We start from the raw sequence: 144,179 nt of genomic DNA, 5'->3' as shown, positions 1-144,179 counted from the left end.
ATATTAAATATTTAATACACGCTTAATTATAAAACTTAAAATTTTTATTTAAGATAATAATTTATCATTTCATTCACTAATAAGAATTTCAAAATTCATTTTTACAATATGAAACACAAAACGCGTACTAAAATACAACTCTCACTAAATTTCGATTATTTAAACATATAATGTATTGAACAATATTTAAGATTATGATCAATAAAATATGTACTTACTTTTATCACTAATAATACCAATATACCTACAGGAAATAAAATATGAATCTTTTCCATAAAACTTAACTTAACCTAACCGACGCGATAATATGCAATAGCTACATAGTACATATTATATCACATAATATGTTAGGTATAGTTGAACAGTGAGTAAATAATTTACAAATATTCAGTGGAATCAATATGTAAAAAAAAGTTCGACAAAGTTGATACGCGGCGTAATCGATAAATTTCTTACAGGTAAAAAGGTCATTTCGGCGCAATTGATATACGCCCGTAAATAATATGTTAGGGCGATGGTAAACTCTCCCGATTTTTAAAAATAGTAAACTCTCCCGGGTTAATATTATGTTTACCTGAAGTAAATGTGTAAACTCTCCCGGGTCAACTTTATAGTGAGTCGTTCCATTCGCATTTAAATTCATATTTCTCAAGTAATCATCCATCTTTATTTATATTCATTAATGCTCTAACGGATTTTCAAACTAAAATATATGTTAAAATTCAAAGTTGCAATAAATTAAATAAATCGAATAAAAATATTTATACAAAAAATAAAGAAAAAAATATATCCCAAAAAATATTAGATTATAAAGAAAAAAAAAATAGATTCTCTAACTTTTTTAAATCTGTATGTTCTTATTATCAAAAACAATGATTTTACATTTTTACGTATATTTTGTATTTGTAACTTATATTATTATTATTGACTATTTTTAAAAGAAACTTAAATTTATATTGGATTTTTTGAAATTTTATTTTTTATTGTATTTTGACTATAATATCATGTTCATAGCAGCTTAAGACATTATTTTATATTATTATTATTATTATTATATATGATTGACTACTTTTAAACGCAACTTAAATGTATATTAAATTTATTTTATGATTTTTACTGGACCCGGGAGAGTTTACATGTTTCCGTTAGGTAGTACAGGAATAAATCCGGGAGAGTTTACACGTTTCCGTCAAGTAGTACTGGAGTAGACCCGGGAGAGTGTACCATCGGGAGAGCTTACAATCGCCCATATGTTACACCAAATTGTTTTCTGTAAAATGGTAATAACAACATACATGAAAATAAAATATTAAAAATGATATAAAGTTTAAAAAATATACCTACAGCTTGGAACCTACTTCAATTGTATCTATAAAATATACTGTCAGTACCTCAAGGCACAATATAAGTATATATTTTAACTTATACAAGATACTAGAGAAAAAACATCATATTTTTGAACCTACCTATTGATGTCACTTTCCATAAAAAATATCTAAATAAAAGTTCTTGCAATTTTTATTTAATTTTGTTGAAAATATTTAAAATCCATAATACAATAGATGAATTTGATGAAAGTATATATATATATATATATATATATAATATATATAGTAATTAAAATAACTTGAACTTACATAATTAGAGAAAATATCCATAAAGATGTTGAATCTAACTTAAAATTGTACAAACAATTTTGTTACTAATAATTATTATACAATTTATACAAATTATTGGACGAGAATATAGACTAGTGTACAAAACTCTTCATTTTGTTTCCATATTATTATTACAGTCATCGTCTGTGTGCATTGCATGTACCTAAGTTATAACGAGCTTATAAGTTTACTATCATTTAAATCTGTTTTTATATGTAGTATATGTACCAAAAGCGCAATTTGGTTTAATTTGTTGAGGGGAGGTTTTCAACTTCAACTATTTATACATTAAAAAAAAATCAATGAAGTGAAAAACCTCATACTCAACTGTACTAATTTTTAACTAAGTACCTACCTAGGTACATCTTGTTTTTTTATACTCACGATGATTATTTATAAATTAGAGCACTGATTTTTATGGAATTGTATATTTTTCCTTTTCACATTTTTGGATTTTAGTCAGTTATCTTTATGAATCACAATAGTTTGAAGTTCATAGAATTTTTTTTTTTTCATATTTAACATAAAGTCTTTTATAGTCATTTAAGTCAGTTATATGTCATATAAATGTAATCGTTCTAACTTAATTATAATATTTTATCTTTTTATGAAAAAATATGAAAACTTTTTCACAGTCAAAAATTATATCCCATTCTATATGTAATATGGATAATAAATCTAGTCATTCCCATTGTACTCCTCGTCCAAATTTTAATTAGGCTCATTGTCAAAAAAACTTTTTTCGCTAAAAACTGATGATGTAGCTAATACATTAGTAACTTTCAAAAGAGGGTACAGATTTGCATAAATATATTTTTTATAATTATTTTTTTTTTTTTAAATCATCTAAATCAACATTTTTATTTTTGTTAATAGCACAGATTTAGTTATAATTACATTTCAGAGAACAATACTTTAAAATTGATTGAAAATAAATTATGAAAATTATAATAAATTAAGTATACAATAATGTATTATTAGTTTCTATACTTATATTATTAATCTTTTATTGATTGATAAAATATAATGCTCTATTATAGTCCAATTTAATAAAATATTCTGTCGAGGTAGCTTAAGTCAAAGAAAATCTAGTTTTCAAGTGAATAATAATAAAGTCTAGACTAGATTTGTAAAAGTGATTTTCCCAAGTAGTTATTTGAAGCTCACAGCTTATCAATTTTATGTTCAGATATTGGTTACATTATTCAAAGAATTTTACTATCTTCAAAATTGTAAAAATTTCTAATTTTTTCTGATTTGAATTATTAGTTTCATTTTCCTCACTTTTTTGCTAAAGAATAAGAGAATATTTTCATCCTTTTTATTTTTTCTACTCATAGCTTAATTAAATATTTTAATGATTCATATAATAAACATTTACAGAAAAATAATATTATAATTTTAGGTGAGTCGCCAATTACGTCATAACTCATGATATAGAACAATAATCTATCTTATCACACTGATGTGAGACGTGGCTACATGTGTAGTGCGTACATAATACCTATATTTATCTCAAAAACATCGAAGATAAGAGTTTAAATTCTAAAATTGAAAAAACAACAATTGATAACAATAACTATTATAATAATAATAACAATAATGACTGCCCGTCATACTATTTTCCTAAAATTTATATAAATATGAAAAATATAGTATGCACTATGCAGTATGAGTAATGAAAGATAGAACAAAAAAAATTGTACTTAAATAAAATTTGAAATATAGTTTTTAGTAGTTTACGGAGTATTAATAAATTAGGAGAATTAAATTATGACTTGAGTGACTAAGTCTCTTTAGCCTTTTGCGTTTTGCGTTTTGTGCCTATGACTATGTATGGGAGGCATTCAAAATCCTGACAATGATAATCCTAAGTGGTCAAAAGCCTGGCACCAAAATTCTGATAATTCAAAATACCAGAAGTTCAAATATAAATATACTTAAGATTGCGTTTTGATCCCATTAATTTCTAAAATTCGTAAATTTGCATTTTCTCTAGCGGCGTTTTTGCGATTATTTTATTTAATATACCTAAATTTTAATGCATTAATCATGTTGTTCAGTATAAACTTGCATTAAAACACATCGAAATCGAATTTATATTAATGTACTTATATTATATATATATATTATGTACATTATCAAAAGTCAATATACTATATACCGACGAAGTTGTCTATATTTTTTGTTTTTCGTGCATTATGTATTAAAACTTCAAAAGATACGAATACAAATTATACATTTCAATAATCAGTGTATAACCTTGGGGGATCACCTATGGTACATGTTAAAGACAAATTAATACTATCATTATATTATAGACATCTCGTAAATCAGTTCTTTATTATTTGAAATCTCATGTTGAATACATTTTGGTAGGTTGAAAACATAATACGCATTATAGCTGCACATTTGTTGGTAAATATTAAATGATATATACGTATAAAATAATTGTAAGAAATTTTTCAAAAATGTATCATTAGTATTATTATTATTCATCGTCTTATTTAGATATAAGTATAAATATAATACAGTACAACTTACAAGGGTGTTTTTGGATTTTGGCGTAGGGTTATTATTTGGTATCCACGTATCACATATACTCTCCGCTACGTTTGTATAAACTTTTAAATAAACTTATAAAATAAAAGTTATTAACTAATCGTTCAAAATTTGATTTTATCTAAAATTGAAGTTTCATAAATTTGGGATATGAAATTAAAACAGTGAGATAACGAAAATAATAACCGTGTGTGTTTTGTCAATCTTAAAGTTCGTTAATATCTGAATTGTTAACTTTCGAAACTATATTATTGTTTAAATATAATACATAGTATGATCATAGAACAAAATATTCATAAGGTCAACTTTTAGGTACTGCTCTATTGGAATTATATCAACATCATACGTCAAACTTTTTGAGTGACGATGTTAAAACATTTTTTGAAGTAGTCCGTGAAAATTAGTCAGACATAAATTTGACACACTTTTAAAATATATTGAAATTGTCCTCCAGAGCATATAGCTAGATATACAATAATAAATAATAATGAACGATCGTACACTATACACACGTACTGTTAAAGTGATAATACTAAAATATTTTATTTAAAAAAAAGAATCGTCATTAAAATAACGAAAAAATAATGCACCTATATTTTACTGTCACATTTGGTAAAAAGTACTATTCAAAGATTTTTAAAGTGGGTATTATACCTAATTGTACATTTGATATTATTTGTGCGTATGGAAAAAGTAAATAAATTTATCGTTATTGATTATTATCAATTGTGGTAAAAATAAACATATAGGAACAAAAACAAATTATAAATATAGATAAATCGCATAGTCAAAGGTATCTTACGTGTGTTTCACTAAGACTCTAAATAACTATTCTATATAGCTTTCAAATTAAAAAAAAAAAATTAAATAATAATCGTTAAGTTCAGCGTTATAATATAAAAAACTAAAGTGATATATTATATTGTACATATACCTATATATGTGTTGACATATTGTAAATTATGATGTACGTGCATTCAACTTTATGTTTTAAGTATCAGTAATCTTCAGAAATGTGTATTTTAAACAAGCATTGAACTGTATATAGATATAGAAGCTGGCTTGCTAGTATAAAATCATTTCCCATTTGTATTTTATCGATCGGTCTGCGCGTGAACATGTTTTTTTTCAGCCACGTGATTACACGTATAACCTTAAGATAATACGAACCTTGGTGCGACATCCTCTTAAGAACCTACATTCGAAAAAAATAACTAATTTTACAGTAAAATATGTAGCAATACCTTCTTTCGACCGTGTTATTGTGTAAATGCATACAATTGTATAATTTATAAAAGTATATTAAACAGTATAATAACAGATACAACATTAAATTTATATAATCTATTCACTTTTACAAAATTTTTAATTTTTATTATTGTAAATTTACCTGTTACTAATATCTGTATTTAATAAGTCCGTAATTATTCAAAATATACACAAGTCTGTCAAATTAAGTATTCAATTCTCGTTGATTTTAAATATTTTAATAATATATAAAAGACAACAATAATCAGTTTATATTAAACTTAATATATTGATATTATGTCGGCTATTATTGTAGCCATCGATATCATAGTTTGTACATATTAAATTATACATTTTGTGGATCTAAAAAATCATAAGTCTATATTTTTTTTCTTAATGAGTACCTACGTTACACCCCGCACCTGAATACGTTGTCACCGTGTTACAAATACGTAGGTAACGTTGCAAATTGTACGTTCTAAAAAATGCATTCAATTCGTTTATAATTGACATTATAAATTATAATTTACAGTGAATTAACCTATCATTAAATTTAAAAGTAAGAATATTATTTAGTAAACGTCACGGGGATTTTTCATATTTTAATTTTAAAGCGAGTTATTAACATTTTAAAACACACAAATAATTTAAAATTTTAAAATGCTAATAACTAGCTTTAAAATTAAAATATTAAAAAAAACGCATGATTTTAAACCATGAATATTATGGTAAAATCATCGAATACATAATATTATTGCTATACGCGGTGGCACCGACTGTTGCAGCAGCTCATCGAGTGAACGGCGTAAATATCATTCTAGCGGAATTAAAATAATTTTGACATGACATTTAGTTCAAGGTGAAGCTCGCCCAAATTAATATTTTCGATTTCCGTAGAGATCAACGCGATAAAGTGTTCTACAACTTACAAATTACAAGTAAAGGTATGCCATTAACAAAATGCGCGAACTGCCGTCAATTATTTACAATAATTGCAAACTGAAATAGGCATGTTGCCTTTCTATTGTATACACATTCATGGTAACATTAAAGTAGTTACTCTCACATAGGTAAATGATATAATTAAAAAAATCGCGCAAATCTTTAATAAACAAACATGCAGCACGCCTAAACATTGTTTTTGTCGCGATAAAAATGTATGACGTAACATAATATTTAATAATATTATTGTTATTAAAAAAATGATTGACCGCCGTGTATTTTTAACAACGTTTGCGCTTTACAGACGAATGACGATATTACATCAAAAAAGTAACTCTGAACACTGCTTGTACGCAATAAATATACATTTTCATTATAATTTTATATATTTACACCTCTCAAGTTCATAGAAACGATCTTGAAAACAGTAGTAAAACCTTTTGAAGTGATGTTATGTCACAATTTTTTTATTAACGAGTATGAACGTCATTCTTTGCGTATAGTATAGGTACCTAGTGACTGTAGAAAAAAACAGCTTTTATTTTTTGTATGACGTGCTGTTATATTACTATACTAATAATAATAATAACATCAAAACAATGAGACTATGAAAATTATCGTTGCCTTAACTAATATGTTTAGATAAACCTTGGTGCCTGTCTACGGAATTATTTCAGATTTGACATTTTTTTTTTTTTTTACAAACATAGCATTAATAATAATTAAAATTATTATGAAATATATGAAAGATGTTACAATTGCTAGATTAAATGTCTTAAAAGTAGATAACATATAGAACATCCATAAAACAAAATAATGATAATAATAAAATAATAAACAAAAAACGCTTATTTGGTATCAGTTAACATTTTAACAAGTATTATTTTCAAAAACTTTATTAAAATAAAAATCGTATTATTTGTTTATATAGTTAGTTACGGTTGTAAACCAAAATAATCAATTAGATCAGGTCTAGATTAGCACTACGATGTAAAGGGTTATAGCTCAGAATGCAGTATTAAAAAATATAAAAAACGTTATACACTTATAATCAAGGTGCTCTAGTTTTTTCATTTATCTATGAAAAATATTATGAATATGAAATGTACCAACAGATATGAAATAATACAAAAATATTAATTCTTAATCAAATTAGGATTGATACTAGAATATAAACTTTCAATCACGTTATCTAATATGTTTTATATTTTAATTTTAAATTTAAATAAAAAAAAAATAAAACAAAAAAATAACAAAAAATTATTCTCGTGTAACGACGTTTGTTTGCACCTCCAATTTATTGTCCAGTCACGCTATTGATCAATAAGGTTCAATCTATTACATGGCTACAGGCTATACAATACATATAAATATATTTATATCAATTTATATGTAAAGGTTGTTATATTTTATATTTACACAACTCTATCATGCCATGTCATGTAATATAAGTAGGTAGTATATTAATATATACCAATTTACATGGTGTGTCCTGTTAAAATATTTTATATCGTTAAACCGATTTGTAATTCTAAAAAAACAATTTTTATTATTATATACGATGGAAATAGAAAAAATATTTCTCATTGTTTTCGGTCATATGAAATCAACTTGCAATTACAGTTATAATAAGTCTAAGTGTATCAATAGTTTTGTTGTTTCCACACTTCATTACATCTATTATGCATATATCTATATTATTATGTTGATTCAGATGTTGTGGCAGCTTAATGTTTTTCGAATATTCAAACGATTAGTAATTGCGATATAACATACAGAGTGACTCACCTAACATACTCACTCCCTATTTTGTTAAAATAATTAATTTAAATAAAGTTTTTGGAATTTTTTTAAATATAGGTTGGTATTGCTTAGGACTGTATTTTTTTTCAAATATTCAAAATTTTATACCGTCTGATGAGTACTCTATGGCGAAGTTAACTATTCTTTTTAAACGAGAATCACCCTCTTTCACAGTAAACTGTTAAGCTGATGGCTTTTTTGAAAATATTGAATTTGATAGGTACCTATTATCTAAATGGAAATTTATATTAGAAGGTTTTGCATTATTTAACTTTGTGTATTACAGTATTACACATAATATAGGTCCACCGTAATAGATTTAAAAGATATGGGAGCCTAATTAATATTAACAATCAATTAACAGTTTGTAAAAATTGTCTGAATCTAATATGTACTAGTTCAAATATAAGTTAATATTGATCTATTTTATATTTTTTAGAATTATTATCGTTAATATGCATATACATTTCAATAACTAGAAAGCTATTCGTTCGATTTTTGATTAGGCAAGATCTATCAACATTTAATAAACAAATCTGTATTATGTATCAGTCACGCGCAATCTAAGATAAAGCTAGGATTAGGCAGCCTACTTTATTACCATTTTTTAATTTTGTGTACTTGTGAATACTAATTAGTCGTATCCTACACGGTCAAATATTGTTCATTTTAACAATAATAATAATAATTTGTGCATCGTGTTTTAATCGTTTAGTATCGACCGTTAACGAATGCAATCAATGTAGGTTTATTTATTATTCAATAGTTTCATTACCATTATGGTCCGATTAGTAGTGTTTTTACTTTTTATCCGGGTGTATTACCAAACAACACTGCCCGGAAAGTTTGACATATTTCGGTAATGATCCCGAAAGAAAGTCGCCCGCGTGACTCAATAATCTATTTTGATTCCACACAAACCGAGTGTAAGGTAACCATCACGTACTAAAACCGACGGTGTTTTTTTTTTTTTCGTCCACAGGAGTCGATCGACCACATCCACGTTATATCGCTGGACCCGCCAGTGCGGCTGGACGAGAAGCCGCCGGATTACGCCTCGGTGGTGGACTTGCCGCCGCCCAGTTACGACGACGCGATCAAGTTGGACCCGCAGCGGCTGATGGACAGGAGCCGCCGGCCGGCGACCGACACGTGTTCCGTAACGGTGGTGCCGCCGGACGAGTGCGACAAGACGTCGTCCGCCAACGAGGCGGCCGAAGCGGCCGCGTCGCAGCCGACCACGAAGCTGGCGCAGGCCATCCGCAAGAGCATACGCGACATACGCAAGCAACTGACGAACACGGTGAACGACGGGACGGCGGCGGACGTCGAGCAACAGCAACAGCAGCAGCAGCAGCACCAACAGAGCGGTTCCGCCGCGGTTCACTGCAGCGGCGGTCACGTCGTCCACGGCAAGCCGTCGGACGCGCGGACCGCGGCCGCCAACGCGCCGCCGACGGCCGACTAACGGTGCGATATCGCGCTGTCGATGTGTGGACGTCGCTGCAGTACGCCGATAATCGCACTCACAGCATCGTTCGCGTTTTTCTCACCATAAGACTGAAATCACAAAACATTAGTATATTGATTGATATAAGATAATATATATATATATATATATATATATATATGTGTGTGTGTGTATATTATGTATAATAATTTAATATTGTCATGCGGTGACGTACGATTCGATCGCACTATAATCGTTGTACGCGTTTGTGCCCGCGCCTCGAACAAAATCATCGTTATTATCGTACGCGCAGTTAAGGCCCCCCATCGTATTATTATTATTATTATTATTTTTATTATTTTGGTTTGCGCCCACACTCGACGTGTGACGCCATCGTACCATATCTATACCTGTTGTCACTGCCGTCGTATTGTACGGAGCAACTCGTCGCGACTTCGTTGTCGGTCCGCGAGTCGCACCCGACATCGTGTGTGCAGTTTTGGCGAGTCACAATCGGGTCGTGTGTAGCGCCCACGAAATCGTGTCGATTGTCGTAACGATTTCAGATAATACACAAGTATATTATTATTATTATTATTATCTCGTTCCCGTCCACTGTTTTTTTTTTTCTACTTTTGTAGTGTGGAATACACTTTCACGTCAATCGTGTACACGTCATTACGCGTAGAAATAACAAACAGTTTTCGAACGTTCGCGCGATTAGCGTGCAGGACGGCCCCCGTTCGAAATGTCCACCTGTTGTTCCCGCCGTACGCCACCCCTTGCCATCGCCGACCGTTCCGTGAAGATCTAAATTGTGATATCACGAAGTCTTGCGTGCGCGTTCCTCCTCCTCCTCTTTTCGTCGGCGCAGCCCCGGAGGTCCGACCGCGTGTCGCTGAAGAGTTCATATTTTCATAACGTACCCACACACGACTGCGCGAGCACGATTTGCATACCACGTTTACAATGCGGTTTCGATTATTTTACGTACCCATACAATACACGATTGCGTTTTTAACGGTTATAAATTATTATAATAGTATAATAATAGTACCTATACCGTCGTAAAAAAGTAAAAAAAAAAAAAAATCATTATCATTTTTCATTGTTAACGGTATGACAGTAATAGTTATTATTAAATAGTTTTTTCGATCATTTTTCATTATACCCAGGTATTTAGGTCACAGATCGCTGTGATAAATTTGAAATAATTTTTATATTTATTTTTTGTACACATTAACCAAAAATATTACATGTAATTGCAATTATATACAATTTTAAAATAGATTTGTATCATTTATGTATGATAAATATTTATTAAATAATATAAATCACAATACACATTAACAACGTATGAGTAATACAAGATATGCATTTTTATTTACTAAAATATTTGTTCAACAATTTAAAACGATAAGGTTACAAGTAATAAAAATATAAAACTATGTTATTGGACAAAATAAAGTAGTTTTGTGAATTTAATACTCGCCAGATATCACTGAGAGTAAATAATACAATAAGCTAATAAAATTGATTTGTTATAAATAATATGCATATTTAATAACACTTTTCTATTTTATTAGATGACTGAATAATAAATCATAAAAATATTAGATTACATAATATAATATGTGATATCTTAGTATAACTTTAAAGTTTAATTAATAAATATAAGGCTCGACAAAAATGTTGAGTACATTATTACTATTTAACTATGTATTTTGAATTAAAATAAAAGTTGTTTTTATTTTAAACTAGTGTTTTTATTCTTTTTAAAATATAGCTTTTAATAATATAAGAGTACAATCACTATAAAATATGAATGTTTTATTATTTATAACCACTATACACTTTAAATACAAAAATTCTCACCTAACCTTGGATATATCCTACATACGATAAGTACAATTTGATCTTGACATTTAAAATAATGTTAAACAGCAACTATAATCATTTATACCCCAACAACGCATTAGTTACCATTGTTGTTTGTAACTAATAGACTTATTAATAATTGCACATTATATTTTTATGAACATTTTAATCTATAAGATTTTTATTCATTGAAAAATTTATGCTTTTTACTTAATAGTTAATACACATAAAAAGTTATTGTAGAACGAGACAAAAATAAAATACTTAACATTATCTTACAATTAGCAAAATAAAAATAAAACGATGTTTTATATCTTGATTAAAGAAAATGAAATATGATTGATTAAGATAGTCTAAATATTATAGACTAGATAGTTGCATTAGACATATAATAACAATCATATAACAGTTTTGGTGTTAAAAATAATTTAATCTGATCCCAAAAAGAAAGCACTACCATTTGAGTACAATTCTGAGTATTTTAAGAATAAACAATTTTACAAAGATAATGAAAAAGGCATTGAATTAGGAGTTCCTCCTGAAGATTGACTGCTATTTTCTCTATCATCACTTGAGTTAATGTGCTAAATAAAAAAATAATGTAATTTAGCAAACTGATAATTTTTATCACAGACTTTTTTTTTATTAAAAAAATAAAATATTATTTGTTCAAAAAGATAAACAAAACAAGGTTAATAAGTGTATTTATTTAATATCTTACTTCGTGGAGTGTCATTAACGCATCTAATGTATCTGGGAATACTGGCCTCACAGAATTAATCTCCATTGGCGTTAAATGGTTTAAAGAAGCTTGAACACGACCTTCTTTGACAAATAGATCAACAGAAGATCTTAATTTTGCTATTCTCAAATCCCATAGATCCTTAAAAAAAAAAATAGATTAATGTAATTATTATTTTATATTAATAATTGTGAAAATATATTTACTATTATTCTAAAAAAGGTATTTTATAGATTCAAATATGTTATTAGTCGTTAAAGTATATATTTTATAGAATTGTAGTCAATGATAAAAAGCTATATTATCATAAAAATTCATAGCTGTGAGAATGTTATTTAGAATGCACTGAATAAAAAATAATTAATATATTTTTTTTTAATGTTATAAAATTGTGATGGTTACTATTGTAGTTTGGAAATCACACAAAATTTAGATAAATTTACATTTTTTAAATGATATTGTCAAAAAAAAAGTTTGCACAAATAATTACTTAATATTTCTAATTAAAGTATGAAAAGTAATTACTCCTCGCTAACTTCATTATTAAAACTTGGGCTTAGAATTTAAACCATCAAGGGTGGAAATAATACACTTAAAAAAAAGAGACCCTTAATATTTCTAAATATATATTCAATATAAATTGTATTATTGATAATCTTCAAATCACTAAAATTCTAACTAAGCATTTGCACTCAATTCTGACAATGTGATTTTTTTTAAATCAACAATATAAACTAAGTTAAAAAAAAATTGTATGATAGCTTAAGTACAATTATGCATGGAAATATAATAGCGAATAAAAGTTTAAGGCATGAATGATTGGTATAGTTAATTGACTTATTGAATTGTTATTAGGTTCCTTAGATTTCTAAATCGTAATTTTTTAATAGAAATATTGTGAGAATATAAATGTGAATATAATACTGCTTAAAACGTATAGAATATAATATCTAAAATTCATTGAATTCTAAATGTTGAATATAGCTAATATATAACTATTTAAGTACCCGGGTATGACCACTCACTTTAACTGCCGTTTTTATATCATTTCCTTGTGGAATATCTTCACTGGCAATAGTCAACAACATTTGTGTGATTTCCAAGTAATAATTGGTCGGTAGTTGTGTGAAAAATCTGAAAACCGAAGGTTATTAGAATCGATAATATAATCGTTATAAATGACATTCATTATACTTGGACGCTTTCTCTTCTTCAAGCCTTTCTTGTAACTTATCGACGGTCATCCAGTCAGGAGCTAGAATACGACACGTCTTTTTTTGTCGCAGATTTAGTGCCACCCAGATAGGAACGTTCAACGGTAAACCAGCTCGGAACGGGCCATAAGAACCGCATATAAGATGTACATGGCTGGCATGATTGAACGTCGGCACTATTTGAATGATCTCATTTTCGGCCAAATATTCGATTTCAGCGGGGTGCATCATGATGGTAAATGTCTATGACGACGATTCAGTGAGATGGTATTAAAAATCCCAAGTAATGATTATATTAATATTTAATAGATAAGTATTTTTCAGCTGGAATATCAAAAATCGAATTGAAAATCTTTTTTTTATTTTTAAGTTTAAACCAAAACAATAAAAAGAATAATATAAATTATTATTTTGTGATAATAAATAGTTAATTGGCGGGATTTTAAACGGACATAACCTCAGAGTAATAACAGCTGTTTGCCGTCTGTACTTTAAATCTGTCGAAAGAACGTCAAATATGCGTTTTTTGTTGAATACACTCGAAATGGACGATATTAATTGTAGTTAGTTAATGTAATTTTGTCCTATTGGTTTTAATTTGGAAATATGAAATCGTTGTTAAACTTTTTAAAATTAAAAAATATATTATCAACGGATCTCCCAAACCGTTTATCACGCTTATCACTTTTCGAGAGATCTGACCCCATGGCCTATAGGCTATACTCCATCAAAGATACTACCTACTACCTAGGACAAACTATAAATCGCAATTACTAAAGTAAAACAAATATTTGTTATTTTATTATTAATTTAAACTTTTTAAGTATTTGAGTGAAGTTTGAAAATACTATAAGTTGCCCAACTATAACTTCATTACCAATTTAAAACAAGATAACTCTGGGCCTGTTGTATAAAATATTTTTTTGCCATTGCTTTAGGATCATTTGAAGTGAGTAATAGTTAGTATCATTTATTAATTATATCATACATATTTTCATTATAATATCAAAAACTAAATTAGATAAACATTTGATACCAAACTTACAAAGATTTCCTATCCATTGGTTTTGCATAATCCTTTTAAGTAACTAATATTTACAATCTATATGTAATAACAATAAGTAAAATTGAATAAAGAAAGTCTCTTAGTTAAAAAAAAAAATTCCTATATTAGTTTGAGTTCCTCAATGAATACAATAAAAATTTTATATAATTTTTTAATAATCTAGGAACCAAAAGACTGACTTTCAATGCTCGTATGCACATGCTCAGTCCTCTAGTATCAAAAAATAATAATACCAATCTAAAAGTTATACTTCTAATTTACAAAACTCTCCTGAAATCTATTTGAACTTATGGCATACAGCTCTGGGATTCAGCAAAAAAATCCAATACCAATAAAATGTAAGTATTCCAAAACCTAGCTCTTCAACGACTCTCCAATACACCATCGTACGTCTCAAACCTAACATTGCATAACGATTTTCATATGAAAACCATCAATGAAGAAGCTCAATTCTTTTATTTGCGCTTCCGCATGCAACTTCTATTCCATCAAAATCCTCTTATTAAAAACCTCTCCTCACTAACTCTCCCAGGAAATCCAAGGTTCAGGCTAAAAAGGAAATGGTGTCGTGACCTTCTATAATTACCAATTTAAAATATACAATTTCAACAATTAAACAAAATATATATATATAAATAACTCATGCTAAATGTCGCCAGTAGACAGCTTCTTATTCAATTTCTCATGTCCTGTCTTATCTTAACACATAAGCTTATTGTACATTACTTGTATAGATTGTTTATTTCTAATAAAAAAATTGTTGCATAGGTTTTTATATTTTATATGCTTAGATTTTCACTATTCAACATTAAAACCATGAGAATGGATTAATGAATTTACTCCTTATGTTTTTAATTTTTATTTACTAAATACAGTTATAAAATTATATTACTACTTTGTGTTTAATTTTTTAATTTTTACAGAAATAAGAAGGAATAACTAAATAGCTGAGAAAAAATGCATCATTTATTGAAGTATATATTTGTTTCAAGCCAGTGTTGCTGTAAAATGTATTTACCTCAGTGCAGAATGTGTTTTCCAACTGTAATTTCAAATAATAAATCATTTTTATCAGTACGATTATATAAAAATCACAGGATTACAACAAATGTTTATTTTGCGGATGATCGATTTTCTAAACGCCATAATAAACTGAAAAATGCTATTCGAGATAAGCAGATTATTTTACAAAAAACTAAACAAAAATTTCAAAACAAAAGTAAATTCATACTGGATGACATCAAAGAAACTAAATCAAAAGTACGAGATACTATAAAGGAGAATATTTGGACTATACCTAATATGTTATGTATGACCAGAATAGTTTTAAGTCCTTATTTAGGTTATCTTATTGTCAATGGAAATTTTGAATATGCTCTCAGTTTTGTGGCCATAGCAAGCATAACCGACTTAATTGACGGGTGGATTGCTAGAAATTTTGTAGGTCAAAAATCAAAATTGGGTAGTTTTTTGGACCCAATGGCAGACAAAGTTCTTGTTGGTACTATGTTTTTCACATTAACTTATATAGGTTTAATCCCAATGTATCTTACTGGTATAATTATATTAAGGGATCTAGTTTTAATTGGCGCTGCTTTCCAAATTCATTATATGTCAATACCTAAACCCAGGACTTTAAGCAAATTATTTGATGTTACTAATACCAATGTTCAATTAGCACCCATGTTCATAAGCAAGATAAATACCACAGTTCAATTAACAATGGTTTGTGCTACTATAGCAGCTCCAGTGTTTGATTTTGTTGATCATCCTGCGCTCAAAGTGTTGTGGTGGTTGACAACTGCTACTACAGTGTCATCAGCAATAAGTTATATAGTACATAGAAAAAAGACTTATAAAATATTTAAAAACCTAAAAAGATAATTTTTTTTTTTTTTACTTATATTTGATCATACATAACAGTGTCTTTGACAAGAAATGTTTTAATTTAAATTTAAGTAATACAAATTATTCTAAATTTATGTGTTTATTATGACTTAAGAGTAAGCATTGAATATAGAATATAATTTATAAAATATATGTACAATAAATTCCAAATATATATATTTTTGTTCAAATTAGTCTATACTATCCTTACTAATTACAAGTAAAAATAGTTAGAAGTTAAATTCTTTTACTGTTAAAAATATTCATATTATTTTAATTTTAGTTAAATATATTATTTATCTAATAAATCAAACTTACTTAGTTTAAATAATCATTTGTGATTTACATTTTCTATATTTTGTCCTATACATTATTATGTATCTTTATTTTGTATATTTAGTCATTATAATATTAGTACAATTTTTAAGACTGATTTATTAATACTACAATAAACATTTAGTATTATTAAAATAATATTCATTTTTTAATTGAGAAGAGAGTATTAGTTTATAATTTATAAATTGTATAAAAATACAAGCAAAATAGTAACTATAGTGTCATGTAATTTCAAGTTTCAGTATACATAAATGACATAATGTAAATGTAGTATTAGGTACATATTATATAAATACAATTTTTTTAGATCTACTCAAAAATATAATATATTAAGTTAATAATAACAAGTATTATAATAATTGCAATCAGATGTACATCAAAATTATTAAGATAACGAATTATCATTCATAGGCTCTATAAAAGAAATATTTTTCACCTGTCATAAATCATATTAATATTACATATAGGTTATTATCGGCAAATTATAATTTTTTTTTTTAAATGAAAAATATATCTACTATGTGACAGTTAAATAATTTAAAATATTGGAATATTAAAAAATATTATGAATTAGATAAATCAAAAGAAACAAATATATGACAGTGAAATTTTTTATTTTTCAAAAATTCAACATAAATTGACTAAGAAAACCAAAGTAAAATTATTAAAATGTATTAATATTAGTCTAATTTGTAAGTTTTACTAACTGTAAATTTTTATTATAAATTTATAATAACTTATAATATACGTGTAAAAGTTAAATCAATGTTTATTTGTCTTGAGGGTTTTATGATTAAGATTTTATATTACATAAATTATATTATGTAATAATATGTTAAACAAAAACATAAATATATATTGTTATTTATTTCAAATGAAATATTTTTTTATTCATTATGTTATTACTTTAAATATTACATTGATTCAAAAATTTGTTTTTTTATTTTTATTAAATTAAAAAAAAATTACCAGCATTTTATGACAAATGTATGTATTTGATTTTTTATAATACTTTAAGCTCATAGTTTTCTGGCATCACATCTTATGATGGATACGAAGTTTTGAAATTAAAAACTTATTCCTTCATCTAAATATCGTATGGAACGTGTTTAAAAAAAAAAAAAAAAAAAAACGGTTTTTCGAGGCCTTTGTTTGTAAATTTTTCGAAAATTATATTAATGATTACATAAAAAGTTTGAATGACACTGCATCAAACTTTCTAGCTTATTGGTACGACGTTTTAAACATCTTATACTACCTTAAAAAACATAATACATGATTTTAAAAAAAACCCGATAAATAGCGACACACTGGGTCATTTTTGAAAAAATTTGCTTTATTTTGTTTTCATAGTTACTTAAATAAATTAAACTACTAATACAACTTTTTCTGGTAATTAGAAGTGAGTAGAGGAATAAACGATAAAAATTATTTTCCTTATGGTGGCATAGTGTGGGACAGTGTGAATATAACAATTTTAATTTTAAAGATAAAAATAAATTATAAAATGTTATTATGTTGAATAAGTTATAATATTCTTATATATGTGATAGCGAAAAGTTTAAAATCCTTATAACGTAATAATTTTATGTATAATGTAATTAAAATTCTTTGTTAAAAATATAAATGTTGAGCTATCATAATTATTATTATAGTAGGCAACTAAATAAAATAAAAAATAAATAAATAAATAAAAAAAAAAAATTTATTGAATTTGATAATTTTATTCGACCATGTTATTGCATTTAGGTTTTCACTACCTATATTATGTAGCATATTTAAATGTTGACTAATTAATAAGTTTCTGCACGTTTTTGCCGTCTAACTTGTTTTATAGAGTTACCTTAACAATTTTAAACAGGCTAATATAAAATCAATTTAACACAATAATAATATATATATATTTATATAAATACTAAAAATCGCATTGTTCATAAGCTTAAAGAAATCTTTTTTAAATCGTTCAAAGCTTTTTTTTCCTCGTATCTGTGTTCTAATCAATACATTCGGCAAGCCGGGACGGTTGGTTAAATTACAGGACTCTATGCACCTAGAATAATATTATACATGTTTAAATGTTTAACGCATACTAAAAAAAAAAAAGTATAATTTTTCAATTATCAACTGCGGAATGTATGACATATTTTTATTATTTTTTTTGGCTTGAAAGTCGCCATTAGTTTTTTTTACTTTCAAACCTTCGAATATTCAGTTTTGATGCAGAAATAGTAGATCATTATGTTGATCGTGTAGTTCTGCCGGGTATGTCATTTCTACCTTATATTTCCGTCCGATAGGTGAGTTATCTTTCAAGTTCTTAAGCCCATCGAGCTTAGCTTCAATCCACTTAAAACAGTTAAAACCTTCGGTGAGCATACATTCCGCCATAGCCCAGCCATAAAGATTATTACAACCTTAATAGATAAGCAACGATTTCGTTTAAGTCTTATCATACTCAGACTTCAAGCACCTTATAGTTATTTGCTTTAGTATAACGCATACTAGCTCGCATCAATCCGCTGCGTTTACCTATATAATAATTATTTTTAATAACTTTAAAAAAAAAAAAATACACACACTAGAAATTGTTCATTATTACACCGACTGTAATCAGTAATGACATATTGGGTGTAATGACCTTAGATTGAAGATCCCAGCAAACTCCTATATTGTATGTAATAATTTGTATCGATTATTATGACGTCTGTATAATTACTATACAGATGTTATGACAGTAATTTTTGGTTATATTGAAAAAATCTTTTATTTAGAATGTCTTTACTTTATCAAGGAGGTGCAATGACAACCGATAATACCGATAATTTCATTGTTGTGTTTTGTCGTCGGTTTATTTTTATTTCATCAAAGTGTACGGATAATCGTTGTGCGGTTAACTGTGTTTTAAGTTAACGTGATTTTTATACAAACGAAGTTCTATCTAAAATAACAGATTTTTTCAAACATAATGTTGTAAATTTAATTCTAAAATAAAAATGTACCTAATTAATTAATTTGAATACAACATAATTAAATGATTTTATCTTTAATTTTTTTCTATATGTGTTGAAATTGCAATTTTAACGTTATTTTGGTTATTATGACCTAATTTCTTTGGTCCCATATTTGTTTTCATATTTGGAAATGCTACTGGACATTCATCTCGTAATGTGTACATAACGGGTGTTGCACACGGTCAAGACCTTATATTGTTAAACACTTTAATTGTGTAGCATTCCAGTGCTGGGTTATAAGATTGTGGAGCCATATATTTTGGAATAATATGAGGAAATAAAATGTCCTTAAGTATAACAGTTTTTACGTACATGTATAAGTATTTGAATAACACTGTGGTTGGCGGCAAATAATAATATACAATAACACTGATAACAATGTAATAACTAATCACAACTACGTAATAACTGATAAAGAACGTTAGGTACGGTCCAGGGTTTATAAATAATTAATAAAAAATACAAAATAAAAAATATTCAATACAAAAAAAAAACATGTAAACAGAAACATAAACAACTATATGTATTTACACGCCGTACGACAACTGTACGATATTGGCGTCAATAAAAAATCTCCCTTTCTCCTATTTTTTCAAAATTTCGGAATAAGACAACCTGTATAATTTGTGAGTCTTGGGGTACGGTGACAACGGTGGCTTAGTTTTTAGATAAAACTAAAAAGTTAAAACTATTTTAAAAATTAAAAAAAGACAAAATTGTTTCACGGCTTTGCTGAAAAGTATTAAAAATGATTTGCAATATATAAAATAGCCTTTTATCCGACGAACTGTTTTCTATCAAAATAATCTGACCTATGAAATAAGTTTAAATAAAAATATCCGTATTTAGATCACTATTCGCTGCATTCCAAAAACAATAAACTGCTCTGGATGCTAGACGTCAAATAGTTGGAAGACGACTTACATCACAAAACGAGTACTACCATCCATTTCTATCTATATAAATTTGTATTCCATTTGCTTAAAGTTCATAGATAATAATGTTCCTTACTTTTGAAAGTTGAAACGGCTGCTTTTACATGTAACAATTTTTGTAATAAGATATAGTTGGTTCGATCCGTTTCCCTTTCTTTCGCCTGGTGGTTTATAAAAGATGACGATTTTTTAACAAAGGGCGCCGGTTTTTGGGTATTATTCGTTCTGTTTGTGTATACATTTATTATTTGTTTCTTCTTCATAATTTTAGATTTCTTAGTCGTCAGTTTTTTCCATTTTTTGTTACATACAATGTTACATATTACATATCTAATATCTATAAAAAAAAAAAAACTTGGTTCAATAATTTACACCTAGATAGACCATATATAGTACAATTCAATCAGTTACGCATCGGACATAATCTTCTACCCAGCTACTTGTTGAAACTGGGCCTAAACGTCCATTTTGTACACTTCATTTAAATTAATGTGTCTGTAACCTATTCCATATTTCATTTGATTGCCTTGCTCAGTGCTCTACAAGTCGTAATTAACGTACTTAAAACTCTTAATATTCCTTTTAATATTATTATCTACTCCATATTTAATACAAAATCTAAAAATGTTATTAAGTTGTAATTTCTTTCATATTAGATGCTTGTTGAACTAAAAATTGTATCATTTATAATCAATAAAAATAGAAAATTTATAAATATGTATCAATGTAAATTATGGAATTCATACCTAACCTGTTGTTAGGCTAATAATTTGTTTTGCTTGTAGCAAAGTATAAAATTTCATTTTTAAAAACATTAAAGTTATGTTTATGCTATTATCAATAATTATGCTACTATGTTTGTATTATTGCTATAATAATTTCCCCATTAAATATTTAAGTGATATTTTAGAGCTAACTTTTTTCTTCGTGTACAAATTAAAACTTGTCTGAAGGCCATTACATCAAACAAGTGATTAATTTCTATTTTTATACTAGAAATTGAAAAAAAAATATTGTTCATTTCCACAATAACAGAAGAAGAATATTGTCATGGTAATTAATAATTTACATCATTACCTATTAGTATTTTAATTTATTTATATATAACTGTAATACATTACGTTAGTTATGTACTTAATAATAAAAAATATACATGGTAGGAGACAAATATTGTGCTCATTGTATATTATGTCAATTAATTAAAATTTATCTACGTTTTTACTAATTTTTATCATCAATAAAAATGTAGTTATGGGTTAAATATCCAAGAGCTAAATTTGTTTAGGTGACCCATATAGAAAAAAAACTATATGGCTTGAAACATCCAACAATATCTGGCAAGCGGCGGTGCACCTGTTAAAATGGTATACACATATGAGTATACATTGTACATAATGTAAAAAATAAGTATCGTTAAATGATAATAACATTTGATTTTTTTTTTCGTGTTAGATTTTAATGAAAAATGTATAAGCAATTCTACTAATTTTAAATTTATAATATTTCTTTTTCTCAAATATTTATAAGCACCAATAATAACCGAATAGTTAAGTTTTTTTTTATAAAAAATTAACCATTTAGGAATACCAATTATTATTATTAGGACCCGGATCCACATGCAATAAAAATCTATAAAATATCCGGATTGATATCATAAATATACAAAAAATATGCGAAACAGTTTTTTTTACAAATTTACAAACTACAAGGTTTTAAGTAAAAAATGTACACAATCTAAATATATTATGAATAAAAATTTGCTAAAATTTATTAAAAAAAAAAAAAACCGCAAAATAACATTTTTAATGATATTATGTACCTACGTATAAAAATATTATAAATTAATTAGGTAAAGTACTATATAAAATTATTATTTTTATAAAATTGTGTTTAAAAGTATTATACTATTTATATTAAATTATTATTTTGAGACGAGTACCAGCATTAAGTAATAAATATCGATTTTAAGTTTTCGAATTGAAAGCATCTACGATTATCTCGGAATATACTTTTGAACTTGGAAAAACTTCTCTCCACGTCACAAGATACAATTGGTGCATATTTAAAACTGGATAGATTTTCTACTGGCAGTTCTTTGTCGTCGTCACATTCCGTTACCGTTGATTATACTAGGTATTGGTTTTTTTTAATGTTGAATATCCATGATTTTTTATCAAAACATTTTTTAAGTTTAGATCTAGCGAAATCTATCACTGGCCATCCTTCTCCAAATTTAATTTTAATATTTTTTACGAAAAATACTGCAATTGATTATCTCTTAAAGTAACATTCAATTTCTCTAGTTTTGTTATTGTATCTATAAGACACTGAAAGTGTGTTGTAATAATGGCGAGCTTATTTTTAAACTTTTTATTATAAAATAAACTGCGTGCGTTTTCAATACACTTCATTTCGTTTTGGTTTAAAGCGTTAATAACACACATTACCTCATTGAAATATTTCCCTTAGTAAATTGTTGCTTCACACCGTGTACCCTAATGACTTAATATTGGTTGTAGAGGTAAACTCAAATTAGAATACATTTCTTTGAAAGTATTTACACGTGAAGGTGCTTTTAAAAAATCTTTTTAGTATATGAAATTAATCTATCAACATTTTGATATTTTTCTCTTATAACTTCAGCTACTATGTGAAGTTCATGAGCCATGCACGTTACATGAATTAATTTAGTGTAAAATACTTTAAGAGCTTCACCAGATTTAATTATGTACAGAGCAGCATCTGTTACATACAATAATATTTTTTCATAAAATATTGTTTTGGGCCATAAAATGCTCATGAAGTCATTAAAGAATTGAGAAATTGTTTGAAAAGTTGCCTTTTTTAATTGCTTAACCGTTCAAACGATTTGTTTTGTACATTCTTCAGTTGATAATTTCCCAACAATGACACTAGCAACATATCATCCTTGTATATTAATTGTCTTATCGATAAAAACCCAAATTGGACTGTTCCCTATCTTATTCTTAATCTTACATAAAACTTTATCATAGCCAACGGTGAATAGTTCTTTCGGAGGGTCAATGCATCTGGTAATTAAAGTCTTAAATATTTTTCAAAAAACGATTTAAACTGTGGATTGTTTAATTTAAAAAGTGAAATATCGTTAGCCACCATAATAAATATACATAAAGCTTTGTGAAACTCATTTGTATTTTGATTATTAGTTCTGACCTGATGACATTTTTTTTAATAAAAGGTTGAATTGTCTTTTCTTTTTTCAATTAGCAATTCGTTATATGTTTTGTAGTTTCTAAACGTTGTACTACTTGAAATGTTCTGTTACATGACACATTTACACAACAAAAGTTGCAAAATAAAATATTTCTGTCTTTTTTTGAATACGTTTAGGTAATCATTTACATATCGAGAAGCATTATTTACTTTAGGCATTATATAAAAATAAAAGGCGCAAGTTGGATTTTTAAACTCTGTTAACACTGTATACTACATACGATTAATAGACAGACCAAACTAAAACTAAATTCTGTGTTCGAATACGTATTGTACAATATGTGTACATTTACTTAATTTACTTACTGTTATCTAATGTAGACGTATTTTGATAATTATAAATTTATAAATTTACTACTAGAAAATTCAATATGTGACAATAACTTATCGATATACATTATAATGGATTATTTAAGATCGACAGTAGATATTTTTACAGACGTAAAATATACGAATTGTAGCATATGCAACATTTATGCAACTATAAAAAAATATGCAATAAATATATATTTTCATTCAAATGTGCAAAAATATGAAAAAACTAACCATAGAATCTATACATAACGAAACTTCGACATTTGTAATCAAAATTATTCTACGTGAATTATAGAAGAATATGCATTTGCATATAAATCCGGCCCCTAGTTATTATTAATATTATTTTCAAAAGATAATATAGTATATTTCATGTAAAACACAGTTTTAACATACACGAGTAGAGTTAATTTTTATTAACACTTATTACTCTTACATTCATTTAAATCACTCATAGCACATAAAAAAAAAAAATCACAAAATTATTGAGCGATATATTATAATAAAACAATAATTATTTACAATTTTTTAGTACTTACACGTGTGTTCGACACAATCAACTCAACTTAAATAATATCTATTAAAAATAAATTAGTCTGGACATTTTTTTAAATTTTTCATTAGTAGTATAATAATAAAGTAAAACATAAAATGTATTAATGGCATCGATTCTTGTAGCCGGTGCCTCAGTGTAATATATTATTACAATAATTATTAACTCTGTATAATAATAATAATAATAATAATAATAATAATACAATTATAGGGATGTTAAAAACAATTAGATACAGAAAAAAAATATATACGTATAATTATAGATTATGATCATAGTTTTACCTAGGTACTAGGTGAATTATAGAGCTAATAACAAAATATTATTTTAGGTATCAACCGGTAGCAACAATGATATTGTATATTACTTATTATCAATTAGTTATTTTCTCGTATAAATTATGATAATTTTTAGTTATTAATTGTAATAATATAAGTATATGTATATACTTCATAATATTATATTATAATTATAATAACGATCGGCGGTGTCGACGACGATAGCAATAATAATAAAGGTTGATTTCGTGTTATATTATCGTTACAGCGAAACCTCCCATAACAGACACCCCCCCCCCCGAATTTGGAGGAATAGACTCCAAACAGATCGCTCTGAATAACGAACAAACAAGTGTCGACTACCGACGATGTTCGGTATTTAGAGGTTACACTGTATTGCATTGATACATCAGTTTCTGCCGTTCCTGACCTCGATCACTACGCCGCCGCCACCGATGCTGTTATACCCGTTAATGGTGTCGCCGCCGTTGTACCGACTCTTGGTCACCGTCTTGGTCTCGGTCGACTCGATGGTTTCCACTCGTCCGTCTCTGGGCACCTTTTTCTTTGTGAAGTTCTGAACCGTGTTGGTGACGCTCGGTCGGTACGGATCGTCTGACTTGGACGTGATCCGTACCGTCTCGGTGTAATCGTCCTTACTGCCCCGGCGTGTTACACTCCGATTGGTAACCTCACCGTTACCGTGCCTGATGGTCGGCGACGACGAGTGACCGCTGCTCGAGTAAGGCCTGTCCATTTTCACGGGCGAATACCGTCGGCCAGTGGTCGTGTCCTCCTGGTGGCTGAGTGTCTTGTACAGCTCGGGCGCGTGGTCCAGCAAGCCCTTCATAAAGATCTTTTTCTTCGGATCGTCCCGCCGGTACGCGGTTCCGGTGCCGTTGCTCAGCTCTCCCGGGCTGGCCCAACTGCCGGACAGTGATCTGTATCCGTCGTCTGCGCCCACCGACAGGTCCTTGGTGCTCCTGCTCAACATGCTTACGATGTTCGGGCTCTTAAGCGGCGGCGGTGACTCTTCCAGCCGGTGCAACGTGCTCACCGACCGGCGCGTCAAGTGTCCCGGATCTGGTTGCACGTTGAAACTCTGGCTCCGAAGCAACGACGGTTTTGAGAACGTCCGCTGTGGCTTTGTTGGCCCGTTGGCGAACGATACGTTGATCATGCTCCCGGAGTTAGCCGCCGACCGATTCGTAACGCCGCCGTAATCGTTCTCCCGGGACGCGTGCACCTGCGGTAGTAACGAGACTTATATAATATTACTCGTGTTTTTGTGACACCGTAAGTATATGTTATGATAGTTACAACTAATAGCTTATTAAATAACTTATGGGTATTGTTTAGCGGGTATACCTGCATCCAGGTGAGTATTTTATCCACGTACTCTACACTCGTTTCTAACCTAACCTAATCTATTTTTAATTGTCATAATTTGTTTTTAAGTTTTTCATTTAGGTGACGAAATACATTAATTTTTAATTCCAAAACAGAATATTTTTGGTATGTAAAAATCAAACACCTGACCGAAACTCTTAATTATCATATAATGTGACAAATATTAGTTGAAGTAGGTACTAGGTACACTAATATTATAATGAATATCAGCTCAAAATCAATTTCCTAAAATACGAATCAAAATCTCTAGATATTAAATAGGTAGAAAATAATAATAATATCTAATTGCAGAGTTTGATTGTACAAATAGTTTTTATAATTTAGTTTACCTGTTTTTTTATTTTGCTCTCCGTTCGTAGTTTTCTCGGCAGCGTTTGAGCTCTATCTGACACGCTATTGTTGTAATCGTCAGCTAACAAACGTCCTGTAGATTTACTAAACCGACCCAAAGTAGTACTGGTCGTGTTCACTGGTATAGTCCTGCAACATTTATTATTTAATCTATTTGACTCTAATAATATATTTGAATGTATCTATATCTGAATAACAACTAAATATTTATAACATCATGTAACATTTTTTTCATTAATACAATTTTGATTTGCTTTTTAACTAATAATTTTAATAGCATATTAACCATGCACATTGCACAATGTTAAAAAAACAAATGCCAATAATAAAAAAAAAAAAAAAAAAAATAATAGGCAATGAAATATAATATTATATAATAGTAGAATAGTACCTACCTACCAAATAATAATTTATGATAATCGGTTGAAAAGTATACAAAATTAATACTAATTTGATAATTGTATTATAATATTAAATTGCTTCTGTTTTACAAAAATAAATGAATAAAAGATTCAAATAAGTAACACTAAAATTAGGAAAATAGAACGCATTAAACAAAAAACTTTGTAATTTCCCAGCTAAAATATTTTGATGAAATTTAGTACCAATGTATAATATTATACACAATAAAAAACAAAACTATTTACTTTGTAATTTTTAAGTACGAATATTACTTATAGTTGATTTTTTTTTTTTTTTGCTTAATTCTATTTGATATATAAATAATTGAGTTTGATAATAAATTGCACTATCTAGTCAAGTTATTGTGACATTATCGTAGAAAATAGAAGGTAGTGGTATATTTCCTGATTTGGATTTTTAATGTGGGCGTTTTCTGCGTGCTGTTGCCTATTCGTTGCAATATATTGTGGAAAACAAACGTAAACAAGTCAAAACTAGACGATGTATGTCATCAGGTAGGTTTATGTTTAAAACAGGACGTAGGTGTGTTACAACGCAGTATTTCAAATTAATTGCATTTTTTTCTCGTAAATAATTGGTCCCTACGTAAATGAAGTGCCATGCCTCGACCTTGAAATCACCGAAAACGGAGTATTAACTAGCCATAGTACGTAAAGTGTCGTATAGTATATTTCGAAATTATTTAAATGATCAAATTCCGTAAGACTATTAACTATATTATCATAGTGGTAATTGTACTATACTATATATTATAACAATTAAAACACTTGGCCATTCCTAATTTTGAAAAATTATAATATCCAAATTATAGTATACAAATTCAAGGTCGGTTTTAATAATATAGCATAAGGATTTCCGTTCAATGATTAGATTGTCTAGTACCTATACGTAATCCTTTAATCCTGTAAACATGACTAATATTTTATTGTAATTCAGCAATTGTTAAAACATTATTGTATGATGTCTGCGGATTGCAAGTAGAATATTATATTTTTTGACCCTGGACAGTTTTTAACTAGAAACTAACACATAAGAAATTCAATTTTGCGAGAAAAAAAAGATGTCTTGAATAATAATACTTTCGGTTTGAACGATTGCAATTATTAGATTAGGGATAGTATTAATTGATTATTAAAAGTTTCAATTCTGAATGAGAAACATAAAAGTAACATTGAAAGTTATAATAGGTAATATTAATTACGTATTTGTATCGAAATACAACGTGGAAGAATTATACAAATTTAAAATTGTAGGCCAATAATTTGTTTTCTTATTTAACAACTACGAATAAATCTACTTATATTAAAGATTATATACTAAACAATGTTAGTAGTGTATTTTGTATAATAACAAAACAAATATAAACTAAAAACAGTGAACAGCAATTATTATTAATATTTTAACTAAATATTCCTGATAGGTATTAAGTCCAATGGGATAAAAATGATTAACTGAAAAATGATAAACACAATTAGTATATAATAGATTTACTTAATCTAACCTTAGATTGCCGGACTACACTACGAATTTTTTGAGATGGAATATTTATCTCAATAGAATAAACGTAAAATTATTAAAATATACCTGAAATCTAAGTATTATTTCTAATTGATTGGTTTTTTTTTTAATATGTACAATTATCTAGTAGATTGTGTGCATAAATTAAATTTGGTATGTGGTAAACTCGTAAGTTTAACCAATATTGAGTGTGTTTATTTAAAAACTTCCGTGTATTTGAGTGAAATCGTCTGCAGCCTACGTAAAAATCTTTAAGAATTCTATGGAGTGTCTCCCTCACATGGGGAAATTGCAGCTACAGTTCACTTTCATTCGCACACGCAAATAATAATAACATAACGACAGCAGACATGTGACACGCCTCGTGCGAAATCGGTTTGTAGCAATTAATATATATACTTTATTATTAAAAATAAAAACAGGTTTCGCCTTTTTAAGATATTAGCACACGACACTGATGATGAAGTCCGTATATGTTTATCAATTTTCGCCAGCCTCCTTGTGGATACAAAAAAAAAAAAAACAGGCTAATAATCATGTTGGCGTTTTAATATTTATAGGAGTGTTCCATTATATGCTAATAATGTTGTACACGGTTGATTGTTACGATACAACATGTATAGCCGTCATTTTTTTGCCAAATCGTGGTGCTAAATCGTGTAAACAACAATGGAAATGATTGCGGATTATTATCATTATTATTAATATTAATGTCACTGTAGCGAAATAATATCGATTGAAAATTGTAAATCGATTTTAAAAATATTTAAAATGTTAAATTGCATGGCAAAAGTTTATCACACGAATAAATAAATAAATGGTAACAAGTTACTTGCTCAGAGTTAGACTAATAGGTATAAAGATATATAATAATGCGTAGCGCACAAATATATTTAAGTAATATAAGTATATTGTATTATTTTATGTTTAATTTATTAAGAATTAAGAAAAATTAATTGATTTGAGCTACCTAATATTATTTTTATATAATACAAATAATTAATATTAACTAAGTCCAATGTACATTAGAATACATTAAATATTGTCATTAGGACGCGGTTTAAGAAAAATAATTTTTATTCTATATTAATAATTGGAAATGTACATTTTACATTTATATAATTAGTTATACAACACAATATTATATTTGGTAAGTACCTATAGCTCTTCAAAATAAATAATTTAACTAATAAGTATAAAATATTTGTTGAAGTGTTATAAAAATTGTATGTTTTATAAAAGTTACAATAAATAGGCACTCGGGTCCTTTATTTATTTATTTATTTTTACAAAAGCTAAATAAATTAGATAAATATTTTCATTAAGTGAGATCAAATTAACAGTATTTTACAAACTAAATAACTAAAACGAAAAGTAAAAAAACATATTTAACGAAAAAATATGATCTATTTGTTATGTTTAATACATCCTCTTAATTTCGTATTACTTATTCGACTAAGTTATAATGATATTGTAAAATTACTTTATAAAAAATTAGTGGCCGAGTTAAATAGCTAATAACAATTTGTTGAATTTAGTCTCGTAAATTTTAATCAGTGATTTATAAATTGGAGACAGACAGCTTAACGTAATAATAAAATGAAAAAAAATGTCAAAAAAATCTGAAATTTCGTATCGTGTTAGCCGGGTTAACGGTAACAAGGAATAACAGAGGCTATCGGACGGGACTGTGGAGGCAGCTGGGCGGTACACGGCAAAAACCTATACGCAGGATCCGCACCAGCGACGCGCAGGTAAATATTTAAGGATAATAATGTGGCAAGGATTTTATAATATTACCTCTGGACGTAATGAGTGTGGTGATGTTGGGGCGAGTCAAATGTGCCGCTGCCGCCGTTCTTCTTGTGCGGTCTGCGCTTGCCGCCGTCGTATTCCCTTTCGCGGCCGTAAATACTGCCGCCGAAAGGGTCCTCGCCCAAGTAGTATCTGTGCACTCCGTTGCCGGTCCTGCCGCCGCCGTTCATCACCGGCGATGATCCTCTGGCGTCCTGGACCCGGTGCTCGTTGTATCGGTGAACGTTGTCGTCGTCTTCGTAGTCGTCGTAGTCGTAGTCGTCGTCGCGAGCCTTGTTGCTGCGGTTGTTGTCGGCCGTCCGTCCAGCTCGGTGTCGATCCAACGTCTGCGTGCTGCCGAACAACCGCTGATGACGGTCGGCGGCTGGTCTGACGCCGCCGTCGTAACTCCTGTAGGTGTTCTCGGCGTCGCCGCCGCCGTAACCGTAGTCGCCGTCGTCGCCGCTGTCGGCGTACCGTCGCTCGGCCGATTCCGGTTTCTTCCGGTTTTTCTTCCGATCGGCGTCCGACTTGCTGCCGTGTCCGCCACCCGTGAACTTGCCCACTAGCCGCCGGAACGACTCGCCGAACGATTTCTTCCGCTCCTGTTTGCCGTTGCCGCCGTTGTCAGGCGCTGGTCGCGCGTCCGCCGCAAACCTCGTCTTCTGGTACACCTTTTTCGAACGCCCGCCCGCCGTTGACGATCCGTTGCTGGCTCGCCGTTCGGGTTCGGGCGAATAGTCTGGTTTCGGTTCTGGCGCCACTGCGGCTGTCGATTTGTTATTGCGTTGGCCATCCGCTGATCGCCGCCGGCGGTGGTCCCATGACCGGTACGCGTCCGACGGCGCCGACGATTCGATTGAGTCGTGACGTCTCTCGGTAGTAGCCGCAGTCTGCAAGAATTTGAAAAATAAAATGATATAAATGTTTAGTTATTATGGTCGTTGTTATTATCATTACGTAGTTTTTATTATTATAACTATACGACGTATTAAGAACGAAAAAATATTTTATTTTTCTGTAAAACTCGAGCCCTCGTATTCGTCTCGTAGACGAATATCGCATTCGTCATAATATAATAATCCTCGTGTGGCATATCATAACTGCAGTGCTGCTGCAAGTGTACAATTAAATATTCATAATAATAGTTAGGCGTACCGATTTGATGGGTACGACGTTTCATATGGAACATTTTTTAAGCGAAATTTATACGTTATATAATCTAGACGAATCGGTACAAAATAGTTTATTTTCGTGAACATAATATTCAAAGTACAATTTCTAAGAAAGTTTAATACATGTTTTATATCAGTTGGGATTAAGTCATCAGTTGGGTTCGGAAGTTATTGCATTTACATGTTTTTTTTTTTGGGTTATTATAGATTTATTGCTAGGAAAGCTTTAAATTAATTTCACAACCATAAAAAACAAATTTTAGACATTACAGTGCATATTTAGTAATTTTTTGTTTTTAGAGCATATTTGATAATTAATGATTTATTTATAGTAAAATTTAAAAATTTAACAATAAAAAAAATGTATATTTATTTTGAAGGTTTTCATTAGGTATCGTGTTTTTTCAAATCCCTAATTGACGTATAAATTTCTGTTTTTATTAAAATAATTGTACTCATGAAAATTGTGAGTAGAAAAAAAAAATAAGTGCACATTTTTAAAGTATATATTTTGTACTATTATAAACGCATAAATGCATGCTTATTTAGTAATTTTTAAGTACATTCACACAATAATAGTAATATATCATGATAAAATAATATATAGTACCTAATTCACTTATAAAATTACATTAAAAATATTAATTAGAAGGAATAATGTATAATACACATCCAACATTTTTTTTTTTTTTTTTATACGATTAGTTAAATTTTAAATACATTATAAGAAAATAATTATTCATCTGTTATTGTTAATTTTATTGACTGTTTAACTTATATATGTATTATGCTTTTGTTATTGTATTTAATGAAAAATTAATTTTAATTTTCATCTTACAAAATCTCTAAAGAATAATATCATGACATATTTTTAAAATGATAATAGTTGTTATAAACTATACGCATAGTATACAATATTTAAATATACATATAACTAATTTAATGAATTATCTTATTTAATTGTCTATTTTGAACATAAATATAATATTTTAATTAAATATAATGTTCAATTTATTAAATTTAGATTTAAACAAATAGTGTGACATGTACCTACTAAATAAATATGATTTTAAATAATATAATCGTATTAAATTAATAATTACAGTACTTTAATTATTTTAAAATGTATTATTTATTTGCCATTTTAATAACATAAAATATTTGTAATAATTATAAGGAAAAAAAAGATATCAATATTTGTATACTTAATATCATACATTATAATGATGACATTTTAATTATTTTAAAACTTATGGAAAATTATAATTCATAGTGAAAACTTTATGAAATTAGTTTTCTATGTATATATTTAAGAATTTAGTCTAATAACAATAGTTTTTTTTACAATAATAATTAATATTCATTGAAAAATATATTTTTTAAATCATAAAAATTATATTTATTATATAGCATATTATTACTTTTTTAAGTTATAATAATTTAGACATTATTTTAATTAATACAGTACAATGTTGTGAAAACTAATTTATCTTATTATAATATTGTCGAAAAAAATAATAGAAGTAAGTAAATACAAAATTAATGTGATAACTGATAAGTGATGAGTAACTATTAACTATAAAACACAAATAAAAAACGTCGGATTATATGAATAATAAAATTGACTACTTATTAGAAATCTAAACTTAATTGTACTTTTTTTTATCAACTTGTTAAATTAAAATGTTATACAATTAAGTTATCTGATTTTTCATAGATAATGAATATAAGCGAGTAACACTTTTTATTATATAATTCATATGCATGTGTATATACTATAATGTTTAAAATTAAGTTTTAGTGTACTTAATGCTTATTAAGTGATCCATCAATGATAGGCATGAATAAATTTAGCTTTAAGGTATCGATATATTATTTGTAGATATTATTGATACAAAGTAGGTATTTATAGGTATATTTGATATATTAGCTCATGTTTCAGTATTTTTTTTACTTTCGATAAATATCTTCACGTTCGTTATTGGTTTCCATATCGAATTTCAATCGATGAATGCATTCTTTAAATATTTGTTCCTTACATTAAGGGTTGGTCATGTTAAAGTGGCTAAAAATAAATTTATCTAAGTAGGTACTAGATATTCTTATAATGCTTAAGATAATATATAAATAGCAATTGAAGTTCTAAATTTTGTCTAAAAGTATTATTTAATATTTTTATAAATTGTACATTAATATTATTGATGATAATTAATATAATTAATAAAATACTAATGACTTTAAGTGTGCGTGTGTATTGTTTACTGTATTTAACGAAGGCCATGTCACTTTTTATTTACATAATGTACCATATAACAGCATTGGTACTGTACATATTAAAATAAAATATAATTTAGTTTAATTCAGTATTAAAAATGACGATTAAACAAATTATTGTGAATGATAAACGGATATCTCACCTGAGTATATCCGTTGTGATGCGATTGATTAAAACCATTTATCGCATTACGTCCAGACAACTTATCTTTAGTCATTTCGTATCCCTGGACCCTTTGTTGGACTGAATTAAACAACGGAGATGACTCTAATTCATTAACAGTATTTTTAATAATTTCGGATTTTTGTTCTCTTTTTCTCCTGATTGGTGGTTTAATAGGAATCGAATCATTATTTTTCCATTCAGACACTCCTTTGAAGTATCCATTAGCTGGTGTTTCTGTTGATTTCATAGTCACGTTTATGAAACTATTGGACGTGGTCTTTTGATGTCCTCGATCATCTGCTTCTTCTTCTGATAAGTTTCCTGTAGACGACCTGGTCGATTCGCTACCAAAATGATGCTCTAGCCATTTAGCTGTTTCTACCTACAGAGAACAAAATTAGTCATTTAATAATTTTGTAAAAAGTAAATATATTATCATTGTTAATTATACGAACTTTTCTAGTACGTTCTTCTTCATCAAAGTCCGCAAGAGTTTTTCCGGCAACCGGTTGTTGTTGTCTATCACGCATCTTGCGTATTCTTTCCGATAAGCTCTCCCAACCAGCCAACTCGCCCGCATTTGCCATCATCTGTAGTTGATTGATGTCACCAAGTCGATCTCCTTCTTCGTTAGTTGCTTCGTAACGCATTTGTTCTCCAATCTTTTCACCATCTGCTAAATATTCAACTAATTCTTGATCTTTGGTCTTGGCGTATCGATGTGAACTTTCACGCAACAACTCTTGTTGTGCTGAGAGTGGTAATGGAACACTGTCTGGTTCATCAACCCCGTTTACCTACAAGAAAATAATTCATTATTATTATCTCATTCGCAGTTAAAATATTATTTGAAACACGAAATATTATTATTTATTATTGAAATCAATATATTTTTTCAATTACAACTCTAAAACACTTATTATTGGAAGAAGTCCAAAATATAGAATCGTTTTCTAAAACGTATGCCAATGATGAATGTAGAAAGAGGTTTTAATAAATGAAATTAATTATAATATTAATTTGGAAAAGTAAAATAACATGGTACTTTGTAGAGATTATTTATTGATTAATTTAAGAATAAAAATAAATTAAAGTTTAATTAAATAATAAAACTAATTGTACCCAATATACATTATTAGAGTAGAAAATTTTAGAATAAAGTTTAAAGTGTTTCTACTTTAATTTATTATACTCTAGAATAAATATAGTTTATTAAATCATTTAAACTAAAAATATTTACCTCTTCGTGTTCGGTAGTTTTTGATGTTTCTGTAACGATTTTACCATCTTTTTGAACTTCTCTTGTGTGTCTAGTATCTTCTGTGTCTGTTACTTTTTTATTTTTAGTACTCTGATGTACTACCCTGGGCCCAGTGCTGTTTACGTGAACCAATTTGTGATTGGCTTCTTCAAGAGCTTCACGAATATCTCGTTTACTCTGTATTGCTTCTTGATAGGCCTATACAAACAAATAAAAAATATAATTTAAGTATTTTTTAAATAATAATTTTTTTTTCTCTAAATATTCAAAAAATATCATTTATTAAAAAGGGCAGTTTTAAATTATCAAATTAAAACTGAAAATGTTTATAGTTTAACAACTTTATATGCTTTTTACTGTTTGATATGCTTGAAAACAATTTTTAAACACAATATCGTTAAACATTACATGTTTATAATACATATATTCGAAAAGTATTACATTGATTTACTCAGTTCAATTTTTAAATTAAATTAATAAAAATAACTCCTTTCAAGTATAATTTTTCATCTGCATAAGAGTTATTTATTTATAAATACATAATAATATATTAACCTTTAATATAGCATCATGTAAAAAGTATACTTGACAATCCTTAAACTAGGTTACTCAGTCCCACTAAATACATAGGTTAATGATCTAAACACGCGTGGTACATAATACTATATAAATATATTATATATACATTTAGCTGGTAAGCAATAAGTTTACACAGGTACCTATATCGTTTATGTATGTAGAAGACATGTTCAACTATTCTCTTGTTAACTGTTCGTTTATGACTTTGGAATATTTATGACTATGAAGGTCACTGCCACGTCATACGAAGGACGTTAAATTGAACAATAAAGTACATAACATTTAATTCCAATAAACCTCATTACAATAATAATAATACTATTGAGGTTGGATTGCGCTTTGGGTAAGCGTATACGGTAGACGTTGGAAGAACTCTTTCTCGTATTAATCAATGCCAGACGTATTTCTCAGCTGTAGAGCGACAATGGACTGTAGAAAAATTAATGATGTTGGTAAAATCCATTGGCTCGGGGGTAGATTGACGGTATTGTAGGTATAAACTATAAAGGCTACTCTGGTCAACGTGTAATATACTCGTATATATTAATAAAGAGTATTTTTAAAAATATTATTACGATTCGGTACTCGTATAATTATTATGGTATAAATTATATATATATTTACATATATATATATACAATTTACATACAATGTATATTTAATACGATTATAATTTTCTGTTTTGTTATTCAATTAACATTCCTTAACGAATTCACGTGGGGTTTATGTCAAAGAATGCGTGTGACTATGCGAACGCATCATGCGTATAATTAATAATCTACTATTTTCATAATATATAGGTAACTTTATCAGTTGATTGAGATATATATATATATATATAATAAGATCCTAGTTCGTTGATCTACTCAAGCAACATCAGATACATCAATGTACCTGCGGTTAAAATCCCGACACTTTCACTACATGCAGGTGGATTCCTTCTAATCAATCATGGCCACGTGATTGACCTTTACCGTTTTATACGGTTTGGTAAAATAGTTTACTGCATCGTCGTTTACAAGTAAAACGTGATCACAAAGTCCGGTACTCAATTTTATATTGTACATCATACAAATGCGTTTATCGGCTGCCTATACGTATATTGCCTCGACTTAATAATATTATACGAATGTATTATGATAGTAAAATGTGCCCGTGTCGAATTCCACGGCGACTGAAATGTATCGCGTACCTACCTGTACACGAAAAACTGCGTAAAATTTAATCTTTAACGGCGTATTTTTCCATTGTCACGACAGCCATAGGCGTCATAATATTATATATAGAGACAGAGACACAATACCATAATGACAGACGACTGGAACATATCACCGTTAAGGTGTCATCCTATTAGGACACGCGCTATTATAACGAGTACCTATGTGTTTTTGAAAGGCACTTAACATAGAAATTTAGTTATTAAGATTTCGTTTTATTTAAATCATTAGAACACAGTAAACTGTGTTGATTTACTATCAATATATAATAATACGTATTTTTCTCGTCGTGTCTATGTTGGATTGATATATTATACATGATATATTTTTTTAAAATACACTTTAATTTTTACCACAATACATAATATTGTAACCTATTCATTTTTCCTCGTATATTTATTGTTTGTTTTTATGATATTGAGGTTTAAAACGATATCCTATTTACTTCCAAATGAACGAATATACATAATAAATAATATACGTAAACTAAAATGTTTAAAATATATTTGTTGTCGTTTGTTTTTTTTTTTACGAAAGTATATATTTTCTATATTTTTTTTCATATTATGTTAAACACAACGATATTGTATGGTGAAATGTTGTGTTTATAGATACTGCAAATGCTATGTGTGTCTAAAACTAGGTATATAATAATAGTCACTTCCAATTTAATTATGTATGTATATATTGTACTAAAACATATATAGTTATACAAGTATATCTATTACTAAGAAATCAGTGAAAACTGTTTGGCAAAGAGACCTCTAAAAAACAACAATGGTTTATGTGTATATGACCAAACGTTAATCGTTTTCGAAATACGTGCTGTGGTCAGCACCTAGCGCCTACTTTCAGTGATCATGTAGTCATAATATTTCTGTACGTTTTTATACAGGTTGTAACATCTTTTACAAAAACTTATATCAATATAATTATTATTATCAATAGAAATTTATTTAGTTTCGCTAAGTGTTTTTATGTACTTTCAAAACCTTATGGCTGCAATGTTTGCAGAGAAAAAACTCTGCATACAAATAAACATCACCTTATAAATTATAATATTTTATATTATCGAAAAACTGGCAACCTTGGTAACTATTTCCATCTCGTGTGTATATTCGTGTCCTCGGGGTTCGAATTCCTTCTTAAGTCCGGTCACGGAATATGGATATTCCATTCGTGGTTTTATCTTTGGTCATATTAACCGATATCAAAGGATATTTATCATTATACATGCAGTATATACACACATAGGAAATAAAAATATTATATTTAATTATATTCATGAGGCGTTTACAAAAATTTTCTCGGTACTTTCATAGAAACTTCATACTAGCACCCGTAACTTACCGAAACATTTGAAATTACCGTGTGATAGTATATTACATTCTCTTGACACTGTACAAAATGGCTTTATAGACATAGATATTTAATATGCTGGTATATATTATGAATATGTTATTTATGTATAGAAGCGTATATAATATATTAGTATATAAACATTATGATCCGACATTGGCCTTATATAATATATACAATGATAATATATTGTAATTCCGTTTCAGTTACCTGCATCGGTAAGAATTAAGAAGAGATAAAAAGTGGAATCAATCAAAAATAGAATCATTTAATGTATGTGAAATGTACATATAATATTATAATAAAGAATTTATTTTAAGTATAGGTATACAGTATGTATTTTTTGGAGATGTACATATATTGTCATATTTATAAATAAGTATTTTTATTGTGTCATCATTATTCAAAACATAATTGAATGAAAAACTTAAAGATTTAAAAAAAATAATAGCTTATATGTAATTATATATCAGAATAATAAGTATATTATTAATTTATATTTGTCTATTTGAAATTTATACAATTTAGGACTGAGAAAAAAAATCCATTTTATCGTCTACTCATATTTAAAATATTTCTATCACAATTTATATTTTTAATATAATATGAACGTAATTCTATACATCAGTCACAGTTATATAAGCTATAGTGCGAGATAATAATAATAGTAATACATGAACGTATGTACGATAATAGTGTGAAAAACGAACCTATATCGACACAGAGTTGACACTATATGTTATATACACCGGTCATATTCCATTATTTATAAATCCCAGACAACTAAAAGTCGTTGGACCCGTCGATGCTGCAGAGACTTGAACGCACGCCTACGCGGTGATGATATTGTGCGAGAGAAATAATGACTATACCTCGGTTCGCAATAGAGTTAACTGAATTTGTTCACGTTAAATATTATCTCAAAATGTACACACGCAAAAAAAAAATTGTATGCAAATCATTAAATTGTACAACGTGAATAATATTTTCTCTTTCTATCATCTATTCGTTTTTAAAAACTGACGAAGATTTTTAACGTTTTATTGTCTTAGTTTTTGTTGTTTACAGCGTGTCTTTTGAAGAATATTTGCTGTATGCAAGTATAAGTGTGCTTATTTGGTGGGTTATTAAATAATTAAATTTAGACGTTTGTTTGAAAGACAATCAATCATCAGCCTAAGTACCTGCCTACAAGTGGGAATAATTACATATACATAATATTATATTACCTTTATATTACAGTAAACAATCTGTATTGTGTAGGCACTAAGCTGTGTTTAAAAAAGTATGTTAATTGAATCGATAATTAAAATCATTTCTTTTTATATTCGAAAATGTCGGGGCTTACAATGCATTTATTTACTACCATATATACCAATTTATACTTATATAATATTAACACATGATTCTGTAATGCATGCGCTGTACTCGACCAAATCATTAGTCAAATAAAATCGCGTACAATACACAAACCGCAGGCGAGCGACTCCTACAGTATTGTCGTCAAAATTTCGAAACCTAGCCTCCCCTCCCACCCCCCAAAATAGCTTTCGTATCGATAGCGTTTCTTCTGTACGAATGTAAAATACATGTTGCGTTTATATTTATGCTTGCGGATGTATAACGGCGGCGTCGTGAACCTCAGGTCGTTCTTATAAGACGGTTAAATTATTTTCGTTCTCGCCAATCATCGACAGAATGATATACGTTGGATACTTATTATAGGTATCTATACATTATTATTAAAAACAAGTTCGGAAATTCCACACTTACCGTTATGACGCGTTGTTATATATTATACTATTATGCACATATCGCGACGCGATGCACACGGCCCACGCGCCGATTGTCTTAATGCGTGGACAACGGCGTGCTGCAGACGACGACCCCGACGTATAGTGCCTACACTACATAACATAAAATAATATTATGGCCGGTCTGCAGAATCCGGCACGTATCTCCGGAACTCGCGGTATATAAAATCGGTGTGTTCTATGATAAACGACAATACTACGCCAGTTGATCGTCGTCGGACATTCGACGACAGTAAGCGCGTAATATGTAGACACGGTAACGCGCGATGTTTGACGAAAACCGTAGACGACCGTATCTCGCACACCGACGGACACCCATCCAGTTCACCGGAATTACACGGACTGGACTGGACGCGTTGTAATGTATATAACACAATATACGCTCTGTCTGGCGCACGCACGCTCGCCCGTGTGGTAGTAGTACACCGGTTATTATTATACCAGCCGATCGATCGGGCCGCCGACTCTCGGTTTTTTTTCTATATTATTCCTTCGTCGCTCGTACACACTACACGTAGGTACGTACAATATAAGTGTATTATTATTATTATTATTATTATTTTTATTATGACCCTTCCCTTCGCCTGTCGTCGATGTTACAGCGGCGGTGTGCTCGCCGCCGTCGCTGTCACCGCCGCCGATGGGTTTTCTAATATTTCAGTTTTCTCTGCCGTTCACTCCCTCCTCCGGGCCGCCAAGAATTCCGTACAGTCCGTCAGACAATGAGACGGAGACGTGATTACACGCGCCAATGTTATTATTATTATATTATTTGTGTACAGCGTACACTTATATAGATACCATACCGACGGCGCACATATATATATATATAATGTATATTACATAATATACAAATTTAGTACGAATATTAGACATTGTGATCGGTTTTTTTTTTTAATTTTTTTCATTTTGGTCTAAAGTATTTTCTACATATATTTTTTTTTAATTTTATAATTATTTTATTTTTAAACCGACATCGAAATAATTATATATATACCTATAAGTATACGACAATGGGAAAATCGCCCAATCGTTTAGAAATCGAACGCGTTGCATAGGTCGATTCGCTTGAAAGACGATATTTTGTTATAATATGATAATATACATAATTATTTAATGGAGACATATATCATAAATCATAATAATGCAACTAAATTACTCGATAATTGTCTTTATTCTTTAATAATACTCAGCTACTTTTTTATATATTTGTATGTGTTTTTAAAATAACATTTTTTTTTTTTTACGAGTAAACTATCATAACCATATTAAGATAAAAAAACAATTTTCTCTATGAATTTCCATTTAAATTTTAATACTCTTAGTTAACAAAATCTTTGTATTTAAACATCTCTCTACAGTTTCAACCTTATTACACAACAATATATACACAAATATTAGTTTGATATTTTAAATAGCTACACATACTAATATTGAAATTATTTTTATTGAAACTCAATTTAACTTGAAAGTCAAATTATTCTAAATTTAATATTAATAAGTGAGCAATACATATTGAAACAAATGACAAGTTTTCGGACAGTTATCGGTACATGTAAAATCGGGAATATGTTAAGATGTTATAATTATAATGAATATTGATTATAATAATTAAATAGTAAATTTATCATTTATTAAAACTGTATTTATACATTTATACTTGTCATTATGTTTAATAAACTCATTTCATAATTTCTAAAAAAAAAACTATTGAAACTGAAAAATAACAAGGTATCAACGGATTTTTTTTAATGTATTATTGTATTCCTTTTAAAACGTAAACATATATCTTAACCGTGTTTATTGCTAATAATGAATTTTAATAGTATTTAAAAATAATTACCTACTTTACGTCTATTCCTATAATATTGTTTAAACGTTATTAATACAGTCAATAGTTATAGTGGAGTAATAATACAGTTTATATATTATAAGAATTTCATCTGAATTCTATAAATCACCTTAAAAACTTTTGTTGAATTTTTAAAAACAAAAACCCATAGTATATACTTCCAAGACATTGGAAGAGTGTTATATAATGCAAGGTCGGCAATTAAATTCTAAAACAGTCCAGATAATTAAAAAAAAAAATTTCGAGGGCCGGAAAAAACGTATGTATTAATTAATAATTGTTGTGTTATCGTAACTATTATTGTAACCAGTGATACACGATGAACACTATCGTAATCTCCAAATACATAAAAAAAATAGATCAAAAAATCTATAATGTGTGAAAAACTAGTATTAAAAAATATTTTTGGCGGTCCAGTTATTTTCAATCCTCTGAGACTGCCTATTGTCGACCCTTGGGTTAATGTATATACGCATCTAAATCATTCAAAGGGTTAAAACTCTCGACAGCGGTTTGACACTTAAATCAAAGTTTATTGCCATAAATACATTATGTATATTATTTAATTATTTATGAAAAAACACTGAATTATTGTGTAATATTATTATGATACAAATCATTTGGTTACAATTAAATAATCCTCGAATTTGGGTTTAAAATATTCGATAAGTATACAATAAGAAAATATAATTTTTTATTTGTTTAAAAAATATTAACTTGTATTCTAATATATTATAAATTATAGAATTTAAACATATTCCAAAAACACTCATTACTTAGTACTTACTAATATACTAAATAAATACTCGGGGAAATATTGTTGCAAATGTACACGTGACTTTATACAAATACAAGTTTTTAAACGAACTAAACGATAATATTTATTTTTATTTTTTTAAATTAGCATTAAATCATTTATATCTACTCAAATAAATACGTGCTTATTTTATTTCAAGGCTACGCATGTACAATATATGAAATAAATGTTTGGTAAAAATGCTTGCACGCGTTAGTCAGAGTGATAAGACACGAGGGTAGAATTGTATCACAACTTTAATGCCCGCAGTTATATTATACCATTATTTCCCCGATTTGAGTACTATCCGACGAGTAATAAACCACAGACGAAGTGCAGTGGCTTACCTTGGGAAGCGCAGAAAATAAAAATTGAAAGAAAAATACATTATAATATACTCGTGCACATAGACACTGCCTATAATGAGTGTGGTATCTCCAGGTGACGGGAATTGTACCACTGCTGTTATTTAGAAGTTTAGCTAAACACATATATTTCGAGAACGCATAGTTGTTTTTTAACAATAAAAAAAATTATAAACAGGTTTTCCGTACTTTTTATTATGTACGTAACTGTTCAAATATAAAACCCCGTGAATCAGTTAATTCGCTGTGTAAACACGAAATTCCAATTTTACGTCGACTATTTCAGGTCGTGAACGCCGCTGGTAGAAAGCAAATGGATATGAATACAAAAAAACCCGGTTTTCACGACACCAATATATGAGATACAGGAGATACAGTCTGTATAAAAAAAAAAATAAAATAAAAAAATACAGTACGCACGAGTCAAAAGACAAACGGTTTACATACAAGCAAAAGTCATAAATTGACTTGACTCTTGCGCGCAGTGAAATTCCTGCAGTAGGTGCAATTAAAGTATACATAGATAAGAGCAACGAGCAAATTATTAGGTTAGTCAATTTATAGTTGTGTATAATATGCATGCATAATAAATTCCTCCAACATAATATTTTTTAAAGGAGAAATATACGCCGAATACACGTTCAAATAATAATGTATTATGCAATTATAATTACGTGCATTTTATCTGGAGAAACGATATTAAACGATTTTATCTCACTTTATATAAATTAAACTATAGGTATATACTCGATATCAATCAATTTGAAACATATAAAACATGGTTTAATTGCACGTTTCAAATATTTTTTATAATATATATTTAACCGGCAATAATCATATTATATTAAAGAATTAAAAACGCGTTGTCTAGATTGTCTAGACATTGATATATTAAATCCTATTAAAGAATCCGATTACCCGCCAGAGAAGCATTGTAAAACCCGAATTTAATTTTAATTCGAAACAAATGGTGCAGACCGAAAACACTGTGGGATGGCTATTAGTTTTTATAAAATACACTCGTATAGTAGTGTATACCTATTTTTAATGAGTTTGACAAGTTGATGATAATGTGTATAACGCATACCTCCTAATTTAAATCATGTGAACAATTCTAATAGCAACAGTCACGAAAATCTAATACTTTGCGCGTAAACCCATTATAAAAAAAATAAACATATGTATACTTATCGATATACATATATATTTATATACCACAAGTTGCTGATAATGTTATGCACGCAAGATCGTACACGTGTTAAGGAAGTCTGTGCGACATGTAAGAAGAAAAACCGCATAAGTAGATCTCGAAGAAATGATAAAAAAAAAATTTTATATATATTTATTTTTGCAATCGCGTAGGTAGCCTATCGCACACAAAGTACTCACTAACACACAAGGGATAGGGGTTAAAGAAATTATTTCAAAAACCGGTTCCATTTTGAGCTCGTAACGAGCTGCACTTTATGCTTGTGTGCGCTGGACGAAACTAAATTGCACCGTACACTCCTCGGGGCGTATATATAGGAGGTGCAGACGGCTGTAGCGAGCTTGTAAATCCGAAATGAAAAAAAATGTAGGTACCGACCAGGCGCTGCGGGTCCACGGCGCGTATAGATATGTACTTCTAGAACAGAGATAAGATCGAAGCAGAAGTATCTTTAATAACCATTGCATATTATGTAGACACGCGAATAGATAATAATATTATGGTATTGTATAGAGAGAGAAAAAATCACAAATAATGGAAATGTTGCGTAATGACGACGTAGAGTGTACATTGTATGTGCGCTCAATACAATGTTAGTTTTTATTATGATTGTTGTGGTCGAGTCGAACATTCGTCGTTGCCAATTGTAGACATCTATAGATAGGTGTCTTATTTGACCGCTAGTTATTATTAATCAAACCATATTAATAATAATAATCGTCAATTATTTAACTACGACACATACATACACACACACACACACACGAACATATATATACATTATACATATACGTAGTATACTGAAAGAGAAAAAAAAATCATTTCAGGTAATATTATTATATAATATTTATAGAGTTAATACGATTCCGGAATATAATATTCCACTGACCTGCAATAACTAGTTTTAATATTTATAAAAAAAAAATAAAATTTTTGAAAATTTCTTTCTGCAATTACACGAATATATTTAGGTATTCTTTTCATTACGCGATTACGCGTATTACGATATATCATAATATATTATAATATGAATATTGAATGATGATCACCGCTATAATGCTGCTGTACTGAATGATTCCCCAAACACGCTCACCCCTATGCTTTCCTTTAATAATGAATTTATTCAAATTCTGATTTTTGAAATATTTTTAAATATAAATACTTGGAATTATACCATTTAAGGAGTGTTCTATGCTGATATAAATTTTTTATTTTTTTTTTTAATAAGATCCGTTTTATTTACGGTAAACTGTTAATTAGATTCCTTTTTTTTTTAACATTTTGATATATTAAATTCAAAATTTGAAAAAGTAATTTCTATAATAAATTATATAAGCTAAGAATAATCTTGAATAACGAGTTTTACAAAAATTCAGAATGGATATAACTTATATCATACATTATGAAATTGTATTATAATAATTTATAATCGAACTATATTTACAAATTATAAAATATTAATTAATAAGATGTTCAAATAATTTTTGCCCATTTCATTTAAGTTCATAATCAAAAGCCTAATATTCTTAAAACACAAAGTTAAATAACTAAAAACTATTCTTTTGAATTTCAATTTAAAATTTAAATACACCAATGTATTCTAAGATGTTTAATCTTCTAAACCACTAGTTTTCGATTTTTTTTTTGTATGATGACACCCTAATTCCATAAAAATGGCAAAACACTCAGGCCCAGATTGGGAGGATACTGGCCTACTAACCCAGGCGACCCAAAGATACAATATCAAAAAAGACCTTTTTTTTACTCATTAATTGTTTAAACAATTTTATGTAATTTAATATTAGTACATTACGCGACACATTTTACTCGGCGACACACTGGTTGAGAACCATGGTTTTTTCTAAACTATTTATTAGAAAAAAAAAAAAAGATTATTTTTTGAAAAAATAGTAGTTACTTATACTTAGAATTTACAAAAATTTAAATTTAAATAAATTCGTTATTAAAGGAAAAAATAGAAATGAGGGGGGGAGTGAACATACTTAGTGAATCATCATGTAAGTAAGTATAGTGCCTATCTCATGTTTTTTTTTTATATAATGACATTTCTGTACGAATAATGTGTGGTCAATGACAAATATTATGCAACACTCATACACATATTATATCCACAGCATTTTATACATAATATACAATATCACTGCGACATTAGAATAAATACGATCATCGAAGTATATAGAGCGTGACGTATATAATATATGCGTATTATAGCGCCAGTCACGTACGTGTTATAGATCAGAACTTATAACATCGCAAACCTTAAATAACATATTATGTAGGCAATCACTGCAGGACGTTCACAGGATATACGACTCGATGTCAATGCACGATACAGCGCATAATGAACGATTTTGAAAGAGCTTATTGCGTGTAAACACCTATTAGAATAATACATACGTCCTGTACGTTATAATAATAATTAATAATTTGTGTACAATCTTTCATTACGGTTAAATTATTAATATTACATAAATAACGATTTAATATATATATACTATTAAGTATTAAACTGAACATTTTTAACGATTTTAGGCATCAAATATCTAAAAAAAAAAATATAATGGATTTAATGGTTTCTAGTAATTATTGCACACTTTATTATATTTTAATTAATTGGCGACAATTCAATTTAAAATCATATCTGTACGCGCGTACTCATTACGTCACATATATTTAGTGGAACAATAAATTTCAATAGTTTTTGATGTTTTTAGACAAGCATCATACTTTTATATACTTATGTCTTGTATACTATGCATTTATGTCGTGACTTAAAGTTCCATATATTTTACTATGGGCAAATTAATATGTCAATGATGAAATTATAATAAATTATTAACAAACCTTATCGCTGATATTTCCTAGGTGGACTACGTCCTCTGTTTCTACTAGCTCTTCTTTTTCTTCTCGGCTCTTGATTTTTTTCTCTCGAACTTCTTTCAACAATGATGGGTTTCCTTCCAATGAAGATATTCTCACGACCACTTCTTTGGTATTTTCTCCGTCGCCGCCTTCATCACCCAATTGACGATGCTAAATAAAATAGTGAAATATTCTAATTAGAATAACATTAATCTTTACAGCTTTTATTAAATAATTTTAAATTTAAGTAATATTTCCAGACATTAACGTTTAATTAATTTATAATAGTTTTCTTATTTGTTTATTTATATGATATATAAAACATCAATATCTTAAAAAAACGGTCAATAAATAGTTTTCTTAAACAATTAGCAATATTTGAGAAAAAACAGATCCGAAAACAATGTGATAAGCTACTAAAAACTGCGTTAATGTAACAAAAAATAATACATTACAATATCATGATTTAAAGATGTGCATTAAATCGAAATTGAAATATGTTGTCAAAAATTATATTATTCCGCACACGTCTCAATTGTGAATTCCGTAATAGTCACCACATGACATTCACCTTCGGACTAGCTCGATTTCTTGCAGGATCATCGCTCTTAAGGAATGCAATATTGGTATTACAGTGATTCCGAACGTGACAGAAAGAATGGATGAATTAATAATTATAATGTAATAATGAATAGGTAAAAGCCGGCTCGAGACCGCGGCCAAAAACAATAGGATCGTTCGCTGAACCCTACTTTATGTTATGTAGAAATTGATTTTTCTTTGACTCGATTCGAATATGTTTGTACACCAACCCAGCATCTTATCTACCTACCACTGTACTCGTATATAGTTACTGTACTTTTACGTCAATTATTATTAATTTTGTACACAATAACTATACACGTGTTTATAAGTGTGTGTGAATGTATGTACACAAATTATGTATTATATATTATTTTTGATAATATCAACCTTTCACTGTATATACCAAGAACGAATATAATTATTCTGATCTAATTTAACTTGTTTTGTGTGATGTTCCGATGTGATATCCGCATGAAAAAGACCAATCATAATTCTCATTATATTATTATACGCTAAGAAATCGTAATTATATTAACTCGTAAAGAGCCCGAAGATATAATATACAGGTATATACATTGATAAGCGAATACAAACGAATTTGTGTCTTACGAGACTGGTTTGAAATGTCTTTCAGTTCTATATACATATTATATTATACGCAATTTTTTTTTTTTTTCATTAAGAATCGATATATCGTTACCAGTCCACTAGTACAGAGTTAGTCGGTATAGTATAAGTCGTGTGTAGAGATTATCCATATAGTCGACAAGCTTTATTATATGAGAATGTTGAATAACGTGTATGCATCGCGAGAAATTTAAATATTTTTAAATGGATTTTATTTGTTTTGTGATTATCTGCAATTAATTGTAATCTTGGAGAATGTAGGAAACAGTATTCTGAATCGATAGTAAAGTTTAGAGTTAGCGTGCTAATTAAAATTACTTCGGTCTGTTGATGTTCCTGTTTTTCGGTATCTTCGGTCGTGTTAGTCGTAACTATTGGCCCAGAGTCCTCGACGATTTTACCGTCTTCCAACACGACTTGTCTTTTAACTCTCGTTTCGATTTGTTTTTTGGTAGTCAATTCAACTTTTTTCTTAGTCACCCATTCTTCTGAAATTGTGAAAAAAAAAAACAAAAATTGAATAACAAATATAAGACAAACATAATGATCAATGGGCTAAAAATACAGAGCGCGCAGAGCATTATACATATAGTATATAGGTCGAACAGTGTAGCAGCAGACGCGGAAATGGAGACATTTACAATTGCCCACACATTTGTATAATAATATATACAGGTATAATATAATACATAAACGAGCGAATTGTACTTTCTTTGGCAAATTACATATCGTCGTGTATTTCTCGGTTTGGAAACATTGTATCCACAGACTACACATATACACATATTTATATATAAATCATACACAATGGTGTAGTGTGCATATATACATACACTCAATCTATAATATAGACTAGACTAGGACCTTATTAATCTGTCAACCGGTAGTTATGAAATTTTATTAATGAACATACTGTGGAACAAGCGAGAAATATATTAGGGGCAAACGTTTTTATTCCTTCTTTTGCGTACACCATTTTGTACACTTCGAATGACTATCAATCAAAATTGAAAGACATATTATTAAAAGATTTGATCTACCAACTGATGTTTCGTATGCGTAAAATTGTCACAATTTAAAATGGTGTCAAAATACTGTAGTTAAAAACATATGGCAAAAAATTACATTGAAAATTTCATATCTATAAACTCCTGTATTTGTATACACGATTTCACAACCCAACACTCAATTATTTTAATTTATAAAATGTGTACAATTGAGCTATAAATGATTGTGCGTGTGTTAAATAAGCAACAAATATAGTATAAGAGCAAAAAAAGTGCAATTATTTTTCGTAATTTTTCTATAGTACATTTGTTTAAGTTTGATTTTAATATTTTATTATTTTATATGATGGCCTTCAGTAGACATTTTAAGTGCGTTTTCTATTGTCTGGAGACTATTAATAACTATTGTTTAAAATGCGCAAATTGTTTTTATCTCATGGAAGATTTCAAGTATACCTATACCATATAACATAAAATATAATAAATATAAATTATACATAAAACTGAAAGTATATATATATAGCCTCCATTCCGACGGAGAAATGATGGATTTTTTCTCATCAATAGCAATATAAGGGTGTTGTATATATTTCCACGTTTAGTAGGTATAATTTATCATATTTTATTATAATTTCTTGCGATGAATAAAACATTCACACGTAGCCACCAGTCACGTAAGTAATATGTAATAATTATTATTGTTATTATCGTTATTTTTTTTCGTGCTCATTGGATAACAAATGTTTTGACTTCATATAGCCATATAAGTAGAGGCCTTAAAAACATAAAAATTTAACAATACCCCGGAGAAAGTACACAATGCTGTTCAAAAAAACACTGCAGACGAACTGATGTTAGAGATGCTTCCGCATGAGATACATTGTGGTAATACGAGTATGCTAATTTTAAATTATAATAGTGTATGTAATGTCACAACAGTACATTTAAACTATAATAATAACAACTGTTATATATATTTTCTATAAGCAAACTTTGTGTTATCTATTTACTGGGTTGGGTAAATTTTTGTTGACTAAACACACATAAAAAAGCGTGTGATTTTTTTTTTTTTGTTTTTGAAAACTGGCTGAAGTAAAAACTATAAAAATTATATTAACAAACAGTGTAACATAAAATTATTTCATAAGACCTATTAATTTTTCGAGTCAGTTATATAATATTGTCTTAATTTAAACAATGTATTTATTATTATTATTATTAGAGAATAAACCAGAAAAAATTAAATAAAAACTAACTCTGGTTGAATTAGATCATTTGCTGTGTCAAATTACTCTCTTAAAAAATTCAATAACCTTTGTTAGTTAATCATATGTAACCGGTTATAATCAGTATGATCCTAATATTTTATGTATTATATGTTTATAGTTTATAGTTACGTCAATGAAAGTTAATTTTGAACGTGAACAGGTAATAAATTATCGATTTAAATATTAAATAATAATTTTTATGTTTTTTTTTTTATTAATCTATGTATACGCAATTGTACTTAATAGTATTAATACAAACGTCGAAGTTATTTCAAACATATATTTTTGATTTTCTATTTAAATTTTATTCTAAAACAACACTATTAATAATTGTTCTTCAATACACGTTCATTAATACAAATACTAAAATTTAAGTTATAACTTATAAATAATTACTTTTATTGATTTTGAAAAATGCAAGCTTTAGACTTTTTAGTACTAAAATAATACTATGGTATTATGTATGTGTATATATAATTTATTTCATGTTATTTGTAATCGCTGCTAGTTAGTTGGTGGTTAATGTTTATAATAGGTAAGTGTATACAAACCATATTTTACAAAGGAGTTAATTGCACACTATGTTATGATTGCAAAACATAAATAAAAACAGATTTTTATCCATCTATTGTGTTTTGGATACGTCACGAGTATTCAACTAACGTGCGAGAAACAGCACCTTGACGATTTGTATTGTTATTCTCGTTACTCTCGATACGTTATTCTTAATAATATTATTTTTCTCCTCGTTTTTAAGCTATTCCAATCAATAACTTGTGAGTGTTGTTTAATCGAACTTTTTTTATCTTTAATTTGATTTACAATCCCCAGTAAAACTCACACATTATAATTTAATCATGTAAGATATGTAGCATAGGTAAATAAAAAAAAAATCAATAGAATGGATGTAGCATAAATTTATATAGCCTTATCTTTCGTTTTACAATATCATAATTGTCACGGTACGTTGATCATCTTATTCCAAGCCACTGACGTTTAATCTCTACGAAACCACCAACACTCAATTTAGTAACTAGCATTAGGTCAGTGAGATTTGACACCCATATCAATTATTGGCTAATCACATTTTTTTTTTTTTTTTTTTTTAATTACACGTTTATTCGTCTGGGAAAAAATTAAATTAATTTAAGTTTCACTTAGCTACCAATAATTTTTTATTTTAGTTTATTTACAGATCGAACAAATATAACAGTTTAATTAACTGCAGCATTATTATCGACCAGTAGATTATAGGTATATGCTATTATATTAATAATTGGTGTTCTAAAAATAGGTATTAAATGTTATTTTCTTCTAAATATAAAAAATAGTACGGTTCTTAGTTTTAATATATTTATAAAATATATGTCGATGTCAAGCTCTGAATAATATCATTGATTTTTAATATTTTTATATATTATTTCTATAATGAGCTTGAAAATGATTTAAATTTTGAAAGCAGTTTATTTTGTATGACAGAATTATAAAATACATTATGTTCATGCAATATCGATTAAAATACAATATTTTCTAAGGCATTGGTTATAAGCGCATAATAATAGTAGTTAAAAAAAAAAAAAGCTAAGTTCCTGTCTGATAGATGCATGTGTTTTATAGTAATGTTTATTAATTATTCGTTAATAAAACAATATATTTTCCAAAATTATCTTATGAAAGTTGACATTTTATACAAAATATTATTTTTGTTTAATATTAATCTTAAATTTTACTAGTAAACAAATGATTTTTATAACAATATAAATATATTTGTAATTTTATCATTAAGATTAGGATATACGTATTAAATCTGCATACTATAGAGATTTGATATTAATAGTAAACTTTCAATCAGGTAGGTACATATTATAATATAATAGTAATTAGTAACATAATTTATAATTTCAATTGCAACATACTTAGATTACAGTCATATTGACTAGAAATTTAACAGTTAAATTAAATGTATCAATTAAAATTATTTATTTAAATTTAATCTATACTTTCGATGACTTATCAATACTTGTATGAATGTATAAAATATACTTTTAACAATTTTAACTATAATTTTTAGTAAATTGTATGTACCTTTAAGTCTAATTTTTCCTAATTTTTCAATTATTTAACCTATGTAATTAACCATACTAAGTTAAAATATTTATAGCTTTTACAGTTACATTTGTACATTTTATTACTGTTTAGTGTTTTAGTCATAAATTAATAAATATTAATCACGTATAATAAATTTAAGCCTCAGAAAAGATGTATTTGGTGACCAGTGTAATTGTATTTTATATAAATTAAATAATTTTTTTTATTTTATTTCGTTACACATATACTTAAAAGTATTTATTTAAGTACTACTATAGTTTGATCGGACTTACTATACTATTCTAGGGGCAACATTTATGTCGAATCTAGTTTCATTATTTGATGAAATTCAGTAACAATTGTACGTCATACTGGACGTTGTATAGTTTTATGAGTTCATTTTATTACAGTACTTTATGTGAGTTCAACGATACTTTGATGTGAAGGTATCGTAAATATCTATGGTTAAAAATTACCATATTCATAGTAGTATAAATGTATATAATCGTATAAATTTTGGGATCGTATTTCGCGTTTTCTCTTGTTTTCAAAATGTTTATTATTCATCTCGTGTCACGGATGTGCAAAGAACATTATTATTATTTCGAAAATCGTTTATCGATGATGTACTGACGCCAACATAATGAATTCGTGTACGTGAAACGATTTCTAAAGTCCATTGGGTTTGCGTCAGACACGCAATATCGAACTGGTTGAAAATACATTTATTTGATTTGAGGCATTTAGTGGTGTATTATTTACTATTCGCTTGTTTATTGTGATCTGTATGTATATACTTTTACAATCGATCAAAACTTGTGGTTGAGGCTGCTTATTTGACGGGTATGCAAATTTAAAAATAAACATTTTTTGCACTAATGACACTGACATTCCACACAGGCAAAAACTTGAATAATTGACCACAGCATTTAGATTTATTAACGTTCTATTTATTGCGATTTGTAATGATCAACTGTGGCCAGTTATGTATATTATTATTTATGTGTATGTGTAGCTGTGTACCAAAGGTACCATGTATACGAGAAACGCACTTATATTAACGAGTTCAACGTTAATTATGTTCACGGTTAAACGCTGCAGATGTTACTATTATCCAGTACGCGTCTTAATTGAATTTAAAAAAATAAAATAAAAATAAGTAGAAAATGCGAACATCATTACTCTCAAGTCTCCATAATTACTAAGTGTTGTATTTATGTTTTTAATATTTGAAACACGCATCGAAATAAACATTTTGTGACCAATATTATAAAATTTGATATCATATAGAGTGTAATAAAATCCGTAAGTGTACAAGTCTTAGTATATAATATATTATATTATACCGTATTTACCGTATTATACGTCATTCTGCACTGAATCTAGCGTGGGATTGGTTTTTAGTTTTTATGCATAGAGAATAAAGAAATTAAATAACATTTCTAAGCACTTCACGAATCACCACCTATTTAAACAGAGTAGGCATATTTATTTTTAACGCAAAATAATATAATAATATAAAATTGTAATGATGCATGCGCTACGTCGTGTTCTACTCAAGCTGTATAAATAATTTTATCGTAAATATTTATTTCGATCGTATTTTTCTGAAATATTGTGCTATAATCAAAATAATGCACACATCGTCTCGTCAAATGCAATCATCACGTGTTACGACTGTATTTACGAGGTTCGGTTAAATGTCAATACGCGGTAACAGTTCAGAGTCTTAGGGCGGTGTGGGTTGAAAGGGCTGACGGGAATTTTTACAGAGCCTAACCCACGTGAACGGTTATTATAACAATACGATAATTCACGAGTATAGAAAATTTCGCCAAAGTGAATCTATATTATAATAAATGTATACCTAGTACAGGTGTGCAAATAATTATACCTGTGATCTTAGTATACTGATATGTACACAACACTTTATGGAGACGGTGCAGGTCTGTTTGCAGGTACATATTATATGTATATTATAAATTAATTACAACGAATAACCTTAATAATAATAATAATAATAAGATAACGGTATCGGTCTTACCTTCTTTGGTGGTGGCAATCACATTGTCCGGATCGACCTGCGAAAAACAATACGACGAGTTATCAGACGACACGAACGATATGGACGTGGTCGAGGTGGACCTGTCGCCGGGGCTCCTGGCCGGGTCGACAACTCCTCCGCCGCCGCCGCCGGCGTACCTCCCAGGCCCATTGCCGGGCGACGTCGGTGCAGGCACGATAAGTATGACTACCATTCGAAAGACGACGTATGGGCCGTATAACAATAACAATATATCATGTACCTATGTCCGAATCGTTACAAAACGACGGCGTTACGGTTGGCCGTGTTCGCGGGGGTTCGCGCTCGCCGGACCAATGACGGGTCGCCGATTCACCACCGGCAACAGCCGGCGACGTCGCAACGACCACGGAAACGGCACATCGCGCCGGACGGTATCGCAAACGATCAAAATGATATCGCCGCCGCTTATCGCGCGCGGATAACGATCACGCCGCGACGGAAACGCGAAATCAACGCGAAGACGATTCGACCGCCGCGCGCGCGTGTCACGCACACACCGACCGACGCGGACGACGCTGTAGCGAGGGACGCGGTTATTTTGCCGCCAACGCGCGAGCGACGAGTAAGCCGACGGACGGACGTACTGAGCGCCGTGGCCGCGCGCGCGGCCGCGTCCTCCTCTACCCCCCGCCCGCGCGCGTACCATCCGACGCGAGCGCTCGCGCCGCACTTCCACTTTCTACTGGCGTACACGCGTACACGTGCGTGCGTACGCCGCGCCGCTCATTCGCTTTCCGCGCCGGTTGCGAGCGGAGACTGTTGCGATTCCGTCGGGTGTTTGTTTGTTTGTTTGCTTGTTTTTATTTTTTTTTTTCGTTTGTTTTTGGGCCGAGTTTTTGTTTTCGTTTTACGGAAACGCGCGTGTCGGGTGAAAAACAAAAACGAGTTCCGGCGGCTATCGACGCAATCAACACGCGCGCAATCTATTCTTCACACCGTTCGCGATCGCGTCTTAAAAAATACGAGTATAATATATAATATGTATTACATCGTAGGTAGGTACCTACTTCTTGGTTTACGTGATTATGAATTTCCGCGTTTTCTGCGAGTTTTTTTTTTTTTTTTTTCTATATTATTGTTTCGTTCGTCCATACGCGGATCAGCTGTCGTTTATAATAACTATTATAACTATTATAACTATTATACGTTGACGATTCGCCAATCGCGATCACCCCCATTCGTGTTCTTTGATATTGAATTAATTCGAATTCTGATTTTTGGAACTGTTCGGTACGCATACTCGAGGACCATATATCATATGTATTCAATTATTTACGTTTGTACGCTGCGTTTGAGGAGTACTCTGTGACGATACAGACTTATTTTTTTGGAAAATATTAGTGTGTTAATGTCTAAACGAAAATTCCAATGGGCAATGAGTAGTTTTTGAGTTATTAAAATACGCTATCTCGATTATCCGAACTACAATTAGCGTTTTGTTATCCAAAAGTTAAAACTCGTTGAAACACTCGTATCGATAATTTTGTCAAAAAAATATAATAAACATAATATGTTCCTATGTATGTAATGTATTTCTAATAATGTAATGTATGCAATTCTAATAAAATATTAATAATAACAATAATACATATTTAATATAAAATATATACCTAATTGTATTTAAAAAAAATTGTTAATTGTGTTTCTTTTTTAAATTTCCAATAACCGAACTTTTGCATGTCTGAACTAAGTGCGGTCTTAATCAGTTCGAATAATCGAAGTTCTACTAAATGTATATAGTAAAAATAATAATCTTTATGAAGTTATAAAATATTGACTATTAATAATTACTAAAGTTTTTAAATCAACATAGTTGTCATATATTCATACCCAATAGGATGGATCTATTATTTTTAATACACAGTTAAATAAATCTAAGTTACTATAATTCGAATTTCAATTAAAATTCATTTTCAAAAGTCATCTGATTAACAACTCATAGTGAAATAATGATGACTTTTATTTAAAAAAAAAAATTACACAGATGGCCAAAGAATATTTTTTAGATAGTGTAAACGTCTAAGTATTTGAAAATATGACCTTTACATATATTTAAAAGAACTAAAAATCAAAATTTGTAATAAATTCATTACTTAAGAAATAAATGGGGATAAGTATGTTTAGTAAATTGTCTTGACATATCTACATGCTACAATATCGACACTATTTATTATAATATATTCTCGTATATTGTAGGCATTATATTATACCAACCGCTACCACGTATGCACGTTCAACCGGAAACTCGGGATTCTGGTATACTAAACGCCATGCGGTGTTCGTAGACTTATAAATTATAATATATTACAAGTCTATGGCGGTATCAGTCCTGTTGATCGAAAAAACGAGTCACTGCGCGTGTAAAGGTCGACACGGGTCCAACTACACGTCTATGTGGTTTTAAATTTTATAACATCTATCTATAATAATAATATAGTATGTGTCACATATGCAAATAGGACACTATTCGAAAATCAAATATTACTTATATATATTTATATACATTAAATTATATACCAATATACATTTATTGTAGTTTATAGACGAATTTTAAAAAAAAACCTACACAATATAATAAATATAAGTAATATATAAAATAATCAGAGAGTTGACGTTTATGATCTTAATTTTGAATTATAACATTGGTTCCCAAAACTGGAGATCTAACTATACGTTCGGAAAATTTATTATGCTTCAATCATATTCATAGAAAAATTATTATATTTCATTATCTAATAATGAATTATAATTTGGAGGTATTATTGTGTATTAATTTATATTATTATATATTTTGTTTCGTATTACAGTCATATCATAATAAAAATGCTAATCTTAACATGTCTCGTATGATATTATACCAAAGAAAATGTCACAGCCAATAAAATAACAAAAAATGAAACGATTTTAAAATCACAATCTATTTAAATATTTTTCTAATTTTTACAATAGTATTGTCTTTTAGTTTACATACAATAAAAAAAAATTATAGTTAATTAATTATATTTTAACAATGAAAATATGAGTTACAAAAATATCTAGTTACAATAAATTTTGAATTTCAATTTATTTTAAGTTTCCATGTTTTAAACTTTAACAGCTTTAGGTAAAAATAAAGAACAATCAGAAAAACTGCACCCAGAACACTTTCGAAAGAAAAATTCATCATTTATGTCTGTCCCAATGGCTCACCCGAAACCACATTGGATTGTCCAACAGTTATGTATGTTCGTTTTTTTGTTCAATTAACTTGTGCAGTTGTACGACTATAATAATTGTCATTAAAATATGTAATATAGAGGTACCCAGTTATTTTTGTAAGAATTTATGCTACGTACCATTATATACGGGTTTTATTGCTATATACGTATGATACGGTAAATTATGTTAATTAAGTACCTATACAATATAATATGCACAATGGTGTTTAATGCTGTTAAATAAAATACATTAATTTACGCGCAACAATCATGAGACTTTGACGTTATAGGTACTGGATACATACTTTAGACAATATAAATATATAGACATATAGTAAACTAATATTATAAAATACCCTGTAGGTAAGGTACTTATTAGAGGTTCGCGTGGAATGTAATAAAAAAATATAAATATGGGCTAAACAATAAAATATTTGCTGCGTTACAAATGTGAATAATATTTTGAACAACTAGAAAGTGTACGATACAAACAATAAGCCAATGTACTTATACGGGTTAAGCATTTTGACATGTTATCTTGGAGAATGTTATGACACTACACAAACATGAAACATGTATTTATAATGTATATACGGTGAAAATGACTTATTATTCAAATTATGACCTAATATTACTTTATAGGGATTCATATTTTGTCACAGATCATAAATTTTATATCACTTAAAATCATTCTTTAGAAATCCTACGACATTAATTTTGTTAAAAAAAAAAATTGTTCAAAGTATATATAGTTTAGACATTCCGGATAGTCTCCATTATTTCTACATTAATATCGAAATTAAACTAAATCAAAGATACAATTAAAATTAAACACGTTGATGATAAATAATATAGAATAAACTATAATATAACTTTTATTACGTAAAATACATTTAATATAATGTTAGATAATACAAATTTAAAGAAAGGCAGACACGTGAGTCATTAGCCATTTTACCTTATTCATTATTGATTACCTCCTCGGTCATTATAATATGATGTTATTGCGCCACGTTATCATTTAATAAACGAGGATTGAGAACATATAGTATATCAATCAATATTAAACTGCTATAAACATTCTAAACTAATTTTAAATTCTAAGTATAGCACTTAATAGAAGTTTTAATTTTTCGAAACGTGTAGTCTTACATATCGTGCCTGTGGTTATTAACATATTTTAACTTTTTTTATAATATGTATGTATTTAAAACGCAGGTTGAGTTAGGTCATGTCTCCATGTAGTACAACCATAGTTATATATAAAATAGTAGACTCTCGACATCTATTATTATTGTTATCGTCACCGTCATATAATCAGTATAGTTTTATTTGCGTGCGACTTACCAGTTCCAAGTTTTCCGGAGGTTTAGCCTCGTATCTTCTCACGGACAAGGCTTTCCTGTCGCCGTCGGCAGATGTTCTGAAACCGACGGTCCTGCTCGTCACTTCAGTCATCTGAAACATTCGATGGTTTAATTTAGTCCTGTATTACTATATATTTAATATCCATATTATTATATTATATGCTTGCTACTCATATATATTATACGAGTAGTGAAGCATATACGCAGCGGGTGGTGAGTATAAATAAGAAATGTTCCGGGCCGTTAATACCGGAACGGTGTTTGTCCTCGTGTAAATACAAACTAAAATAATAACTCTTCTTGTCCTAAGCACATAGATCACACAACGGGAAATTTAATCCGTTATTATATTTTGGGTGACAAGAGTGAAATAGTATAATATATCGTAGACATTCATAATAATTACGTAAAATACATATGCGTGAACAAATAATTAATTGTATAATATGTGTCAGTGATAGGAAACTATAGTACTAATGTCATTTTTATATATTTTTAACAAATGTTACTTATTCATATTTTGTACACCTAAAGGATTCTAACAATCTAACATAAACTTTAAAAAATTCTAACGACTCGCAGTGTTGCGGTGATGTTTAAAATTATGACACCAGACCCTGTCAGTGGCTTAAAATTTTCAAGTATTGATTATTATACGAGCAGATCTCTTCAATAAAATAAATCTGTAAATAATAGCCAACACAAAAATAAGTTTGTTTCAATGGTGAATTTCCAAATATTGCAAATATTTATTAAGTTACCTATTGCTACGAAATACAATTAATCTAATATAATTGTTTTTATGATTTTTATTTTCATGAAAGTATATATTATATTAAAACACGTAACAGGTAATGTTGTCAACATGTTTAAAATATTATTAAGTAAGACCTAAAATATCAATGTTAAATCTCTAACGGTTACTGTATACCTATATGTAGACGTTAAAAGACGGATACTGTTTTTCGTATTGGATTGTTTTGTTGATAAATACTATTATTATATATGTACCAAGATTAAAACATAAATCAAAAGCCGATAGGACGTTAATGAAGTAATCGCATCACACAGTTCATGTAATACACTTTAAGCGGGACAATTTTACTCAATAAAAATAATAATAACAAACGACGACGATAAAATTGTTTTAAAGTGCAGGTTACGTACAACATTATAACATTTAGCAAAATGATGTTCAACGGTTAGCAGCGAGCAACCGTAATACACTCGCTTAAAAGGTAATTATCAGATGGTATTCGAGGAGCAATAATTACAGTTGATGTTTAGTTCACGTGCGAACGAGTAGTGTTTTTTTTTCTTCACACAAGATTTTTTCTTCGACACAATGAGATTAAATGTGTAATTATTATTATTACAGTGTGTACAATAATTATACATACCCATGGCACGCAATTTCTTTTCATACACGTATTTTTTTCAAAGCGTATTAAGGAAGTTTAGCTTTAACGTTATAATACATGATAGCATTACATAAATACGATTCTAAATTAACTTAATTTATCATGAAATAACTTTCGGCAGTGTTTTAAATAAATAATTCAGTTTTATGAAGACTCATTAAATGTTTTAGTATCGGTGTGTGCCGCATACGAATTATAGTTCAAAGTATAGTCTTATGTCTGTAAATCATTCGAAATTAATAATTATTCGATTTTCAGTAGACAACTCATATCTTGTTTATAATAATTTGAAATTCCCTCAATATTTTGGAAAAAAGAAGTTATCAAATTACTTATGTGTCTGGTTAACTTAAAATTTAAATTGTTTTGTGATTACCTACTATTAATTATAGAATTAGTTTTCGGTGTTTTCAACGAAATATAATTTATATTATACAAAATTTGTATTAACTAGCGACGGCGTAATGACTAGGCAATATATGTACATTCTTATACCATACGTTAAAATGCCTGTATGAACAATGCGTTAATATCTTTTAAGAGTTATAATATAATAAAACTTGAAATATATGTTTTAAATATTATTATTTCGATATTTGATAAGTAAGTATTAAAAGTACCTACGTCTTTAATGTATCTTATTCCACCTAAAAGTCTACATATTTCTAAAATAAAATTATATATTTATAAATACATCTTATAAAATTATAAATGTTTGTTGTTGTTTTTTTTTTTTTTTTTTTGTAACAAACTAATATATACTAATATAAAAGTTCACAAATAATATATGTTTTTATAAAAAACCGATAAAATTAAATTAGAATAAGTTAAACTACATAATTATTATTAAATTTATAATACAAAGAAGAAACATATTTTAAAAATTTTTCGTTTTTGTAATTTGTACCTAACACAAAACTGTTGAAAAATAATAAATCGCTCGAAAAAATAAAGAGTTAATACTGCTTTAAGTCCGGTATAATTTCATAGTTCATAGATACTTATCTAACTTTTGTAGCTCAGTAAGTTTTTAAAGTGTTTGTTGAGGAATTTTCATTTTTCATATCATTATTTATACATGAAAAATAAAATATAATGATATTATATTTAAAATCTAGAAAATAATAAAATTTAAAATTTACGGCTTTGTCTCATCAAATGGTTTGCATGTATCTATTTCATGATAACAATATTATATTATATTTTCCAATATTATAATAATGCAATATTACAAATGTGTCGTATGTGAAAACTGTTATAAAAAACTATTATTACAATAGTTTTGCTTATTGAATTTTTGAATTACATTACCACAACACATAAATCATATACGAAGGACACACATTCGATGACAGATGTATTGTTATACGCTTGAGGTCAGCGGCACAAGACAAAGGATATTTGTATTTTCTGCGAGACAAATGAGGTATTAATTTTGGGAAACGGGTGCAATTTCTTATTTGTGTTCCAATGACTATTTTCGGGCTTTTTAATAACGAATGTTATTAAAAACAAATCTAAGTATACAGAAACATAACAACATGACCTATCGGGGTCATCCATCGACCACACACGTATAAAATCACGTCTTCGGTTTTATTGTAAAATAGTAGATTCCTTTTCTCTATTCTGTAATTAAATTCTAATAGACATTTGTAAGAATAACATTTTAACAATGATAATTGCCATTTTATTTTCCATAGAAAAACACAGAAATTACTTAATTTCCAAGTATTATAAAAGCAACAGACAGTAATTGAAGCCTGTGAGTACTATTTATGTAATACCCAAAATGTTAAGATTATTAAAGAATAAATTGTTTGCTTTGTTCTTCAATAATTAATGGGTATACTTAATAAACTGTTTGAAATAATGTTTGGTTTTCATAATATAAGCCAAGTAAAATATAATAATATAATTATGTAGATATCAATTTTCCTAGTAATAACGTGAGAATAAAAATAATTTGTTTGATAGCTTTAATAAGTACAGTATTCTATTATGATATTCCAAACCTCAGAAACAATATATTTTATTTTATTTTTTTATTATTAAATATATATTTTATGACTTCAGTTCAACATTATAATATTACATTTATTAAAAATCATGATTTATTTTTAACAACTTACCCTCGTTGTAATTTATAATATACAATATAATGTACAAATTTTACAATATGGTGTGTTACAAAAATTGTGAAAGTTTTGAGAAATATACATTATATATATTATAGTCTATACTTGAAATTTTAATTTTAATTTTAACTAGGATTACAATTAATACAATTAGTTTATATTTTAGATTATTAAATAAATTGCTAAAGTAATGTATTTTTTATGTCATGAAATATTATACTGCGTTCAATAAAATATTTGTATAACATAATTTAAATGTATAAACCATATTTTAATTGAAACAGTTCAAAGTCAATATTCGTAAATCTTTAACGTATACTCAGTATAGTGTATATCATATTTGATATGACAACGTTTATTTCATCATGATATTTGATAGAAAATTTTAACTGATAAGTTATAACAATAACATATATGAACGTTTAATGTGGAGTACACGTTATCACAAATTTAAAGTTATTTCTACAATTTTTTATATGTCTTTGATAATAATTATATAAAAATCAAAAAGTACAGTTGAAATACAAAATTATAAGAAAAATAGTTAATACCAATAATTAATGAACACAAAAATACGTGGTTAATTATCAAACTATGAGATATAATAATATTTCATATAATATTATAATAAGTATAAAAAGTAAAAACGGTTAACCATAAAGTTAAGATATTCAACCTATATTTTTTAAACAACTGTAATATAAAATAACATTTGTCTTGTAAGCTATAACACGCGTAATTCTAATTTATGATCATGCCAACGTGGTATAAGATATTTTTATTTTTATTTTTATTTTTTTGAGAGATTAATAATCTTAAGTCGTAAATATTACTGTTATATGATTATTCAGAAAAAAAAATAACAATTTAGTATTTACATAGATTTTTAATATGAGTGATATATATGAATATATAAATTATATAAATTGTGCGTGCGTGTTTTTACAATTAATTTGTTTGTGTTTAATGCCTATAATACTAAAACGAGGGATTTGACATACCGACAGACTTTTATTGTCACAGGGGATTAACCCCATGCCGAGTCAGCTATAGTTTCCAACAATCATATTGCTTCCGGCTGTGATCGCGCAGACTATACATTATTATATGTATATGAGAGCAACACACGAAGTAATAATATAGGTACCATATTATAATAGGTAATATGTCTCATATTATATTATTATCTTCTTTGAGACGACGTTCTTTTGGTAAGTAACGATTCTAACCGTTTTGAAATATGTCATTAAGTAATATATTTTTTTGTCAAATAATAAAAAATTAAACATGCATTATATTATTTACTACTATAGTTAATAATATAAATAGCTTAATAAATTAAATCGATATTAATTTCAAATTGTTAATAAATAAAAATTGTTAACAATACATTTATTTAAAAGTTTGTGTTACTTTTTAATTCAATGATACCGTATATGATGTAGTGTTCACTACCCCTAGCTCATTGCTCATATAATATCGTATCTTAAACAGATTTATAATAAAATAATTTATCAACAGACATTGATTTGTCCAACAGTGATTACAATAGATATGTTTCATATTGACGTGTTTTAAAAAATACAAAACGAGATCTAAAAAAAAAATTAGGAGTTAAATACATTTTTTATGTCATCGAATACATTGATTTTATACCGAGATATGAAAGAATGATGATGCTAATACTATTATTGTAGTCTTTATACAACATGACCTAAAAAACAGCCGCTTCGGTCGTATAATATGTTAAAAAATAAATTCCTCTCATATTCATATGATGACGGCAACACACTAAGTCTATGTGTAGCCGGTCGTTCCTTTATTGTGTACTAGGTGAAGTATAATAATAATTATAATACTACTATCGTATAATAATATTATAATGAGTGTATCTAAATCTATAACGGACCGGTTATCAATTATTTAGACCCTAATATGAACTGATGGGTGTCTGCTACAGCTACTGACGACGATGTAGCTGATCACTGGTTGGAAAACTATATAGACACATATAATAGGCGCGGCCTCTTGTTCGTCAACACCACCCTACAGCAATGAGACTTTCACGATTGGAAAAATACGATAGGTATGGGTATGCGTGCGTGTATTATTCATTATTAAAGACACAGCTGATATACTATATATTATGTAGATAGAGAGTGATAGATTAAAAATAAATTGTAAAACATGTCTCTCTCCATGTGCGTATATAATAAATTGTACCATTAATTTTAAATACTAGCATTTATAACCCATGATTGTACATATTAGTCGAAACGTTTATAATAGCTACCAATATGAAAACCTTGCATTATACTGTATTTTTTTTATTTCTCTCTAATTTGAATTGGTTTTATTATTTTTATTATACATCACGATCGCTTCCGTAGAAATCATAACGTTTACGCATTGCGTAACGGCAGCACCCGTTCGTATATTATTGTGAAACTATTATATTATTAATATGCACATACCTATATGTAGTATAAATAAGGTCCGCAGTGGATTTTTCGATTGATTTTTTTTATCATGTATATATTTTAAACGGTCGCGACGAATTACTCGAGTGTGAGACCACAAAATTATTTTGCGATTCATTAGGATAGAGGATAAACAACCGCAGACTGAATAATATAACATTAGATTATCTAATTCGATAAATTAAACACAAAAATGACGTATAAGTACACTTAAATAGGAACTATCTATTAAAATGGCCTAGGCAAACATTGGTAGGCAAATCGCCCAATGCTGAGTATAATTCATCGTGATATTTAAACACATTTGACCGTAAAACGAAATAGGTATATCTGTGACTATATTAGTTTAAAATCTAATTTAATAAAGTATTGTATTGTTAATCATGTACCGTGTAAAATGCACACATTCAAATCGATTTTGACATTGTATAATATTTAAAACGTTACAGTTGAATTTAAATTCGACGATGGGTAAACTCCATTTTGCAGTGACCTTTAAAACGCGATTGAAAAAATGATTGTCCGTGCATGTAATGCTGCAGCATTACTTAATAATTCTGTGGGTATTGTGTAATATGTTTTTTCGTCACGATGGATGCAGTAAAAATTTTATGACTTTAAAAATAATACGGTAGTTTACTTGAATTACAGTTATTAAAATGGCGCAAAATTCGGTGATAATTATTGTACATAAACGAAAGTAATAATATGTGCATTAGCTATCCATAAGTTTATCTGTGTATATATTTTTATTTACATGATACCTGTAACTACTTTTACTGGTGTTTAGCATAATATTAAATTAATCGAAATCTTTACTTACAACGTAACGCGTTGACACATGTGGCCCGAGGATAGAAGGAACTATTCTAGGTAGAAATTTAATAATGTTTAAAGCGCAACGAAACAGGTTTTAGATGATTTTACTATTGTCAGCTATTACTTATATGTTTGGTCGCTTGCGTATTAGATTTTGCGAAGGCGTTCGTTCATTGACAACCGGAAACTGGACGATGCAACATAAATTATTTTGGTTTTATACGAAAAAAAACAAACGTTTTGTTGTTTTAGTTTCAAAAAACGTTTGCCAACAATAATATTATCTATTCTAAACACGTGTAATACGACTCTAATCCAATTCGGTCGTACGTGAATTAACTTGTACTTGTAATTTATTATTTTAGTTAATACTTTATCTAAGGTACCTCTTAATCTAGCATTAATCTCAAAAATAACTATAAATATGTCAAGTACTAAGAAGGTATAGAGATAATACTCTTAATTCATAATTTAAGCCTTAAATTAGCTAAAAATACATTTTATTCTCTATAAAAAATGTATTGATTTAACCTGTATTATAGTATTATACTGTATAATTGTTAAATCGTCATAATCATATTAAGTAAAGAGATAATAATACTGTTAAATCAGAGTTTAGGCTTAAATTATCTAAAATCCATTTTATTAAGAAAAAAAAAAAAAAAAAAAAAAACTATGAATATCTATTACCTTTAAATAAACTAAAAATTAAATTTGTATGATATCTAATTACATGTATTACCATATATTTAAGTATATGTATATGCAAAGAATCATCAAAAAAAATATTCAAATGTACTTAGAAAAGAATTTTAAAAACTCATACTAAAATAAAAATAAATGTACATAATGTTAAAGTGAAAATCTAAAAATGAAAAATATTATTTTCTACAATAATACAAGTTTATTCATGTTAGTTATTATATTATAAATTTTAACTTTGTTAAAACGAATTTTCTAATAATATTTATGAATAAAAACATCTAAAGTGGTCTGTTGATTTACCAAGATATAGATCAGAAGTAGTTAAACTTTTTCTATTTTTTGTTAAATAAAAAAATAATTAAGAATGTACTATATGAAATACCATTTGTATACTTTTTATAATCGTATATCACTTTTATTCTAACATACATTTAAAGAGATAATGATTTTCACGTTTTATTTAAATTTAGATAGTATTCATTAAATAATAATATAATAAAGTTTAAAATGTATTAATTGAATTAAAATAAGCTTTATTTCGAAATAATTTTTCTATTTATTATAATTACAATTTTTATAAAATATGTAATTAATAAATATTAAAAGAAATAATTTTAAAATTGAGTATTGCGTATCAATTTATGTTATTATTTTTGACACTCGTGTGCCATTTAATATAAATAATATCAAATGTGCCGTAATTTAGCCACCCCTGATATAGATGATGATCCTTCATAATTATAGTAATATTAATAACTTTAAAAGATTATTTTTCTCGATAAAAATCGGTCAATGTTAAAAAAATGGCCAATAGGCCAAGGTATACGTATACACGTATTTATTACTCTCCGACATTATCCTGTAACCACAATAAGTATGTATATATACTTATAAAAAGATACACTTTTTAAACTAGTTTGAGATTTGGTATAATTTCATGAGATATGAATCTGAATACATAATTTAAAAAAGCTTTAGTGAACTGTAAACTAAACGCATAATTTTCATTAGGTATTATTATCTGCATACCTTCTACTTTCTTACTTTTTATAATTTATAGTGAACAATTGTAAAATTAATTACATTTTTTAGTAAATAGTATATACAATTAACCGAATAACTTTGGTTCTTATATCTATATTATTTATTCGATCGTGTGCTAAAATTCACTCTAAGTTTAGACACGTGAGCTTATACTACTCCAAAATTTGGTTATTTGAGTATTAATAATATTATTCATTGTGTCTGTGCATGACGAATGAAAAAAAATCAGAACTACCTGTTGTGTCGATAACACAGTTAGATAAAATCATCCAAAATGAACGTATTCCATGTTAACTTTATATGACATCTACAGAACGACCTTGGATATTTAATAATGATATCGCTATTAAAATAAGTATATCAGATATTTCACCATCCTTATTTTATAAATATATTTTAAAAATTGTGTAACGTGCTATGAATTTAAATAGTAAATTACATGTTCCACAACTCAATAGTCTTACTCAAACTTGCACGTTTTATACAAATGTTAAAGTAAGTATTGAGCATAATTACTCTAATTTACCTTATATTTATTTTAATGATTAATTATAGTATTGTTTAAAAAAATATAATTGATATGTATTCTTGAATTATTATTATACTTAACATTCCAACTTTTAACACAGCAGGTATACTCGTATAATACGTATACCCATTTTATACACTCTTCTCATTTGGATACATTAATCAATGATGCAATAACTGTTCTTGAATATCGAACTGTAGAGGTATACCTATTTCTATATATATATATAATAGCTAGTGTATATTAAACAGTTAAAATGTTCAATACAATGTAATAATGTAGAAGTCGCCCAAACGGTTTAGTAGGTTACGACTTCCAACATACCGTCAGATGTCAGAATAATCAAATATTTCAATTCATCAGTGCAATATAAAGTTGTAACATAATTATACAACGTACCACATCTATTTATAGTCATACATAATATTATAATCAACTCATATCCAATCACATATACATAATATTTAAAGACACGCATTCATAATTTGTTAAATAAAAATTGTTTCACGAGAAAAAACACACAAAAATCATGTAAGTTAAAATTGGTAAAAAAAAATGTTCACTGTAAAAAGAGGAGAACTTTAATGTTTACAAGTGCCACGTAATTTTTATTTTTTTCAATTTCAAAAACTAAAATACAAAAAATATTATTATTTAGATACGCAACGTCATCACCTACTATTATTATTAGTACCTAGCCACATTATTGTATTTATTTTTTTTCGAACTTAAATAGCTTTTACACAAGTGATATAAACGAAAAACCAAACCATCAAATTTTTCCTCTTTTTATGGTTAATATTTAATACCGTATTTACTAATGACTGCAGTAGCCATCTCCGTACTTTTCTAGAGCCGTTTTTTTTATATAATATAATTTCGTAATTTAAACACAGCAACCAATAATATTGGTACTTAATGTGCAAGAGCCTGTAATTGAATCACATTTTTAATTAATATTTAAATATTTTATTCATGGAATTCTTTAGGCGACTTATATTGGAGGGTGTCTCCAACAAAATGACTATTCATCAATGATTAATTGGCACGCCGTGACTATATAAGATAATATAAACCTATAAATCGGAGTATGTATCCAAAACGGTATCGCTAATTGCTTTGAGGCCTCGAAGTCAGTGTCGGCACACCGAATTGGGCGTCGTTTATTATAATGTGCTGTATATATATGTACATCATATTATATTATATTATATTATACAGTCGACAAAAATCTGATAGCACCGATGGGCGTTTTGGCGGTCTCTTCCCACGTGGTACGCATTCTTACGGTCTAAACGCATCATGCTCAGCGCATAGCATACCGTTTCGTGTGCGTACGTTTATTAAATCCGATTTAAGTCAATGATATTATAACGAAGCGTAAATATTTTTCATACGTAACTATGATAGAGATGCTCAACAATGTTTTTAAACGATAAAATGTGACGTAGATACAATACAATAATAAAAAAGTTATTTAAATTTTATTTATCCTCTCAACATCTTTAAGGATTGTCACACATACAGTTTACACGTGCCTTACAATTACTATGGTATGCGGTATTATAATCTCATTTATCAAAGTTTATTCATTAGTGGCTGATTACTTCTGTTAAAAAATAAATGATGATCAATACCAAGGAATGGGGCATACATATTTCTGATTTGATTATTTAAGGTTAAATTATTTAACTATAATTTATTGATTTAACTTTCTTGAATATCAAAATACTTTGAATTGGACCCCAGTTCGATTTAATAAATGCCTAATACGTCTTTTACTTGTTCATGTTATCATTTCGAATAAATATTTTCACCCGGAAATCAAAAAGTAAAATTGAGTTAATAATTTTTTTCAATTTCACTAAATTATTTAAAAATATACATTATTATTTCCACTTGTTTATTTTAATTTAATTTTATTGATTTTAAATTATTCATTAACTTGTCCAGCCTTGGCCTTTTCTACATAGTTACTTAAAGGTTAGATTTTATTATTGAAATTTATCATCATTCTTATTTATAATACATTAAAATTTAAATATACTGGATATATTATATACCGTATACAATACACATCAGTGGTGACCAACAGGTTAATCACTACACGACTAATACGAGTTCGAATCAATCGCGACTTACTTTCGTTTTTCTCGAGTTTTTTCAGTAAACAAAATAATGTTATGTTAAAAGTAATAATTTGTAATTAAATATTGAAATATATTAAAATACGTGTTGTGTAAGACAATGGAATTACATGTCATTATTACTTATTAACATTCTAAATAAAAAAAATAAAAAAGTATAATGCATATGCCATGTATTTATATAAAATATATTTTTGTTTATTGAGAATTTTTTTTTTTTTTGGTGAATTACGACAACCTAGAAAAACCCACAAGTCAATAACAAGTTTAGTTTGCCACCTCACCTATGTAGTATAATTATATATTATATAATTTTTTTTTAATACTTACATTTTTTATTTATTTATTTTTAAAATGTACTTTAATATGTTCAAAATATTACAAAATTGATGATTGTTTAACTTGATTTTTTCAATGTAATGTGTTATTGTTCATATTTTACAGATAATTTATATGTTAATAATTTAATTATTGATGAATTTAAATTTAAAACAAAAGTACTAAGTTACTTGAATTTTAATATTTTGTTTCTAATACCATTTGGAACTAGGTATATTTTATTATATTCTAATATCATAAAAAAAAAAAATAAAATAAAATTCATATTATTATTACTTTAAAGTACAATCAAATAATAATAATTGTTACCTACCATTTAGTTTTGAATTTCGAATTTTCATATTCAAGGTTATATTAATTTAAAAATGGAATTTTTAGCTAAAAATAATTGTACAGAAATTTTTAATTGTTTTTAGTAAAGGTTATTTGCACTTTAAAAATATACTTATTTTAAAGTACACTTGACATAATTCATATTTTATCTAATTAATTATGTGGTTAATACGATTCTATACATCGATAGTTAATACTACTTACGAGTATTATAACTCTAAACTACTTCAGTTATAACTTATTCTATACTTAAAAACGGTACACGATTAAACTACAATATTAGCGATCACATTTTTTGTAGGAGTACATCATTGAGATCATTGGGTGCGAACAAATTAACTCCTCCAATTATATTTGATGTACAGTAATGAAATCTGATTTTCAGCATATTCACGCCCAACACAAAGGTGTGGTCTGCAAAAGGTTATGCAAATTACGATTCAATTCAAATCAAACCAAACAATTTAATAATACTTCAATCAAAATCAGTGTGATAAAATAATGTATTATTATTATTATTAAAGAATTTTTAAAAATAATTCTGGTATATTGTTTAATAATGTCGAAACAAAAATTTGAAATCATACGATTATTTTCGTATGATGAAATGCAATCTGTAAAATTATGTACATAATCGAAATTTATAACGATATCAATACATCGTATTTAGTAGTATTAGTCGATAGTCAATACTATGCACACATATGACTGCAGGATTATTATAGTGGACGGTCGATGATTTATATTATATTTAAAATACGTTTTTCGAAGCAGAGGACACATATAATAATAATACCTATATAGACTATCATTGTTAAATCGAAAAACTATTTTTTTTTTTATCGTGATAGGCAATTAAAGGATAAACGAATGTAAGTGGGTACATTGTGCTGCAATAAAAAACCAGTAGCTAAATTTATAGGTATGCTTATAATAATCATAATATATCTGTCCTGATTATATTATCAGCCATATATTTATATATATATATAATATATTTCAAGTCGTATATAATATGTAATTATTATTATGCACGTTTTTATTCCAAACGGTGCACGGGCCACCGTTCGCGTAATAACAATTATTATGATAAACGAATAGCTATTACGATCTATTGCCACGGGGCGAACGATTGTGCGCGAGTTTTAAAATGTAGATATCGTTCGCCAGCCCTGTATAGTCCGAACGACATAATAAACATCATAATAATATTATTTATACCCCTACCCGTTACCTCCGCCTTTCAGACTCATATACAATATTATACATATATTAGGTACGTACAACCGTACAAGAGACATATTATGCTGTGCGCATATGCACTTAGTATAACATATTTTTGGTGTTGACCCAGATCGAGAACGGAATAATAATGATTTCTCCGCGCGCGTTAAAAGTGAAAACCAGTCGCGGATAACTACATTGGAAAAAATTTAATTTGTTTTTTTTTCTCTTAAGCTCGTCTGTCGACGATATTTTTGCAGGACGCAAGCGAATTCCACAACACCGGGACCACTTTCACACAACCTCGACGACAGAGACGTAGTCATATTATCTCCGCGCCGGATACATAGCTAAAGATGTAGGTAATAGGTATACACATATATTATTGTAGCGTTTTGGTGTTTAGCGAATTCTTCGACGCCACTATAACGCCGCTGCTGTGCGAGTGATGTATAAAACCAGTAAAGTACCTGTACGATTGTCAAGGTCAACTATCGCCGACTTTCGCACTAAGGTCCGAGTATATGTAAGTTCAGCGGGGTTAATCCGTGATTGCGATTTATATCTACGGACTCCGAACGATAATAACAATATTTTTATTGTGTTCGTTTGCGTCGAGAAATCTCCACGGTACATGCGATGATTATTATTATGGCCGATAGGGGTTTTTTTGTTTATTAGAGTTATAGGTTAGGAAATGAATATAATAATAATTACACGTTAAATAATGATTAATACAACGAGTAAATTTGATTGCACGGAATTATATTACACGTTTAAATGGTGTTATAAGAAGAATTTTGTTGGAGATAATAGCGAGCTAAGTGATGGAATTTATTTGTGATACGATATATAATATTTAAACAATACAGCGTGATGTAGAAATGATTAACGAAAGGGTCTGAGCGATCTTCGGAGTCTTCTCGCGCATGCGATGACGAGATACATCTAGATACATAATTATATATTATGCGCGACTATTATTTCCTTGATTACGGATTATATGTATGAACGTCAGAGACAATTGTCGTTTGAGATAAGTCATGTAAAACGAAACTTGAAAATAGTATATATAAATATATTATATTTATATGACAAGTACTGGTTAATTATTATGAGAAAATCATTAATACTGATGCATGAGAATTTATATTAAATTTTTAGAGGCACTATTTAACCTATGATAAGGATTTTTAGGGAGAGGGAGAAACTGGGAAAGCAGATTCTTACCATCTGAGTATAAACATGTATAACGAATATAAATCCCTAGACCCACACGGGATTTAACAATTATTAATGTATGACGATGACCAAGGTCAACACAGCAGCAGTCACCGCAGCCGCTGTTGCTGACTTTCCCTCTTCGCGATCCGTCCGTGTGTAAGTTCAACGAGGTTAAACCGTGATTGCGATTATATTATATTTTATGTAAGTGCACCGACTATTATAGTTTTAATAATAATAATAATAATAATAATATAGTTATTGCTCGTTTGCAACGAGAAATCGCAGCATAGGGTTTTATAAACGTCGTTGTTTATCGTATTTATCAAAGACGATGGTAAAAAAATAATAATAATATAAATATAAAAAAAACACGAGAACTAGTATAGTTTAACATGTGTGCTTTTACACAGGTAACACGATCATACTTTCACCCAAAATTATGGCTTGTAGATTTTGTCAAGCCACCTCGCCCCACAGAAAATTAATTATTGATAGAACTTTTGCCATATAGAGAACCATGTATACACGTAAATAAGTATGCGCATAAACTCAATTCACGCACTTAAATATTACATGACTTATTTTTATTCGTTTCGACCGCTGACGCCAAAACATCATCGTTTTCGTTTTATTATCAAGTCACGATCCAGTGGTGGAATACTGAAGAAAATCATTTGAGCTTCAGGCTCTACCTTTGGATAATATTTAAAAGATACTTTTTAATTAATAATGGTAAATTATAAAAAAAAAAAATTAAAAAAATGTGTATTAATTTAGTGTATATATACGTATAATACTATATAGATTTGTAGTGGTACTTCTCTTCAAAAACAATGATTATTTAATTTAAATTTATAAGAGCATTATAAATTATTACAGGTACTTATTTTTGTCTAGCCTCCTCTTTTTCTTGTTCTTATAGATACATAATCCCGTGTTTTTTTATATTATAAATAATATTAAATATTATAAATATCGTTATAAATTAAAATTATATATTATTGCTACAGTCGAATTCACCAGGATAAATTTCTACGTGCAATATTGTGCAAAAATTTCATCTAAGCACTATGTTCTTGACATATGCGCCCTACTATAAATAGATTGTGTACGAATAATTAACCAGATTATTCTTGGTAAACGAGAAGGATTGATCGTACTACGTTACTGCAAGGTATTACGCGATTGATATAGATCGAATAGATTTTTCTGCGTTGCATTATACTAATATTTTATTATTATGTAATATGGCATACGGATACAGTGTCGTGGGATGTTATTTAACCAACATAGCTATTTATATTGTTGTTTTGCAAATTTCTCTGTTATTATTTAGTCAATGATTGAAGTTTCAGATAAATATTTATAGCAGATAATTTAACTTATAAATTACGGAGGAGACTAGATAAGATATTAAAGATACCTATACATTAAAACACATAAATACGTATTAATTAGTTTATTATTAAAATTAACTTTTTTTTTTCATTTGTTAGTTTAAAACTCACGCCACGGATTTATATACGTTTTAACAATAAAAGCTATTCTAAATTATTAAATCTATAATAAGTATCTACAGTTTTTCAACAGAAATCTTCAAGAAATTCATACCATTAGTTTTAAACTGTTAAACACTTTCGTCGTGTAAAACTGTTTAAATATATTGATACATCACGATCTCACCAAAATACGCGACTTTTGGGACAGACATAGTAGTACTTAAATATTCATTTTTCGTTACGATAATATTATATAATTTTCACCCCTATTAATTTACACGAAACCCAGTGAGTCACGACATCAGTGTCATGACCAAAAACTATTGTAGATTTCAAGGCCACGCGATCGTGTGTACAGTAACAATATAATAGTAGTCGTCTGCATTGGACCGCGACACTTCCTTGTCAGTGCACCGTGTATTACACCATCGGATGCACTCGGCTTTTGTATAATATATTATATTATTTTGTGATGCACATCCGTTCATGTATAATATTGCATCGTTCGAATTAATCGGACACGTTTTCGGAAACACTGATATATAGTTTTTACATGTGCCAGACATTCAGAATATTAATACATATCATGTACAATATATCGTTAGAATTTTTGAATTTTGGGGGTGAATCCTTCACTTGCCCGTCTATGTAATATCTAGGTAAGTATTAACTCACGTATTAATAACATTAGCGGTTTTTAAGGTTACGGCCATGTATAGAAGTGTCCCCCGGCACGAGAGTCGTTCGTCCATATACGGACAAACAAGGTAAAATCTGCTGGTGGACAGTATCGAATGAGTCATTCGCTCATCGCAATGGTTTACGCTGAATACACGTCTTTTAATATAATATAGGTATATTCCTTTTTCATCATGTGCGTAATGTACTTAGCAACTTCGGTACTTATCTGATTACAAAACACTCTTTCGATTTTATATGTGTGCATATACTAGGCGCATCTACGAATGATGTTTTTTCATTTAAAAAAATGTATTTTTAAGTTCTATTGACGTAATTATAAATTGTAATCAGCGATTATTAAAATAACGTATTATATAACATTGTTCTATGAAGCATAAAAAAAAAAAAATTATTGACTTATGTCGAACATGATATAATTTTGTAATTATAATTGAATTGTAGACAAGAATACAATTTCCAAATTTTATGGGTTTATTGTTCACACTAATTAAATTCTTATAAATTCATACTTCATACGTGGCTCTTGATGAATATTGCCTTAGGAAACACTCATAGTTTTAAAAAAAAATATTTTATATTGTTCGCTAGAATTATTTCATAACTGCTTCGTTTCAAGGATTCTTAAATAAAAGCAATACCCACGTCTCATGTCTTATAGACACATATATCAAACGCTGCTTCTAATCAAAAACAATACGACTGAGGTCAACAGTTGAAAAATGTACGCTCTATTTTCCGTAATTGAATATTGTGTATTCTTGCTTTATAGTTGTAGTAGTAAAAGTATTAATAATAATTCACTCTACTTAACTATTATTTGTTTTTTATTTTCCAATAATAGTAGAAAGACATATTTGTACTGTCGCTTTATTATTCACCAAAAGTACACTTGTATACAATTTTGAATTGGAAATTACAATGGCATTTTTGTATAATCACAGCAATGTTCAAAAGATTTAAGTCACTCGTATTTAAATAATTTATACTAATCATTAATCAAATATAGAACACTATCATAAATATTAATAAAGACACTGTTTCAAATTAATATTATTACCTATGGTATATGTTCTACGTAATGATTTTGGTCTTGTGTAATTAAAGCCAAACGCAGAATTCCCTCTATCTGTATAATATTCGACCAATTAACGTAGACCTATTGTGCTACATAGTAAATAACTCTATTCAGCCCTGTTAACTTTTTTTGGACTTTCAAGGTTAACGCCAAAATTAGCTCAACTCTGTCAACCAGCCTCGGAATAGCATTGTAATAACCCAGTTAAAATATGTATATTATAAATATAACTCGTTTATTGAAAGCAGGTAGGAAGCTTCGCGGATACAGCCGGAAACAACGTTATACATAATATAGGCAGAAGTCGCGCTGCCGACAAGGACGCGCGGCGAAAGACTTCAATATTTAAAAAAATAATAATCAAATAATGTAATGAACAGAGCCTACGCTCTTCGCCCTCAGCTGATATACCTTTCCAGCTGTTTACTACCGCATCTCGTCTAGATTTGCGATCAATATTATAAATGTTACTGCCATATAACATAATTATAATATAATTGAATTGAATTTAATGGACTCGTCTAAAAAAGGCTTCCAAGTCAAACGAAGTTCGCGGGCGTTGCCGAGCCTTCGGGGATGGGCACTTTATGTTTGTGGTTTTGTAACATAATCACTTGAAATCAATGTGTCAAGGGCATACGATATAGGCACATGCGTGGTGTATTAGGTGTCCATGCACGTGTTATTGTTTACATTATTGTTATTATCACGAATATTATTATCACCTTTGTTAAAGGACAATTGAGTATATTATAATCTCGATATTTAATTAAATCAAAACGATTGTGTTCAGCAGCACATAACACTTATGTAAGATACGGCATTGAATAAATGTCACCATTCAACGACCGTTGCTGTTGAGCTGATACATAGAGTTATGTCTACTAAATATACATAAATATATCCAGCAAAAATTGCATTTTCGTACTTTTATTTTCTGTACATAAAACTGTATAAAATATAAATTAAGTGATATGAAGATAAAGGTAAACAAAAACTAGAGTACTAGACCTATCATATAAAAGTATATAAACTATAAGGTGAATATGTTTTCTGTCACGAATATAGTGCGATATACATCAACTACATGTGCATATTGTCTAAAATTTTAAATCCATTGACACATGGGCTCAAACGTAAACTTTTAAAAACATCTTAAAATTATTTATAAAATCAGATATAAGCTGTTTGGACAACAGTTAATCATTATTTTTTTCACATTAGTTCTCTTCTATAGGCTATAATACACCGGAGTATTCGAAAATCAAATACACACATAATATTGTATGTAATTTGTTTTTATAATTTGATAATACTGTTAACCTGTTATCCTGAATTTAGAAAACCCTATTCAAAATATACATGAATAATCGACATATATACAAACATATATTATAAGTAATACACTGTAAATTCATAAAAAATCCAAATATCCAAATACACTTCAAAGCAATATTGCAACATATTTTTATTTCTTGTGTATAATATTCTATATTTTCTTGGATATAAACTATTAAAAATTTTGATTTTTTGACATTCAAATGATATCCAATAAATATAGTTACCTATAAAAAATATAATGCGGTTTTTAAAAGTTTCTTATTATTATTACGATCTAAAATAAATTTATCATTTAACAAATTTTAACAATTTAGATAATATAATGTATTTAGCATCTAAAAATCGTTTCCGAAAAAAAAACCAAAACCTTTCAAAAAACAACAATAAAATATTATTTTTACGCAATTCCGATGTCCATCATGACCATTGATTTGAGTTGTATATAAATTAGAACTTTACATAATCTCATCATCGTGACACTGTTATGTAATAAGTAAAAATATATAATATATTTTGACGTTTTGTTATAGTATCTATACCAACCATCGTGATAAGCATGTATGCAGCGGGCTGTTCGAATTCAATAGCATTCGACATGTTGTCAAATACACATACAGAATTGCGTGAACAGACTAGATGACGATCTGTACAACGGCCTCTCAAATGCGTTGTCGGCTTATTGAATTTTATAATATTATGCACACATACATATATAAAATATTATTTTACACAATATAAATGCACTCTTTATAGGTCGACATCGCCGTCGTATGTGTACACGTTTTGTGTATTATTATTATTATTAAACATCAGTATATACACAATGAATTATATATGTATATAAACTTCAAGGATCTCGTCGTGCTGAGATAATTTTTTTATATTAATTGTTGTTTGAAAAAAGCTACAGCGCGGGTTGACGATGGTCGGCCGAGATCAGTGTTTTTAGCATTCACACACAACACACACATACACACACACACACACACACACATACATACACGCTCACACTTATTAAATAATAAATATGCTCGTATTATATTATATCTTATACGTTTCGTACATGCATAGATGTAAACAGTTTTGTCTCCGTCCTCTCACGTTTAACGTCCGTGAAAATGACGACAGCTGCATGGAATTAGTATATTTAACAATAATACATATACGCATTCGTCTTACTCTCTCACCACTCTGCCTGCAGTAAAATATTTCATACATATTATTCTGCGTGACTGTAGCTACTCAGACTTGATTAAAAATCTGCGCGCGTAAACCATTCGGCGGTGACGCTCGCTGTTTCGTACGCGATCGATTAAACAATACAATACGTAATATATATTATTATTACATAGGCGCGTTCTCGCGAGCGACGGCGTTTTTTATGTGTATATAAATATTGTTTTCAGTAGTAGCGAGTGAACGATGTAAACATTTGAAAACACTCTGACGCTTTTGACGTGCTATAAAATTGCTCGAACAATATAATATATTCACGAACGATAGCCGCCGTCTATTATACTAGCTATACACACGTATAAATAGTGTTGATGGCGTCGTTAAGTTTTTCTTAAAATCACTGAAAGACCAGAACTACATAACGCATTTTGAACGAATTTTCGCTGTTAAGATTATGATGTTTAATGCCAACCGCAACACAGACAATGATGATGCATTTCGACACATTGAAAAAACAGCCACTATATCGTCACTGTTAAACCATTATTTTTAGTTTTTACTCTGCCGCAGTCAAAACACTGCACCTGTTCATAATAATATCGTATTGGTTCTGTCCGCACCGCGTCTCCATCACATTATAGTATGATGTCACACTGTAATCAGATGACGAACATCCGACTTAGTCATCGTCACATCCGTCATACTTCAAATTCTCCAGTTCCAGGAACTCGCGGTTTTGTACTTAAATACACGGTGGCATAGCATAGGTATAAAATAATATATATTATAACAAGACTAATATTCTGACATATTCTGGATCCGTGACATGGGTTTACACGTGATTTAACATCAACCTCAATTTACACAAAAATGTAAAGTCAACAATTATTACAACACAATATTATGGTAGGTATAGTATTATGGTAATGTTATGAATATGTGTATAGATACACACCTAGTCCACAATGTGTTTATGTATATTATGCTTAACGGTATGTCGGTATATAAAACCAGAGAATATGAATTCGCTTATTTTTTGCAACAGACGCAGACATTGCAGATTTCTATTTCGAAAGTATTATTTTTTTTTGCGCACGCGGCTTTATAGTCCCGTGTGCAACATTAATTTGGTACCTACTACCTACATGCGAAAAAATCATCCGGCTCTCGGTTCTTGTATATGCGCACTGCGTTATATATTTTTATAACCCCCACGTACGTCTGCCGACACCTTACGCCCAAATACAACCGCCGCGACGACGTAAAGTGTGTTATTGTAAACCAGAAAACTACTATTTATCTTTGACCGAAGGGAAAAGTGCTTCGTCAAGCCGTATGTGTATAATATACCTATACCTAATAGAAACTACGATGGGCAAATTAAAAAAAAAAACGCAGAGTAGGTATAACTATTTGTATAGGTACTATTTAGCTTAGTAGTAAACTAGTAGATACTATACTTATAACAACCCGCGAACAATATTTTCGAAATTAACATAATACATCGAACTACGATTATAAGACTGAAATACGATAATCGAACAATTCGACATTTCTCAAGTTAATGAGCGGTGAAACTTAAAATCTCGCTTAAAACGCCTCTGAGAATTTCTATATAGATACTGACCTGTTTTTATGATATGCGCGCATGTATTCCAATATTGACTTAAATTAACTCGTATTATTACTATTCTAAGTTAATTTCAAAAATGTAAATGAGATCGAATTATATTAGTATTATTATTAATACTCGAAAGGATTATTGGTATTAATATTTTGAAAAATAAATAATATATACTATTTTAACAAAGAGTACCCAACAAACATATAACATAATGTAATTGTACATTTATGCAAAACCGTTTAAATACAAAAGTACCTAATCTTAGAAAATAAATTGTTTTCTAAATTTAAATTTAATCACAGAGAAAAAGAAAAATTAGTAGTATCAATTATTACAATGGAATTTAAAATTATCTTAAAGCACAAAATATATTATAAGTATATATCTCAAATATAAAATACTAACCGAACATCAATATTGACTTTGTTGGGTTTTGAGTATAATTTTAATTACTAATTTATATTTTACAATATTATACATACACCAATATCCTGTATATTATATTAAATAAAGAACGGAAGATATTACATTTCAACAATGATAAATATTACAATTTAGTTAATAATAAATAATTTAGTTAATTGATTATAAACTCAGCGTGTTATATACCAGTACATTTCAACACATACGATAAATATAACATATTCATGTACTATCTTTTTAACTATCAAAATTAATTTCGTTAAAAATATGAAATACAATTTTATTAATATACCTATTTGTATTATTATTAATAATTGTATATGTATTTATTTCTCTAATACTAGACTACTGATAGTTTTGCTATTTTGATAAATTATTATTAATATGAATTAAACAGACAAAATTAATATGATGTCATAACATAATGGAAAATTTATCAGAAATATAATATTACAACATTCGTATAGACATCTTATTTTAAAGTAAATAAATGTTTATTTTCAAAGTCTAAGCTAATACTTTTTAGTATGCATCAAATGAACCGTTTTTATTGGTTAACTTAAACATTTTAGAGTCGAATTTTTATAATTTAATTTTATAAAAAATTGCTTTAGTATTTTAGCATTTTTACTACATAAATATTAAGAACTATAAACCATAAAATTCACTAGCTACAACAATTAATATTTTTGAAATATTTTTTTATTTTCTTAAAAAATCTCAGAAGTATGCATTATTTAAATCATAAAAAAAATTTTTAAACTTTTATTTTCAATTTAAGTTATTGTAAAACTGATTGATATTTATTCTATTTCGCTAAAATCAGTCGCGTTTTATGCCAACAACTATAATAATTAATAACATCAGTGACTTATAAGTCTACTGAAATGTCTGAAACACACGTGGCTCAACTTTGTGGATAGTGGATCCATTCAATACAAGAGGTGTCTGCGGACACAAACAAAAATAAGTAATGAACAGTGCATTTCAATTTCCTCGAGGTGTGATTCAATGTTATAATTAATTATTAAATTATTTAACTATAGAATTTATTAGCATTAATAGTTTATTCTTTAAAGATGCCTATTGCGCGGCACGTGTTATTTTTACTATGACACGCATTCGTTAATTATTATTTATTATTATTACCACGCCCCCATAATATTATACTGAATATAAATTACAACATATTTTGCTTGTTCGACTCGTATAATATAATATGTGCACGTACGGTTGGCCAATATTGACGTTTTAAAATATAATTTTCGTATGTCTTACCTTATTTTTTTTCGGTCGTTTCTGTCTTTAGGACGTGCTGTACGCTATCGAGACCTGCAGAGCTGCTGCTGCTGCAGTTGAGAATAACGCGACCAGGCACGGAACCGTTTACGGCATTAAGTTAACCCTTCGAGTCCTTTTTCACTACGACGAAAACGTATTAGAACAGTATTAGTACAATATCGCGTATAGTTTTGTCGATGGCGGAATAATGAAATTCAGAAACCCGGAGTAATCGACACGTGCGCCGGATTTTGGAGGGAACGCGTGACTGACTGACTTCGTATCGATGACCGGTCGCAGTGGTCGTGTGGATCCGCGGCAAAAAAGCGGCGGGTCGACGAGGCGGAGACATCTAGCGGTGTTCGTAGGCAAACCGGTCCGTCTGCGGCCTACGCGCTACCGTCACGATGACGCACCGTACAACGTGCACCACTTGCATCCGAACTCTGTGGAGAATGAAAAAATTAATGACAACATTAATGAATAAACAAGATTGTTGTACGTTTATCGAAATGAAATAATAAACGCAGCATGTGGTTTAGAATTGAAATAAAAACAATAATATTAACGGTCAGATAAGTATTTCGGTGAATGGCGTGGTATAATATTATTATTATTATTATTATTATTATTATTGTAGGACATACCTAAAATTTAAATATTATTCACGGTTACTGCTGCTCGATACTTATAAAAATATTTAAAATTACTAACAATCAAAAATTTAACAATCGAAAAAACAAAAACTAACAAAATAGTTAACTTGTCTATGGACTATGGATCTATTATGTAAAATGAGATATAATCAGAGAAAACAAAATAAATTTCATGTATAAAAAATTATAGATTGAAAGTTTATAATGTTTATATAAAATCAATTTTAGATGACAAAGGATGAATATGGCCATTAAAAAAGTGAGATTTTGAAAAGTTCAATGACTGAAACATATTTTGTGCTTGTGTGGTACAATATTGCTATAAAATAGTACAAAATATAACTCGTATTTAACGGTGCCTATTCATTATTTATGATCAACGAGGATTTTTTTCTCGCTGACAAGTGAAATTAACAGCAAATGCAACTGCAAAATTCTATCACCACTATTCACAATCCCATATTAATCTCCTGAAAATATCGTTTTACATAATGATACAAATACTATTTATTTTAGTCGTTTTTCGCGGTCGATTGGTGACGAATTAATAAAATTACCATTTCGGCAAAATCGTTGTTATTGATCGCGATCCACTAAAAATACTTGTGACGACGTAGATATAGCTTGTAAATTATTATTAAGTCGGAACTCGTTATTTAAACATGATTTTATAAGTAAAGTATGCCTATGAGATTTCTGCGATAAGAGTATATTATACAAACTAGAGAATGTATCAACACGGTAATACCATACTATTAAAGTAATGCTTCTAGCCACTAACGATTTAGTTACAGTAGTTTAACAGACTTTAATCGTCCTAAACGTAATGCTAAAGTATTTAAAATACGCGTTTGATTTTAATGGCATTCTACTACATCGATTGTTGATGTATTCTCTGCTATAATATCGATGATATACCAATCACGACCTCAAAATAACTTGAATTAAATTACGTTTTGATAACATATAACTAAATTCTTATTCTGTTTTATTATCACAAATTCTTATTACAATCATGATGCTTAGAATACCGTATAATTAAAATATTTTAAATTTCTATTTATATACCTATGTCTATGTGGCAATGTCTATAACGAGAATTAATAGATTATAAGCACGATTGGTACATGTATAATGACTATTATAATAGTCTTTAATGTATAATGTATAAAATTAGTTAAATATATTTAATATTTATATGTTAACTGTGTTGAATAATTTTTAAAATCTTGTCAGATAATATAATAAAATTATGACTTAGTTTTAAAATGTAAACTATCAATGCCAGAAAAAAAAATTCAAATGAAATGAAAGTAATACGTTGTTTATCGCAAGTGTGTTAAAAAAATATAGACAATAATAAAAAAGGAAAATGTTTATATCATGTCAACTAAACAATAAAGTACCTAGTAAAGTACACATTTCAATTTATTTTCATTTCCAATTCACAAATCCATAGTCAAATATTATGATACCACTTGAGACTTTTAGACTTAGAGTTTTTACAGTTCACGGTACCAGTAATTAAATAAAAATATAATTTAAACCATAAATACCTATAGTATTAATAATATTATCTACAATATTAAAAACCATCTTGTGAATTGCAATAATATTTCACTCTGCACAGAATCTTAATACTAATTATTAACTGTTAATAAATTATAAGTAAAGATATTATGTATATTTATTATTTACACAGTTTATTAGCTATAACATATGCAGGGCTAGATCTAGGGGGAGCGATCCGTGGCATTTGCCCCCGAAGCCTTGGTCGGGGGGCACCAAATTACCAAATGATAAGTGGATATATTAACCATTTTTATTTATCAAAATTTAATGGGAATTGGGAATATGGGATGGCTGGCGAGCTTGCTGAAGATGAAATAATAATTAAAATTAGTGTAGTCTATAGATTATAAGTGAAAAACAAAAATTCAACATTTTAATAAAATCTGTTATGGATAATAATTTATCAGGATTGTATTGAACCAATGAAAAATATTGTATTGTCATTTTCATTTTAAGACGGTAATATGTTGTTTAAAATTCCATTAAATTATGTAAAAAAACATTCGATCGACTTATGTAATAAGTATGAAAAAGACTTAACAGAATTTAATTTATATACGAAATTTCAAGTTTTAAATAATATATTTTTGCGTTAAACGAGTCATTAAAATAAGGAAATCCTAAATTTTATTATAAAAATAATGTACAAAATGCTTATCCAGATATTTTAATACCATATAAAATATTATTAACTTTACCGTGACTTGAACATCTTGCGAAAAAAGTTTTAGTAAATAAAAATAGTAATTAAATCTTAACTTCCTATCTTCAGCTAATCAAGACAAACTCAACCATCTTTCAATTATAAATTTAGAATCATATTCATATATTTAAATCGAGTAGCCAAAAATTTACATTATGACGATATTATGAACGATTTTGTCGTCAAAAACTCAAGGAAAATCAAAATTTAATGATAATTTGTTATAATATGTACTCAACTCAATTAAAAAACTCATAATTAATATAATCAATTCTGACAATTCTATACGTTATAGCATACACTCGGTGTTTAATAACAGACCTCAGATATAACCACAGATTTTGTTTAAGTCTTAAAATTTAGTCAAGCGCTTCAAAATTCGGAACTTAAATTTCTAGGTCGTCAATAAATGACCAACCCCTGACTTGAGACCCCATATTTTACCAAGTCATATGTAATTTTCATCATTGCGGTTCTTTCTCTCATTAGACACAGTGATTTTTCTTATTATCTAGCACCCTTTTCACAACTATCACGTTTCAACCAATGTAGACACTTCGACTTTGAAAAGTACTGTTTTAAAGCAGAATATTAGTCTGACACTAGTATTGTTCCCATTTCCCATAGTACTGGACTACTGGATGAGTTTATAATTGACATCTGATAATCAACTTAAAGTGTAACGTTTTTCCAATATTTTGGTTCCCCGAGTAGATGGGCCGTAAAGGCTAATAGAACATAAATATAAATACGGTTAGTTAATGCTCTAGCTTCTATACTTAAACTTGAATCCATTGTGTATGATGGAGTTAAAAATATATTTAAATTACGTTTTCTAAGATGATATTTTTTTTACGAAATACTTATATTATAATAAATAAATTCAATACTCATATTAATTGTAGTATTGTACTTATAATAACGAAATACAATTTATTATTATTTTTTTTATATATGTATTCGGACTATAGTCATATTATAATATCGCAAGTATGTTGGCTGGAAAGTAATGATCAGTTAAATCATAACACTGTGCTGGCTAATTAGAATAACACATATTATAATAATATTTAAACCTAATGTTTATTTTATAATGCTTGTCGTCAGTCAGTAAAGTTATTTGAAGACAAACTCATAGTTTAAAATATTTTTGTTCTTCAACTACTTTCTATTAATTTTTTTCATTCTTAGTGCACTATTAGTTTTTTTTTTTAGTAGTAGTTTTATTTCACAAAATTTAATCTTAATTTTAATTGTTTACATTCTAATTTTAAATGTTTATTTTTAGTGAATTATTTTTCAAGAATATTTTGCAAACAGACATTGAGTACTCTTGTGTCTTTATATTTTCTAATATAATCCACATCACTTTAGCTATCATTGGTATTCAAAAAGGACATGTAAGATTTTAGATGTATAATAGATATAATGGTACGTGAAAAATATGTTTCTTTTCTGTTACATGATTATTAAAATAAAGCGGTAGTAAATAGGTAAGTATGATTTAAGAAATACCTACTTTTTATAATCTTATTTAAGTTCTTATTTTATTTTAGTTTATGTAGTATTATACATTTTTATAGTAATGGATACATATTAATTATATTTATTTTCAGGCGTATGTGTACAATGTTGAATTCAGAAGACAAAAACACATCAATATAAATGAAATTATTCACATTGTCAATATATAACATTTTAATTGAAGAGTACCGTTCATAAGTTCATTGGATCATCATTAATATCATGTACGTCCTAAATTCAGCATTGTCAACGAGAATAATTTGAAATTTTAGATTTTTAATAGACACCTATAATGATACGTGAAAAATATGTCTTTTCTACTACACGATAATTATTATTTATTAATATAAAAGTGCCAGTAAACAAATAAGTACAATTTAAGAAATAATTTTGATAATCTTATTTAAGTTTTTATTTTATTTTAGTTTATATGGTATTATATATATTATTTTAATATTAATGGATACATATTAATTATATTTATTTTCAGATGTATGTGTACAGTGTTGAATTCAGAAGACAAAACACATCAATATAAACGAAATTATTCACATTGTCAATTTATAACATTTTAATTGAAGAGTACCGTTTATTGGATCATCATTAATATCGTGTACGTCCTGAATTCAGCATTGTTAATGAAAATAATGTGAAATTTTAGACGTTTAATAGATATAATGATATGTGAAAAATATGTTTCTTTTCTATTACATGATAATTATTTATTAATATAAAAGCGCCAGTAAACAAATAAGTACAATTTAAAAAATAATTTTGATAATCTTATTTAAGTTCTTATTTTATTTTAGTTTATGTAGTATTATACTATTTTAATATTAATGGATACGTATTAATTATATTTATTTTCAAGTGTATATGTACAGTGTTGAATTCAGCAGACAAAAATATATCAATATGAACGAAATTACTTCACAATAAAACATTTAATTGTAGAAGCAAAAAAATACGAACGGGCGATTCAGGTGAACCGCCAAGTTCGACCGTTGACAAAAGACAAAAAAGTCCAGGCGGAATGAAAGCCTTATAGAGGAGAATTGACGAGCCGTGAACATTCTGCGCCAATCGTTGGACTTAGAAAGCCTTTGGCGATTAATCGATTCGGCGGAAAGTTAACCGCGTTCGAACAATTATATACATTCTGAATTCAACATTGTCAATAAGAATAATGCGAGATTTTAGATGTATAACAGATATAATGATACATGAAAAATATATTTCTTTTCTATTACAAGATTATTAAAATAAAAGCAGTAGTAAACAGATAAGTATAATTTAAGAAATAATTATAATAATCTTATTTAAGTTCTTATCTTATTTTAGTATATATAGTATTTTAATATTAATAGATACGTATTACGTACCTATTAATTATAATGTATCTGTGTGGACTAGGCCTAAAGTTTATACTCGGGGAAACCACAATAAAAAAAACGCGCCACATGCAATACCTCATGCAACATTAAGGTTGATATAAAATCAACTTTCATAATGTGCTAAGGTGGTGAGGAAACTTGCAATACATTATTGTAGTTTGTAATGTAAAATAATATTAACATTATATAGACAAAATGTGTACTAAATTGTTACTGTACATTGATTTTTACCAATAAATTAATGTTGTTATTAAATCTTTCTTAAGAATTTCTTAAACTGTATTCCGTGAAGCTTGAGTAATTTTTTTCAACATTTTCAAGAAAATTACTTTAAAATATCTAAATAGTGGGCTAGTGGGGAAAAACATATTTTTATATTAAATAATAATGTATATATATGGTATTATGGTATAGCTATTTGCATACATGCCAATTAATTTCCTGGTTTTCATACGTAAACATTAAACCTGTATAATTTATGAAACTATAATTAAATACAATCAGTACCTAATTAGTTTTATATTACTGAATGTGTTAATAAAATTCAAAACGATAAAGTTAAAATTACTATATTATATTGTATAGTGTATATAATTTCAATATACATAAAGTCAAAATAGTTAAACAGCTCAATTTTTTTAATAGAACTATTTGCATAAAATATATAAAAAATTATATGCCTAAGAGAATATTTTTAATTATTATGTCATTGATTATAAATTCAAATACTTATTATAACCCTTAGTCAATGATATTATTATGTGTATATTAATATCATATCGTTAATACTGCAATATATCAAACTCTAGGAAATTAATATTTTGCAACATTCTTTATAAAAATAATAATAATAATAATATTAATAAAATATTTGTTTTATAATACTCACGTAGTCACACTATTACCTACTTCATATAGGTATGTATTATAAAATGGTATACCTTAATCGGATAAACTATATAACCTTCTTAGTCTATAATAGTTATGTTGAATATTTTTTTAGAGAGGAAATTATTAAGGTTCAGTTATCCTTCACGCTGCTTATAATGTCATTGATTTGAATATTGATGGATGATGTATTATTTGACTATACATTAACTATACACATTAATATGTATATTTCGTGCTTTGTGAATTTTATTATGTTATCCAACAGATTTTTTGTAAGCCTCTATATTGCCAATTGTTTCAACGTCTACTATTTTTTTCTTTCTATTTTGTACTATCATAGTTCATAAGATAACGGTAATACATAGTATTATAATACACGTATATATGCACTGGTATAATTTATAAGCTATTGTTTGGCTTATAAACTATATTATATTTTAAAATTCCCTTTTTAAATTAAAATTCTGAACTATGAAAAAATAAAAATACTTTAACATACATATTACAATATGATTGATAAAACTCATTATTCTATTGACTTAAAATTCGATTTTATGTTTATAAATCAAAAACTTTTTAAGTTGTAAACTTGTATCAATAAATTTTAAATACACAAAATTATAAATAATGCAATTATTTTTATTTGAGTAATTTCTAATATTAAACAAGAAGAGTAGGTTAAATTTGTTAAAACTAAAAATTCATATTTATTTAAATCAATTTAGACTCTGATTTATACCAAATAGTATTAATCACAATAAAATTCTAAAATATTAGTATAAAGTTTTGAAACAATGAGACAATACGGGAAAGGGCGGAAGCTTATTTCACTCAACTTTTCTCTTATTATAATAAAGCTTGGAACTCGTGAACACAAAAATTAAAATATTTTGAACTATGAATAGATAACATCTTACATTGCTCGGGATACGGACTACTATTAATATGTAAATAGTAAATACATTTTAGATGTATACTATAACATGTCATGCGCAAAAACATAGGTAGCCACTAGCCCGTAAAAACCTATATGTATACTTAGTATGGTTTGTATGGATCTACTTGTACACAAATATTATAATATACCAAGTACCTATAATTTGTATTTTATTAACTATTTATAAATCATCTATTTAATGCAATATGTGTGGTATAAGTCTTGAGGTTTTTTAAAGCATGTGTTTATGTATAATATTCACATCCAAACATCCATTGATGGTCGTGAAAATACCGATAAGATTCAAACCGTTCACGGTGTTTTTCCAAATTCTTTTGCGGCAATAATTATGAAGGCACACAAGTTCATAAACTGTAGGAATCGAGTAAAATATATCATTAAAGTATTTACTTTTTTATAGTTAGTTGACATTGTTAAGCTTTTATAATTTGATCACTAATTGAAGACATCTTTACTATAAATACTTGGACCTATAATGTACAATGGACAAAGCAAGAATTACGGGTAAACAATCATAAATTCATAAATATACACACATTTTTTTGTTTTATTTTTTAATAAATGTATTGTTACTTTTAAAACTATTGGTTATTTTAATACATAACTTGAAATGTAAGAAACATTATTATTCGTTAAGGATGATTTAAATTATGTCCACTTACCTATTATAACGTTTATAAAACTGTACTCGTTTATTTAATGACTATCCGAAATTGAAATTTAATAATAATAATGTTTCTTTTTAGCGGAAAATGAATAATTAATAAAAATTTACATAGAGCAACACGTTTCATAGAATTCGATCGTGAGTGGGTTTGTTTACATCGAAATCAAGCATTGAGAATTTATTTTCACAAACACAACATAAATATAGTTAGTATAATATACAAATATATTGTACACAAAATATGCGACTCATTCATAAAACTAAAATAAGAAGAATGTTACTTTTTTGTTTTTTTAGCTCCTATTATAAATAATTAATGGATTGTATTGCATGCATTTTATATTTAAATCGTATACTGCAGTTATGAAACAATTTAGTATAATTTTCAAATAAACGTCACAACGCCTCTTATTTTTTTTTTCATATAAATGACTTTTACTGTTTTTCCATAATAGTATATTTTATTATAAGATTGGATGTTTTAAACTTTTAAATTAAATATATATTTATTTTTTTTAATACTTATATCGAAAACGTAGGCTCGTTATTATGTTTACGACGTACAAATGTCGTTAGTGAATAGTGGTTAAATACTATTTATTTATAATTAGAATTTATATTATTATAACTAAATAAGTATAAATTTATAAACAACATATTTTCTTTACCTATTGTACCTTAAATGTACCTATAAAAAATTTAGAGGTTAAAATATTTATTTAGTATCATCAAGTTTTTAATTCCATTTATTATTTATTTTTTAATGCTCACCGACCAGACTATAGTTACTGAAGTATTGTTTATTTGTTTTCTTTGAGGTTTTTTTAAATTTGACTACATGTAGTAATATAGAGAAAAAAATATCCTGATGTATCTTCGTACTTGCAAATGATAACTTTTTTATTTACTATTATGGTATCGGCAGTATCATTATCATTCGCGTGAGCAATATTTACTTACGAAAACTCATAAATTTAAACGTGCAGTCGTATTCCGATATAATTGATGAATTTCGCGACTAGTTTATTATTCTGAAAACTGATCTATCATGCTCCTTACATTACAAAAGGTGAATACTGAATTTTATCAAAATAAATTATTCTAATTTTTATTCACGAGCTACAGAAGAATATTGTTAGATACTAAAATGTATATTTTAAATAAATATAAACCAATGATTTATTTAAGGAAAAAATAATAAATAACATCATATATTTATAGTCGATTCAATAGTCGCATAACCGACTATAGAGAATATATATATATATATATACGTAGTAGGTATATTATATACATAGTATTATATTAGATAAGTATTTATACATATATATTAATCATCACGTACCGTACCCAACGGAAAATAATTTAATCCGATGACCAATCGATACGCAGTGTACACATGATATTACAATACGCGTCGATAGAACATCAGACTCTGCTTAAGCCCTCTAGCCCCCCCCCCCCTAAATTTACGCCTAAATAAAGGCCACTCGAAAGACTTTAAATTTTAATTAATTTATAAGTTGTATACGTCATAAGCAGTTGGAAAAATTGTAGTATTGTGTTTATTGTTAGATATTTCCGTATTCTGGGATAAGGGACGGCTGAATATTAATTTCGTATTGTTCATGTTAATATAATATTCGTGGCAATAATTTAATAATAATTATTAGTAATATTAATGATAACACGCACATAGGCACACGTCCTATTCATTTTTACTCACACAATGTAATCTTACTGAAGTGTACAGTGTACTTACAACAATATAATATAATGATATCAACGATTATTACTATGTCGCAATATGCAATGAGAAAGGCGCGACACGACCAATTATTAGATGCATCCGCTGTAGCGCTTGCAGCCGATGCAGTTGCTAAACGTCTAATTGAATGTTGCACGTTTGAAACTCAAAAACAATACATTTTTTTCCGTTTATTTGGATAATAATTTTTTGTTCATCTCGCAATCTGAAAATTTTAAATAAATATTCAAACCTAGCCTATACTTCTAGAGACTAAAAATGATAAAATGTGCTAATGTGCATTATATTACTTTATTTTTAAATAATTGTATAATCTATACTGTAAATCTTACTCCTCCGACCTTCGATACCGGTAATAACGGTAAAATAATGTTTAGAGAACGTTTAATAATGATGTAGCCGACGAGATGCAAGCGAAGCGTTTATTTAGTGTTCGTTTGTTTATATTATTATCTTGTAATTATTACAGGACATTGCAGTTATTTTGTGATATCTGCAGTATAACCAGCATTTTATGGAATAATGCCGTTTTGTCGTCAACGAGTATTTTTCGAACGGAAATAAACAGTTCATGTTTTTATTTTCGGGTCAAACACCCCGGGATGCGAAGCCGAATCGATCCTCTGCCGGCGGAAACAGTACTCAGTGGAATGTATAACAGAGTAAAACTAAATAACAAAATGAAAAAAAAAAAAAAACATTTTACGACTGCAATAAAATCCCGCGCTCCGTGCAGCACAAGGTCGACCGACAACTGCGACTTCAGCCTCCGCCGCCACCGGAACAACAACAATAACAACAACAACGTCTACGTCACATACAATAACCATAAAACGTAGTATAAAACAACATTTTACTACCATCATCGTCACTGCGTAGTAAGCGCAAACTACGAGAAAGGGTTGCGCGCCAACAACATTGTGCAATCCAAGTATTGTACATCCTCCGCGATTACCAGGGTCTCAGCAACCGCGCTGCCGTCGCCGCCGGAATCCGGGCGGCGGCGTTGGCGGCGATCGTTCCCGGCGGCGGCGGCGCCCCCGACGATTAGCGCCCCATAGTATCCTAGTGCTCGCGGCCCACACATCGGTGGCTGGCCGCGACCCGACCTAAATAATAATTCCGGCGGCTCCCCGGTACAGTTTTGAACGGACCACATTTTGAACGCCGACGACCGTTTTGCCGCCCACGCCTTTAACGCCGTCCGGAAATCGCGAAGTTTCGGCGTCCAAGTCGCTTATTGCCGAGATCTATTCGCTTTTTGCAAATTGTTTTGGAATTTTGTTCTGCCGACGCAGCGTGAAAATGTTATTCGTCACGATGTTTTCAAACGTATTAATCAGCTCCAATTTGTAAGTTGAAACGTTTAATATTAACAAACGGTCGACGGCAAAGTGTGAGTAAAATATTGCCGACGATTGTTCGACATTAAAATAAGCAGATTGTTGCGACGAGAAAATATTTAGAAATAATCAGAAATAAATATCGCAAAATCATATTTTTGAGGGACACACTTCCCTCTTTCTTAGGCCCTAATAGAACCAGCGAGTTACAGAGTTTAAATCTCTATGGGTCGAGCGGCTAAATTTTTTTTTCGATTAAGTATTACATTTAATAAAATTGTTCTAATCTATTTTAACGGATTGTACTCCGACACTTATCCTATCCTTCTGTCCTTATGAACTTGCTACTCGTGGTAAAAATTGAGGAAATTAATAACAAATGTCTTAATAGTACTTATTTTTATGTCCACAGCACCTTTTTACAGGGAAATTACATAGCGTTTAACTGTAGATTTGTAGTTCACGCAAAAACATTTATCGTAAACGTATTATCACATATTATTAATAATTATCATTGTCCATACAAAAAACATTGATATTGTGTAAATTCTTAATTTTTCAATACTTTTTATCAAATTATTTCAAGTAACAAGAACACACAAATTGTATTGATATTTATTTAGTATTTTTTAACTAATCAGCACTATATTTTTATTCTTTGAAATAATTATTTCAGTTTTTATGAAAAAGTTAGAAAAATCAATAATTACTAAGAATTGCTTCACTCGTAACTCACGACTATATAAGCGATATACTGATATATCTATAGCTGTTAAATCTGTAACTCATTACCATTCGCCCACGGAACGGTTTAAAACGTGCCACCGCAAACGAAATCAGCAGCCATGGTCAGATATTATTATATATATAATATATATATTATAATTGTAATATTACAACAATATGCAACGATAAATGCATATTAACGAGAGTAAATTGTGGTCGAATTTCTTAATCGTATACGAAATGCTCGTGCATGATAAAAAAAAAAAAATGCAAAAACTGTAATAGTATTGTATCGGTAACAAATGATCTCGGAAACAAAATTATTTATAAATAAATATTTTTTTCAAAAGATTAGTGTGATAAAAATTTAAAAAATATTACATCTCCAAAAAATGGCAACCTGCGAACAGCAGGGCCGTTTTTGGGATGTGTGGGACTCGCGCGGTTCGGATTGCATACGGGTACAACAAGTGCCTCTCTGTGCGGAAGAAACCCATTGCGCGTCGTAGGATTGTGTCGGGACACTGCGACCGGGCGGCACTGGCGGCGGCATCGGGAGTGTCCTCCAACCGCGACACCGGAACATGTGATGGAACACGCATGAGCAGATCGGCCTAAACTTCACTCAGGGATCGATGTTCAGCATGCCATCACTGGACACACCACTCCCGCCGGTTACTTTGCCCATCGCCGGTATATATACTTGCTGTTTCACAGCACTCGTTACTAGCGAGAAGATTTTGGCCCAACGCCCGTATTGTTAGCTGTATGAGACTTAAGTCGCCAGGCCTGATGTAAAAGGATAGCCTGACTACCGGCACGTCCGATAAATTAACGTTCGAGTCGGTCCGACCGATCGCCGGTCGGTCACGATCAATTTTCCGACGAACCGCAATCGGACCTGTCGACTGTGGCGATGACTGACGACGACTGCTGCGGCATACGATAAACTAAACGCTTGTGACCACCAACAGATGGCGAATCGGTAGGAACGTCGCGGTCGGCTCAACTACAGCCAAACTATTATAGCGATGGCGAAATATTTGAATAGGTATACTCACGTCAGTTTATCATGTAGATAAGTATTGCCTATTCCGCGCCACTTCGTTTTTTTACCCTCAAGATGTAAATTTATTATTTTATATCCACTATTACACTTAGATATTATTTAAATTTAAATTTGACATGGACATCATGGTGGCGTTTTGGAAAAAAACAGTGTTAGCGAATTTACACACGTACAATTGTTGATCACAAACCAAAGTTAATTTTTCTTCACGTGTCATTTCGATTTCGGTGTGCCGGGTTCGTAGACGGGAAGTTTACATGTAAATTACGCTACGTAAAACGATACCGGAATATATTTGATCCAGTACAGATAGGTAAAATACTAAAATATGCGACGAAAAACGGTATTGGCCGTTATCCATAAGAAAATTTAAAAATATGTACACAACCATAAGCGTGCGCAGACTTAAAATTTGGAGCGTGCCCGAGAAAAATTTGAATTATATATTATACACACAGAGACAGAGAATAATATAATTATTATCAAAAAAATAGAGTAAGCACAAGTCATATTTGTGTATTATAAATATTATAATGTATTTATTATTATTTATATTAATATATGTTTAAAGCATCATTCGTCTATTTTCTAATGTATCAAATTCATCAAAGGTAGGCATTAACTGTAGTTAAAAAGTTAATTTTTTTGAACTTTTTTATTCTCATCAACTTATGGATATCATTTCTTGTTCTATGTAAGATTTCATCCATAGCAACGCAAGCTCCTATTTTTAATTTATAACAATATAAAATTTTATTAACAGCATACTATTGATAATTTAAAAAAAAAAGTATAAAATACTTTTTAGATAAAGAATCAACTATAAAATGACTCGATTTAGAAAATATTGAATGCTTTTGCGTTGTCCACTATAACCACGCGTGAATCGCAGCTAGTCATTACTTGTATAACATATACTTACGAACAGAAGTATACATAGACACTTGTTCCAAACCGCAGATTTTACTTAGCACATGAAAATGAGGAAAATACAAATACACCTGCTCCATTTACGCCACTGACGTTTGGTACCGAATCGCTTTTTCTTCTTGTTTGCATCTACACCGGAATCAGACTCGTGCATAGAATCTACCACGTCAGGCGGACTTGAAGTCTGCTCCTTTACCGCTACTGCATCGGAACACGGCGAGCTTTTGATATGGTCCATCGTGGCCATTGCACTGGTACTGGGCAAGCATACGATGGTATCGTCCACTGCCGTCACTTTGCTGACACTTGGAACGATTGTGTCATCTACCGTCACCACTTCGTCCGCGGCACTGGGTACGTTTGGTGTACCGTCTACCGACACCGTTTTCGTGTCGGTAGTACTCGACAGACCACTGCCACCCTCTACTGCCGTCGCTGTACTGGTGCTGGGACGACTTTCGGAATTCCTTGTTGCATTCGAATCATGGGACTTTCTTGTAACGATGGGATCGAAATCGTAAGGCATCACATTCACAAGCGACTCTTCCAACGCTGCATCTTCTACGCATATTTTGTGGCCTTTGAACGAACAGACTACGAGAGACAATAAAGGAAAATTTAATATTGGATTATTTTTTAAGCTTTCCGATTAAGGATGTCGTGTATATACTTTCACATTTTCTAATAGATAAAGGCCAATATCTTTTTTCTTTGCATATTTCGCATATCTGCACTGGTTTAAAAATGTTCCGGTACCGTTTTAAGTGGCGTAATTTACAAGTAAATTTCCCGTCTACGAATCCAGCACACCGAAATCTAAATAACACCCGAGGAAAAATTAATTGTGATCAACAATTGTACCACATGTGGAAATTCACTTACTCTGGCGTTTTCCAAAAAACCACCATGATATATACGTCGAGTTCGAATTAGATTAACAGTTCAATATAATAGTAAATATAGAAAATAATATTTACAGATGTAAAAATTGCATAGAAAATATATTATAATAAGTCGTATTATTGAATGTTGTTTGAATAATAAATATTCCGATATTAAAATCAAAACTGTTTATAGAGACCCATATATAGAGCCAGCAACATAAAATAACTGTGCTAGAAATTACAAATCGTAACTAGTATAGTGATCGTTCTTGAATTTTTTTCATAGGTGTAGAAGACTAGCATCTAGTTATTCTAGTTATAAAAGTTCGTTAATGATGTTAAAAAAAAAATACATAACATATACAGCTGTTTAATCAACCAAAGAATATTTTTTTGAAAGCTCAAATTTATAAATTATACAAATCTGTTACGCCATGTAACTTTTATACATATGGTTATTCGTAGTCAATTTCATAATTAAACATTTATAAATTATAATGATATAGTACATCGACAGATTTTATAATAATAATCGGTAATTATACTATTTCGTGTTTCCCGTTTTATATGTGTTCAGTAGGTCAACGAGGTGAAAACATACAGGTCGTGAATTTACACTGTTATAACGTATACTTAGATAGAAAAATACAATCTATTGTAGTTTTTTTATTCATTTAAACTAAGAGTGGAAATCGGACGAATATCTCGTTAGTTGCCACCTCGGTCTATGCGTTATAATTTTATAATATACATGAAATGTAAACTAAATAGACAAAACACATCAAGTATATTCATCACTTATTTATTAGATATATCTTTATATATTAATGCGACCCGTGGCATTTTATGTTCGTGCTCATGAGCATTGTGCAACACTTTATAAATGTCAAATAATTTATTATTGTTGAGATTTAGGTATACGTACGTAATAATACTAATAATGATTATCTACATTATTACGATACATCTTCGATGAACACATATTTACATAAAATAATCTAACGAAGCAGATAATACGTGCACTTTTGTTATATTATGATGTGCAAACATATGACATAATTATCAAATCAATATATAATACGTTGTATAATAACACATTCATAGTTTATGAATTATAAGTATATAATTCAGTACGAATACACATATTAATATCTATGATAAGCACATACTTATAAGGCTGTAAGTACAAGTATTATTAAATGTACGATGGGCATCCATATATAGGTGTATTAGAGGTATTATAATGTATTATCTGTAAACTGAAAAGTAACGAATAACACATGTACATTTTGTAATTTTGTAAATATACATATGTGGAATAAACTGCAACGTGATGCATAATAATGTAAAATACTAAAAAAAAAGACGAGTAAGACATTTTTTTTTTATGTTATTATACTAGCATATGTAGCCATATAGGTAAAGACTAAATTATAGGTATATTGTATAGTTTGTCTGATATCGTGTTTGTTTAAAATACGACATGTTCGATATTCATAATAATGTGTATCTTATTATTATGTATAAAATGACGATATAGCACTTTAGGCCACGCCTTAATGGCATCGGTATAATGTATAATGTATGATTAGTAAATAACTAACCTAACCTATTAACCTAACCTATGGTACCTAATTAGTATGCATACTGAACAATTTTTTTCTTGTCTATAAACACGTCCAATAATAAAATTAAAAAAATTCTAATTTTTAATAATCTTTTAATAGTGTAATATTATATAATATACAATGGGTCTGCACTCTGCAGTCAATCTAGGTAAACATCAATATTTTACATTTGCCATGATATACTCGTACATATGTTTTACTATGTATTGTAGAATAAATATATAGCTATATTGCAAACGTATTTTTAAAAACAATGTCTACTTACTTCTTTTTATCGATCTATAGATTATTTTTATTCTTCTTGTGCGCTAATTGCACTATTAATTAATTTTTAAGTCTTTGTGATGATTAATTTGAGAACAATTACTGTTTACAAGTGTAATTTATACACAATAAATCAAAAACAGTATCTAGCGTTTTTACGAGTGAAATATTATTATATTATAGCAATATATTAACTAAGATGTTATGATCAAGCACTCTCAATAAGTTATGACTTATGACTAATAGGGTTTGGAACGTACACTTTCTTAACCTTATTTTATTATATATTGAAGCCTATATATTATTATCACTATCGATATATCTCCTAGTGGGTGAGAGCTGTTTTATATAAAATAGTTATATTACTAGGCTTATGCGCATTTTTATAAAATGATTTAATATATATATACTGATATTACCATAGTTTATTTTTTATTTCGGATAAAATTTCTTAACTATGTACAGCGAGCAAGATTGAGATAAGCTTAGGAGATGAAAACCACAGAGCGAATGAGCCTAAAACGAAGAATTAATTTTTAAATAAATAGATAATGACTTTATAACATTTTTTTTTAAATTAATTAAAATGGTATAAATTATATATCTATAACAAAAAATAAGAACGGTTATCGTAGTGAAATTTAAGGCTTAATTCTTGTAACTAACAATAAACGTGTCAAGTTGATGAAAACAGCTTGGTTATGGTATCAAAAATGGATCCTATTTGTAATATTGGCTTTTCATACGTGTTCAATTTCAAATTGTTGTTGTTATGATACTTAGTTATGAAATTATGTGGCCTAAAGATATAAATATCGTTACATATATACTCACACCGATACCAAGTAATATAGTCGTATTATTATATTGTTATAATAGAAAAGAAAAGCTCCTGCAGGAAATACATCGCATTTAAAACTATATATTTATATTTTATAAAAAAATCATGATTATGTCAACTGCATTATGTATAAATATTATGCTATTTTTGGCATATACCTATATATTATTATATAAAATGTATTGGTCAATTATAATCTATTACCGCTAACAATAATAACAGATGGTGTTTGTATTAGCAAAGTCAAATTTGAAAAAAATTTTCGGGGAGAAGGATATAAGGGCGATAGCCGATAATTTACCTTGATTGTAAAAAACTGTATTACATTAATATATTATCTTAGTATATATACAAGATTTTTCAATGCATCATATAATATTTGATAATTTTACAAAATTTTAAATAAAATATTTTATATCACAAAATCTAGTAATTTTTTTTTTTGTTTTGCGAAACGGTATAGTAGCAACTTTGTATTTTGTAATTTTTATATACATATTTTATGAGACGTTAACAAAACTCGTATCGTCGACGATGGACCACCATAGGGACGCCAATTGTGGGGCGACAATGCAAAACGTACTATTTGCGTTTTACATATTTTTCAGGAAAGGTCATTTTCTGCTGTGCATTAAATATTTGAGATATACATGTTGTGAAAATGTTTAAAAATAGATAAAAAACTATGAAATAAATTTCTGCAGGTAAAAGTATTTTAAAATGTATTTTTTGTACTTAAATATAACTTTTTAAATTTTGAATTGGATCAAAACGTACTATTTACAACAAATGGTACGTTTTGCTTTGATTAACAAAAATAGTACGTTTTGACCAATATTTTTACAAAACGTTCTATTTGCATAAATTACATTTTACAATAAATATAATTTAATATAATTATATGTTAAGAAATTAAAATACTTTGACTCAACTAAGTGTAATAATATTACACTTACTAGTTACTTGTACTTATTCAATTAAGTTTATTTAAATTAAGAAAATATATAACATATAGGGAACCGATGGTAGCATCCATATAGGTGAAAGGAATACAAGTTAGGTATAATATATTTTAATAAAACACTTTTTTAATAACTTTTAATTAATAAAAACTAAAACAAGGTAAATAAAAGATTAAAGAACACTTAAAAAAGTAAAAAAAAAGAATAATATAATATCAAGTTTTAAATATTTAAAATGTTAAAATTTATCTATAATATAATAATTAGTAATTATTATAATTGCATTAGAACAAAAATGTAGATGACTATTACTACTCTAGACAAAATATACATATAATAAATTAATAAGTTAGTATAAAATAGTAGTTTTCTAATAGGTTAGAAAACAATTTGTATAGGTGTAAGCATTACCTTATTTCTAGCAGTATTAAGAATGTTGATGCTCTGCAGCTTCTTAGCATCAACTACCTGAAGATATGAGTTATAGAAATTATAAAATAATTATTGATTATTGTATTATAGAATTGGTAGTATACAAAATATTAAAAGTTCTATCATGTTATTTTTTAAATAGTACAATAATATATATTGTTTTACTAGATGTATGTACCTACCTTGTTTTTCGCCTTGTCCATCATCAATTTTATTCTTTTCGACATGGTAAATTATAATAAATTATAATAATTATAAAAAACATTAAGTAAATAGCAAGCTGCAAGAGTAAGGTACTTTAAAAATAGAATATGTGTTATCATAAATGAATTAATGAAATAGTTTCATTGATTAGACCTTATCACTAAGTTTTGGCGCGCATAATAATTAATGTTTCAAAGTTATAAACGATTTTTTTTTTTTATGATTTAGGTTAGCACGTAGATAATATGTTAAACAAAATACGTATATCATATATTAAATCTATATAATTTAATAAAATGTAACAATAAAAACAAATTTTAAAACACAGTCGTTTTTGTAAATAGTACGTTTTGCATCAATACATTTTTAGTCCTATACCGTGTACATTGGAAATAGTACATTTTGCATTATGAATGGAAATAGTACGTTTTGGAAAAATTGATGTAATTAGCACGTTTTGACAAATTTTTTTTTACTTTTTATTACGGAATCTATAGCAAATAGTACGTTCTGCATCAAACAGTAAATAGTTCGTTTTGACAAAATGTATATTGTGCAAATAGTACGTTTTGCTTCAATTTACTATTTTAAAAACGGTTATTGAATGGGAAATAGTACGTTTTTACCTAATCTGATGATGCCAATCGATCCGCCGCCATTTCAAACATATAATTCAATGTATAACTCCATTTTGACAAAAATGCAAATAGTACGTTTTGCATTGTCGCCCCACAATTAAAATTCGAACGTAACTGACGAAAACCGGAATGGTAGGACATATTATAGATACACGCGATTGATCAACGCCCAGGCTAATTCTCGTTAAAGGTGCAAATATACGTATCATATTATATACACACGACTTTAAAATTATTTCTAGTGGCGTGTGTATATAATTAACACTAAAACATGCGTTCTTTTATTAATATCAATTGTATAGTCTATAATTATTTATGTAGTCTTCGAAATTAACTCATCGTGACGTCCACCACAGCGAATTTGAGTACTATAAATAATAATAGCTAGCGCTCATCCCGCGTGAAAGTCATTTATAATACATTATCATAAATCATAATAATAATATTTGTAATAAGACGCCATTTTTGCGACCACTGCCGTTATTGCTAAAACGATCTGCAAATAATTACTATGTATTATATACAATTATTTTAACATATTATAGCTATAATAGGTACAATATGGTATTACACTATTACCAGGCGCCGAACATGTGCACCTATTAAAATTATATCGTGAAAGTCAAGATTAGAAAATGCAGGTAACTCGGTCAATTGAAAGCGTGAATCCTATTATAAAAATTTATATTTTAAATTTTAATAATACATAGTATTATGCAAATCGTAAAGATGGTGTGCAATCGAATGAAAATAGGGTACGTGAAAAATTTCAATCATTGAAAATTATTTATTAACTACATAATACCTACACAATTTTATTGTTTTGGTTTTTGTATTATGTTCTGAGAAGTTATATAGTATATAATATCATTTGGAATGATGAATTACTTAATTAGTTTATTTTCTTTAAACGAACTTTTTTTCGACATAATTTTGTGCTATAATATAATGTCATATTTTATTATTACATATTTACTTCTAAGTGTTAAGAGTTAGAACCAAATATATGTTTCAGCTTACTATTGACCTGCGTAGTTTTTAGGAAAATACTTTTAATTTGCTGCTATATCGAGAAGTTGAGTACCACTGCATATAACTTTACAATATTTTATATTTAATTAAGTGAATATGTTATTGTACTATATTATTCTTGTACGCTAAGTATAAGTTTATTTCACTGGATTTTTTTTAACATAGGTAGTGGTCTACAACATTTCTTGCGTCAAGGGCTACAGAAAAGTACGAGTATAAAAACAATTTGAGGGACGGGGAATATATAAGGGCACCATTTTTATTAATATTTTAAAGTGTAAATTGTATAAGATAAACATATTCAACAAACTACAATGTAAACTTTACATTACCCAAAATGTTACATAAATGAACAAAATTATTTGTGATATATGTGTTGATAACACCTGATGTTATGAATGGACGGGAATCGTAAGTACCTTTATAATGGCTATTATAAATATGTATTAGAATGTTGGATCCATTTTGCGATTTTAAAAATATTTTTATAGGGATGCATAAATACTGATTGTGCGTTAAAGTCCTGTAATACAGGTACGAACAAGCGTTATTCTATCATTTTATGTACATATAATACCTATGTATAGAAAACTGTAGACATAATAGTAAATTATAGTTAAACCATGATGTTAACTTATTATTCGTAATTACTAATTTCTAAGAACAGGGACACCCTGATCTACCGGGACACAGAAAGATTCCCAATGTTCTGGCTTTTTAGCATTAGGTATACTGTATACCTAAATGGTTGGAATGCTGTCAGCTATTATATATTGATTAATTATTTGCATAAATTATTCTTCATTGCTTTTAGAAATTCTAACTTTGCAGTGTTTATAAATCAAAAACTAGTTACGTCCAACTAGAGTAAAATGTTGAGAGTTTTAAAACTTTCATATCAATTTATTACTATATCTATTAAAAAATAATATTGATAGATATTATTATAAAACTTTCGGGTATAAAATTTGTATATTCTACTTGTTTATATTATAATAATGAAATTAACTTTTTTATTTTTCTGAAACAAGAGTACGAGATAGGTATGGCATTCGCCTCGCCTCTTAGTCGAGGTGTGTTTCGTGTCAAGTGCAAATTTATACACAAAGCCGATTATATATATATATAAACATGATATAATATATTATATTTACCTTTTCAATGTCATACGTGCACGCGTGGTTTTCATTTAGACGACCTCCAATAATATTGTAAATTGTAAAAATTTATTACAAACGAATATGGAGAGCTATACATTGTGATGTTTTTGGATCTGTTGTAGCTGATTGTGAGACACTCCCGAAAAAAAAAATAAAAACCTATTCCGCATCTGACCCACTCGATCAGATGTTTAAGCCTCCGCCGTAGGAGATACGATTAAGATATTATTGTACAATATAAAATATAACTAGCATTTATGTATATAAACATAATATATAAATATATGCTATATTTATATTATCAATGTTAATGTTATATATTGTTATTATGCACCTATATGATACTATGAAATATATATATTATATGCTTAGAATATGTATAATGTATATAATATTAAATATACTATATAGCTGTCGCACATGATGTAGCTCCATAGCTATTTATAATAATAAGAGGCGCGCGCCCACGAGTCCCACGCGGAATACGCGTAATAAAATGCGACTTATATTATTTTAAATTATTATTCGTTGCCGAGCACGGTTAAGACATATGGATTGCAAGGTACTTCACACTTTTAACCGATGATTGTATGCTTTTGAAAAATCTATTACACTATATAAGAAAGAACCACAACTATAAAAGTATATAAAATCTATATGATTCAAATGTATAGTATTTTTGGTTTACATAAAATTTAATTTATTTTCATTATTGTTTCAGTCACTAATTATTTTTCGTTTTCATTAAGCCATATCAAATATATCAACACTCGAAATGTTTAGACAGATAATAGGAAGGTTTGAACGGAGGCTAAAACCGTAAGACATACTCTGAACACATATTTATTTTGTGTAGTAGTCGGTATCTGCAAATGTTAAAATACTTCGTATAATATAAAATATAAAATTAACGTATTTTGAATATTTATTTCTTTTATAATATATTATATAAGCTGTGACATTACATATTATGGCACGTGTTCCGTAATATACATATATATTATGTTTTAATCGGCTTTGCAAGGTTTATGGTGTGTAGATAACGACAACAATTTACGTTGTTTGGACGACACACACAACAGACTTATAGCATTTATAAAGTACGTGATCAAACAAACCAAGCATAATTCCCGAACTATAAACATCAACACGGAAGCCAAGTAAAATGTGGAAATGTTGGACATGATTGCCAGGTAGTAGTGGACTTTAACGATTTTATGCCTGTCCGAACAACCTGGAATTGAAAAATAAACAAAAATTACAAGATAGGTAATTTTCAACAACTAATTATTATTAATACGTATGGTAAGTCGCATAGGCGTGTGCACGTGGGCAGAAAAAGCAGTACCTATATACTGCCCCTGAACTTTTTTTCGGGTTATCGAAGGCCGTTATAAAATATTTAATTAGATATGGGCCTCAGCAAATTTTATCTCCATGAAGTTATATTTACTCTAATTATGAACATAATAGTACGTAAGAAACAATTATTATTATTGATTATAGAATTACAAAATTATCAAAATTAAAAATATAAAAATTATTATCATAATGTTAATTTAATTATAGTTAACGATTATAAAAATTAATTTGGGTTTCTGAAAAATTCATCTTATTCTGTAAGAATGTATCAAAACAATAACTAATCAATATGATTTTAATTTTGATACCTAAAATAAAAAATGTGAAATTATGGGTATAATTTCATTACAAATCTGCCAAACGGGCCGAATTATCTTTATGCTGCCTCTGAAATCAGAGTCTGAGTACATCTGTAGTAAATCATAAATATGTGGTTAAGGATAGTAATTAGTAACAATAACGGACATAACGCCTAATCATGTATTTCAAAGAAAATACGATTAAGTAAGCAGCATAATATTTAACTTATGTCCCAGGTACGAAACAACAATTTAATTATTAGTAAATATATGTCAATTGTGGAGGTCATATTTATTATAAATTTATAATAATTTTATTTATTACGTATCGCATAATCGTATCAAGTACAAATAAACGCACTCAACATGAACGACAGGATGTAGAATAACATCCCAGTGAGTCCGTTGGGCACGTTGATTGCGGAATTTTCGCCGAATATGTATCTGACGATCCCAAAACCTTTGGCGTATCTGTAAAAATAATTGAATAATGATAATTAATAATTGTAAACACTGCTTAATAAAGTGATTCTTATCAATATTGTTTTTATTGTGTGAAAATCGATTTTTTTTTTTTTTTTTTTATGCATCGTCTAATGATGCGATTACATTCGATAGTTTATGAGTACTTGTTATTGTAATATGGATATTTGAGGATAACTGTTTTGATTTTGACCTATGATATAAATGATTGATTGATAATATGGCCGCTAAATATACAAATAAGTGTCAACAACAATAGACAGTTGAAAAGTTAGTTTTAATATTAGTTTTTACTTATTATGTATTAGGAATATATTATATATTTATTTTGTATACCAATTGACTATTGTATTCAAGATAAAATTATCGCTTCGAGATTTATAAAAAACAAATATTGAATTTTTGAAATTTCAGTGAATAAAATACAAAAATCATTGAACATTTTTTATTGCTAATTAGTAATAAATAACTATTCAGAATTATAAACAAACTTTAAAAATGGAATAATAAAAATGAAAACAAAAAAAAGTATTTGGCCCATGGGGGGATCGAACCCACGACCTTCGCGTTATTAGCACGACGCTCTAACCAACTGAGCTAATGGGCCTATGTTATGCAAAGGCCGATTTTGATAATTTCAATAAGGTTCGTGAAGTATTTATGATCTATAATAGAGTTGTGATGAAAACAACAAAATAACACTTTTATATTCAAACATTAATAAATATTAAATAAAATTAATTCAGGAGTTAAGTGCATGTAAAGGTATTTTAAATTAGTAACCAATATTGAAGACGTCCTACTACAGTTCCTCTATTGCATGTCGCATTGTCTCTATCTTACCTGTAATGCATAACGATATAACATAGGTAATGAATTTTACGTTAAGAAGAATCCAATTTATTCTGTAGCATATAATATTAAAGTGAATTGATCTAACATCAAATCTTAAAGTAAGAGTATTATCCATTGCCCGACATAGGTTTTTTGATATTTTAATTTTGAACCAAGTTTTTATTCAATTTTTATTCTGCAAATAGCTTATAATTTTCTATAAAATAGATTCTTCTGAACCAAAATGTTGTTATATATATGTTAATAAGACGGAATTAACACATACAGGTACAACATTTTCTTGATATTATCAAATAAATCTTAGTACGCATTACCTGATAATTTAAAATAAACGTGGTGAACTTGGCAAATGTCATTTTCCAACTTTAAAAATCAAATTTTAATGCCATGATTTCTTATCATGTCTTTAATTGTTAAATTATTTTTGGTTATAATTATTCCACATTTGGCAATCGACATGAAATTAAAAATTACAATATCCAAATCTAAGTAATATTATGATTATTATTGTAGTTACTGTAACATATTATACCTAAAGCAAACCACTGTTGTCAAATTATTCAACATACGTGTACTACGTTTGCCTATTACAAGGCGTATATCGTGCATTTACAATTTTTGGATAAATAATATTGAATTAATTTTAATAATTATTTTATTATATTATTTACTGGATGCTATATTATGTAATAAAATATAAGAAATAATATTAAGTACAAGAATTAGTATTTATATAATTTTAATTTAACAGATTAAATTCTAATTTTGATACGAGCCTCTCGAAATCGCGATTATATATATTTTATTTTAGCATAAATTGAATAAAATTTATTTTTCTTTCATTTTGACAGAATTTAGTTAATTTGTATCAAGTATCAGACATCGGGTGACATTGGCCTTGAACACGGTCTCCAGGGGGCGCGGCATACGTTATCACTTAAATAAATAATATCAATATTATCATTGAACAATTTATTGTTGAAAATTAGTTAAAACTGTTGAAAGAACACTAAATAATAATAAAAAAAAATGCAACTATTGCAATTCAAAATTTGCTCGTTTCTAGCAATATTTGTTTACGTAAGACCCGCGAAAATCACCCGGGCAATGGATTGTTTCCGTTTTTATAATATCGTAACATCTAGCCAGATTACGGATACGGTTTTAACTTTTAGAATCCAATACTTCATACCGTAGGGATACAGTAGACCGCCCAGCTGATAAAGTGTCGTTTCTATATTTTCTTACTAAGACAATAGTAACCATGGTATAATTTTTTTACCATAACAAAATAAATATAATAATAATAATTTTATTTTTAAACTAAATTATCATTTTAAATTTTAAATTGATTTTTAAATATAGTTAACTACTTTTGAACCTATATTTAATTAATTAGTTTACAAAATTAACTATCAAATACATACTATGTCTATAATTACTTTTGAAAAACCTGTACCAAATATATCTGAATCTGAATGGAATTACAAATTACTTGAATTAAGAAGATCTTGTGACAAAAGCAGACGTTGTGCATTCAAATTAGGAAATGAATCACATAGATTAAGAAATGAGACAGGCCTAACCACTTATTGGAGTACATACCGTACCAATTCTAATATTGTTGATAGGTATGATTTTTGTTATAATTTTAAGCAGTAAAACTAACATTACTTTTATATTTTAGACAAACTGAAATAACACGCTGGAAAAATAAAATTGAATTACGGTCAACACGCTTACAAAAAGAAATTGAAGAGATGAAAATTGAAAAAAAGGAAAATGAAAAAACTTTAGAATTTCAAAATTTGAACTTTGCTGTTACTAATCATTGCTTAAGTTTAAGAGATGAAAGAAATTACGAAGATTTATGTTATGATATTGCATCTGTTGCACTAAAACACGTATACATTGCACTATTATATAAATTAAAACATAATTTGATTATGGTTAGTAATATTAGTATATAGTATATTACATATCAAGTTTATTTAGGAACAACTAACTTTGGAAAAGATGAAAATCTCAATAGCTGAAATATGTCAAAAAGCTTGGGAACAGATAAATAATTTAGAAGAATTACAAATGAATATCATCAAAGACATAGAAAATAAAAATAATACAATAAAAATAGATAGTGAGCTATTGAAAATGAAAAAAGACTCAACAAATATTTCTCTTAAACCAGATTCGCTTAGAATTCCAAAAGAGTAAGTTTTTGAATAGAAATATAATATATATAAAAGTATCTATAATTAAATTACATACAATATCTATCGTATAGTCAGTAATTATTATTTAGTTAGATTGTGTCAAAAACTAAAAACTAATTATTATCTTATTAAAAAATAGAGACGTACTAAAGTAATTCTATTCATCTATATTCTTTAGAGATCATTATATTAATTTAATAATTATTTTATTTATTTGTAAAAAATTAAAAATTAAAATTATTTTTATTTTTAATATAAGTATTTATTTAATTTTCTTTAAAACAAAACTTAAATTAAGTTATATTTTTAAATAAACTAAAAATCAACGATTACATTTTATTATTAAATTGTAGTTTATATACGTACGAAAACTGGCTTCAACAGTGTAATAATTTAATGCAAACAATTGAAAATGAATTGTTACGTTCAGAAAAAATGCGTGAAACTATGTTTTTGTTACGACATAGAATATTAAGTGACATGATTGCTCTCAATGACAAAGTTGATTTTGGTCTCCGAAAACGGATTTACGAAACAGAAAGAGCCAAGTATGAACTAGAATGGCAAAAAGCGAACGTAAGGCAATTTATATTGTAGAATAAGCATTCTTAGTATAAAGAATTTTCTCTTTTTATAGATGTTATTAGACATGGAGACACTTGTAAAAGAAATTAATACACTCGAAAGCGCTTTGGATGCAAAATTAAATTCAAAAATGTTAGTCGAGACACGGTGTGAAGGAAGACTATATAGAGATGGAATTGAATTGTGTCATGATAAACCTACTTTTGGATTGCATAAAGAAAATTATTTACTCGATAATTCCATCAAAATGTTGAACAACAAGCTAATTCAAACAAAGTAATATCTACCTAATGGGCTAATTAAACAAAAATACGTCTACATAGTACTATAATAATATGATAACTGTCGATTTTTTTTTTACAGGGCTATGCATAATGTTCTTATAGGACACCTGAAAATTATAGAGGAGCAATTGAGGAATAAGATTCATACGTTAAATGTCGACCAAAAATGTCTACAGCACAGAGCACAATTAAAAGACCCAAATCGTAGTTTATAGTGTAAAACTAAAAAAGTTAAATGTATATTATTTGTTCCCTCCCGCCAAAACATACCTCTCCTGCTGAAGTTCAGTACACCATATCCAAACTCCCGCGAAAAATGTTTCCTGATTACGATTGAATAACTTCAGAAATACTAAAGCAGCTTCCGCAAAAGTTATCGTTCTGATAACTTATTTATTTAACTCAATGCTCCGACTATCCTACATCCCTATTCTATAGAAGTACTCTTCTATCATACTCATTTTCAAACCAAAAAAACCACTTGGCCTTCTATCATCATATAGACCTATTAGTCTACTCCCAATACTGTCAAAAGTATTTGAAAAAATTCTAGTTAAAAGAATTCTAAATATTATCGATGAAACAAAAATCCTACCAGACTCACAATTTGGTTTTCGCAGCAAGCACTCTACAGTCCATCAAATTCATCAAATAGTTGATAAAGTATCTTATTTTCTAAAAGAAAAACAATTATAGCAAAAATCATACCTATCAACAATATTAGAATTGGTACGTTATGTACTCCAATAAGTGGTTAGGCCTGTCTCATTTTTTAATCTATGTGATTCATTTCCTAATTTAAATGCACAACGTCTGCTTTTGTCACAAGATCTTCTTAATTCAATTAATTTGTAATTCCATTCAGATTTGGTACAGGTTTTTCAAAGGTAACTATAGACATAGTATGTATTCGGTGCCCCTGATAGTGTATATTGCTGCTGTAAAATTATTCATAATTCATAACAAATAAAAAATAACAAATATTTGAACTAAAAATAAAAAAAAAGTTCTTTATTTTAACAATTCAGTAACAAAATAGCAAAATATGATAAAATATCAAAGATATTAAGTATGTTTTATCATTATTATTTGGTTATCGATTAAAATGAACCACTATTGAAGTTGTTTACATTTATGTTATTTATTTACTGCGAATAAACGCTCATAGGCTCAAGTACCTACAATACAATATATATAAAATTGACAATGAATGATATGTAATCGATAGCTTTGTGACACAAGTTAATTACTATTTTGAAATTTTATAGGCATTTACTGCTGTCATAAAATTAAATGTTCTAATAAAATGATAAACTCATTAAATATTACAAATAAATATTAGTTTTTACCAATACTATAAAATTTATTTACTTATTTCACTTGTCTATAACTAAATGTAAATAGTAGTGAATTAATTTAGAAAAATATTGGTTAAATACTGAACTCAATTATATTATTATCGAACGTGATCCATGTTAATTCCCCTCCTTAATGTACAGAGATTATTTTACAATATGTACAAGGGTACAAAGAACACAATTTTTTTGTAAAATATTGTATAATATTGTTATTTAAAAATTAATAACTTACGGTGAAATAAATGCTGGAGAACACTTGACGTATTTCCTGAGGTCACACAGCGGCTCAAAACCCGGATCATTTTCCAGCGAGATTTCCACATACAGCGCGTACGTGGCTACGCAAAAACCGATCAACGCGTACACTTTTATGATCCTATTGACCGTACCGAGCTGGACCATGTTTCGGCAAGCGTGTCGTCCCTTCGTATACACTAACAGCAACTCAAGCACTTTGCTCATTCAGCCCTCTTACCATTACCTATTATTGTGTTTGGTCATCTGTGAAATTGGTTTTATGCAAATACCTAAATGGCGCGTTACTTACACTGTATTGCACTAATTATTATATTTTATCAGTGTCTGGGTCATATTATTATTTGGATCGTCCCGAAATGATGACGAATTTAAACGTATTATTAATTTTTTCGGTTGTAAAAAATTAAATTGTACAAAAATTCAACGCCGACGCCCTATTTTATTTTTTTTTTTTTTTTTTATATTGTAACATAAACGATACATAATCAATCCTTAGATTTTCTAAAATATATTTAAATTTAAATTTAATGAAATTAAATATTTATACTGTGCAATGGCCTATACAAGGGGAGTATTTGAGAGTCAGATAGGTTAGGTTATAGGCCTATTTTTGAATTTTATTAAATAGTGTTTCTAGTGTATTAGAGCGTTATAATAAAACAAAACAAAAAAAAAAAAAAAGTAGCTTGGATCATTGTACATTTGATTTCGTCACAACTAAAAAAGGCACACTGTTAAGTTAACGACTAATCAATAATCCAGTTATAATTTTATATTAATTTCACATAATATATTTTTATATAATAAGTATAATATTATTACAAGAATAAAATTTGACCTACCGGCGACCGCGCGCAGACAGTCACCACGTTACCAATAACAACACTGCGACGACGACCCCCACATGTCCGTTGACTAATAATAGGTACATTTTCCTTCTAGAATTTAAAAATGTTTTAAGAAATAAGAATATAATATATTTTTTATATTATTTATTATTTTAATATGCATTACTTTAGGTCTAAATTTTTTCCGGATTCCCCCTCTTTTACTATACAAAAATTACGCTATTGGTACTGTGTGACGTATTTTGATCAAGAAATGTTTGGTTTATTAATTAACCATTTAAAAAAAAAAAAAATTGAAGAGAAATGTTTCGTGAATCTCCTTTTATAGTTTCACCTGACGGAATTTGTCTAATACGACGCGTTTTGATTGTTTTGGTTCTGTGTACTTGCAATCGTTATAATTGTTATTCAGTTTATGGTCCCCTTAAAGATATTCTTTTATAATATCATACGATAGGCATACACAACTAACCCAACAAAATAAATTAAATTTTTTATCAAATTTTATCGTGTACAATATATTCATATTATTAATAATAGTGAACATAAACATAAAATATTAAATTTTTCCTGTACTCACATATACAACAACGGATGGCAGTATTGGCAAGTATATACGTTCACGCGGACGCGTTGAGATTCCAAATTGTACGGCCAAATGGTGTATGTACCTATAGCAAACAACTGTACTTACATATCTGATGAGTGAAGACTGATATTTTTGCTTGCTATCGCTGTGGTGACTACAAATTGGTGGTTCGTCCTACATTGTAATTTTAAATACATCGAGTAAGTTTGGCTGAGTTGTGCACCGAAGACAGTTGTACGGGCGCTAGTCATGATGAATTTTGAATGGAATTATATTAATATTTATGCGCATATAATAATATAAAAACTATCACATATTTTCTATAAAACAATGTAGGTATTATAATATACAATAACTATTTAAAATATATTTAATTTACTATTTATATAAAACGTCGAATTTGTTACGTGATTTACCCCGAAAACCATTTTCATTTTACGTCTCGCAGTTTTTATCAACACATAATCATATTTTATAATATAGCAAGAGTTTTGTTTTGAGTATAGTTTTAAAGTAAAAATTAAAATGTTATTCAACACTGGATATGTAGTTATTTATTTACCAAAAATAATATACAAATGAAACTCAATACGAAAAAGTCAGATACCTATTATTTTTTATAAATAGCTGATATAGTAAATAACTATTTGAAGTGGAACTTTTCACTTAAAAGTGCAATATTTTATGAAAGGACATAAGCTTCAATGTTTCAAATTATTCAAAATACCTACATGATGCTAATAATTTTTAAATTATAGCAAAAATAAAAATTAAAATTTAATTAATAAAATTGTAGTACGGAGGCCTCTACGCTTGTTTATATTTACCTTGTTATTTACTTATTTTTTTTTTTACTATATTACTTCCTCGATTGTTCTTATTGTTCTTTTTGTAATAGATTGAATAAAACATTTAATAAACAAAAAAAAAAAAATTAACAAAAAACGAGTGTCTTTTTAATTGTTTATTAAAAAGCGATTTTTAGCAAGATTTTAATAGATTTTTCTTACATTTTATTAAAAAAAAAAAAAAAAACAAGAGAAAGTGCTAAGTATTATCGCCCAAAAACTAACATATTTCGATTTTGCCCAAACTCAAAAACAAAATTTGTTTTCCCCCATACAAATAATATTCGTTATAAACAATGAAAATATATGGTTACTAAAAAATGACCAGCATGCCCATAATCTATACATGTGATTTGTTACCGGAAACACGTTAAACTCAAATCTATCTGCCTGAAAAATGATCACTATTAATAATGTGACATAGCCAATTTATAATAAGATTACAAGTAATATTATCTTCTTCGCTTCACTCTATAGAGTCGATGATAATAACATACGCCAAATGAACAGTAATTCTTATTATACTGTTTTAATATTGACATATTTCGGATAATGATAGGATTTCATGTGCACGAGCACGATGCCGGAAGCTTCACGTGTATTAGCGCTTGCTCCATAGTCGCTCTGCAGATCAAGTGAGTAATCAGTATGTCGGATTTTCCAACAATAATCATCGTATATTATTATAGCTAGTTATACTTGTTGGGTGTACCAACTTAAATTCCCGGAATGATATCCAATCGTTGTTCATCTCTGTTTTTCAGTACATCATAATTCACAAGGTACCCAGTAATCGGATATCTATATCCAAGAAAATTGTTTATTATAAATAAGTGACTGGGGGATGAAATGATTGACGTCGTAACACTAATTTAACGTTAAAAAAAATATGTAAATAAGTATAGTAAAATATAAAATTATGTATATTGATAATCATGTCTATGAATTTATCAAAACTAAAACTAACCTTTACATTATTAACAAATAATTACGAAAAGTGTTGTTAATTTACAATTTAAACACATTGGTAAATTGTTCACAAAAATCTAGAAAGAATTTTAAAATAATTTATTTGAACAATTTTTTGGTAGATACTACGTTTGTTTTTTCTAACTCTGTATAGGTAGTATAAATTTTGATATAACTTGTAATTTTTAAATGACTTACCACTCAAGTTCGAGTACCTATATCGTATTGGACTATGTAAACAAAATATTAAAAATATTTAAACGTATATTTTCCTTGATGAGCTTGCTTAACTATATTATACACATCTAGGACGATATTATGTTTAGTCTTAATTCAGCCCTGCTAACTTGTACATACTTCGTTTGATTATAATGCTTTTGCGTACCACAAATTCTTACTATTGCATATACCATAAATCGTGATGCACCGCAGTCCACAACATTAAATATAATTCGTTCTGTCCAAGAATTTGCAGAAAAATACTGTCATCACGTATACAATATTGATGTCGATGAGCTTATAAAAAACTTAATATGTTTACTAGTTTACTTAGTACCAAATAAAAAATATATATATGTATGAGTAATTAGTGGTCGTTATTCGCGTTCCATCTTTATGGCCGTGATTACCCTCTCCTATATAATATGTAAGTTCTATTCGCAATAACCGGTATAATCGCACGTTGGTTTGGCTCGTATTATATTGATTTTTACTTGTTAGTTGATTTCTGTTCATTTCGGAATCACACTTATTTAATAACTGCTTAAGTTTTCAAAAAATTTCTGGTATTAGTATTATTTTATTACAGCATAATATACAATATTCTTCTAACTACTTCAAACTAACTATCTCGTGCTTATATTATTTTCATATCATCCAACAATAAATACAATATTATAATTATATTTGCTCAATTTTACGTTAAAAACAATTTTCCCAAAAACTTTTGATACATTTTAAAGTTGTATATTTTGTTTAAATTTTCATTGTAAAATGGCTGTAAATATTAGTTCGCCAGATACAATAAACAATATAATGACCACTCAACTGGACTTGGAGGAATTAAAACTCAACATCGACAATATGTTTTTAGTTTTAAATGGAATAATTGTATCCTGTGAGTATATATAGATAAATGTATTAAATTATATAAGTATAAATATATTATTTTCATAATGATATTCATAAAAAAAATTTTTTTGTTGAATTAATTATAATAATTGTTTATTTTTATTAATTTAAGTAAAGTAAATATTAGAAGCGAATTGATTAATGTATGCATATTGTTATGTATTTGAATCAATTATTTTTAATGGTCGTTTGAAATTTACAATGTGAATAGATTTTTCAAGTAGGTATTATTGTTTTAAAAGATTATTTCAGGATACTTTGTTTTTAATAATAAAAATTTATAGAATATTTATTAACTACATTTTGTGTATAAGAGTGTAATGTAATCTGCAAAAAATTTTCTAAATTTTAGAATTCAAATTTGGTATATATTCAATAAAATTTATGGTTAATAAAAAGCTTGCATAGTAGACGAGCCTAAAACACATAAAATATAGTTCTTAAAACTAGGGATCAAAGTTTTCAAAAAAAAAAAAATTGGTTTTCTAAAAAACCCTTTGAGTATTCAGAGGTTTTTCGGAAAATTGAGAACATTTGGTTTCGTTTAAAGTTTTCAAAAAAAATTATATTAGAAAAAAACCCGGGATTTTTCGGAAAAATTGTAAAATTGTATGAAAAAAATGGTTTAAAATTTTTTTTTTAAAGATTTGAAAAAGTAATATAAAGTGGAAAGGAAATACAATCTAATAAATAATGGTAAGTCGATAATCATAATTCATAACAAATAAAATATTAATATACTATCACTTAGAAGTTAAAGTCTGTATTGTGGATGAATCTTGTAGACTCTATATTTTATTTATAAATTATTATAATTTGTACTATTATTTATTAAGTAAGTATTTAGTATTGAGTAGTTACTATATAGTTATTAATAGTTAATCGTTTATTTAATAGTATAATGCAGTGATACGTACCTATGTCGTATTGACAAATGTAAAATAACAATGACAGGATTTTTATCTATTTTTTTAATTAGGATTTTTTAAACTTCGATTATTGTAATCGTTAATATGGTTTTTTTAATTTTCCGAAAATTTTGGATTTTTTTCAGAAATGTATTTTATATTTTAATATTCTTCAATTTTTTTATATTTTCCGAAACTCGGGAAAAAATGGTTTTTATTTTTTTTTTTATCCTAGATTTAAAAATAAGATAAAAAATAAAAACACATTCCCGTGAATTTAATATGATATAAAATATAGCGCAATAAGACGTATATTGGTTTTAGTAAATCCCAATCCGCGGGCAAATTAACGTCAGTATAATTCAACTGAAATGGGAAAATTAACTGTGGTGATATACTATAGCACTTGATATATTTTCGAAGTAATTAAGTAATTTTTGAACATATATTATATTAAACATACTTTCATTTTTATTTTTATAATAGTCTCTTTTATTGTAACCTTGATTTTCTTGACTCAAAAAACTAAATTCATGTATGAGCTATCCTATGGTAAATTACAGGACTTGAAAATATACTCCATATAAACGTACGTTTAATTATAAAATGTACGTATGTATAGTATGTACTATATATAGTATACCTACACATTATGGAGAGTCATTAAAATGTTACGTTACTCGAAATAGTGGTCATATAATAAATTATAAGTAGCTATCAAAGTAGGTACCTACATACATATATAAAATAGGTAATGCAAAAAATTTAAATGACCTTGTATAATTTTAAAGCGATTTTGTACTTGAAAGTTTTTTGAACATATTGGATAACGAATATATTAAATTTTCAAGGATGAATTTTTCTTTTTAAATATTTTATCGTTATTTTTGTAAAACGATACCAATGTGTAGTTATAATAAATATTATGGTACCTGCATGTACAAAATTAAAATATTCCAAAAAATAATTCAAAATTACATACGAGTTGAAGCATTATACTGCACACTACATACATAACTACCTATTATTTATTAATTTAAGCCATTGTATGAAACAAAAATCCCATTCCAAATCCAAGATGTAGTTCGATTAATAAAATAAATTAAATAGTATCTGACAATTAAAAAGCCTGTTTTAGATTGGTAAAAGTGTGCAAAAATTAAATTGTTTTGTAATTTATTTTGTTATTTGCATTGATACAAGATTGCACCTACACTGATCTACACAATGTAAAAAAATAATAGTAATAACTTGAACTTAATATGTACATAATACATTTTATCAATTGCCTACTTTACGATTATAAACAATATTTACTTTATGAATACATATTTTGTTACATTCGTATTATCTGTCTCAACTAAATTTCTTGCAATTTCATAACATATTATTAATATATGCAAAGCTGTAGGTTGTCCACTAAGCGTGTAAACTTACCAAAAAATCGTTTAAATACAGCAACTTCTTTAAATGTAATAGAAATGTACACTATATACATACAATACAGCGTATTTTATTGCTGTTCGACATCGCTAACAACAAAAAATATTAGATAATATAATTCAACAAGTAACGATACATCAATAATTATTTATTTTATAATTCAGTTTTAAATCTATACAAGTGACTTGATCACGTAATCACGTGAACACAGTAAGTGCATTTTTATTTGATGCCCTATACATTTGTACAATGAACTCATGATTCGTATACTTAACGGTGTTTATTACCTACTTTAAGCTTTCTTACAATATTATAGATCAGGGACGGTCAAACTTTTTTCGGCCGCGATCTACTAAAAATATACTTTACCTTTGAGGATCGACTTTGATAAAAAAGTTTTTATTATTATTAAGTTACTATACCACCATAATTAATTTTCGTGAGCGCAGCCTAAAAATAAATTCTAGCACGATCGACTTTAAAATCGTTGCGATCGACTGTTTGGCCGCCCCTGTTATAGATACTCCATAAAATGATATGGTGCAAAAATCATCAGTCCATTTGCGGATTAGTGGCAGGGTTTAGAGACTGGCCATCTCAAGTATATAATTAGCTCCAACTTTCTCAGTTATTTCTAATTTTATAATATGTATAAGGTATATTTTATTCACGTAAATGATAAAGCTTATGAAAAAGTATAGATCTGAAGCTTTGGTTCCTCCAAATAAGTTTATCAAGCTTATATAGTTACATCATACTAGTCATAAATCATAATAGTCATTACAAGCATTGCACATAATTATCTAAACATTCAAAACTAAACATATCATGATTGGATTAGTGAATTTGATCATTCATTATTGTCTTTTGTTAGATTTTCTCCAATGAAAAATTTTTACATTTTCGATCATAAAATATTTAAAAGTATTTTCTATTGAAATTTAAAGCTTATTAAAAATACTCCTTTTTACTTTTTAATCATATAATATTTATTTCATTAACTACAAAGACTAATCATTGTACTATTGAAATAGTTAATAATATTAATGACTAGGTAACGAAAACAATAGTGTCTAAATAAGGCATCGGTCACGATCCAAAAGCATCATAATAATCTCGTTTGCTAACAAATCTAAGTATTAAATGTTAAAAATCAAACCGTTGGCCGAACGATAAGTTGTCATATTATTAAATATAATATTCTATAGATACAGTGTATTATGTAAAACTACTTGTAGTGGTAACAATGTATCTATATACCAGCTATACCTGCCTCCTTAGTCACTAAAACAAGTATTGAGTTACTATATAGTAAATATATTGTTATAAATATAACCGGTAAAATGCACTAAAAACTAACGATTGTTAATTAAAGTCAATTGTTTTATGACAGCAACGATGAAGTAAAAATACTCGTATGTATAACGCAATAGCATTGGTATATGTACTCAGAAATTATTTCCGCGGTATTTCATATCTAACAATAACACGAAAAAGCATGTTGCCGGGAAAAATTTAATTTAAAATTTGAACAAAATAATATATTCAATATACACTGTTTATCTTTTTAAAGATAAATTTATTAAATTCAATCACTTTACATGACTCATTTATAGAATAACTATCCTGTAATTGAATAAAATAAATACGACTGGGTATTTACGTATTTGGTTGCAGCGTCATTATATATACGGTTGATTCATTTGAGTAATGTCTATCATGTCGCAAAATAACATAATATTTAAATATCACAAAGTAATAAAGCTAATGAAAACGAGAAGACATGATTAAAAATGACAATATATGCTAATAATATAGAAGATATTATTTTCGCGTTTTTTTTTTGCTGTATACACTATTTCACAGGACATGATGTATTAGATTTTAAAATATTTCCGCGTACAAAAATAATTTGATTTCAAATGTTAATCCAAATTAAGCGTTATTTACTCTACTCAGGTATCGCTGTGAAAAAAATAATAGATCTTTTTTGGATTCCTTTAATTAACGCGGGTTATTTTTTCGTAAAAGCTTTTTGTAAAATAATTTTATATTTAACGTAATTGTAAAATATTATGGTTATCTGTGTCTGTAACATGAGGTTATAGAGTAAATTTAATTTAAGAAGCAAAATATATTTTAAGATGTAATAAACATATAAAAAAATTTATATGTATATATTAATATATTATTTACAAGCTAGCGGCGATATGAATTTTTTAACACGCACATGTTTAATTGTTTCATTGTTGGTTTTAAATTTCTTTATCTGTGTAAAGGTTTTCTCTGTGCTATGGATATTCAAAAATGTATAATTTATTCTACAAGGAAAAAATGTTATTTTTATATCACCATAGTTTTCTATCGATTATCACAGTACAATATAAGATGTTTCGAAATATAACACTTAGTATGTATATAATAATATTATACACCTATCTACACGCAATATTCAACTATAATTTTACTCGTATTTCGTAATTATATCTCAAAAATTGTAATTAAGAGGACGCTGCACCCGCATGTATTATCTCTGTCTTACATACATACAGCATAGTAAATTTTCGTTCAATAGAATCCAATTTATGTTGTTAGCTTTAACATTAGAATAAATTTACCTATTATCAAACTTAAATGTAAGAATTTTATCCAAGCAATGACATAGGATTTAATTTATATTTTTTTATATTAAGCCGAGTTATAGCTGTATAAAATATTGAAACTTTAAAATACTCATAACTCACTTTAAAACTATAATATTAATAAAAGCCTGTCATTGTCTAGATAAAATTCTTACATTTAAGTTTAATAATAGGTAAATTTGCCCTAATGTTAAAGCTAACAACATAAAATGGATTCTGTTGAACAAAAGTTTGCTATATTGTATATATGTAAGACAAAAACAACACATGTGGGTGCGACATTCTCTTAATCAATGCACCTACATCAAAATAATAACAATAATTAATGAATTCTAATAAAATTATTTGTTTTATTATAAAAATTATATGTTCGTGTACCACCTAAACATCTTGAAAATGTTCATGTACCACTTAATTTAGTAAACTCTAATTTTCATTTTGCTTATAAAAAATGTATACATTATCATCTCTGTATAGAATATTAGCATTTATTGAACAAAAGTAAAATTAAGTAGGTATGTACAATTTATTAAGACATAAATTAACTAAGCATTGTAACATTATAAAGATTATCGTTTATATAAATTTCTATCTTTAATGTGAGTAAAACTAAGTGTTTGGTTTATTTAACCAAATAAATGAAATCATATTTTATGTTATGATAAATATTTTTTTTCTTTACGTACCACCCTTGAGCTTTCTGAGTATCACTTTTAATCGCGTACCATAAATTGAGAAACGCTGGATTAAAATATTACTATTTACTACACACTCATCAATTTCTTATTTCTTAATTATATTATTTTTGTTCCGTATAAGGTTAGATAATATATAATATTTACATATTAACAAATAGTAAGTTCATATAATAAACGTATTTATTAAAATAATTTGTATGTCAAATACTATTTACTTACGAATTATTACGTTTATCAATATCCTAATTAAATAATTTAGTTCCAATTAGACCATATTATTATTGAAGTATTTTATTTTCTGAAATAAATTAGTAAGCATTCAAGCATATCTTACTGTCTTGTTGAAAATTAAATCAGTAAAATTTAATTACTGTGGAATATAGCATCAATTGATAACCATTAAAAAAAATCTCAAATTTTTAGGATTTGAAGAATTATGAAATATAGACTCTTTTTTATCAAAACTTTTAAATTAGTTTATAAATATTTACTAATTATTAAGATTTTATAATCTTATTTTTTTATATTGGTAATATTATACATTTGTATAAATTTATTATATATTTTTATTATATTTAATAATACTAATTTTTTTATTATTCATGTACACGCCTTAAATTTACATAGTCTCTGGCGATGAGTACAGTAGGTAGGTAATCGGCGATAGGAGTATTTTGCAGCTAAGCGACCCTGACCGAATTTATTGACCTATTTTTTTGAGATACATTAAGTGATTCCATATGTCAGTTAGTCAAATTTTACCATATTTACTCTACTGGACAATTGATATCATTTCTTGATAATAATTAATAACAAAATAAAACACTAATAATCACGGAAAACATAATAGTTAAGCTATAGATACCTTTATTGGATTTTGAGAAGTTTGAACTTCAAAGTGACTAAATCGTCAATATTATTTATTACTGAGTAATAACTTATTGTAAATTAATTTGATAAAATATTTATAACATCAATAATAGATGATTATATGCGGAAATATTTCGTTATTTTTCAGAAGAATTATACATATTTAATCAAAAATTTGTATATTATATACAAACCAAAAACAAAACAAAAAAAAAAATTTAATATTTTACAGCACAATTTATCTAATATTAGTTTAACATTAAAAACGCGTTCAACAATAAACATTAAAATACATTTTTCAATAACAAATAATTACTTTGTATATTTATTGAAATATCGTATTCAAAATATTATTGGGAGTTTAAAATCATTTAATTCCCTCAATTATATTTTTATTGTCAAAAATTATGATTTTTGTGACTATTAACTACGTATGTTCAAATATCCGTACATCTATTTAAGATTATGAAATCTTTAGGCTAAAGAAGATTTCACCCGGCTGTGATTTATACTAAAATAGACCTATATTTTTTCAACTGTACTTATTTTTCTAGCAATCTTAAGTATATTCCAAAAACATATATAAGTTCATCATGAAGTTTACTTGAAAGCAAAATAATTGAATCGCAACTTGACCAAGGACTTCCACTTCGAACAGACTCATAATTATAATTCGATACCTATTATAATATATTAAATGAAGTAAAAATTTTTTGTTATGATAAATATTTTTTGGCAAATACAAATACAATATAAGTAGTATGTGGGTAATTACATAAAAAAATAACTTATGTAAATAATTAATAACTTACAATAGTTATTTGTATATATTATATATTATATTACCTATTTACCTATATATTATGTTTATGTTTACTTATAAAAATTCCTACGATTAATATTCATTGGATAAAATTATTTTCATGTAATGAATAATAATAATATCATTATAATGTATACTATCAAATATATATATAATAATGTACGTACTATATATATTTATTATTTAACCTACATATAATAATATTATAGAGTGTATGCGGTATGCCAGCATCACCAAAGATAAAAAATATCAATGTTCCCCGTGTGGTAAGCATACTCACACTAAATTAATGATCGTTAAAATTTTAACAACTACTAACCCAAATATGAATTAATACACGCCACGCACGCACGTACTATACAAATTGCCTTCAAATTGCCTATACCCAGATCCTTAAAAACAAATGGTATGGAATTTTTTAAGTATAACATAAAAGTTTCTAACATTAGTCGAACAGCGTGTGTAATTAATTATGTATAATATTATAAACTAAAAATATTATACAATATTATAAATACAAAAAAATAGTATTTTACTTGACTATTTGAATAATATTATTTGTACAAAAAATGTGAAATAATGTTAAGTTAAATAATTTGAAAAGATGAGATATAGATAAAAAATATTAGGTACTTTTATTAAGTTATTACTTAAACAGTTTATATCAAAATGATTAAGATTGCTATTGCTTAATCATACATAGAATTCGACTATACACGATAATCTTTAAACTTCGATTAAATATAGTTCATTAGTTATGCTGTTATAGATATTAAAATGAAAACACAAGTTTCTAGTTTCGTTTAAATCCACCGACAAAAATAATTATATATTATTATATATTTAAATATTATAATAAAGATCTCACCTTGCATTGTATACTAATTTGTAATTTGTGTGTGAACGATTACGATTTACGAGTAATTGATTAAATATTGTTTAGATGCTGATGTTGTATATATTTTATAGCTGAAATACGATAATTAGGCATATCTTTAACATAGTATAAGTACATAGTAATAAAAAATATCTATAATAGATACGTAGATAAATAATACGTATTATTATTGGTAAAATATGATAAAAATAATTAGGGTCAAACGTATCTGAAACGTGATAACTGTAATGCGCATCGAATACAGCACTTACCTATATGCTATAATAATATTATATACATGCGAGTCCGGTGCTCAGGTAGTCGGTAAAGTATATAAAACATATTTTATTTGAAGTAAGCCGCTATCGAAGTCGACAAATACAATAAAAAAAGCCATGTAAAATAGGATATTATATACTTAAACGTTAAATTAAATAGTATTGGAAGTATAAAATGATTTAACATGTTCTTATTAAATGGGCTCTAATTCTCAAATACAGCGATTGTCACAAAAGGTACTAAATATATAAAAACGAATTAATATGAAGATAACTTTTATTGCAGCTATTGAATGTTGAAATGTAAATAGGATTATTGTAATTATTTGGAATTCATGAAATAATTGCAATATAATATATTATGTTTATGTTACAATTTTTGTATACTACCAATATGACCAATAAAAAATGCTAAAGAATTTATTGATAAATTATGTCAATGTTAAATATATGCTTAAAAAATAAAAAAATCTAGAAAAATATACAATGTATAATCCATAATAATTACTTGTGTACCAATTACATTATTGTAAAATAAAATAATTTCTGTGAAATGAATCAGGAATATTTTTCTTTTTTGAAATATTGTTAAATCCTGCAGGTGATACGCTTTCGGTATATCATGAAAGTAAAATTAAAGTCCCAACTCTTATACGTTTTTTATTGAATCGTGATTTCATTTTAAATATACAATAAAGTAAACAATATAAAACTAAAGTTCAATGACAATTGTAATATGTTTGTCAAGCAAATGGACAATTTTTTTAAATTAATACTATAAGTATTTCTATTGAAAACTATATTTATTCTACCATATAAAAATAATCACTTCATGAAAATTTAATTAATTATATAGGCTTTTTTATCATCGTTTGAAAATCAAATAATGGAAATAATTTTAATAAACTCGTAAACCATAGAATTATATTCAATAGAAATATTAAAATATCATATTTAAATGGTATATAATCTATACAGTTTAGTATATATTATATTTTATATACATATATACATATATATTATATTTTATATACATATATACATATATATTATATATAATATGATACAAATATTACATACATATATTATACATAATTATTATATTGATGGAATGTTAAATTTTTGACAGTTATGCAAGTCGGATTTGCATGTTTAGAAGCTGGATGTGTGCAGCCCAAAAACGTGACTAACATTTTGATGAAAAATATATTGGATTTATGTAAGTATAATATTATAGAATTTATTTTATACTTTCGTAAGTACATACCAACAATATACAACACAAAGTTTATTGACAATTACGATTATTGATCACATATGACATATTATAGTATATTATAATATGTATTGAAGCATATATCTTTACTTATGGTCATATTAATATTATCCATAAAACAATTGTTGTGAAGAATCGTGTGTAACATATATTTTGACGATAATAATGGTTATATCAGATCATGAATTTTATTGAATGCGTAGTTAGAAACGTAGATACGTAACGCCAATCGGATGCTTTAATAATTTTTCAATTTTTAGCACGCCATTACGATTATTAGAATAATTTGTCATTAATTAACTATTACATAGAAAATATGAAATACAATTTTAGTGTCTTAGTGTCACTAATAACAGTTTTTAAGATTTTGAATTTCAAGAAATAATCGATTACCATACTCTACCAATTTTTTGAAGGCAGGTATTGAAGTATATGGTATATCAATTGGAGAGAGATGGATTGTGTATTCGCATTATTTATTTATTTTTTTATTAAACGCTTTCATTGGCTTGCGAAAAATAAAATGAAAGGATTGATATCCGCTTTAAAATTTTTAATCTGATAATGAATTTTTCATATTTTGAGTTTTGTTCTTTTTTTTACTTTTTAAATACTTTTTGGTTGATCCGACCATTAACCAACTATCAAAAGAAAATTGAAATCAGTGATGTACCTATAATATTATAATATAAACAATAATAAAGAGATATTTTTACATAACACGAATAATGTGACTGTTAGTATAAATTACAACCATCAATTATGATACACTAACTGTCTAACTAATAAAATTCCTGATCATTAAATTATGTTATTTAGAAGTCGTAAAAATTAATAATTTCCCATCTAAATATAATAATAAAAAGAAAAGAAATTTTAAAATTTGCACTCCTATATATTTATATTTTAAATCTATCATTTATGTATTTCATAATATGTATATGAATCATACAATAGGTACCTATTGCTACCTATACTGCTACTGTTATAAAGTAAAATATAGGCCTGATAATGTTTCAAAAATAACATTTTGACACCAACAACTAAAAAACTGCAGAAATGACATGCCTGGACTGGTACACGAACTGAATAATTAAAATATTAATAAATTTAAAGTATATAAGTATATATATGTAACAGAAAAGTCGTAGCAGTTAGGTACTTTCGTAAATGTTGGCATAAAAAAGGCTTCCCCGTGACGGTTTTGCGTTTTGTCGTGTAATAAATCGCAATAACTTAACAATATTTTAATATTTTATATTATATTGTAGTCATTTGCGCTCTATCATACTGGCTGATCGGATATGGGTTGGCGTATGGTGGCGGTGGTTGCGGATTTTACGGTAAAGAATACTTTGCGGGCGTCGACATGCCGTCGAGCCAAAACGGCGTGTGGTTCTTCCAATATGTGTTCGCTGCGACCGCAGCAACCATCATATCTGGGGCTGTGGCTGAGAGGTGCAATTTCATTGCCTACATATTCTACAGCTTTATCATATCGGGTAAGTAAATACTAGTATATAGATACACGAAAAGTGCGTGCACCCGAGTCCGAATTGAGTTCTCCGAAATTTCAGACGCATAGACGGTAATCGGTGGTGAGGCGTGTGCTTATTTAGAGATTATTCTCCCATACTCGAAAAAATGTTTTAAATAAGAAATTCTGGTGAAATTTACTCTTATATACGACGGTTATCGACCCAATTCTAACTACATTTATAATGTTATATAAACAATAAGATAATAGGCATGATCGCATAATATACTATATTAGGTATTTAATTTATATTTTTAAAAATTTTCCAAATTAACAAAAAACTACAAAATATGAAAAATAAAATATTGTATTTGGATACTACTCGTAGCTGTACTTTAATATGTGTTTATAATTTGTGTGCTCACTAAATTTTTACCTAGGCCACGGCTAGATGTATGCTATTACATTATGCGTACCGATTACATGTTGTCTATATATTAAACCTGTATAAATCACTTGTATGATCGTATAATTATTAATTACACAATATGTTACGTGTAATAATCTTATACCCCCCTCAACGATACACCCTTTAGTTCAACTTATCGTGTGTATCACCAGGGTATTTAAATACCATGATCGTGTATTAAATAAATATTACGTTTATCTCTTATGCATTCCGTGTTTCAGGTGTGACGTATCCCATTGTCTCGCACTGGATTTGGTCACCCGACGGTTGGTTACAGAAAATCGGATATTCCGATTTTTCCGGCGCCGGGGCTGTGCACCTACTATCCGGTACCTGTTCGTTCGTCGCAGCATTGTTCATCGGCCCCCGGAACGGACGTTTTAGTACCGTCGCTCCAAATGAATATAACGGACACTCAATGCCGGTGAGCTATTAGATTACGTCTGTTATATTATATTATTACCCGGAAACTATCCTAGATCATATGTTAATTCTAGTAAAAGGAACGGGAATATAATTAAAAATTAAAACCATTTAGGTTTATAGATTTTCCTAATCACCTACCTAATAATTACGGATACTATGTGGTAAGTACGCATCATTTTACACTTGCACTATTCGATTAGGTAACAATATTTTCGTAGCCATTTTATTATCAAACTATATATTTAAATAACTATTGATCAGTAGGTACCTACTGATATTAATACATACCGTATTTTAATACTCCATCATTTACTAATGGTTATTTGTGTTTAGCTAGTGGCCACGGGGACCCTGCTGCTCATATCAGGATTCTTGTCGTTCAACGGTGGTTCTCTGGGCCACATTACCAATCCTGGTGACGGAATCGTAGTGGCAAAAAGCATAATCAACACCATTTTTGGTGGCAGTGGCGCAGCATTAGTGATACTGATTCTTGCCAAAGCCGGTGTGGTAGGCGAGTCCAGGTGGCCGTTCGCGATGACTATCAACGCCATTTTGAATGGATTAGTACGCATAATATTAAATATACACTTACTCACAAATCCTTACTTCAATAGCTTATTTTTGAGGGATATCCATAATGTATAGATGTACCTAGCCACCTGTGTATATATGTTCACACGATCTATCATAATTTATACGTAATTTTTGCTCAGGTCTCTGTGTGTGGAGGTGTAAACGAGTACACAAATTTGTCTGCGACGATGATCGGCATGATTGGTTGTATTATTTACTTAGTTTTGCAATGGATTATTCCTCGTTTAAAAGGTACTCTAAACATTTATTACTACAATATTGTATCATTAACGTATAATACTCGTGCATGTAAATTCACTTAATTTCATTGATTTTCATTTAACAACAATTTTATTCAAACATATTCAAGCTTTAATATTATTTTTTTTTTTCGTAACTTTTACATGAATAATACATTATAGTTATTATTATAATATATAATTCTTATATTTTATTCAGTGGATGATCCGTTAGAAACAACTGCTGTTCATTTTGGAGGTGGGTTATGGGGAGTAATAGCTGCACCGCTTTTTATAAAAGGAGGATTTTGGAACAATCCAGATTCTATGCCAGTAAGTTAATGTTTTTATACTTAAAGTTAAAAATAAGTTTTTATTTATCGTCACGAGATACTGCTTAAAAGGTATTTCTGAGTATAAAATAGGTTATAATAGTCTTGTAGGAATGTTTAAGAATTTCAAAAATCAAAACATCGACTAATTCATTAGTCATTAGATACTTATTAAAGAAAAATTAGGAAGAACATGCTTGGTGAATCACCTTATTTAAACAATATCTGTGAAAAGAATAACGCATTTATAGAAAAATATATAAATAATAAATATACAGTAAAACCATTATTTATATTTTCTATTGTTTTATTTATTTTGAAAACGAGTTGATTAAATAAATAGGTAATTATACTCTATTATCTAATATGTGTATTTAGTCAAATGTATATACATGCAAAACAATAAATTATAATGTAGTTGATTTTGAAAAATATAATTTTATTTACTCTTTACAGCTATTGAAATCGAATTTAATTGGCGCCGGGTCAATTATTGCATGGTCAGTAATTAACAGTGTAATATTGTTTGGATTTCTTAAAGTGTTTGATCTGCTCCGAGTGTCCACAGACAAAGAGATTATAGGTAAATAAATATTTTGTAATATCATAATTATATTGTAGATAAGTAATAAATAAGTAGGTAGGTAAAGACATGAATACTATAGTATTGTCTATATCTATTGATATGTAAGTACATTTTCGATAACTTACATTATATGTTGTGATGTACCTATTCGTGTATTTATAATTATGCGATATTCTTTTAGGTTTAGACATAAGTCTTCATAAAGAGCCAGCATACCCAGTGACTAACATTTCAATTGAAAATGGACATAAAAGTAAGTGATTAATTTATACATAACTGCAGTCTGCAATTGTAAATTATATAAAAAAAAAAAATTTAATTTTTACCTGATAATAGAAAAAAAATAATACTAAAAACGGTTGATATATACCTAATATAGTAGCTACGTAAATATTATATAAAGATAAGATTTCACATGTGAATTACTTATAAAAATATTATACCTAACATAATTTTAAAAAAATGTTTAAATTTTACTTTTATTTTTTAGTTACTTTTTTTGAATTTCAACACTTGATTTTAATTTTATATCCTGAAGCAGAATATTTTCCCAAAAAATTTGTTATTTTTTAAATTATTGAATTTTTAATTTAATCGATCAGTTTCATGTAGCTGATTACATAAGCTATAATTAGGTACCTATATAAATGTAGAAAATAATCAAGTAAAGAGAAATCTTCACAATGTTTTTCAATATGATTTCCAAGAATCATTCGATTATAATGGAAAAATTCATTTTCTCTATCATATATTTTTAATTTAATTTATTTTTCAGGCAGCAAAACCACAACCATCAAACACGCCTATGATAATGTGGCGATGCAACATACCATCCTACCGTGAGCAGATATTTCACCATTTGTATTTATGTACATATACAACAATATGTCAATATATCTATAATATCTCGTAGTCATAGGACAATAATACGTATAATATAATAATATGATAGGTGTATACTGTATAGTTATGTACAATGTGCATATATTGTGTTGTATGTTTTACCAGTCGATTTATTACCATTGTACCTAAAGATAACAGAGGTAAATTACCTCAGATAACATAATATTATAATATAATATGTTGTGAGTATATTATACTTATTATAGTATAGTACTGCACGTGTTTCTCAGGTCACCAACTGCCCATAGTGATGTGCCCATTGGAAGGGATGTTAGACACAGAATATAGGTAATTTCTTATTTGACTTCATATTATAAAGGTACTTATTAGTAAGGTTTTACGCTATTTAAACTCTCAACATGTTTGAATTATCGTGTTATTTCCCAAATTAAATAAAAATTGTTTAGGTTTAACGATTTCACAAGTCATTTTCTCAACCATAGTGAAATAGTTAAGATTTTCAACTAGGTACATGGACATCCATTGGGGGGGACAAGACAGGGCACTTGCCCCCCCCCCCCTGGAAAATATTACCACAATATTACCTTATTACCGAGGCAAATTATTTGTTGAAATCACATTTAAGATATGAAATAAATATAAAAATATACTCATTGTTATTGTATATTAACATCATAGATAGGTCGTATTCTGTAGTCCGTATAACCTATACGTAAAATTATTTATCGCAGATAATTTGTGGTAAATCTATAAAGATCACAATAATATAGGTACTACAAATATTTTAACCTAACGCAAAAAAGGATACTTTCATTCAGGATGTCATTAATATGTTTGGAATAAAACGAAGAAATTTACAGTTCTTATTTACTGATACCGAATAATATACTTAATTATATTATTTAATTTCTATTTTTTTATATACTTAATAAAATTATTATTTATTTATTTATTTATTCGTATGGCAATTATTATTTATTAATTTATTTTTTCATATGCCAATTATTAGGTATATATTTATTTATTTATTCGTATGGCAATTATTATTAATACACTATATATATATGTATACAAATAAAAATATAACATGCATGTATAGTGTATACATTTATATGTGAAAAATAACATTAAATCTTTATTATCTTACATTCGAAAATTTTTTTATTTTGACCCCCCTAAAATATTACCTGGGCGCCTATGACTAGGTACCTCATTTAATATATTTTGATGACGAGCTAAGTTGACCACACGGTTTACAGATAGTGTATAATAGTATCTTTATATCTTGTCTAGCTATGTTTCAATGGTTGGTAACCAATTCAGAGACTAAAATCATGACCTATAGTAGTAGGTTAAAAACCTACTATGATAAACTTAATAAAGTATTCTAAATATTTAAATTGTACCATTTGTACCTATGTAACCACCTACATAGGTGATAGCCGATAGGGTACCTGCTAAATTTAAGCTAAGTATCAAATAAATTACGCTAAGTTTAGTTCGTTCACACTGGTACTTACATATTATTATTTATAATGGCGAAGGAGGTCTAAACTGCATTTATGCTTATTTGTTTCCTTGTATAATTATAAATGATTAGATTGGTTTTTAAGGACTGTATTTTATCAATAATAAACGAAATCCCTAGCCAATGCCGGATTTAGAACAGGTGCCGCCCAAATCCCAAGAAAATTAATGTAGTATTTATTTCTCAAATTCATAGATTTACTTCTATGTATATTAAATATTATATAACATTAATTTACGCAGTTATATAAATGCATAAAATATTTATATGATTTTTTTTTCCATTTCTTACAAAATTTGCCGTAATGCGGTCCTAGGCCCGGGCCTCACAGGCCTAGATGTAAATCCGGCCCTGTTACTAGCTCATTTCGTTTATAGCCATATAAGTGGTATATGCTTGATTATGAATGATTCAAAATGTATTCGTGTAGTTAGCTATATAATATATAATAAGTATAATTTATTATGTATACATTAATTTATACTTACTTATATAAAAACATATGAAATGTTAATTGTAAAAAAATGTTTATTCTAAAATATTGTACACATAATTTTTATAACTTAATATTAAAATATTATAGTTAAACCTGCAAACATTTATCCTATTTAACCTTTCCAGTCAACAGTTAATCATCATATGACTTTAGTTGTCATTGGTGCTCCATAAAATATACCAAATGCATTTTTTTGATAATAATCTAAAACTAATTACAGCAAACAAACTTATAAAAAACCACTAGACAAAAAATAAAACAACAGCATCAACCTTTCCATACCGTGCACGATATAAAAATAAATCTTTCGATTTCTTATTATTATTATCTATACATTTCCATCAAATATCTTTCATTTATTTAAAAAGAAACTGAATTAAATCTTTTAAAATAAATTATTATGAAGAAAAAAAAAAATTGAATCTTAAATTTTGAAGTTTTGTTACTTACTGAAGTCATCTCTTCATGAGATTCATGTCATTGTATTTAATTTTCTTCACAATATTATTTACTATTTATGTAAATCAGATTGTAAATAATATATTTTAATGAAAGATATAATAGTTATGTACTTATGTCCATTATGGATACAAATGTAGGTATTTATTAAAAATGAGGTAACCTAACCTACCTAGTTATTCAAACAATCATTATTAGTGATGATTGATAGGATTATTAGGATTTATAAATTATAGTCTAAACAAGTCATTTAATTTACAATTATTTTACCTTCCTTTTTCATTTACATTCTTTAGGTGATATTTGTAGTTTATATTGAAAAACACCATGAAAATACCATAACTATTTAGAGATAATAATGTTTGGATAACAATATTCATATTATACATAATTTAATTTAATACCTACATTTAGGATGATTTAAGTAATTTTGTACTTGTACACATTCTATAAATACCAAATAAGTTTGAAAAAAATTAACAAATAAGAAGTGAATATCTGGTTGCATATTGAAAAATCGCTAAATTTTAAGTTAATTAATAACAATTAGTGAAATGTGTCACATGATTCAGTAGCCTATGATGGATCTATTTATAATATATTGATCTATCTATTTACTATTAAATAAATATTTTATGCAATATGGTGTAAGAAGTTTAATATTTTTATAATGATTAAACTTAAATAATTTTATTTTTGATCTTTAATATATTTTTATAAATTAATCTCATTAGTAAATTGAATCTTAATAACCAGCCAATTTAATTTTCTGAATATTTGTAGAAGACAGGAAATTAAATGTGTTGTATCCAAAGTACTAATTGAAAATGAGCTTTGTGATGAACCTAAAAAAACTTTTTAATGAGAACAATTAATTAATAATTTTAATATATTTAATTTACCTGTAATTTGATTTAAACAAAACATTTATTGTATAATCGTTTATATCAATTATCTTTTTTTTCTCTTAAAATGATTTTATTATCTTTGATATTTATCTAAAAAAAATTTAATTAGGACACATTTAAATATTTTATTTTGAAAACAAACATTTTTACAGAATATATTTTTAATTTTCATCTTAAAAAATATCAATTTAATACTTAATGTTGGCAAATATTTGTAATAGCACTCATAAAATACGTAACCTGTTTCCATATTAAATTTTTTAATGAAAGTACTGAAAATATACAATACAAGGAATTTATTTGTTAGTAGGTAGTTCTATACATTGCTTTTATATGTTTCACATTTAGTTTTAATTGGCAAACAACAGATCTAGTTATATTATTTAGCTCTGTAAAATTATAAAATAGTTTTAAGATAATTAATCCACGATAAAACTGATTTTTCTCTTATAGACTGTAGTATAAATATTTTTTCTTCTTTTTAAATATTCAAATTATAAAGGATAACTTTAAAACATTGAACTCATTGTCATGGTGTATTTAGGCCAGAACTCCTAAAGCTACAGTACTTTTAAAATATTTAAATAAAATAAGATAAAATATTTTTTTTTTTATCAAGCAAAGACTTGAAATGTTAATTTTTAAGTATACAATGTTATTTTTTAAGTTGTAAGTAATAAAACATTGATATTAGTTTCTAGCATTAGAATTCTATTTTAGTTTCTAGTATTACTATTTAATAATTTAATTTTTGTATTTAAAGGGGTCTCTTATTCCTAATAATATATACTAGTATATCTAAAGTTCGTACAGATGTTATAACAAAAAATATTATCCTACTTTAATGAATTAATGTTTAACTCATTCTTTAAATTTAAGCATTTGAAAGAAATTTGTCCATGGCCAACAAGAGAAAGATAATAGGATAAGTTTTCTCATGAACAATAGTATACTAACAAATTTTTATGAAATTATCAATAAAAAAATGTATTGATTTTTCCAAGGTTATGTGTATAAAACATAATAAAATAAAACATATTTAATTAAATATGAAGAACTCTTCATAGTTAATACAATTCATAAATAATATGTAAAGGTTTTAAAAATAATGTCATGTGGACTATAACAAAACACTTAGCACCTTATGTGGTATTAAAATATAATCTTGCATCAGTTAAAAATTTATTTTTGATTGATTGATATGGTTTCAGTATATTGACAGTCAAGTAAATTTTTATTAGCTAGTTCAGTGACAATTTACAATTCTTCCAATTTTCAAACCTAAAAACAATTGTAAATAAAACTCAGTACAATAAATTTAAAAATAAACCAGATAAATACATACATTATTTGAAAAATTTAATTAGTCCCAGGAAGGCGGCGATAAAACATTAGTTTCATCACAAACTGAATATCAAAAACTTCACTTAAATTAATAATATTTAATAATATAATTTTACTATACCTACTAACAAACAATAAATGCTTTATTTATGAACATTAAAGAAAATATAATGATTTTCGAGGCTCAATATTAAAGTATTGAACGCATGACAAATTTAATTAATTTTGTTCAATTGAACGAATTAATAGAAAAACTATTATCTTCAATTTTGCAATAGATGAAAAAATTTAAATCGAAAAATTATTTTTCGATTTGAAATTTTGAACGTTGAAAATGTTGAAATGTTGAAGACTTGAAGTTGAATATTGTGATATTGTGAATTTCGTTATCTGATTTATGAAATCATGGAATACCTAAACAACTTGTCGTCGTTTACACCATGATTTAATGTGAAATTGTAAATAACGAATTTTATTTGGTTTAGAAATTCAGAATTTTGTTATTTAAAATATTTGACTACTTTATTTTTTTAATTATTTATGTATCTGATATGTTTGTTATTGCTTAAACTTAAATAATTACGTAATAAATAATATCTATTTAAATTGTGTATTAAATGTTTTAATCCAAGAGACAAGTTACTTAGCCGCCGAAAAGACGCAAACAAAGTAATGAATAAATTATTTGTTAACAAATAACATTTAACAACTGACTAGTGACAACGGTTTTTACGGTTTTTGTTTAACTATTGATGTGTTTTACAAAAGTTTTATTAATCTTATAGCACCTATTTCTTTATAATTTATTACTCAACAGTCATCATTGTGTAGTTTTTAAACTTATACATAAGTAATAAATTACAATATTATTTTATTATAAATATTTCGATAATAGCCTGTTATTATTATTAGTCTTTACACGGAAATATAACAAAATGGACGATAATTGTACTCCGAAAATACTGCGCTCCACAGCAAAATTACCAGAAACACCAGCCTTGGAACGCATTGGATATGGAACAGGTATGTTTTTTCTAAATCTATGTAAATTTTCCATAATGTTAACTCTTATAATGACCTAGGTGTTGGTGTGTTCAATTTGCAAAGAAAAGATCAGTCGCCGTGGGCAGCAAAAATTATTAGTCGTAATACTGGTAGAGATCGCAAACAGTTTAGCAACCGTTTGCAGTTGGAAGCAAAAGTGTTATCGTCACTCAACCATCCTAATATAATTGGCTACAGAGCATTTGTCAAAAGACCTGATGGCCGAGAAGTATGTATCTACAATTTAAAACGACTTCTATTGTTTAAAAGTTTTCTTTAAAGCTTTTTTGAATTTTAGGTACTGTTAATGGAACAATGTGAACAGAGTTTAATTGATTTGATTGAAATACGCAAGGAAGAAAATCTTGGACCATACCCTGTAGAATATATTACAAAAGTTGCTGTGGACATTGCAAAAGCCTTAGATTATTTACATTCTTCTTTGGTATTGCATGGAGACATCAAATCTGGAAATATTTTAGTGAAAAGTAAGTCTGTTGTAACTATTTGTACCTAAATTTGTGTACTATAGTGAGACATTTACCAAAACAATTACTTTCAAGAGTAATTGTTCAAGGATTGTGGCTATTATGACTTATGTTTCATAGCATACATTTCGCTTCTAGTTCCAATATTGCAGCTTAATATATTTTACTCTGATAAAAAGTCAAAAACAATATTACTAGGAAACAATTAAAGTAAATTTTAATTAAATTTAATGTAAATCATAGCCCTCATAGGCCATTAGTTTTATTTTAAACAAAAAAATTTTATGTATTTCATAAAAATTAATAACAGCAGATTAGCTGCAGTCACGATCATTGTTTTCTATAATAATTACTAAAGGAGACAGACGAACTTAGCTATAAGCCACGAATTGATAATTTCTACTATTACCACTTTAAGACCTCTGACCTGTTAGAACAGTTTTAACACTATATTATTAACATTGTTACTTTAATTTTAACATTATATTGGTCCAAATGATCCAATAATGTACAAAACTTAAATAATAAACATTCTTACAGATTTTTTGTATCAATATTCCAACTAAAAAATTGAATATTATATTATTTATATTTTAATAAAAAAACTAACAAATATTATGGGAGCAAATAAAAACTTCTTAGATTATTTTTTAAAGCAGTATCCTAAATGAAGGTACTATTTTTATGTGTTTATATAATTAAACCATAAAACAGTTGAATTATTCATTTTATTTTTTAGTAACCATGAAAAATAAAAAAATAAAGATCCATCATCTGATATATTTCAATGTTCTTTTTAAAATATAAAATGACTATTTTTATTATTTAAGTTTAATTAAATACAAGCATAATTAATATATGTTTATAGGTAATTTTTTTTAATATTATAAAGTTATATTTTATTACTCATGCTTTATGACATTATAACATATTATATAACATTAAATAATAATACATGTGAAAAAAAAACCAACCAGTAATAGAACTTAACATTTTTTTAAATTAATTATAAATGTATAATATTGATTAATTTAACAATTAAACCATTTAACAGATCCCAAAACTTTTTTAAATTAAGTTATAAGAATATAAAACAAAACAAAAAAAATAATGAAAAATTGTAAATTCTTCTATTGTGGTTAGATTTGTGACTTTATAGGTTAACATTAAACGACAATACAATAAGTTATTTACTTGTATTTCCAAGATTAATTGGATGTTATAATTTTCACAGATAATTTTGAGATTGTAAAGCTTTGTGATTTTGGTGTCAGTTTACCTTTAAAATCTGATGGAACATTGCATAAAATTAAAGGCTGTAAAGCAATTTACATTGGGACTCCTTGTTGGTCTGCTCCAGAAGTATTAAAAGGTGAAGAATGTTTGGGAGCCATCATTACAAGTAAAGCTGATATTTTCAGCTATGGCTTAGTACTTTGGGAAATGATGACATTATCATTTCCAAACTCAAGCACTGCAATTGATGAATCATATTATACTGGTATCAGTGACGACTTGGATGCTCATTTAGGTGATTTTTTTTTAACCAATTAACTTTTTATCTATTTTAGTATATTAATAATTGTAATTTAAATATATTTTTATTCAGGTGAGCGACCACCATTACCTGACTATTTAGCAAAGGATCTGAGGTATAAACAAATTGTTGAGCTGTTCAATATGTGTACAATACAAGATTATAAAAAGCGACCTTCAGCAAAACAAATATTGCAGTTTATGGGTATTTACTAACCTTTAAACAGTTATATTTTGTCCAACTATAATTTTAGTACAACTAATCAAATTATTTTTTTAATTTTTGATGTATTTTATAGTTTATAAGTGTACATAAAAAAACATCTTAATTGTTTATAATATGTTACCAATAAAAATGTCTTCAAACTTATGAAAGTTATCATATTCTAGCAGGATCTCTAACTATTGATACTAAATTATATTTAATTTCTAAACTTTAAAAAAAATTATAATATCTATTTTCTTCAGAAAAACACATTGTATTTTAAAACTAAATTTTAACTTAACATCTTAATTCTTACAGAGTTAAACTCACTATTTTATTCTTGTACTATTATTTATTTACTATAAATGTTTTTGTAATAATATCAAAAATTGTATTTTATTATATTATTGAATAATTAGTCTAAACTATTTCAGTTTTTTTTTTTTTAAATCATATTTAAGGGTTAAAAAATGTTTGTTACATTTTAAATACTTTTTTTTTGATATCACATTTAGAGCAGTAAAAATGTTTCAGTCTGCGACTAGGGTTACTACTTTACTAGTAGGAAATTGGATCTAGATGGTACTTTGGCCTAGAGAATCAAAACAAAAAAAATGTTCAATAACTTTAGAAATAAATCAATTTTAAGATTTTTGGATTGATTATTAGTTAGGTTTTATTCTAAAAGCTTTAAAATCTATCAATAAATGTTATATAAATAGCTAAAAATTACAATGAAAACAATTCTTTTTGGCCACAAATATACTATTATTGTGAAATTGATGGTTTTTATTTTACTACTAAGTATAAATTTGATTAACATTTAAATGTTTATGAAAGTTTAATATATAAAGATTACAAAAATGACGTCAAAAAAATCACTAATAATTATTTTCGATTACACTGTTGATTTTAGAATATACATTCTAAGAAACCTTAGAATATATATTCTAAAATCAACGATAATACCAACTATAATGCAGCATTCTAGTTATGCTATTTCTTCACAGTCATGGTTTTTTGTTATCATATTTACACATGCAACACTGCTACGCTCAATATAATATTAAGCTTTTAGAATACTGAAAGTCAATATTATTTTGTATTTCAAATAAAATTGCAATAAATAATAAATTATAATAATTAAACAAACCGCAAAAAAATGATTTATTTGTTAAATTGAGCTTCGCATAACAACAAAAAAAAAAAAAAACTTAAACTAAAAAAAAAAATATAATAAGTGGGGAGTTTAACGGTACAATAGAACGGAAAGAAAATATTAATTCATAAGTGTCAAACGAGAAAAAATTTGTACACGTATAATTTGTTTGCTAAACGATTTCGCGTCAGGTTCACAGGGGGGGGGGGGGTACTTGTGTTACGTACACGACGTATTTGGTTAGTTTTGTAACACTATTCAACAAAAAAAAAAAAACACACACACTAATATCGAACAAAAAATAATGCAATAATAAAAATACGATAAATTATTCGACGACGAACGTATTATAAATATTAAACTTACGAGAAGAAAAACAAATATTCTATATGATTATTATGTAGTTAAAATGTTTAACGCTTTCGGTTTCGTCGCCGCCACGCAATATTATAAATATTATAATAATACACAATACATATTATGTTTGAGTAAAAGTACAATACGCACGACTAAAAATATTTTAATAATATATATATATATATTATAATAATTAACAATACGACTACGAAATACTTCAATAATATATAATGTTATGCACATCACGTACAATTATGTACAATTGTATTATTATTGGTATACAAAACTAATAAAGCTGAACACACGCGTTTTCACAAACGTACAAAGAGGGGAAGAAAAAAACATATATTTTTTTAAAAAACGCGAAAAAAAACACAATAATATTCAATAATATATAATAGGTTTATATATATATATATATATATATATATATTATAACATTATAATGTAACGATAAAAGAACAAAAACGATTCAATATGAATCATACACACACACACACGTACATACCAGCTTGCATGTCGCATTGTCACAATATACATACATTTAATATGCTGAGTATTGCGCGTGCGCGTGGAGGTATACAATATTTATATACCATCATTACGGTATCGATCGTATAACACGTTATATATCGCAACAGTAATTACTATTACTATATATATTATAATAAACGTTTGATTCGTGGATCGCGTACGGGATATGCGGCGGCGGCGGCGATGAAGACAACGACTTCCGGCGGACGGGCGCCAACATTTTACCGCCGTTCGAACATTTTCTTCCGGTCGGCCACCACGCCGCACATGGCCGGCGACCTCAGCAAGATGCTGTTGGCCCTGCACAGTTTCTTCGGAGACCTCTTCGGCTCTGCGAACAGTAACGCGTTTTGCGGTCATTATACATATATTATAGGGCATACACACATGGTTGCAATATCATTTTTTATTCGTTTGACCACACAGGGCGGTCACTTAAGTGGGTCCAGTCTTATTACTCGTAATGACTACAATGCCGGACCGAACGATTATTTGAGCAGTTAACCGGACAAATTTATTATTACCTACCTAATCTGTCGGAAAAGACCGAGACGAAATCGATTCGAAAACAGTGAAAAATCGCGGAATATAACTGGGTCCGGACCGATTTGTTTTTAATCTGACGGAAGAGACCTAGTCAAACTTATTTAATAAAATGCAGAATTCTTGTAATCAATAATAGGCTAACGATCGGTGACACCTGACCGATTTTATTTTAATCCGTGACTGAATTGAATTGGAACAGACCGATTAGTGATTATTGACATTTAATCAGAAATTTTGAATTAAATATAATTATTAAATGGTTAGTTTTAAAGAAATAAAGTTGTACACATAAATAAATTAGGTACATAGTATTTTAATTTCAGAATCGTATGACATACATCATGTTTTCTAACGAATAATTGGCTTGAATAAAGTTAAAACGCTTAATTAAAGTAGTATCATTTTATATTCAACGCTTTAATTTATCATGACCAAGAAAAACACATGCACAAGTTTTAGTGGAAACGGGTAACTCTCGCGTAAGACATAAATATATAATATTACCTGCTGATGGGTTTAGAGCCGAGGGTTCCGCGTGAGTCATGTTACTCGTTTTTGGTGTAACGATTGACCCGTCGTTAATGGGCTCTACAAAATAAAAATAAAAAATCAATAAATTTAATACATTTATTATTTATACACAATATAGTATTGCAGAAACTAGTCAAACAGTATTACGGTTTCGCTACTTAGTAAGTATTATTAGAGTCCGGACTTTAATTTCCTTAATAAGCTTAAAACATGCAATCGATAATAAGTTTAGGTCCTTGCCATAAAAAACAGTATTAATATATTTTTTAGCTAATTTCGTCAAAATATTCAATACATTCACAGCGTTTTCAATAATTATGCACATAATGTTTGATTTAAAATTACATAGAAAGGAGCACACTCACGTTTCTTACATCTTGAATAAAAATTGTTTTTACTAATAAAATAATCTTCTTAAATAAAAGAATAATAAGAAAGTCTATGTTTGTTCAATCATTCGCGATAATTTGTACAACAAAAAAAAAAAAATAATTTATATTTAGGTAAATCAATAAAATAGGACATCTAGTTCAACGTACAGATTTATATTTTGGTAAAATTATGAAATGGAAACAAAAAAAGGAAAGTAATCAAAAACCA

The 144,179-nt window shown here is 27.9% G+C and overlaps 9 protein-coding genes and 1 non-coding gene across 18 annotated transcripts in view; 5 read left to right on the top strand and 5 right to left on the bottom strand.

Annotated features, from left to right (window-relative positions):
• The window catches only part of LOC112594895, a 34,970-nt gene extending 24,207 nt beyond the window's left edge, over positions 1–10,763 (top strand). For all 4 annotated transcript variants that reach the window (XM_025339925.1, XM_025339910.1, XM_025339935.1 and 1 more), the window contains exon 3: positions 9,196–10,763. In XM_025339925.1, the coding sequence (XP_025195710.1) occupies positions 9,196–9,681 (486 nt within the window). In that variant the 3' untranslated portion in view covers positions 9,682–10,763. The remainder of the gene's footprint in view (positions 1–9,195) is intronic.
• A 1,143-nt stretch (positions 10,764–11,906) lies between these two features.
• LOC112594921 (DNA replication complex GINS protein PSF2) lies at positions 11,907–13,883 on the bottom strand. Its single transcript, XM_025339946.1, has 4 exons — positions 13,478–13,883; positions 13,309–13,417; positions 12,263–12,424; positions 11,907–12,125 (listed from the first exon to the last, which is right to left on the bottom strand). The coding sequence occupies exons 1-4, from the start codon at positions 13,726–13,728 to the stop codon at positions 12,039–12,041; spliced, it is 609 nt and encodes a 202-aa protein (XP_025195731.1). The 5' UTR covers positions 13,729–13,883; the 3' UTR covers positions 11,907–12,038.
• A 187-nt stretch (positions 13,884–14,070) lies between these two features.
• On the top strand, positions 14,071–16,608 carry LOC112592987 (probable cardiolipin synthase (CMP-forming)). 4 transcript variants are annotated; one of them, XM_025337191.1, is made up of 3 exons: positions 14,071–14,446; positions 14,727–14,901; positions 15,487–16,608. In XM_025337191.1, the coding sequence occupies exon 3, from the start codon at positions 15,521–15,523 to the stop codon at positions 16,445–16,447; it is 927 nt and encodes a 308-aa protein (XP_025192976.1). In that variant the 5' UTR covers positions 14,071–14,446; positions 14,727–14,901; positions 15,487–15,520; the 3' UTR covers positions 16,448–16,608. The 4 variants fall into 4 exon arrangements, with proteins under 4 accessions (XP_025192976.1, XP_025192984.1, XP_025192968.1 ...); XM_025337199.1 differs by having other exon boundaries at positions 14,071–14,456; XM_025337183.1 differs by lacking the exon at positions 14,727–14,901 and having other exon boundaries at positions 14,072–14,456.
• An 8,690-nt stretch (positions 16,609–25,298) lies between these two features.
• On the bottom strand, positions 25,299–83,613 carry LOC112593739. Of its 2 annotated transcripts, XM_025338376.1 has the most exons (11): positions 83,330–83,613; positions 59,786–59,896; positions 55,200–55,236; positions 49,111–49,280; positions 47,563–47,751; positions 35,485–35,703; positions 34,700–35,041; positions 34,222–34,626; positions 30,636–31,522; positions 26,873–27,023; positions 25,299–26,379 (listed from the first exon to the last, which is right to left on the bottom strand). In XM_025338376.1, exons 2-11 carry the CDS (start codon positions 59,894–59,896, stop codon positions 25,543–25,545), a joined length of 3,348 nt encoding a protein of 1,115 aa, XP_025194161.1. In that variant the 5' UTR covers positions 83,330–83,613; the 3' UTR covers positions 25,299–25,542. The 2 variants fall into 2 exon arrangements, with proteins under 2 accessions (XP_025194161.1, XP_025194086.1); XM_025338301.1 differs by lacking the exons at positions 59,786–59,896; positions 83,330–83,613 and having other exon boundaries at positions 55,200–55,818.
• A 22,972-nt stretch (positions 83,614–106,585) lies between these two features.
• Positions 106,586–108,576, bottom strand: LOC112598100 (vitamin K epoxide reductase complex subunit 1-like protein 1). Its single transcript, XM_025344450.1, has 3 exons — positions 108,566–108,576; positions 107,601–107,710; positions 106,586–106,812 (listed from the first exon to the last, which is right to left on the bottom strand). Exons 1-3 carry the CDS (start codon positions 108,574–108,576, stop codon positions 106,586–106,588), a joined length of 348 nt encoding a protein of 115 aa, XP_025200235.1.
• Trnai-aau lies at positions 108,256–108,329 on the bottom strand. The gene has a single exon. It is a non-coding gene; the product is annotated as a tRNA-Ile (tRNA).
• A 1,429-nt stretch (positions 108,577–110,005) lies between the features above and the next one.
• Positions 110,006–111,874, top strand: LOC112598066 (tektin-2-like). The gene is made up of 6 exons (XM_025344401.1): positions 110,006–110,208; positions 110,265–110,481; positions 110,573–110,787; positions 111,144–111,366; positions 111,428–111,651; positions 111,739–111,874. The coding sequence occupies exons 1-6, from the start codon at positions 110,006–110,008 to the stop codon at positions 111,872–111,874; spliced, it is 1,218 nt and encodes a 405-aa protein (XP_025200186.1).
• A 5,395-nt stretch (positions 111,875–117,269) lies between these two features.
• LOC112593321 (putative ammonium transporter 1) lies at positions 117,270–132,669 on the top strand. The gene is made up of 10 exons (XM_025337740.1): positions 117,270–117,646; positions 127,329–127,418; positions 128,747–128,977; positions 129,643–129,845; positions 130,181–130,414; positions 130,564–130,675; positions 130,883–130,995; positions 131,451–131,577; positions 131,762–131,833; positions 132,356–132,669. Exons 1-10 carry the CDS (start codon positions 117,523–117,525, stop codon positions 132,421–132,423), a joined length of 1,374 nt encoding a protein of 457 aa, XP_025193525.1. The 5' UTR covers positions 117,270–117,522; the 3' UTR covers positions 132,424–132,669.
• Positions 132,670–137,734: 5,065 nt separating this feature from the next.
• Positions 137,735–140,841, top strand: LOC112593413 (lymphokine-activated killer T-cell-originated protein kinase). Its single transcript, XM_025337833.1, has 6 exons — positions 137,735–137,848; positions 138,092–138,202; positions 138,262–138,452; positions 138,522–138,711; positions 139,946–140,242; positions 140,321–140,841. Exons 2-6 carry the CDS (start codon positions 138,115–138,117, stop codon positions 140,461–140,463), a joined length of 909 nt encoding a protein of 302 aa, XP_025193618.1. The 5' UTR covers positions 137,735–137,848; positions 138,092–138,114; the 3' UTR covers positions 140,464–140,841.
• Positions 140,842–141,952: 1,111 nt separating this feature from the next.
• LOC112600414 (protein outspread-like) overlaps positions 141,953–144,179 on the bottom strand; it is an 84,278-nt gene continuing 82,051 nt past the window's right edge. The window contains exons 22-23 of one of the 2 annotated variants that reach the window (XM_025347619.1): positions 143,553–143,636; positions 141,953–142,833 (exon numbers count right to left, since the gene is read on the bottom strand). In XM_025347619.1, the coding sequence (XP_025203404.1) occupies positions 142,724–142,833; positions 143,553–143,636 (194 nt within the window). In that variant the 3' untranslated portion in view covers positions 141,953–142,723. The remainder of the gene's footprint in view (positions 142,834–143,552; positions 143,637–144,179) is intronic. The other variant, XM_025347627.1, reaches the window with a different exon arrangement.

This window comes from Melanaphis sacchari, unplaced genomic scaffold, assembly GCF_002803265.2.
Source record: "Melanaphis sacchari strain LSU unplaced genomic scaffold, SCAv2.0 Contig0_pilon_pilon, whole genome shotgun sequence".
Classification (NCBI taxonomy): Eukaryota; Metazoa; Arthropoda; class Insecta; order Hemiptera; family Aphididae; genus Melanaphis; species Melanaphis sacchari.
Note: the sequence above shows the minus strand (reverse complement) of the source record. Positions and strands in the feature narration are given on the sequence as shown.

Excerpts from the sequence above, each read along its gene's own strand:
- LOC112592987 (XM_025337191.1), top strand. The coding sequence starts at position 15,521 with ATGCATCATTTATTGAAGTATATATTTGTTTCAAGCCAGTGTTGCTGT.
- LOC112598066 (XM_025344401.1), top strand. The coding sequence starts at position 110,006 with ATGTCTATAATTACTTTTGAAAAACCTGTACCAAATATATCTGAATCT. Across the intron at positions 110,788-111,143 it reads TCGCTTAGAATTCCAAAAGA|TTTATATACGTACGAAAACT; the intron begins GTAAGTTTTTGA and ends ATTAAATTGTAG. Across the intron at positions 111,652-111,738 it reads AACAAGCTAATTCAAACAAA|GGCTATGCATAATGTTCTTA; the intron begins GTAATATCTACC and ends TTTTTTTTACAG.
- LOC112593321 (XM_025337740.1), top strand. The coding sequence starts at position 117,523 with ATGGCTGTAAATATTAGTTCGCCAGATACAATAAACAATATAATGACC. Across the intron at positions 127,419-128,746 it reads GAAAAATATATTGGATTTAT|TCATTTGCGCTCTATCATAC; the intron begins GTAAGTATAATA and ends ATTATATTGTAG. Across the intron at positions 130,676-130,882 it reads GATTATTCCTCGTTTAAAAG|TGGATGATCCGTTAGAAACA; the intron begins GTACTCTAAACA and ends TATTTTATTCAG.
- LOC112593739 (XM_025338301.1), bottom strand. The coding sequence starts at position 55,413 with ATGGTAGTCATACTTATCGTGCCTGCACCGACGTCGCCCGGCAATGGG. Across the intron at positions 34,627-34,699 it reads AAGAAGAACGTACTAGAAAA|GTAGAAACAGCTAAATGGCT; the intron begins GTTCGTATAATT and ends TGTTCTCTGTAG. Across the intron at positions 26,380-26,872 it reads AGAGCAAAATAAAAAAACAG|GTGCACGCGTCCCGGGAGAA; the intron begins GTAAACTAAATT and ends TTACTACCGCAG.
- LOC112598100 (XM_025344450.1), bottom strand. Across the intron at positions 106,813-107,600 it reads CATCCTGTCGTTCATGTTGA|GTTGTTCGGACAGGCATAAA; the intron begins GTGCGTTTATTT and ends TTTCAATTCCAG.
- LOC112593413 (XM_025337833.1), top strand. The coding sequence starts at position 138,115 with ATGGACGATAATTGTACTCCGAAAATACTGCGCTCCACAGCAAAATTA. Across the intron at positions 138,712-139,945 it reads TGGAAATATTTTAGTGAAAA|ATAATTTTGAGATTGTAAAG; the intron begins GTAAGTCTGTTG and ends TAATTTTCACAG. Across the intron at positions 140,243-140,320 it reads CGACTTGGATGCTCATTTAG|GTGAGCGACCACCATTACCT; the intron begins GTGATTTTTTTT and ends ATTTTTATTCAG.
- LOC112594921 (XM_025339946.1), bottom strand. The coding sequence starts at position 13,728 with ATGATGCACCCCGCTGAAATCGAATATTTGGCCGAAAATGAGATCATT. Across the intron at positions 12,425-13,308 it reads ATATAAAAACGGCAGTTAAA|GATCTATGGGATTTGAGAAT; the intron begins GTGAGTGGTCAT and ends TTTTTTTTTAAG. Across the intron at positions 12,126-12,262 it reads CGTTAATGACACTCCACGAA|CACATTAACTCAAGTGATGA; the intron begins GTAAGATATTAA and ends TTTTTTATTTAG.